Consider the following 144,179-nt stretch of genomic DNA (forward strand, 5'->3'; position numbering starts at 1 on the left):
ACTACACTGAAATAGTTCATTTGATTTAAAGGAAAGCCACATTGGGTTATCTGCTGTGACCAACATGGAGAATGAAACCTCTGACTTTCTGCTGTACCACAAAAGGAACAAAGTGATAAAAATACCTGTATTTCAGTAGCTTCGGAAATACATTCGTGAGAATGAGTAATTATTATTGTTATTTATGCAAATGATTCAAATCCACCAAAATAGATAGGTAGATATTGTTCACACAATAACCTTACGACAAGTAGCATGGTAGTTGCTGTTGTTGTTGTTTCGAGTTAAGCACAAAGCTATAGAATGGGCTATCTGTGGTCTGCCCACAACGGGTATCGAAACCCGGTTTTTAGCGTTGTAAGTCCGCAGACATACTGCTGAGCCACTAGGGGGCCGTATAGTAGTATAGACTTTAATTTCATAATATTACTTCTATACGCAATGAAAAATAGTATCAAAGTCCATTTTCAGAACAAAGCAAGATAATATAACTAACAAAATAACGGGATTTCTAGACTACATCACATACCTAAATCAAGTGTTAGCGTTTATATGAATATAATAGTATTGTCTGTTGCATATCCATGTAACTGCTACTCGGGTGTGGATGGATTTTCAACAAAATTATCAGTATTACATTTTGCGTTTTTTAGACTTGTTCCTGTTGAAAAGTTTGTTTGTTTTTGAATTGTGCCCAGAACTAAATGAAGACCATCTACGCCAGCCGTCCTTAATTTTGCAGTGTAAGACTAGAAAGAAGGCAGCTCGTCATCACCCACGTCATCACGAGTAGTGGGATTTACCGTAACATTATAATGCCCCCACGACTGAAAAGCCGAGCATGTTTGGTGTGACTGGGATTAAAACCCGCAACCCTCAGATTATGAGTCGAACACCTTAAGGTTCTTAATAACTCGAAGTGTAATGTCTTTTACAAAATTGCGAGCATAATTTTTGATAATGAAAAACACACAACTGAGATATTTTTCATTTTTATTGCAAGGTTTTAACATAAAAACTTCCTCTGTCGACATTATTTCAAACTTCATACATAAAACCACCTACACGAGTATTAATATAGTTTTGAGATCTGAAGTAATGGATTATAATATATGTTGTACTCGCTTTACTCACTTTCAAAACTAGAACATGCTCTGATATTAAAACATAGTAACTTGGCTGAACTCGGGAAAAGAGCTCCAGTGTCAAAGTACAAAAGTCAAGTCGATTGGGTATAGGAGGACCTCAGCCGTCGTGTCTAAATGTTCAATGAAACTGATACAGTTTTATTTTTCGGGATACATATTATTAGTAGGGGAACACAATGATTTAAGCAAGGTTATAGAAAATGTCAGTTACTTGCAGTAACACAAGTTTGGATAAAAAAACATCGTTTTCTTACAATAACATAAGTAGGGATATAGATAGTGTCAATTAGTTATTATGACATAAGTATGGGTGAGGAAAACATAATTTACTTACAATGACATAAGTAGGAGTATACAATAATATAAGTAAGGGTATAGAAAACGTCAGTTACTTACAGTAGGATAAGTAGGGTAAATAGAGCATCATTTACTTATAATTATCATGTATTAGCTTAACCCTCCAAGGCCGTCAGGATAAAAGCTGCTTAGTAGTTATAGATATTCACAGATACAGACGTACGAATATGAAGCATTGGATATGTATACAAATACAGAGGTATTAGCACGTATTTTGTGGTATAAAGTCAGTAGAGTGGATATACAGCCTTAGAGTGTTCCATCTCATGTCTGAAGTAAAGCTACTTTAGATGCTATCTTATATATGTTGCGGAACGTGGTGTCTGTGGAGCATTTAAAAAAGCTGTGCACGCAGGCAAACCTCAACATTCACTTTTGAAATGACGGAAATAAAGACATAAACAGCGTTGATGCCAAATTTTGTTTTTCAAGCAAAATATTATACACTGCACTATTAGGAATTAATTATACAGTATTTCACATATCAAAATTTGACGTAACGTAAATAACAAAATTGTAGATTTATTGTGTGTTATTGTTGAGCATCTCTTAGCATGGTTGAAATGTTCAACAATTATTTTCTGTGGAAGGCGATACAAGCAGCTCAAAGCTTTGGCTCTAAGTGACACCAAGAGTGCAACACAATTAACATTTTTAAAGTCTATTAAGTAATTTAAATTGACAGGACGGGTGCATTTGCTTGTAGTGTATAAAGTGTTATTTGACTGAATGTATTACCAAGCCTTATTAACAAAAGATGAACTAGAAATACATAAATGAAGGACAAACTTCAGCAGCTGAGCTAATTTATCACGGTTATTAATTATTAAATAGAGAACACAGACTGCTACAGTGATGCCTAGATAGAGATTCAGAGATAAAATAAACTACTTACATAATACAAGACCCGCAACTGAATTATTAGACCTGTTCGCTGGATATACTGTAATCCAGAGATGTGGGTCTTGCAGCTTTTGCTAAGAGTGTAAAGCGTTGAGAAATGTTAACTAAACATACATATTTCAGTAATTCGGTACTCTACCCTAAAGTATGAATAGGCTGAGTAACTGAGTGACGTATTAGCGACGTCAGTCACAACTATAACAATTCAGTAAGTAGTCACTATGCGCCTGCTAACTGCACACACTACTGTAGCTTACTGAATAGAGATGACATATGAAGAACTGATAATCCAGCAGAAGGGTATCCTACACATATGAATGTGGGAAAGGTCCGACTGTTTCCTACAGGAAAAAACCTTACCATCGCTTACTGAAGTGTTCTGCTACACTCACAACTGTATGCGTAACAGATATCCCAACATCACTGTAACAGAAGGTATTTTATCTCAGGTTATTTCACACTGTATATTTCGACTGATTACTTAGAGATGAAAGTCTAAAACCAAACAATCTGGAAAAATGGAATGAGGTCGTTTTAACCCAACTAATTGTAAATATTGGAGATTAGTGTGAGCAGAGAGAATGTATCTGGAGATCGCGTAAAATAATAAAAGGGGCATTCTATTAAATTTGAATGTATGCATCACTGAATGACTAGAGATCATTAGAGGAGACAACAACAAAATCCATTACCTGATTGTATGGATTATTTGATATGATTGGTCAGGGATCCCAGATGAAACAATAATTCATTAAAACACATTTTACCTAATGCTGACTTGATACATTCTTCGAAATTTCAAGTAGACGTACCATAATTTAGCAAAGAAAATTTCTAATCATTTTGGCTGAACTGACTTGGACTTATAACAGGAAAGACCCAAGTTCCCGAGTGAGAAACTTTACCATAGTTGACTGTATGAATGTGTTTTGGTAATGATGGATAAGATAAACTTTTAATGGAGAAACATTAATACTTGAAGGAGTGTTTAATCTTATCTGAATCCACCACAGTCTGGCCAACAAACTAAGTAAAAATGGCCACGAGGGATGGTCGTTTTGTAACTTAGCTTAAATCACAAAGCTAAACAAACTGGGTTAATAATAGGGAGAACTTTATATAGTCACATTTTCTGAAGTCAAACTTCAACGTAGTGGTTTTGTCTTTTAACGTACCTGTGAGTACTTGTGGTTTAAATGTTATATGTTATAGACGTTGCATTGTACATGTGTTATTAGTAAAAATCTGAGATTTTTATTACCAATTTCAATGGACCATAATTTTCTAAATGAGTATTAATTTAGCTTATCAATATTTACTTGAGATATTGGAACACGAAGCTGTAATTTAAACTTTCTGCAAAAGGAATTAATTAATTACAGGTTCATGTACTCAGCGTCTACATGTTCAGGGAGAGAGAAGTTTATTCACCAAGATGTGTTTGTTGTTAACAACCAAAGTAAGTAATGGGCTATCTGTGCTTTGCTCATCAAGGGTATTTAAACCTGGTTTCTAGCATTGTAAGTCCGTAGACATACCTCTGTGTCACTGGTGTGGGGGGTATTAATGAAGGTATGAACTAATTCTCAGCTTATGCATGTTCAGGAGGCAGGAGATTTATATGATATATTTTTCAAAGGTTCAAACACTTCTAAAAAGTGAAACCTCTTTAATGTAATATTGAAAAGAAATTGAGCCGATAAAATAATTCATTCGAATAAGAATGCAAAAACCACACCTAGTTTTCAATTAAGTTCGAGGACCAAGAAAAAATTCCTTTGGAATAACTATGAAGAAAAAACAAAACAAAACATTTGTGCGTTAACGAAGCTATTAACAACAGCCAAAAACATAATAAATATAGGAAAGCTAAATATGTTTGTATGTTCATTGTTGATTATGCAATTTTTATTGTAATTTGTTTCCGTGTTAATCGTTTACTTAGAAACACACTCAACACACATTCACTGAAATAAACATCACATATACGTTGTTCTTCCCAACATCACTATATATTTATGTGCCAAGGTTTTCATATTTACTTACTCATAAGCCCGAATATGTATTCATTTATATCACATATTCTAGGTTTTTATGTCTCTGTTATCATCTTCGGTCGAAACAAAAAAAAGTTCTATCGTGTCAACAGATGTCACTTCTCTTCAGTGAATTGATTACAGGACAGAGTAAATAATATACCGTCAGATGTCGCCGTTTAACCACGAATCCATCAGCTTTACGTTTTCATTTTCTTACTGACTCACAATTACAAAATCAGAAGCGACGTGAGTGATAAAGATGTCATCTAACAAGATACCAAGGAAACACCAACAGAAAAAATTTCAAATGGTCACCAGAGGACGCTCGTGAAGCGCTGGCATCTCTTTGAATAGCAGCTGGGTTTTCACCTACAGGCAAAGAAATATTAAAAAAAATAGACCGTAGTTTTATTATTTTCTACTAAAGTATTTTTAGTTCGATATAAGGTTTACCAAAGTACATTGAACATTATTAAAAATAATGATATTCGTAAATTACTTTAAATTACTAGCTTTTCAGCAGCCTAAACAGTACACAAATTGATAACATATTAGAAAACCACCCCAAAAATTATACACTGCACACCCTTTATTAATTCCAAGAAGTTACGTTTCATTAAAAACGTTTGCATATTAATTTTGTCAGGTTTAATTAATTATGTGTGTAATATCTAAGGTATACACGTCATAGAATTACGTCTACTAATTAGTCTTCCACAAGTTAATTTGTATGTTACAGCTCCAAAGTTTCTGAACCAAACTACAAATGTTATTTACAACCCAATTTTACTCACGAAAATAAAAATAACAACGTATATATATATATATATATATATATATACTTAACGCTTCAGAAACATCAGTTTCTCGACGAGATCTGTTAATTTCTTTGCCTTCTGTGCCTCATTCCTATCTGTTATCTAATACTATTATTTTTTACGTGAAAAGTAAGAACAACTTGTCCATATATTGAGTAAATAACCATAAACTTTGAATAATGTGACGTTTCCTTTATTCACAGTACAGGGGATGAAAGGTTACTTTTCACATAACTTCTTTAAGTAACCAATTACAAAATACTTTATAATAACGTTTTGATTCGAATTTTCCAGAGGGCCAGAAATTGAGTAAAATAAAAATGTAAATATATAATAATTTAAGTATGCAACTTACAAGTTATAAACATTAATGTGAGTCTTTGTCAACTTATTCGTCCAGGTTAAACTTTAGAAATCACAAATATACTTTTTAAATACCTCATCACGTTTTAAAACTCTACCATTCTTTACAAAGGAAACACGTGAACTTCTTTCTCTTTATCTATATAACGATCGTAATTTTTATTGTCTTGTTTATTTTTTATATTTCGCGCAAAGCTACTCGAGGCTATCTGCGCTATCCGTCCCTACTTTAGCAGTGTAAGACTAGAGGGAAGGCAGCTAGTCATCACCACCCACCGCCAACTCTTGGGCTACTCTTTTACCAACGAATAGTGGGATTGATCGTAACTTTATAACGCCCCCACGACTGAAAGGGCGAGCATGTTTGGTGAGACAAGGATTCGAACCAGCGACCCTCAGATTACGAGTCGAGTGCTTTAACCCACCTGGCCATGCCGGGCCTTAAGGTGTTCGACTCGTAATCTGAGGGTCGCGGGTTCGAGTCCCCGTCGCACCAAACATGCCCGCCCTTTCAGCTGTTGGGGGGTTATAAAGTTACGGTCAATCCAACCATTCGTTGGTAAAAGAGTAGCCCGAGAGTTGGCGGTGGGTGGTGATAACTAGCTTTCTTTCCTCTAGTCTTACACTGCTAAATTAAGGACGGCTAGCGCAGGTAGCCCTCATGTAGCTTTGCGTAAAATTAACAAACAAAACAAACGAACGCCTTAACCCAACTGCCCATCATAATTTTTTTAACCTAGTTTCTTGATAATGCAATGGTTTATCAGTGACACTCACAAAACAAGAATCCATCATACAGTTCACTTAATATTCTTAAAAGTTTCTTTTTCAGCAAATTGTTAGTATTGTCTATGAACAAAGACAAAAAGTAAATAAAAACAACAAATTTTGAGCATACATAAACAACAAACAAACTGTAGCGATACAGTGAAACACATCTAATACAAACAAACTGTAGCGATACTGTGAAACACATCTAATACAAACAAACTGTAGCGGTACAGTGAAACACAGCTAATGCAAACAAACTGTAGTGATATACATCTCGTAATTGTCTGATATTTCATTCAAGGTAATAACATTCCACACGCTTATTTTTTTTGCTCTGAAAAGTTCGCACGACTTCCTTCCAGCGTTAAAACATGGAATTCCCTTAACTAAAAAATCCGTTTACAGTGTCCAATGAACACATCTAAAGCAGTTATGGTTGTTCGAAAATCTAATCTCCAAATCCCTCAAGGGATAATGTTGAACTAAACAAACCTAGTTTTCCTTGTTAAGTCTTGCAAATTTAATTAGCTCTCCAACTCTGCAGGAAGAGACGAACTCTTAATAATTCAATAAGTATTTCGCAAAACCTTAAGCATGGTGTCAAACAACACCAAACAAAGTTTCAACCATTAGCAACAACGTAAATTTCCCTTTGGAAGAATGAATAAAAGATTAAAACCAACAGGGAAGAACCTTTTGTCCCGGTTATGTTGTTGTATAAGTCAAATAACAAAGTGTTGTTTAAAACGAAATGAATAATAATATGGAAGAGCTCAACTGACCATTTCAGAAGAGATGAGAAAGTACATCAGATGTTTAATGATATAATTAGTAACTTTGACGTTTACATAAAAAGTTTCGTTCAAAACGTTAATGTGTTTGTCTTATAGCAAAGCCACATCGGGCCACCTGCTGAGCCCACCGAGAGGAATCGAACCCCTGAATTTAGCGTTGTAAATCCGTAGTCATACCGCTGTACTAGCGGGGAGGGGGAGCAGGCGTTCAAAAAGTACTGGAATATTTGATTCCTGATAGGATGTATTGATTCGTGTTTTTATAGAAATATATAAACCTCTGAAAGAGAAAAGTTTCGAGTTTCGAAAAAATTCAGAACGTAACAAAAGCATCGCTAGTTATGGAATATCTTGTTTGTTTGGTACTTGTTGTGAAAAGAGCTGAAATCTTCAACATGAGTCTTCCACACATGTCTCTGTGATACAACATGAGTCTTCCACACCTGTCTCTGTGATACAACATGCGTCTTCCACACCTGTCTCTGTGATACAACATGAGTCTTCCACACCTGTCTCTGTGATACGACATGAGTCTTCCACACTTGTCTCTGTGATACAACATGAGTCTTCCACACCTGTCTCTGTGATACAACATGAGTCTTCCACACCTGTCTCTGTGATACAACATGAGTCTTCCACACCTGTGTTTGTGATACGGCATGAGTCTTCCACACTTGTCTCTGTGATACAACATAAGTCTTCCACACCTGTCTCTGTGATACAACATGAGTCTTCCACACTTGTCTCTGTGATACAACATGAGTCTTCCACACTTGTCTCTGTGATACAACATGAGTCTTCCACACTTGTCTCTGTGATACAACATGAGTCTTTCACACGCGTCTCTTTTCTCGGTAGCCAACAACAGCTGAGATCATTGACCTGGATGCGGCCGATAAAGACTGAACACTGAACGTTTTTCGCCAATAAGACTATGTATATCACATTTCACATAACTAGCAGAGCTTAAAGGTGTCATTGTGTAAACTGTATAGTGTACCACTTCGTCTCATGGAAACAAGCATTATGCAACAGAAATACTTTTAAACGTATCTACTTGTAAGAGTCTTCCCAACACTTGAGCAAAATCTTTTACAATCCCCCCTTACGCACATTATAACACAAATATTACAGACACACTTCAGGTGTTTTTCATCATATAATGCACAATTGTCTACAATTTTCCTTTTCACACGTCTTAGTACATAACTTACAAGTTTAAAAGAATAAAATCGGCATTTATATTTTCTATAGGATAGTTTAGAGTGGTGTACAGAGAACTTTAATATTCGATGAAACTATGTATTTTATTAGTAGATATTGGTCTGGAAATAACGGATGAAATTCTTTACTGTACATTTCTGTAGACACAGATTGTGAAACGTTATTAATGATGTTCGAATTTACTTCCGATAATTCCAGTAATATTGGAGAAGGTATAAATAATCTACAATGTATATCATGTATATAATGTGAGGTTCTTAGAACATATAAAAGAGCTTTCTACTTCTATTCATTGCTGAAATAATAATAAAGCATTCTTTTTCACCAGAACATTTTGGTTTCTCAATGAACGTAGTCACGAATTCTTATGTACTTGTATTTCTTTTTTGATAAACCTCTGTTTAGAAACGTTACTCAACATCAAAAATTAAACGTACTTTTACCTGATATTTGTTTTATGGTTAACTAAGAGAATGTAGGATATTTCTAGGTTTAAATAGCAGCATTTAGGGTAATTTGTTTTATAAACCAACACTTTAGATAACAATACAGAGTGAAAAATATTAAACGATTATTTAGCTCTACACATCCAGTGCTTTTGTTGGCATTTTTATTTTACTATCTATCACTATTTTTATTTTGTTAGAATAATTCATTAGAATGGCACTAACCTTGTAAGGATGAACTAAAACGATGCTATTGTTACAATGTTTAGTGTTATTAAACATGGAGAACAATAACTTAGAATACCATGGTAATACGCCATTTTAGCTTTTTCTCAATTTACCAAAGTCTTGATAGCAAAGGTTGTTTTTCTGCTTAACAATTACGATACTATTGTTAATTCTCATTCATTACAATATTGTTGTTAGTTTTCATCATTCAATACGGTATTGTTGTTAATTTTAAGAAGTAGTTACATTTTAGTTCTCACCATTCATTACGGCATTCACGTCAGCTCTTATCAGTCATTACAATATTGTTATTAGTTCTCATATTTTATTGCGGTATTGTCTTTAGTTCTCTTGAAATATTACAACATTGTTGTTATTTCTCATCGGTCGCTACAATGTTTTTGTTAGTTCTCATAAGTCATTACGGTATTGTTATTAGTTCTTATAAGTCATTACTGTCAGTTTTCTTCAATTATTACAACATTGTTTTATTTCTCATACGTCATTACGGTATTGTTATTAGTTCTAACCATTCGTTACCATATTATTATTACTTCTCATCATTAATTACGATATTATTGTTAATTTTCTTAAGTTATTACGATATTGTTGTTATTGTTTATATTCATTGTTTATTATGATATTGTTGTTAGTTCTCATCTATCATTACGGTATTGTTAGTTCTCGTCATGAATTACAATATTATGGTAGTTCTCATAAGTCATTACGATATTTTTGTTATTTCTTATAAGTCATTACGATATTTTTGTTATTTCTTATAAGTCATTAAGGTATTGTTTTTATTTCTAGTTCTCAGCAGTTATTACCATATTGTTGTTGGTTCTCATAAGTCAATACGGTACTGTTGTTATTGTTAGTTCTCATCATTCATTATGATATTGTTATTGGTTCTCATAAGAAATCACGGTATTGTTGTTAGTTTTTATAAGTAATTACGATCAGTTCTCTTCAGTCATAACAACATTTTGTCATTTCTCATCACTCGTTACGATATTGTTGCCAATTCTCACCATTCATTAAGATATTGTTGTTAGTTCTCGTTAGCCTTTACGGTATTGTTTTAATTCTCATCACTCAGTAGGATATTTTTCATAGTTCTCATCATTCATTAAGATATTGTTGTTAGTTCTCTTAAGTCATTATTGTATTGTTTTTAGCTCTCACTAAGTTGTTTGTTTGGTGTTTGGATGTTACAGATCTGCATAAACATGCTTCATTCGTGTCTGTAAAGATTCGTCACACAAGATCTTGACAGATGTGCGCCAAATACAAGAAAAAAAATTGTGTCGTGTAGCAAACTTAATCATAGCAATTACCATAATTGCAACTTAAGCTGATTCTAAATTCTGTCCACAAGTAATAACAACATTGATAATAAGTATTCTTAACAACGTACGGAAGTCAGTAAGACAAGGATTAAATGGCATATTAGATGTCTAGAAAGTCAGTGGAAGATGTAATATTAATTTGTTTTCTTTAAACATTCTTAATATATCAGCTTGAAGATTAACCCTACTTTTCAGCGTACTTTATTAGTTTTCTCTTGAAGCTTAGAGTTAACAATAGTTCCACAATGACCCATTGGCTTTTAAACAGTTTTTTCTAAACTATTTATGCCTGCAAATGCTTATGACTGTTTTTTATTGGGTCCTTAGTAATACCAGTCACAGAAAAATACCAGAAAAATATTGCAATTAGTTCCATTAATTAGAGCTGGAGTTTTTCACGTATTTTATAAAAAAAATCAATTATTTATATTATTTTATTGAGTGAGTTTTTTACACTAAGTGCTCTAGTATTTACCAACATAAAATTACTCAATACGGTACTAGGTGTGGACCGACCAGAAATCAATGGTATAAAAACGAACCGGTAATCTGAAAATTAAAATTCAGTTATGCGCTAACAAGAAAAACTGGTTTAAAAACTGAATTAAAAATAGAAATTCTACAGCCATAAACATGCTTACCATTTAGAAAGAACACTGAAATACTAGTTGCGTCAGAGTTGGAAGGCCCACAAGTATAATTTCCCGAGTCGGTTGGTTGAGCATCCCTGATGTAAAGTGTACTTATCGCAGCGTCGTCCTCTCCTTTCTGAAGAGATATCTTTCCTCTGTCTCTATCATAGTTGATCATTCGATCATTGTGGTACCAAAAGACAAAAACTGGTGGTTCTGGACTGTCGCTGATCACACAAGTGAGATTGATAGAAGTTCCTGTTTTTACGTATAGAGGGCGAGTACCTAAGATCTCTGCTTTGGGTTCTGAAATTAAAAATTGAAGTTTTTATATGTATATATTTTATGATCATTTCACATAGGTTTTGGCAAAAACGAAGTATATGTACAAAATACATAATTTTTCGATAAGCTTCTATAAGTTGATTTTGGATTTTGTGGCTAACTTCTTTCAACTGTGGTAGATCTCCCGGACTTACGATGCTAAAAGCCAGGCTTTGATTCTCGTGGAGGGCAGAGCACATACTGCTCATTGTACAACTTTGTGCTTAACTTCAAACAAAGAAACAGTTGTGGTACTTGAAGAACGGCATTTTGATCTACACAATGGGCTATCTGTGCTTTGCCTACCGAGGGTATCGAAACCCGGATTCTAGAGATGCGAGTCCGCAGACGTACCGCTGAGGGATACTAACAGAAGTCTTTATTGATTCAAATTACAACTGACGGATTAATATCGCAGCACAAACCAGAATAGATAGTCGGTTAAACGTCAGAAAATAAAATAACGTTAAAAGTAAAAATAATGAAGAATGGTTTTATTTACATGAACTACAAACGAACCACAGTAATAACAGCGTGTTTTATTCAGAATATTCTTAAATATCAGAAGCATTTACCATCTTAACTTAAGGTGGCTTAGCAGTAAATCAGTGGGTTTATAACAGTAAAAACTGCATTTCAATATCGTTAGTGGTAAGAACACAGATAGCCCATTATGTAGCTTTGTGTTTTATAAAAAATAAATATATAGAACAAACATGTAGTAAAAATAACTTGAGAAACGTTTGGGTATTATTAAAATCTAAAATCATTACTCGGGTAGGTAAATTTCAATACAATTTTTTTTAGTTTAAGCAGTACTGATAACGGCAACAAACCTAATGTCATAAAGCTTTGTAAATAATAGCGTTTTATTTATTTATTGTTATTCATAAAGGGGCGTACCATTTCTGGGAAGCCTTATAAGTCAATCTTTGGTTTAAATGGAATCATTATAAGCGGAAATAAATATTTTGTCTTCAGTTTTTAGTTTATTTGTTCGTGGTGTTTTGTTGTTATTTCTTCTTTCCTTTGGAAGAAAGGGAACTATAATTGGTTGACCTATTAGGTATCAGCTTTGATTCTTAGTAAAGGAAGTTTCATGCTTCGTGAAACCTGATTTCAGTTCGCCAAAGGTTTTAATTCCCAATTCAAAATGTCTAAGACATACCACTATTGTTCAGAATTTATATCGTATTTAATTGCTTCTAGTATATTTGAGAATGGTTAAAGTATTCCCAGCGCACCCACCATATTCGTGTTTAGTGAACTGTTTACATTGGTAAAGTTACACTGTGAGAGCTGTGTGTGTGTGTCGAAACTGCCTATCTGTTTTGCATAACGGACTCATTCAAACTGTTATAAACGATGCTAATATGCCTTTATTGTTACTTCTAAGTTTTGGCCAGCTAACCAGCTAATAACAACGAACCTAAAACGTTCAACTTGACAAAGAAGCTGATTTTGGGGTCAGAGCTAACTTGACACTCATACAGACCAGTGTCGGTCAGCTGTGGATACTTGATTTGGAGTGGCCAGTCATTAGTGCCTTCAACGTGGGCGGCACTAAACCTCTCATCATTGATGTAAGTTTCTGTACCAACGCTAAGAAGATGAAGGTCTCGTCGTCGAATCCAAGAAACCTATTAAACAGGAAGAAATGTGCTTAATATCATGTGATTTTGATAGAACCTCACTTTCAAATTAGTTTTAAAACTCATTAGAGTAATTTTAAAAAACTACATCACAACTGAATAACGACTATTAAGAGAAATGAAAACACGACTTTTTTTTCAAAACTTTTGGGCAATTCGTCCCCCTGCTGGTACAGCGGTAAGTCTACGAATTTATAACGCTAAAATCATGGGTTCGATTCCCCTCGGTGGACTCAGCAAAGAGTTCGATGTGGCTTTGCTAAAAAGAAACACACACAAACACACACTCGGCCAATTCATCTATGATATTTTGCTATCTCTATTTGAGTTTTAAAAAAATCTGTGTACGTGTTTTGTCCGACAATAATCTAAATTAATTGTTATATAAAACGTTTCCATAGTGAAAACTATAACCTTATAATGTAATTTGTTTCTGAATATCTATAACTTTGCTTGTATTCGAAACATTCGTTATTGCTACAAGTGCGATCTTAGATATGTTACACCTGCTAATTGTTGTAAAGTTTGGCCAGCTTTTACACTGATGCATTAGTTTAGATGACCACAAGTTGACCTTGTGAGTTAATCAAACTGTTTCACTGATTCTGATTGAATCATCTGATATAGTTGATGGAGAAGTTCAATTGCAGGCAAGATTTCAGACTGAACTCGAACTCTAAAGTTCTAATATGACTTGCAAGTCAACTTTGAAGTTTTAAATTTATAAATTGATTTTGTAAAGTTAAATTCAACCATATTTCGTCACATTTAAATCTATTTCATTTGTTTTTCGTGTACCAGTTTTTTATTTAGTTAAAGATTTTATTTCATTCTATTGGTTAATATAAGTGATTTCTATTTCTATTTATGGCAAAGTTAACAAGGTTATCTGCTGTAATTCATAGTTTTGAAATACTGATCTGGAGAAAGGCAGATAGTGAGCCATACTCTACCATACCCTGTCCAGATAAGCAACTGACTATCACCTCTTTAACGCAGCTACAGCTTAAAGTTTGGAAAATATTTTATTTTATCGCACAAATTTGAACCAGGTTCGCAAGTTCCACAATTTAGAGTTCTAACAGAGTAGCCATCTTGCACCCAAATATAAACAAAATTTGAATATCTCTGCGAAATCTGGTGCCCATAAGGTTGGCTTGAAAGCATTGTACAATTCATATACTGATTGACAATATTCATGAATCTCCAGTAATTAAGGTTTTTGCTTTGCATCTGTCAAATTACCATAGAAACCAAGCATGAAGAAGAGAAAGTGCTATGGTGTTGGTTTTCAGAACACAAACTTTTAAACTTTCATGCCGTTGTGCCAATGGAATATACAAACTTTAGAAACCTTATAGTCCGAAATAAGCAATATGGACCGAAGAAGCCCTCTAATTAATGCGTAGTACTCTCCAGCCCAAAGATATTTTTCTACAATTATAACATTAATGCAAAATCCTGCTTTCCGTAGAACCAAGGAGATTGCTGTAGAAGGAACACTTGATACGCTAGTGCTGTCATGGGTGGCCTGAGGTGCACGAAGCTAGTAAATAAGAGGATAATGTGGTAGATATTGTAGCCTATACTTTGTCAATGTACAGAAATGGCACAGGAATATCTTTACCAAAGAAAATACTCAGTTCTGTTGGTGAAGGTTAATCGTAAGTTGTTTGCCTGACCACAGTAAAAGTCAGATGGTTACTTTCAAGGACCAACTATGGTCGTGGACAAGAAACAAACTACCTTACATTTACACTAAAAAATAAGCTTACCTTTTAACTGGATGAGGTATCCTTTTAATTTATTTACATTTTTGAGACATTAATCGTCGTGGATTCATCACACTTAGAAACAGTCACATCGTCAAGCGACATATCACTGTCTGTGTAACCAAATCTACTCCTAACTGGCTCTCTCTACCGCCAATAACAAACAAGAACTTGGGACGACGAGAGTTTATTTAAAGAAGAGTTTCCAAGAAAGATTTTAATTTGTTTTTGTTTGTAAAGATTATCATAAGAAACCATATAAATTACCAAGAGGACATTTCCAGTGTTCTTCTCCAAATACTGTGAAATCAGAGCTGTACACTTCAATGAGTCAGTTTAGGTATTTCGTGTTTTTGTTTTTGTTTTTCAGACAAGGAATATCCTTACTGTGTTACTACAACAAAATAATTCATATTAGAAACTACGCTAAAGCTGTATTGGCCGTTTTAAAGGTTTTAAATCGGTTTATAGCCAGTAATTACTGGGTTTATGGAAATAGATTTTCCTTAGCTTTTCCAGTCGGACGACTACGTTAGCCTAGCTACTTGAGACCATGAAGAATATACTGTTATTTCTCGTACAAAAACAGAATTTTCTCCATTTTAAGATATTTCTAAGTACTTTTCCAGTGAGAAATTTATATTTTTCATGTTAATATACCTTTACAAGGGGCTTTTTAATAAATGTTGTATTTTAAAACGTGTGTATAAACAATAAATCAGTCTGTACACAATGTGCAAGAAGCTGAGAACTACATTCTAGTCCGTCTTCATTTATTTTTGTATTTCAACAGAATTCTTCATACGACCCAGAAGATCGTTTTCAAAATATATTCAATCTATATATTTTCTTAGAATTTACAAGGTTATTTTGAATTATTTAACTGGAAGTTTCCTTATCCTTATAGTCTTTTTAATGTTAAAAACAAAATTTGCTTCATTCAAAAACATTTCGCTAGACTATGGAAACTTTATTTGAGCATATACGACCCAGATTTCGACCAAATTGGCTAGAGAGATGAGAAATAGTCAATTGCACACATCTCCAACTATTGAGTTATTTTTGTGTGACCTGTAATGGTATTTGACTGTGACTCTTATAAAGTACCTTGGCCTCAAATGCGCAAGTTTTACTTACGTCATGAGATTACAAATTGCAACTTTGAGCGTCATTTACATAATGTTACTTTAGTGTTTACTGACTGACTGACGTACAACAATCTACTGTACAAGTAGTCAAAACAAGTGATCTCTTCAAGAACCCATGGGCCCCTTCCACGGAAATAAAACATAGGCAGACAAAATATGATACACCTCTATAAAAAGTATATGTAATGGCAAATCTATTTATAAAATAGGCTTTTAGATATTTGATGACGTTCACACTAAAATAAAATATAATAAATGCAAAATGTAAATTAAGTTTTACTATGCTGTTAAAATTAATATGAATAGACAACGTTATTATAGTGTACTATGTTATAACATCGAAACTATGTATATGCTTAAATGGGCATTTTCCCATTCTCACACGAGAATAACGACGAGCTAGTATCTTACGTTACAGTATCACACAAGAATAAGGTCGATGCTGGTATCTTATGTTACAGTATCACACAAGAATAAGTCGCTGCTAGTATGTTATGTTACAGTATCACATTAGAATAAGGTCAATGCTAGTATGTTATGTTACAGTATCACATTAGAATAAGGTCGATGCTAGTATCTTATGTTACAGTATCACACAAGAATAAGGTCGATGCTAGTATCTTATGTTACAGTATCACACAAGAATAAGTCGCTGCTAGAATGTTATGTTACAGTATCACAGAAGAATAAGGTCGATGCTAGTATCTTATGTTACAGTATCACACAAGAATAAAGTCGCTGCTAGTATGTTATGTTACAGTATCACACAAGAATAAGTCGCTGCTAGTATGTTATGTTACAGTATCACATTAGAATAAGGTCGATGCTAGTATGTTATGTTGCAGTATCACATTAGGATAAGGTCGATGCTAGTATGTTATGTTACAGTATCACATTAGAATAAGGTCGATGCCAGTATGTTATGTTACAATATCACATTAGAATAAGGTCGATGCTAGTATGTTATGTTACAGTATCACACAAGAACAACATTGCTTCTAGTATCTTATGTTACAATATCACACAAGAACAACATTGCTTCTAGTATCTTATGTTACAATATCACACAAGAACAACATCGCTTCTAGTATCTTATGTTACAATATCACACAAGAAATGGTCTCGTTGCCAGTTTCAGGAACAACGTTTGAACTGGTTTCTCGTGTTTCGTTGTTGCTTTCGTGAATGGTGTGTAGGTTGATTTCTCTCCTTTCATTTCAATTTTTTTTTTAATATTTTAATTTGATTTCTCATCAAAAATGATTTGTAAATTGGCTTATCATATTTCGTTATAAGCTTCAGGAATTACGAGTTGATTTTTCGTATCAAATTATAAACCAACCCTGAGGCTGGTTTGCATCTTTCGTTGCCTAACTACTCTTTGTGTCTGAATACTAAAATCACAAGTATAATAGGTAAAACTATTAATGTTTTACCAGTAAAGGATAAAGCGACTGTGTTTACGATAATGAAAATGACACAGAAAGAAAAAATATATATATATAATTATTATATTATATTATATTATTATTATATAATTATTATCTCCCGATTTTAAACATTTATGAAAAAAAATTTCTCTCCAACATAGAAATATTTCAATAGTAATATTTTAAATAGCTCTATTCTACTATGAATGGACGTACAAAAAATGAAAAACACTACTAATTACAGATACTGTTTACAAGAATTTGCCCATAAGAACTAAATTAAAAGCAAACACATTGGCTAATCTGTTCTTCAGCGATGCATTAAGGCATGCAGCTCTCCTAAAAGCACCGCCACTAGGCTTCGATCATTCAGAGCTCAGATCAGCCATGAGCGGCTACCATGTGTTCCTCTTTGTGTGCGTGAATTAACAGACGGCCGACAAGTGATTTGTCAGATCATTCTGTTAGAACTAACCGAAAAAGCATAAGACTCGCCCAAATGAAATCGAGTTTGAGATTTCTTCTTCCGGTTTCTGTGACAGACCTCAGCTTTGTTTACGAGCTCATCCTGTAGCATTTCAAAGTTCTCGTGACTGAGTTGTAACCTAATATGTGTTGTAACGCAATGAGCTATACCACCGTTGAATATCTGCGGTAATAGGAACGACCTTAGGTCCTCGTCAATTAATATCAATTTGTTTACTTGTTTCAGGATTCCTGAAGTACTCTGAGATGTTTTTATCTTTCTGATAACACTTCTCGATTTATAGGACTTTGGTGTTGTTTGTAGATGTCAGTTGTTTGATTTTAAACAAGAAAACGGTGAGGAAATTATCAAAACAGGGAAATAACGACACAAAATTTGTGTTTGGAATTTCTGTAAAAAACAAAACAAAAAACGTTTAAATGTTTCAATCAAAATGAACCAGGATAGTCTGCTGTACATTCAGTATTTGCGTAGCCATCCACAAGTCTGAAAGAAACGCAGAGTAGCAAAAACATAAACGAATATCAAAGTTTGGTGTGAAGTACACAAGTACAACATTTATTGTACTGACCCGGCGTGGCCAAGCGTGTTAAGGCGTGCGACTCGTAATCTGTGGGTCGCGAGTTCGCATCCCCGTCGCGCCAAACATGCTCACTCTTTCAGCCGTGGAAGCGTTATAATTTGACGGTAAATCCCACTATTCGTTGGTAAAAAAGTAGCCCAAGAGTTGGCGGTGGGTGGTGATGACTAGCTGCATTCCCTCTAGTCTTACACTGCTAAATTAGGGACGGCTAGCACAGATAGCCCTCAAGTAGCTTTGTGCGAAATTAAAAAAAACAACAACAGACAAACATTTATTGTACTAAAATACCGTAACACATTAAGTGATTTTAGTTTGAGACAAACGTTTTTGTTTTCTTTACGTAAAGTTGCTTGAATTTGCTACAAACTCTTCTTTTCAGTCAGGTTCCAACTGACGTAAATAAATTCATATCTATTGCTACTTCTTCGTTCGTTTTCTCTTTCAACTTGCATCTGTCCAGAATACAATTTTTCAGCCACTGGGATATTTTATGTTATGTAGCCAAACTGGTCAAATCCTAGTGCGCAAGTGAGCTTACAATATAAAGATGCTGAAACAATGTAGTGGTTGCTCGTGTGGTTAGCCACGTGCATAATAACTCATGTTTTTTTAGCTGCCAATAAACTAAGTTTATACATTAGTCCAACATCTTAAAAAGAATCACCACAAACTGTGAAATAGCTGTATCATTTAACCTGTACTTATCACAGTAACAATGATGGATATCATTAAACACATTAGCAAATAAAACAAAACCAAGAAAAATGATATACAAGTTGGATTTAGCAATAAATTTATACATCCATTAAGTTTACAGGAATATGTGTCATTTAGATCTGTACAACACTATATAGTGTTGAGGAAGACATTCGAAACCTTGTCCTCTGCACTTGTGTCTCCACAACAAACAGTTGCCGTCCAATCTTTAAAGTTTCGTCATGAGTACTCTGTCTAAACAGTCTATCAATGAACTTTGTATAATGTTTTATCCTTTAACAATTACATACAACATTACACCTGTTAATAACTTTGTATGAAACTGTATCCTTTAATAAGTCCATACAATCCTACCTCTGTTAGTATCCATGTATAATACTGCACCATTTAAGAAATGTATAAGACGCTACATCCGTTACCAACTGTGTGTAACGCTATATTCTTTAACAAGTACACACAACACTACACCGATTATTAACTCTGTATCACACTATATCCGCTAATAAATCTATAGAATCCTACCTCTGTTGGTAACTATATATAATGCTCTGTTCTTTAACAAGTCTATACAAAGCTACGTCCATTAATCAGTCTCTATAACATACAGATAAAGATAAAGTCTATAACATACAATATACAATATATATAAACTCTATAACATACAGATAAAGTCTCTATAAAGATACAGATCTTTAAACCAATCTATACAACGTTACGCCCCTCAGTAACTGTGTATTACGTTATATACTTGTGCAAGCCCACACAACGCTACGTAATAAAGTCTATGTAACACTGTATCTTTAAACCAATCTATACAACGTTACGCCCCTCAGTAACTGTGTATTACGTTATATACTTGTACAAGCCCACACAACGCTACGTATTAAAGTCTATGTAACACTGTATCTTTAAAGCAATTTATACTACGCTAAATTCATTAAAAAGTACTTAAGTAAGAATCTTTTATACCTCTACATTTTTATATTGCATCTGTCTAGCTAAAGAACATATTTGAACACTTAGGCGAAACATTTGTTTTTGCCGACAACATTTGTATGCAAAACTAATAAAGGGCTTAAAGAGAACTGATTGCTTTCTAACGGATTATTCATATATTCAACGGAACATCTGAAAACCACGTGTCTCAATGAATCAATACACAAAGAATAAACGTGTAAAGACAAAATACTGGGGAGTTTTTTATAATAAATGATGGATAGATTCTGGTATTTATGCACTGCCTTTACAATAATAATGTATACTTTCCTAACTGTCCTAATAGAACTAATGTCTAACATTAGTTACTATGAAATAATCAATATTGAACTTGTTTGTAGATTGTATACCGTTAGAATAGCTGTCGTTCTACGAATTTATGTAAAGGCACGCTAATGCGAGCAGGAAAAAGTAGCAATGAATCTATAACTGAGTAAAATCAAGTTGTAAAAGATCTAAGAAATTGAGTAAAAACAAACTGAGCAAACTCTGATAAAAAATCTATTAATTATTGTAAGATTGTAGAGAAACGATATAATAAAGCCGTGATAACCGTAATTAAGAAGTGTAGTCCAACAAATTGTCGAGAATCTATTAATTAGTGAAAGACCGTAATAAAATAGAAAATATGTGTCACGGTATTTGTAACTATATGAATGTGAATGGAAACACATATTGAGTACATAAATTACTGTAAGACGATACGTAAACGAGATAATAAAAGTCCTGACAGTTCTGAAACATTAAAACACGTTAAAAATTACATTCTGACATCAGAATTGGTGTGCATTTGCTTATATATATGTATAGTTACATTGGTTTGTGTATAAGTTTATAAACTATTATTTAAGTCGTGACGGTTTTTATAAAACTACATGGGAGTTGTTTACAGTCATTGTAAAACAATTGGAAAACAAGTGCTACTTCCAATCCCCTGAAGTTGTGTGATTTTTGAACATAATAAAGTTTAAGTGACTCTGTCAAACTGTATATAAACGTTATAGAGTTCCCCATCTCTGTTTATGTTACTAACACGTTGTTTGTTTGGAATGCCCACCGCTAGTATAGCGGTAAGTCTACGGATTTAAAACGCTAAAATCAGTGATTCGAGTCTTCTCTATGGGCTCAGCAAATAGCCCAATGTGGATTTGTTATAAGAAAACACATTGTTTGGAATGAAGCGACTTCTAAACCAGTCGTCTGTTGTTTTTTATTCGATATCTGTCTGATGGCCGCTGGTTTTATATGTACATGGGTATAGGTTTTGCTATTACTACATATATATTATTTATTTAGTTATTCATTTTCATTTTCGGATATTCATGTAATTTTAAATCATAAGCGTAACGAAGATAAAATAATTATCTGTACATACATGGTTCTGTATGACCCTAAACATGTTTTGAATGATTCAGTTTAGACCGAAATCACTGCCGTGTTTTTCGTTTTGGTGTTTGTATGAAGTCATGTAAAAGATATTAAACGATTTCAATGTCTCGGTGGTTTTTGGTTTTGTGAATACGAACAAGACATATTAAAACAAGCTGAAACATCATTGTTTTTCCAGAAACTTGAGTAAACAACATAAATACATTTTTTTTAATTAAGGAAAGTTCTATGCACTTAAGTACAATATGTTAAGAAGTCACAGTGGATCTGAAAACATTGAGCAAACTAATCGAAAGTAAAACTGAATATTCATATTGAGTGGATTAAATTTCAGTGGAAGACAGTGTTGAAACTATTCTCAAAGAATTTAGTTTAACGTGTGTCAAATTACATAAACATTACCAAGCTACTTGTAGAACTATGTTATAACTACAAAGGGTGTTTGAAAACACTAACTAAATGTTCACGAATACTTACCGTCTTATCACCGAGATTATTGACCATACAATGTAAATAGACAGTCTGACCTATCTGCGTAGTGATGTTCTTCGATGGACTGGGATCAAAGGATGGAGAAGTGGACTGGACAAGCAACCAATAATTACTGTTGTTAGATGGCGACATCATCCGTTTCCTTCGTAACTGCCAGTTGAAATCTTGTTGGAAGAGCTCATCTTCAAGAGGATCTGGGGCTGAGAATAGGACAAAAGCAGATGATTTATTTTGATTATCACATTAAATAGTAGCGCACGACTTTTTTTCGTAGCGTTACTGTATTTTTATCTATTTTTATAATCGAAATTATGAGGTCTTCTTTCTTCCTTTTTTTTATTTTTAGTGCTAATGAAACGATTGAGGCGTAATTGTAGATTAGTGGACTTTTGTTCTTTTGTCCTGGTCGTTTCATGCTCGCCTTATTAATACGTCTGTATGTCGAAGAATTAGGGTAGAGAAAATATAAAAAAAAACACGTCGAAGCGCTATAACACATGTATTAACCCTATAAATGTGTACACGTTGTGTACACGCCATAAATAAAACTAGATGTAATGACAGAGACACACAGACTTCTTACAATATGTGAGTTATTTGCGGAAACCATATGATTTGATCAATATATTTTTATACTAACGCTCGTGTGAGACAAAATATATTGTCTGGCGAAATCAATCAAGACAGGTGGGGTTAAAGCCACCAAATAACAATACACACGTTTCCCATCTATCAATATATTATCTTATAACACAAATCCCATGTAAACTGTCACCAGAACAAACCAGACATGTTTTATATAACGCTATATGAATTCGCAAGGCTAATATAATAACGAAAACGCACGGTTTCAATATGTTGCTGCATTTGGCAGAACAAGCTGTGATAAAACCATGTCACCAAGATATCAGTTCAAGTTATAATCTTGGCGTTTAGTTTTACGACGTCTTCAAGTCTTACCTAACTAAAATTTGATTTCGTTCAAAGCCGATCTAACTGGATTCCTATGAAACATTTTTAACAAGTGGTTATGATTTTTTTGTGTTTTCTATTAGCTAATACAACACTTTAACACAACGTAATAATTTTCAAAATATTTCATTGCTATTGGTCTCAACAACTAAACTTATCTTACTTATTATCATTGTCAAATTTCTTAATTTTTTTATATAGAGTTGACTTGAATAATTCATAAGTTACTTTTCAGTCTTGTTCTATACCGTTATCTTACTTGGAATTTATCATTAATGTGATGTTTTTACACATCAAATGAAACATGTCTCAGTTGGAAACTTCGTGGAATTTAAACATTGGCTTAAGAAACATTTGTAAAATTATTTTTAGGTTTAAAACGACTACGAAAAAATTGAACTAATTATTTTTGATAACAATAGCAATGGGAAGCAAGTTACTTGAACCATTAAAATAAATACAAAAATTTGTCACTTTTCAAGGTGTCCAACTATATAAATCTGTTTTATTGGCAACCGTGCCTGATCAGTGTGATATGACACACTATAGAATGTTTTCCAATGAACATAACTGACGTTTAGTTGCCTAGTTACCTACACTAGTAAAGAAGAACACGTGTGCTCTCTTTCAAACTTCACTCAATCTAGTAAAACAAGCTGTCGACAATTATTATTAATAAATACAGTTTTTGTTCATATTGAGGTTATTCGATTTATTTCTTTATCGGCACGGCACCACGTTTTCTTTTTTAGTCAAAACTTTGTTTAACGAAACTAGAAAACGACACACGGCTGTTGAAATAGCAAGAAAAGACGAGTCTATAACTATTTCGAAAGTATTTGATTAAAGGAAACTACACGACTGCCTGTGTCGTAGTATATGTTTTTCTTGTGTTTTTCATTAAACTTTTGCAGACAAAACAACCTTTCTAATGCACTTTCTATTTGAAATTACGTCTTTTTACGAGACTTCACAATAACCTTTTCTACTTTAAAGTAATAGATTTCTAGGTACAACAGTTCCATAATAGTATCTTACAACATCTTTCTTGGACATTGCTTGAAACTCGACAGTTTCTACTTTGAGGTTTATTGCTTGGAAATAAGCTACTTTTCTAGACATAGCTATCTCCATAATAGCGCTCACAACCTCAAAGCTAGGTTGTCGTTTTTCTACGTCACAGTGTGGCACTTTAAACCTTAAGACAACGCTTTTTTTTTTTCTATTGACGGTGGTATTTACAAAACGCGGTTCCTACCTCAAAATAAATTTTTTATTTTCAACTACACATGATTCTAAAGAGTATTTACTTTCTAAAATGAAAATGTTGTTTCTACAACTATGTTGCCTGACACTAAAGGCACACACATCCACATTAATTCTGTGATAATAATAATAAGACACAACTTCGATGTAAAATTCACATACATACATCTATTTAGTGTCTTAATGCCAGTAGTCGGTAGTATTTTCCATTTTAACTACTTACAGATGACTCATTTGTTACATTTAAGACATACCGGAATTTCGTTTGGGGAAATAAAAATTTACTCATTCGTTCTCCAGATTCTACGTGACAAGTGCGAAACGTTAGTGGTGTTTTAAACAATAAAGATTCAAAAATAGCCGATCGAAGCAAAACGTGTTCAATGACGAAACAATAATTCTGAACAAATAACGAAGTACTTCTCAAATGCATGATTTCTAATCAAACTAAATATGTTTTGTTACTAGTTTTAGTGGCATTTCTCTCAATTTTTAGGAGTTTCTTGCTCAATAAATATAAGTATACAGTAAAGCTTTGTTTGTTCGTTGTTGTTTTTTAATTTCGCGCAAAGCTACTCGAGGGCTATCTTCGCTAGCCATCCCTAATTTAGCAGTGTAAGACTAGAGAAAAGGCAACTAGTCATCACCACTCACAGCCAACTCTTGGGCTGCTCTTTTACCAGCGAATAGTGGGACTGACCGTCACATTATAACGCTTCCACGGCTGAAAGGAGAGCAAGTTTGGTGCGACGGAGACTCGAACCAATAACCCTCAGATTATGAGTCCAGTGTCTTAACTACCTAGCCATGCCGAGCACATCAGTAAAGCAGGATAAGTTTTATACACACACAGAGAACTATCGGTTCCACAATATTTTTCTCCGCTACATCCCAATGAAAGAACTTGGTCAACATTGCTGAATTTCCGTTTACTGCACAGTTAGTTGTAATTAACATAATTACCAGAAATCAATATCCAAGTAAGTCTAGCGTGATAAAAACGACGTAGGTTGATGGTCACGTGATTAACAGATCGATTGTTTTTGCAGGTGAATTAACAACAACAAATCCAAATCGGGACAGATTAATAACACTATTAAGATATCCAAATAAAACCACCTGCATGTTTCGTTCTCAAGACTAGTTATAGAAAACGAAACTAAAACTACATTTAAGGGCAAAGGTAAAGAGGTCAATACTGGCTTACGTTTAAATTTCTAGGTTACTTACATTTGTTAGAGTCTAAATGCCGACAACCGACAAAAACATTATAATACAATAGGCCTAATATTTGCGATGAAAATTACTTTGGTTACAGACTTCATTTCACATTCTGATAAGGTCAAATTAATAAGAATGTGAAACATCATTTTTACAGCTTGAGTGATTCTTATGACAAATATCACTCGCTCTTTTATTACGATTTGTACTTTAAATAGTTAATAAGTATTGTAAAAAAAATATCTTTAAAGTCGTCTTCTTGTCTATGCTTCGGATAATGACATTTGCTTTAAAAAATAAAAAAAAGATCCAGTAATGACAATATTTGTTAAAAACTGACACTTGAAGAGAATATATAGAAAAGGTGTAAGAAAATAAACGTAATTTGAAATTCTTTTTCTGCTTTAATCTCCTATTTGCCACTTGCATGAAAGATCTTAAAGATATGCTCAGGTTGTATGAAATTAAAACCACGGATGGAGCTCCGAACATTTCGTAATCTTCGAAAAAATTCGTAAATTAAATTAAATATAAAATAAGCACTGAGGTCATAGAAAAAAAGAAAATAATATGTTTTCATTTATACTAGTCTGTTAAGATTAATGTGAAATACGTATTAAACAGTATAATGTAATAAAACGACCTCACTGTTTTCGTTGGACAAAAACGAGAGTCAGTAAAATCACTAAATCACTATTTATACAAATTGTCAGTTTACTGAATTATAAATAAATACAAAGGTTTAGACAGGACCTCGGTAGACTAGATTTTAAAGACATTGAAATGTGTATAAGTTGTCTTAAATACACAAATATTTTGGACATCATGGGAGAAAATATTAATTATTCATTACATGAACATATTTAAGAAAAGTATATCTCGCGTCTTTAATTAACAAATGAAGAATTAAAATAACCGTAATTACAGGGAGACATTGTAAGCAATATGATACTTCATAATAAATAACGATAATTCTTTCTGAAGTCTCAAAATGTCAAAGAAATTATTTTAGAAATACACTTTTCTCAAATTCACGTGAATATTTGTGGACATGTTTCACAAAGATGGCATTTCAAAAACATCCTTAAAACTGTCTGGCTATTGTTATCGTTGAATAAAAGTTAGTAGTGGAAAAATTAATATTGTCTGAGACAACGTGAAAAAATATATAGAAACATTATACGATACGTGACTCAAACATTCTAAGCCTTACAGCATCTAAATAAAAGTGTTTGGCATCCTAAGCTTTACAGCATTTCTGTAAAGTTTTTTTTTTTAGTATTCTAAGCCTTACAGTATCGCAATAAAAGTTTTGGTATTCTAAACCTTATCTCTATAAAACTTTTACAAAGATACTATAGAGATTAGGATGCCAAACACTTTTATTGAGATGATGTAAGGCTTAGAATGATAACTTCTATTGCGACAATGCAAGTTTTAAAATGGTAAAACCGTCGAAGAAAGATCAATAGTATAACAAAATTAATATTGTCTGAGACAACGTAAAAATATATAGAAATCTTATACATTATGTAACGTAAACATTCTAAATGTTGCAGTATCTCAATAAAAGGTTTTAACATATTAAACCTCACAGTATCTCATTAAGAGTTTTTATCATTCTAAGCCTTACAGCATCTCAATAAACGTTTTTGGCATTCTAAGCCTCACAGTATCTCTATAAAATATTTTTTAGCATTTTAAGCCTTACAGTACTGCAATTATGGCATTCTAAGCCTTACAATATCTCTGTAAAAAAATAGCATTTGAGTCTTGCAGTACTTTTTTAAACTGCTTGAGTACGTTTAACTTGATAATGTCTACAGAAACTTCTTGAGTACTTTTAGCTAAATTTATTTGCATATACAAGATGAGAACCGTCTTGTTAAACATCTACGTAAACATCTTGAACATTTTAACGTGATAGTATTAATGTGTATATCTTAAATATTTTAGTTTAATAATATATATATATATATATAACTTTGGGTATGCAAACTTTCAAAGCGTATTTATTAACATTTGGAAGATACTGAGCTTGTAGGTGTCTATACAACTATATATTTTTTTTACATTTATTATGTATATATATATATACATGTTATAGTTGTTTGTTTTTGATGTTTTGTTTTTGTTTTTGAATTTCGCGCAAAGCTACGAGAGGGCTATCTGTGCTAGCCGTCCATAGTTTAGCAGTGTGAGACTAGAGGAAAGGTAGCTAGCCATCACCACCCACCGTCGACTCTTGGGCAAATTTTACCAACGAATAGTAGGATTGACCTTCACATTATAACGCCCTCATGACTGGAAGGGCGAGCATGTTTGGTTGTGATGGGGACTCGAACCCACGACCCTCAGATAACGAGTCGAGCGCCCTAAATACATGGCCATGCCGGGTCCGTATATTATATATATATATTAAGCTTTAGATATATATGTATGTCTCAATAACGCTCAATAGCAATTTTATACAGATTTAAAATAAACAAAAAACCTTTCGTGTGTGTATGTGAGTGTGTGTGTGTGTGTGTATATATATATATATATATACATATGGCGTAATGGCATATTTTGTTTTCTACCAGGAATTTTTCTAGTTTTGTTATTTGTGCAGGTTAATGTCAACATTAACACATTGATCAAGAATGTCGTTAGGTTTTTTTTGCTCTAGACATCTATTGTTCTATGTCATTCACCTATAGTATCACGTTTTGTTTTATTGTAGTAAAAGATCACTACTATCATGTAAAGATAAACAGTTGTCTTTATCAGTGGCGGTCAGATATTCTCTTAAAACAATTACTTTTTTTGTGTTTTATTTGGAATAAGAATTTTGAAAGTAGCGCTAGGCGTCCTGAGTAACACTTGGCATTACGAAGTTTAGTAAGTAATGCGATATTTATTCAGTCTGAAACAAAATATCAACAAACTCACATATATATAACCAAGATCTCGTCTGAGTAAATTAGAACAACTTCAAAACTAAGACTCCTTTAAAAGTTTATTGCAGCAAGTGTAAATGTATTGTGTAACATATATGTATCCAGCTTCTATATGGCCAGGTGGATAAGGCACTCGACTCGCAATCGAGGACTACTGGTTCGAGTCCCCGTCACACCAAACATGCTCGCCATTTCAGCCATGAAGACGTTATATTGTGGCAGTCAATCCCATTATTCGTTTGTAAAAGAGAAGCTCAAGAGTTGGCGGTGAGTGGTGACGTCTAGTTGCGTTCCTTCTAGTCTCACACTGCTAAATTATGGACGGCTAGCGAAGATAACCCTCATGTAGCTTTGCTAGTTTAAAATAGTTTTGCGTAAAAATAAACTGCTATAGGTAAATTATTTGATATTTCCCTTTACAAAAGATATCCATAATAATTACTTTCAGTATAATAAGATATTTAATTACTCAGCTAATGTGATGAAATAATAACACAGTAGCAACTTCAACGTTCTCTGTGCGACAGTTCCAAAAGCTAGAGATCGAAACGAACGAATTCTGTTCGAGAGATAAATGCATTACGATGAAAGTTTCTCGTCGTCTCACGAGAAATTTGATCAAAGTGGTGAGAATGTGTGATTTGTTGCTCGTATCAACCTTTAACTACGCCTCGGCGGATGCTTTGTTATATCTGAAAGAAATCGATAGTGTTATTTATATACTATTGTGGAGAAAAAAACTACAAAGCTATCAACTGGAAACGTTGTGGTAGCTGTCATATTGTTTGTGTGTTTGGAAGTTTACGCAAACACACACGAGGGCTATCTGCGCTAGACTTCCCTAATTTAGCAGTATAAGACTAGAGGGAAGGCAGCTAGCTAGTCATCACCACCCACTGTCAACTCTTTGGGCTACTCTTTTATCATCGAATAGTGAGATTGACTATCACATTATAATGTCCCTATGGTTGAAAGGGCAAGCATGATTGGTGTGACGGAGATTGGAATTCTCAAATTGCGAGTCAAGCGCTCTTAGACCACCAGGTTATGCCGGACGCGCCATATTCTAGACACTGTGTATGTGTGAAAAGAGAGGAAAGCCTAAAAAAGGCTTGCAGCAGATGTCGGGCTATGCAAATCCTAGCGTGTACGCAAAACTCATGTAAACACGAAACCATACAACAATGTATAGGTGAAGATAGGGTATTCGTTAGTCTTTTCATAGAGAAACCATACGAGGTATTAAACGCACATGTCTTTCATATACTAATCTAAACTCCTCTGCATTGTAGGACGGCCCCAACAGCGAAATTTCAGTGGTTTAGTTCCAGCTATAGAGAGAAAGATCTTGTTTGTATGTGTGTTTGTTTTTCATCTAAGAAGACTCTACTGTGGTAAGCACTGGTAAGATTGGGTGATTGTTACATACTTATTAGAGAAAGTAATCTGACACGTAACATAAAGAAAACTAAAAGCCATTACCCTCACTCGAAGCTAACAGAATACACAGATTTCAGTCAGTTAATGAAATGGAACTGCTCCTTCTGTGTCCTTAGGGAAATCCAAGATGCTGATTTAATTAAGCAACACTATGACGGTTGGCGATGGTATCACAACAGTGGAAATTGGACTCTCCAAAACAAAACTTGCCATATAAAGAAATCGTCGAATCATAAACGTATTAGGTTTAAATAACCGTAAAAACGATTAAACAATAATTAAACGAAAGCCGTTACGTCTCGGTTTCATACAGCTAACTAACACCTGTTCTTTGCTGGTTCAGATGTATTTTATAGCTGTAAAGTTGGGCTTAAAAATAACTTTATAATCAATGCATTTCATTTTTTTTTTTGTCTCTCAGTGGTTTAGTGTGCAAGAAAGGTTTGTTAATTACACTGAGGAAGAAACGAGTAGATTAATCTACACACTATGGTGCTCGATTCGTAATCTGAGGGCCGTGAGTTCGAATCTCCGTCACATCAAACATGCTCGCCCTTTCAGCTGTGAGGGTGTTACCTTGTAACGGTCAATCCAACTATTCGTTTGTAAAAGAGTAGCCCAAGAGTTGGCGATAGCTAACGATGACTAGCTGCCTTCCCTCTAATCTTGTACTGCTATGTTAGAGATTGCAACTAATTCTCGTGTAGCATTCGGAGAAATTCGAAATGAAACAAACAAACAATATTCTATACACAGAACAGAAATAAATGATGAATAAAAAGAAACTAATAACAGTGTATCTAATAATTTTATGATTCGCAAAAGAAAAATATAGCTTGTTTGTCTCAAGTTAAGGACAAAGCTTATTTTACAACTACTTATCAATACCTAGGCTACCAGCCACCAGAGTTGACTGTGACTTTTATAACACGCTGACAGCTGAAAGTATAGAGTGAGTTTAGCAACGCATTGTCTCGAGCCCCGAATATTTCAGTTCGCATTCGAATGCACTAATCACTAGGCCACGCCTAAAAACTGATAGCTAATGTGATGCTAAATATCTCGTATATGCTTGCTATGTTGTTGTTGTTTAGAAATTACTGTCAAACAATAGAAAATATGATGATTTACCTCGATTACGAAGTCGTCAGTTGATGTTTCGTAAGACCTAGCAGTCAATTGTATCGTTAATTATTTCGACACCTGGAGGAGATTTGGTCGAACTGGACCTTTAGAAGTATACGTTGCAAAACCAAAATTGTGAACATCATTTTTTCTAGCTATTACAGTTACTCTATTTGGTGACAGAGAAAAAGAAAACATTTATATATATTTACAATATAACTAGAATTGCCACACTGTTCGGCTTACAAGGAAAAAACACCAGATGATAACATCAAGAAGTCTATTTACAGATCTTTTAAAAGTTGCGCTATGTACGAAAATGTACGTACTCAGAAAAGTCACTTTATATCATGAATGCTAGAACCCTCTTAGGCCTACTTTTGGTTGGTCATTTCCGCTAAAAATGCAAACCTAATGCATCATAACAGTGTTTCTCTTTTACCATTTCTCATCTGGGATTCAAGAGGAATGCTTTTCAGTCGAACTTAAGCAGCGCCGAGTATCCTATGTCAGCAACTTTAAATCATTCTTTGTATTCAGAGAACGACCACAGGCACACCACTTTCGTGTAACATAAGGACGTGATTTAAATATATTTACATTAGGTACTTTAACTGAAAAGAAAACTAACCCGTTTCATTATGATTATTCCTTTTTCGCTTCCGTAGTTATGGGGAAAAAGGAATCAGAAAAATCTCCCCAGTGGCCAATTCAAATATATCGATCGTAGCAAATAAACTGAGGGGGAACAAAAAACTAAATGGGAAAATAAAGTTTTATTCTACGGGTCACGTGCGTGTCTCGTGCTTTATACTGGGCGTATTTGATCGCTTTATGTTTTGGTAAAGCTCGTTCTGATATATAAGACGATTGTTATAAAACAAAATAAAGAACTATGAAATGACTTTTCCTAACGTGAATCGATTTACTTCTGCATACGTAATTAGTATTAATAACAGTATTTATTTCGTTGTCGTGTTTCACGTGTAATGCGTGTGTATATTCTAGCCTTACAGACTGAACCCAGCAGGATCTCCGGTGTTATTTCTGCACCTGGAAACACTGAGTCTGGTAAGTTTTACAAATTACAACACTATGACTGGTAAGGTTTAAATGATGACGTCAGTTTATAAAAAATAAAGGTTACAAATGCCCTAGTATATGCAAGAAATACAGCAGAGGTCACAGATGCACTAGAGTACGCGGGAAATAATCGAAACTACAGATACCTAGTTTTTGTATAGCTAGCCTGGAACGTATATTACGATATGGAATGAGAATGAGCAAGGGTATGATATTGTTATATGTTATTGTTATATGTCATTGTTATATGTTATTGTTATATGTCATTGTTATGTGTCATTGTTATATGCCATTGTTATATGTTATTGTTATATGTCATTATTATATGTTATTGTTATATGTCATTGTTATATGTTATTGTTATATGTCATTGTTATATGTTATTGTTATATGTCATTGTTATATGCCATTGTTATATGTTATTGTTATATGTCATTGTTATACGTTATTGTTATAAGTCATTGCACAAATGGAAAATTATAAAAAAGATAAATTGATGCATAAATGTGAGATGGCTCGAGGTCAGCTTTCCAACACACATACCTTTTGTCTGAGAGCACTTTTATTTCAGTATATGGATTGTGTATAAATATTGTTAAATGGTGACACGTTGTTTTTTTCTTGGGGGGGGGGTCAGTAATTAAACGGTCAAAGACGTTTTTCCGCTATTATTAAAACACTTACGTAAACCCTTAGAATAGTGACCTGTTTTGATCTTTGTATTTCATTATCTTTATATACCCTCACTACAATTATGCCGGGAAGGGTAGTTTTTTATAGAATATTTCTCTTCTGTGTTGCAAAGTAATGGGTTTTATCATAAGCCGTTATTATAACTAAGCTGTAACTTACTGGTGAGTGATGTTTAAACTTTTCTCCGTGATACTATTACTCCACAAAATACCTCAAGAAATACTTGCTACCCAAATCGTCCTTGACCTTCGACCTTAAATGGCAATATCTATAAAACTACGACTCAAGAATATTTGTTGAGGTAATATCTTTTAGGTTCCCCTTAACCTAATAATCATAAACTGATGAACGAGTGAACATAAATAAAGCTTATAAAGAAAAGTTCACGCATCAGTTACATGAAAGTTTTAAGAAGGAGAATTAGGATCAATTTTGTAACAATGATGTTCTAAGCCTCAAGCTGCTATTATAACTAATTCCTCGAATTATGTTCCAAGTCTCAAGCTTCTATTATAACTAATTCCTCGAATTATGTTCTAAGCCTCTAGCTGCTATTATAACTAATTCCTCGAATTATGTTCCAAGTCTCAAGATTCTATTGTAATTAATTTCTCGAATGATGTTCTAAGCCTCAAGCTGCTATTATAACTATTTCCTCAAATTATGTTCTAAGCCTCTAGCTGCTATTATAACTAATTCCTCGAATTATGTTCCAAGTCTCAAGATTCTATTGTAATTAATTTCTCGAATGATGTTCTAAGCCTCTAGCTGCTATAATAACTAATTCCTCGAATTATATTCCAAGTCTCAAGATTCTATTGTAATTAATTTCTCGAATGATGTCCTAAACCTCTTGCTGCTATTGTAACTAATTCCTCAAATTATGTTCCAAGTCTCAAGCTTCTATTATAATTAATTTCTCGAATGATGTTCTAAGCGTCTAGCTGCTATTATAACTAATTCCTCGAATTATGTTCCAAGTCTCAAGCTTCTATTGTAAATAATTTCTCGAATGATGTTCTATGCCAATAGATGCTGTTGGAACTAATTCCTTTTCTTGTCCTAGTCTGTCAAGCCATACGGAAACCTTTCCTCAGATTCTGTGTACCAACTTGGAAGGTCTGTATTGTTAACAAACCGTACGTTTCTTGTCGTAGTCTGTTAAGTGTACGTATGCCTTATTATACTTGTCGTTTATAGATTATCTCCGAAGTGTTTTCGCTATGTGAACAGTCTTTTTCTGCAAGACTGTGACGTAGTTATCTAGTCCTAAATATTTTCGGTACAGTATTTCACTACTGAATGACTGAAAATTCTCTGTATGTTAAATAAACAGGAGCTAAATGTGATCCCGCAGTGCCGCAACTTGTACCTGAGTATAATTTACCTTCATGTAGCAGATTACAAAAAACAACACAATTCTGTGAAACTGCTGGTTACATACTTACATAAATACTCTGCATTCAGTAAGCCTGTTATTCGTTACCACTGGTGTGCTTAAATTACAAGGAGATTACACGAATTCAAAAAGACCAGATTAAAATGCCTGCGTTGGTTTTATTGTGTTGTACGTGTTCTACGATGATTCCTGGATGCTGATTCCGAAACTGATATCCATTTATTCTCCATCAGATTTCTCACGAAACGTCATATCTATTTTTACATAAGTGAATCATTTTCATTGAAATCGGTTTCTATTTTGTTTTGTTTAAAACGTTAACACTAATGGTTATATATCTCTTCAGATTAATCGCCACGGGAGAATCTTATCAAACGTTCTAGAACCTAAAAATAATATTAAACAAAATTAATTGTTTTAAACGAAATAATAACTTGATCTAGGTAAGAGGTTTTTCCCGGTTTACAAAAAATCCTTACTTGATAGAATCAAAATGAACATTATTTTAGAAATCTGCGTAACTAAATTACAGAAAATCCGTTATTAAAACCAAAATAACTTTTACCAAGTTTAAATTCGCAGGCCTCTGTCATCGAGTATGTTTGTAAAAAATGAATTTTGGTGAAATTGTTAAGCCTAATTTTAAGGAAACATTTTATATAGTATATATATATATATTTAATGATGAGCAGAACCTAACAGTAAGGAAATGTTTTAGGTAGTGCACTATTTTTCAAATGACGGTTATAGCCTAATGGTAAGCGTACACAGTAATTACAGTACTCTGTGACGGTAAATTTGATGGTTCATATTTTGTGTCCCGTTATCGTAAAATAGCTTTCTCTACGCTTTAAGAACGTGGATTAGTTATGAGAGTGACGTTATAATCCAACTAATCGGTCGAAAGAAAACATCTTAAGAGTTGCCAGTTAACTGACTCGCTCCATTCCTTCATGATGTTAGAAAAAACACTGGTTTCAAGAACTACTAATAGAAGTGAAATAAAAATCCCATAATTCGAGTGCTTTCGAAAGGTGGACCATCCTTTTTCAGAGGCAAACTGGGAGACTATAAGTCCATCATTTCAAAATTATGAACAATTTTGCGCATGTAATGATCATGTGTACTTTTGTGTGGAAAATCTAAACAATCCCACAATCAGAGTTATTTACGTGTATTGTTTGATGTTTTTGAAGAACAACAGGGAAATTTATTAAGTTTTGTAACTCCAAAAAATCTTAACTTATTTTCTAATTAACACTGAGAATCCCTCGTTATGTTTATGGCATATTTCAATATCAATAAGTTTATTCACCGTCAACACTTTTGCTTTCACGTGGCACAGCGGTAAGTCCGTTTTCTTGCAATGCTAAAAACAAATCTCAGGTAGTCCACCGAGTAGCTTTGTTCATAATAACTAACAGTCAAACCTCTTAATGCCTTATGCGACGTGAAACAAAATGTGAGATTAAACGAACATTTATATCTGAAAAGAAACGATGAGACATTTTAAATTCATTTATTTCAATTTGAAAAAAATATGTAATCCAAGCTATTATGCTAAAGTAACCTTCTAACAACAATGAACACCATCCAGCATTTGTTAAAGAGACATACTTATAGTTAAATACAAAAAACGTATCGATATCTAGAGGAATATGAAAGCTATAAAAAAAACTATAATGGAAATGCATCTGCTTACTGGAAAATAAAAAATCGGCAAATATATATATATATATATATATATGTGTGTGTGTGTCTGTGTCCTTTCATATTACGCAGAGAGAAACGTCCCTTGATATAAAGATAAGTACACCCTGAAAGATACTTCTGTCAAGAGATTGGATAACTTTTATCACGTGGGAAACAAAATATCTGGAAATATAAAGAAAAAAGTCCAAAGAGAGGTAACTAGAAAGAGAGAGAGCAATAGAAAAGTTAACTAGAATGAGGGAAAGACAGATAGTTATACAGAATCAAAGGAAAACAGAGTGAAATCACTTTGGTTTTCTTTTCTATCTAATTGAGTGACTTAAACATTTACCATTCACTTACAGAAAGTTTTTTTTTTTATTTTTTAAGTTTCGATACCGCTTGTGATAAGAGAGGGAAAAGCAATCAAACTTTCGTAAAGTTTCCCAACTTTCTCGATTTCAGCATTTTGTATCAAAAGTGCAGCTAAAATTATTTTCAATCTCTTCAACTAAAAAAGAAGAAAGACTCATTTATCAGGTGGCGCTTAATTAGAGTTAAGCCTCACATTGTACTCTTTCTCTCCACCATGACTGTTTTTACAGCTGGGCTTTAACTTTTTTTTTTTTCTTTTGGAGGCCAATTTCGTATATTTTAGAAAAGCAATATTTGGGGTCATTCTAACCATCTCGGAGTCTCTTTAGGGAGACGTAATAATTGCTCTGAATTTCAGTTAATAAAAGTATTCTCTGAACTTCAGTTTATAAAAGTATCTAATTGCGACAGATGTTAAATGATGATTTAAGCACACAGAGTATATGGCTCTATTATTATTATTTCTTATGCTCTACTTGTAGTCGAAGTATACGTAATCGCTAAATCAAACGTGTATATGTTTTGAAGGAACAGCAATTACGATTCAAATGCCCGTAAATGCGCCATTAAACACTCGAAGTTCAAACATTCACTACACTGTTCCAATAATTGAATAACTAAGGGTGTGAAGATCGCATTTCGTAGTCATTGACTCGTGTATACATTGTCCCTAAACTCTTGTCACTGTAAGAAACTCCTTACCATAGATGAAACCATATTTTATACGCTTTTCCAAGGTTAATATACTTGTGTAATGATCACAGCATGAGAGAATTTTGTGTGACTTATAATGCGAGATTAAGCCTCTTCATGCTATGCCTTGCCTAAGCATTTCATTCAGCTTACACGCGACGTCACGCAGAGAAAAATCTTTAATCATGATTGATCACCTCTCATTACGCAAGTCAACAGTCCACTTTATATATGAACCCCTGTGGAAAGTTCTCAAGTAGTTCATATATATGTGTGTATATAGTTTTAGAGGATTCGCAGACTCTCGATCCTCAACGAGAAGTTTCACATAACGAAAAAGTTAACATACTTGAGCACGAAAAAAATGTATTTTATCTTTTCTCACGTTTCAGTACATTATCGGCGAATATATCCTTTGCGAAATGTCAGTACTACATATATAACTCTCTATAATCGCACCAAAGATACTTTGTACTGTCTTGGAAGTGACAATTTATATATTAATATGTTTAGCAAAATAACCACCTAAACATGTTTAATCTTGGAATTATTTTCAATCTATTTAATTGAAATAAAAAGTTTTCCATTTGGAAATACTGACAACTCAGCTAGCAGGTGGCGCTTAATGAAAATTACACTCCACATTCTATTTTCTCCTACAACGACACTCATCAGTTTTTATACGGCTGAGCTTTGGCTTTCTTTGTTGCCAGTTTCATATAAATAAAAGACACATTGATCTTGTTAAAATGTTTAGGACAATAATCACAACACATGTTAAGAAATGTAACTTTTGCCTATTTTATATTGCGACAAAATCGAATTTTTTGTAATTTTGCGAATATACATTTCATTATACACAGAGTTATAAATATAGAGAAACGTCATGCGTTACCAACAATACATTTTGTGTTGAGTTTTATTTCAAGAGCACAACCATAAGTTTGAATATTAGTTACTGTTATTGAAATAGTAAATAAAGTAAATGGCGAACAAATTTAAGATCTATATCCTGATGTTCTTCTGATATTTTTTGTATTTATTTTGTATGTGAATATTTATTACTTCCACTGGCATTTAACACGTATTGAAAACCACCCTGATGAAATTTGTCAAACCAGGTTTAACAAAACATGTTACTTATTAAGAGTGTCTCTTTTCTTATACCAAAACTGCATCGGGCTACCTATTTTATTTACCGAGAAGAAACAAACCCTTGATTTTAGGGTTGTAAATTAGAAGACTTACCGCTGTCCAACTGGGCAATCTGTGCTTCGCCCACTATGAGTATTAAAACCCGGTTATTAGCAGTGCGAGTCCACAGACATACTGCTGTACCACTGAAAGGTACTTATTAGAGAATACGAAGCATTTAACCTATTAAAATGACAAGATATTTTACTTGATAGGAATGATGAGACATTTTACTTACTAGAGGTGACGAGATATTATACTTATTAGGAATGGTGAGACATCTTAGGTAGTAGAGATGGCAAGGTAATTTACATTGTAAGGGTAACAAGACGTCTTACTTGCTGGGAATGAGGAGACACTTTACTTACTAGAGGTAACGAGATATATGACCTAAAAGGCGTGACGAAACCTTTAAGCTACTAGGATTGACGAGATATTTAACCTACCAGACATGACGAGATATTTTATTCGCTACGGGTGACGAGACACTTAACCTACTAGGGATGATGAGACATTTAATCTACTAGAAGTGACGACACATTTAACCTAAGAAGGATGACAAGACACTTATCCTACAAGGGATGATAAGACATTTTACTCACAAGGGGTGACAAGACATTTAACCAACTAGGAATGACGAAGCATTTTACTTACTAAGTTTGACGAGACATTTAACCTACTAGGAATGAAGAGACTTTTTATTTATTTGGGGTGATAATACATTTAACCTGCTAGAAATGACGAGATATATTACTTATTTGGAGTAACGAGACATTTAACCTACATGAAATTGCGAGATTTCGGTACACTTTGTTGTGAAACCGATCTGTGTTTTGAAGTTTATCACGAAACGTTCGAATATTGATAATATATACTAAAGAAGTGTTGTACAGCTTAGCTAGATTTTATTTAGTGCCACTTGAAACCATTAAAGTTACTCTAGTGTTTTTGTTGTATTGAGAGCCAGAAAAAATAAATTAATATAAAACAAATATAGCAGGGATAATAAATCAAACGTTTTCAGATAAAATAGCCCGGCATAATCAGGTAGGTGGTTAAGGCAATCGACTGGTCGCGGATTCAAATCCCCGTCGAACCAAACATGCTCACCCTTTCAGCCGTGGGGACGTTATAATATGACGGTAAATCCCACTATTTGTTGGTAAAAGAGTAGACCAAGAGTTGGTGGTGGGTAGTGATGATTAGCTGTCTTATCTCTAGATTTTGCTAAATTAGGGACGGCTAGCGCAGATAGCCCTTGTGTAGCTTTACGCGAAACTTAAATCAAATCAGATTGAATAACTGTTGGGTTTTTAACTTTCCACCTAATACCTTGCTTAATATTTTAGAATAAATTATGATTTTTTTTTGTTGATATATGTCATGCCTTAAGTATTTTTAGATATCCGTGGTAGACAGAGCACAGGTAGCCCATGGTATAGATTTGCAGTTAATTCCACACAAGAAAATAATTTGTGAATCTTTATGTTTAATATCAAAAATTCAATTACATATTCTTTCAGATAATTTTATTCAATTTTAATATATGCATTAAACGAAATACAGTTCTGATACAAATTTCTCATGTACCCCTGGTTCAGTCATAAAGCTAGTATCACACATTCACAACAGGTGAGCAGACACATGAAAAAAACAACAAAAGCATGGTTGATAACATACAGAGAAACATAGAAAACTTCGAACTGAATAAGGGATCGTGAAGCAGACAAACAGCCACGTGGACAGACTTTGTAACAACAACAAAAAGAACGAATCAGACAAGTGTATGACGGGTGATTGGTGTAGACAACCACGAGAAAAAACGAAAAACAGACGTTTAACGAATTGAATTTCTTCAAATTGTTTCACTGCTGTTTACATAGGTTTAATCATAAGAACTTAACTAATTGAGCATTTCAGAACATTTAATATTAGTAGATTAACACATCGGAGGAGTATTTTTCTCGAGAATAGCCTAATCTATAAATATATTTCTTTTCCACCCATAAATTCAGAAACAAAAGTGGTTAGATATTAACAGGCTATGTGCTTTAGATTTTTATTTGTACGACAAATATTTCCTTGCCTAACCAAGTACTGACAGACGAAATCCGTACATCTTTATAATACTGGAAAAATCTCTGGCAAATTGGTTCATTTCGTGGGCTTTGCCGTTTGATTCTTTGCTTCGAAAGAAATCTTATTACTATATTGTTTACTTACATGAATTTTTATCGACATAAAATAATATTTCCTCAGAAACGTTGCTGTTTTGTTTCTTCTTCTTTTCATATGTTATTTAGTTTTAAAATTTATGACATTGTTTGTTTGTTTTTTTAATTTCGCGCAAAGCTACACGAGAGCTATCTGCACTTGCTGTTCCTAATTTAGCAGTGTAAAACTAGAGAAAAGGCTGCTAGTCATCACCATCCACTGCCAACTCTTGGACTATTACCAACAAATAGTGGGATTGACCATCACGTTATAATGCCCCCACGGCTGAAAGGGCGAGCATGTTTGGTGCGACATGGATTCGAACCTGCGACCCTCAGATTACGAGTCGAACACCTTAACCCACCTGGCCAAACCGGGCCCATTATGGCATTGTCAGAGATGAAAAATATATATGAAGCAAGATTTGAATCACTGTGTCTATAGCAATGTGTAACACTAGAACGAAGTATTTCTTATTTATAGTTAATCTTATAGTAGCTGGGACAAAGGTTTGGAATTACTGGCGTGATAGAATTAATACAGTTGTGGTAATTTCAGTAAAACGTACAAAATAAACTTTTATTTAAAGAAACATAAGTATAATATACAATATAAGCTTCGATATTTTTTTCAGATCTTGAGTATCTGATATTTTTTACCGAACCTGCATGTTATGCGACACGTGCTCTAAGAGGCAGCTGAACTTCCTCAAGATTCTGGTATAACCACCCCTGATCCTGACCTACTGACCACAGGTATAATAACCTTTCATCACCACCTTTGTTTGTAGAGGAGGGATTGACTATTACGACACGAACCTATAAACCTACTTATCCAAAAACCAACAGTATGATGGTGATTTATATTAAATTATGTTTTCATTTCCAGAACAGGAATGGAAAATAACCAGGGTCAGTCAGAAACGTCAGTTTCTCTTCGCCCCACTCGTAACCTAAGATTATAGGACGCATAACTTTTGATTTTAGTTTATCTGTTAAGATCCGGCAATGATATAATTTTCGTTAATTAAGGTTCCTAAACAAAACAGAGCGAGTCGGGAGAAGCTTCGAAGATGCTACAGAAGGTTAGGAGAGAAGTTAGAAGGAGAACTTCAATAGGTTGTTTCTAGATTGTTGAAGAAAGCTGAGTTGTCACAAAGATGGGAGAAGGGAGATGTAGGCTGTATATGTCTCCTCCTGTTTAACTAAATACCGTATTATTTTGATTGACGGGACTTAGAGATAAAAAAAAACCTACTAATCTACAACTGAACATACGAATTACTAAATCAAGTAAGTGTATTCATCCACCTGGTGACAGTACTGTTTATTTTAAGTACACATTAACCTACGAAACCTTTATATGACCACCAGTTCCAAACCACACAATGAATTGCGATATTATAATTTGGCCCTGCATGGCTAGGTGTATTTGTGTATTTTCTTATTGCAAAGCCACATCAGGCTATCTGCTGAGGCCACAGAGTGGAATCGAACCCCTGATTTTAGCGTTGTAAATCCGTAGACTTACCGCCGTATTAGCGGGGGGCACAGGGCTAGGTGGTTAAGGCACTCAACTCGTAATCCGAGCATCGCGGGTTCGAATCCCCGTCACACCAAACATGCTCGCCCTTTCAACCGTGGGAGTGTTATAAAGTGACGGTCAATCCCACTATTCGTTGGTAAAAAAGTGGCTCAAGAGTTGGCGGTGGGTGGTGATGACTAGATGCTTTCACTCTAGTCTTACACTGCTAAACTAGGGACGGCTAGCGCAGATAGCCCTCTAGTAGCTTTGTGCGAAATTCAAAACAAACAAACTATTTCCGTTGCTTTTTATCTCTAGGCTAAAAGCGATATTGAAATAGCATAGGTGATAACTCGAGAGGGCTTATCTGCGGTAAGACCTGTTGAAGATGTTGTGGATAAAATAATCAGGTCTTCCCCGAATTCCAGCATGTTGTTCCATGCTATACATTCAGTTACAAATAGTGAATGATTTACAAATTGAGACAAAAATTCATTACAAAGAAAGAATAGTAATTTGTGACTTACACTTTGTAAAATACAAAATAAATCTTCAGTCGTCTTACTTGCACCAAAAATATTTTCCAACTGAGGAACTACATGGTTGGAGAGTTTCCTACTGAGCGCGCGGCCGTGGCCAGAGTATTAATTTGACTGTGTTGCAGAAAGAGAAAATAAAACACCTACAAATCTTGCGTCCATTTCAACACAACACGTCGTTCCAGTAAAATATCTTCTGTAAAAAATTCCAAGATTCAGAAAACAAAAAAATCGAAGATGAACTTAGAAAAACTGTCTCTCTTCCATCTCTCTCTCTATTTTTAAACACTATCACATAAGTCGTTTATCAAGACATCGAGAGGAAATAGTATATAAATAATAATGTTTAAGTTGCTGTGTGAGATACGACTTTCCGCCAGTAAAAAAATAAGAAATTACGCTTATCCAAAGTGCAAAGCTAGGCTTAAGATACGGCAATCTTTCCGTGAGAATTCCATTTCGGTTTTATTTTGTTTGTGTAGGCTTAATTTTAAGGAAAAAAATTATTTTAACGGTGAGCGTTTTATTTAATGTTATTTTCCCTTTCTACTTTGTTTTATTTACATTTAAAATAAATACTTATGTTTCAAAACTTTTAAAAAGGATATATATCAGTCCAGTATTGACTTAAAACAATATTTCTTTAAAAGGAACTACTTACATCTAAGCCTGCTATGTTTGCAAATATGTATTTATTTGAAATTCGTGCTAGGTTACTCAAAGTCCAATATCATAAAGTAACTTTACGTATGCAATTATGTAAAAAGAAAAGAGGTAAGATTATGAAAGTTTAAACGAAAATGGAGCCTCACCACGTCGTTACAGTCAACGTAATCACGTTTGGACATGCTTTATTTAACAACTGGGTATTATTGTTTCTATTGTAAAATAATCCTTCATAGAATTGCCATTTCTAAAACACACCGCTCTACTTAGTTGGTTTCTACTGTTTAGGTTGCGTACGAAAACGAAAGTTTCCCACTACCTGCTTCATCAGTCCAGCCGCAAAGAAATTTATAGACGCAACGTTCAGCGAATTAATATATCCATCTTTATAAACAATAATGATTTTGTTCTCCAGCTTCTTGAAGTATGCGTTAGTTAAACGGGTGTGTCGTGGAGGCAATGTGTATAAACATCAATTTCATTGCTTCTCTCGGTAGAAATCCTCTTCAATTGTATTGCATTTCACTATCTGGGACACATGGACAGCTTTTATCATTGTTTGTGTGTGTGTGCTCGTATAATTTCATCTGTTGGCAAACATTGCACGTCTCCGTTATGACTTCTTGAAGGGTTTTTTTTTCACAGTTCTGGTGCTTCACATTGATCGATATTATTTTACTTTCTAATTCCATTATTTAATAAGATATCTCCGATTGTAGCCTCTTAGTTCCCAAAACGAACACCATTTTTTCATATGAGTATGACTGTATTGCGTCCACAACACTGTTACAAACTCTTTTTTTCAAACTTGATCAACCGACGTTTGCATCACAGTATCTACCAAATACCATATTTGTGAAAATGTATTTCTGATGTGTTATGTTCCACAGAAACTGTACATCGGATGCAGTTGTCCATTACTTTTAATGTATCTAACTTCACCTTTGTATAGTGAGGATAAACATTGTAAGGTGGCTCAGTTTCTTTAAACCGTATTCAGGATTTTATATAAGAATAACAAATGTTGGTTTATCAGCTACTCATTACCGTGAAATCATGATGGAGAGAGAAAAATTTTAAACACGCGCTATTCTCGCATATTCGTTCAGATGTTGGTCACGTCTTTAAATAATTAGTTATAAATCATTAGACTCAATAAATTATTTTTACTGGAAGTTCGCTAATTTAAAATCTCCTTCGAACCTATATTCCGATTTATACGCTGCTAGCCAAAATCTTAAGGCCAATAAACATAAAGAAAAATATGCATTTTGCGTTGTTAGCCTCAGCCACTTATTACAGTAGAGCTTCGAAAGATGAAAATATGAAAAGGGAAAATAAAAATAAAAAACTTTTTAGCATTTAATAGAAAAAATGTGAACCCTCTGAAATTAGCCTAAACATCAGCTGGTCAAAAGTTTAAGACCATACCAAAAAAAGAGTCATAAACATGGTAGGAAATGCCCAACAAGAGGTCTCAGTAGTGAGTTGCATGGCCGTCATTGCGAATAACTTCAAACATTCGCTTTGGCATGGTCGATATAAGCGTTTGCAGAAGGGTGGTTGGAATGTTATTTCAAGTGGTGAAGATGGATTCACGAAGATCATGCACTGTTAGGAATTGACGTCCATTTCTATAGACTTCCCTTGCCATCCACCCCCAAACATTTTCAATGGGGTTCAGCTCGGGAGAACACGCTGGATGGTCCAAAAGAATCATGATATTTGCCATGAAAAAGTCCTTTGTCCTGCAGGCATTGTGAATTGCAGCGTTGTCCTGCTTAAAGATCCAGTCATTTCCATACAAGCGAGAGCCTTCAGTCAATAAGGATGCTCTTTCCAACATGCCAATGTAGCCAGCTGCTGTTTGACGCCCCTGTATAACCTGAAGCTCCATTGTTCCATGGAAGGAAAGAGCACCCAGATCATGATGGAACCTTCTCCACTGTGTCGTGTAGAAAATGTCTCCGATGGGATATCCTTATCGTGCCAGTAAGGTTGGAAGCCACCTGGACCATCCAGGTTAAATTTTTTCTCATCAGAGCACAAACCTTCTTCCACTTTTCTACGTCCCATGTTTTGTGCTTCTCAACAAAGTTTATCCGAGCTGTTTCGTGGTGTGGAAGGAGGCGTGGCCTTTGAAGACGTTCTTGTTCTTGAGCTGCATTTAGCATCCTTAATCTGGTTCGACGATCGGCTGGTGTCTTGCCGGACAACCCGTCGAATCTTCCTGCTCAACGTTGGCGAAATTTTCTTGGGCCGACAACTTGAAATTCTCGTTCCGTATCTCTCAAGGTTTTTTAAGACATTTGCAACAGCTGTTTTACTACGTCCAATCTCACCAGCGATGGTGAGATTACAGCTTTTACAGCTCGACAAATCTGCAACGTTCAAACTATGTCAACTTTTCAGCCTTTGCCATGTTTTTATTAAATGTAACACAGGAGATGTCAGTGGGAAATGTTGACAACGCTAATGCTTGAACACAAATGACTAAATTTCGTAATGTGTTTACCGATTAACGCTTCGTTTCAGTATGGTCTTAAACTTTTGAGCAATTAGTATTTCGGCTAATTTCATAGTTTTCCCATTTTTCCTATTAAATGCTAAAAAGTTTTTTATTTTTATTTTCCATTTTCTTATTTTCATCTTTCGAAGCTCTACTCAAATAAGTGGTTGAGTCTAACAACGCAAATTGCATATTTTTTCCTTATGTTTATTGGCCTTAAGATTTTGGCCAACAGTGTAACTCACCACTGATTCTACACCTTGATTTAATGGAACAGCTGACCTTTACAGAATCTGATTTATTGATTAATATCTGTGTTTTGATGCATTTTATTGATTTCTAACCCTGTCTATTGATTACTGTTTTATTTATAACGCTACACGTCGACTAAAAGCTCTGTTCTTGCCTTGTTTACTAACTCTATTATGACCTTGCTTTGACCTTACCTTGTTTACTATCTCAATTATGGAACTTGCTTTGTTATGACCTTGTTTACCATATCGTTTACGATTCTATTCATCAAAAGGGAGATATTTTTTGGCCTTGTTTATTACCTTGGTTATGATTCTATCCATCAAATGAAAGCTCTATTCTGGCCGCCTTGTTTACTATCTTAGTTATGATTCTATTAATCGAAAACTAACCTTGTTTTGACCTTGTTTATTATTTTGGTATGACCTTATTCGTCGATTAAGACTATTGTTCTAACTCTCTTTACTAACTAGTATGTGGGTCGTAATCCTATTATTCGATTCATAGCAATGTTCTGAGCAAATATAGAAGATATCTAAAGATCAGATACCATGAACATTAAAACATTGCTACGTGTTCCAATAATAGTCCCCGTTATATTTTAGTTCTTCATTCCCCATTGGTATCAGTTGTCATGTTTCTATAAGCAACTTATGCACGTTACTGCGAGAAATAATACTAAATATCTTGTTCGTTCAACTATACGAAGTTCGGCTTAACCCTCATGCCACACAGTTTTATATCTTTTTAAAGAGCAAAGACAAAAAACAAGTTTGAGATAAAGCGTGTAATTGAATTAAAAACAGACATCAAGCACTTAGAGATATTTCTACTTCGATTATGCGTAAGAGCTTAAACACAACAAGGAAATAGAAACCGTTTTAGCATACATTAGGTATTACTGTTCCTGTGAATTACGTGTGTATACATATATGTGTGAAAAAACTCGAGTCCTTTCTGTTGAAGGAAATGCCTGTTATATAAAACTTAAAAATTGTTTATATTCAAATAAACAAAGTGTAATATTTACAGTAACAAATTAACCTAACGTCATCAGGTACAACATTAACAGGTTAACCTGGTGTAACCATAAGTATTAGATCCGAAAATAAACAAGCTTTAAGTTAAACGTCTTGTTATTTAATCGGTGTCTTAGGTTTACTCTTTCAAAATTGAAACCAGAAGTCAGTTAAACACTTTTTGAAAAGTAGTAGATTTATTATAATGGTCATTGTTATATTTCCTGTACATTGTTTGCTTCTGTGATACGTAATAAAAACTTCAAAATTCTGACACGTGAGTGATGTGATTTTCTTTTTCTGAAATAAATTTTCACTTTCCATTTTGCCATTTCTCTATTTATATTTCCCTAAACAATGTGTGCTCTATTTATATTTCCCTAAACAATGTGTGCTCTACTTATATTTCCCTAAACAATGTGTGCTCTACTTATATTTCCCTAAACAATGTGTGCTGTACTTATATTTCTCTAAACAATGTGTGCTCTACTTATATTTCAATGTGAAGTATACGCGTGTGTGTGTTTTTTATGAATAAAGTTTATATTTTTTAGTCTAATTACCAAGTCAACATTCTGACTCAATTAATTCCATAAACCCTCTCTCTTATTTATATAACACAGTGTTGGTTGGAATATTTAAAATATCTTGTTTTACTAATTTTGAAGTTTTGATATACCTTAAAGAAGATTTCCATTATCTTGGAACCAGTATATAGTTTCCTAGTAGTTGTGACTGTGAACGCTTTCCTGAATGTGTACTATATTATATTTGGATCAGCAAAGAAAGTGATGGCCCCTATTACGTACAAAAATCTAGTCAAGACAACAAAGAGCATTCTATTTGAGCAGAGCATTCAGGCAATTCTAATCCGCTCGTTTCAGAATTGATACAACAGTTCTGGGCTATTGTGCTCTTACTCATTCAGATACACACATATATGATCTTTTTTGTGACTTCTCGAAGACTACTATTATGAAAAATGTCACCTCAAGAGAGGAACAGCCATTACATCTAACTTACATGACTGAACAAGCTGAGTGCGTTGACGAGACATGTTTAACCCTTTAAACTTGTTAACAATTTTAAAGTCTCACTTTTCTGAATATAGACTCAGTGATGGGATAACTCTTGTTATATTATATTCTTTGTTATATGTACTGATTATATCAAATTAAAATGGGTTAAATCCAGTTCTAGACGCTCTATACCTTTCCTAGGCCATGAGAGTAATATGTTTTACACGTGTCTTGTCTAAATAATGTCAGATAGAAAGATAAGTTGTTATGATTTCTTTCCATACATATAGTGCTACAGTTCATTTAGGGTAAAAAATAAAAACATTATATTTTTTCGCATATTAAAACATGAATTCTTTGCTAGTTGTCTCAACTGACTACTGACGGTTACACAGTTATAGACGTGCTTATGGTTACTGAGTTATCGAAACAAGTCCTGGTGATGCTTTGTTACCGAAACAAGCTCTATTGATTCTGTGTTACCGAGACAAGTACTGATGATGCTAACTGTGTTATCTAAAACTAGTTCTGATGATGCTAACTATATTACCGAAATTAATCTTGATGATGTATTTTCTAAACTAGTCCTGATGGTACTAACTGTGTTACCGAAACAAGTCCCAATGATGTGTTTTCTAAACTAGTCCTGATGATGCTAACTATATTACCGAAACAAGTCTTGAAGATGGTAATCCTTATCTAAATTAGCCGGTTGAAGCAATTAAAAGTTTTTATTAGTGCAAAGCTACAATGGGCTGTGCCCAACAGGGGTCTCAATACCTAATTTTCTGTGTCATAAAGTCAAAGTTTTTTCATTGAGCCACTGAGAATCCAAATAATGAAGAAATTAATTTTATTGACCTCCACCAAAAAATCAAACCGTTGTTTTTCTTTTTATACTTTTTAATTTAAGTTCCGTTGTTACTTAATTTGTCTTACCATTAATCTAATCAATAACTATAAGGAAGCAAGAGGCAGCTTGGTGTATTGTTCGTGTTAAATTCAGAATAACATTTTGACATTAATTCTATGATATAACATGAAATTTCGCTGTTAATCCTGTGACGTAACTCTTAGAAGTTGCTTATGGCTCACACAGCTTTAGCTGTAGCGATCCACAGGCAAAAATGTACAATTTGTTTCACTCGGTCACTTATTTAATAATTTTATTTATAATTCAGCTGTAATTAAAAATTGAATAAGATTTTCGATAGTCGGTGATGTTTGGAGCTCCAACTAAAATGATATATTTAACAGTAATCGCTAACACTAGTTTTATCGGAATAACCATATCTCTTTAATAGGATTAATACACTTCAGCTAATTAAGGATTTAGCGAGCTTCGCGAATTTTACTAGGAAATGCCACGCGCGTGATATTATTACAGAAGATGCTATAGGAGCAGGTTAACGGTTTAGATAGTTTTCCCGGGTGCTGGAAATACGAATTTAACGCTAACATTATCACCCAAGAACCTAGACTTCGATGAGCACAAAACGGCTTACATGTTAATAAAGTTAAACCTCTTCTTAACTCATAGCTTAATCAGCTTAAGGAAATATTATCTACGTGCAGAAAATGAACTGGAAAAAAACCAAAACCACGATCACGTATGATATAATAGAAAGTTTATTAAAGTTAAAGGAACCACGTAACACATAACGGAGAATTCAGCAGCGTTTGTCGTTATAACGTGTAAAGCAATAGAAATTAGCATATTCTCAAGTTATTCTGAGATTTCGTTCCGTGATACTGAAACTTGATGTTTGCGCAGCTATTACTAATACGCTTTCCTAGCTCTTGTTTAAATATTAATGCAACAATTCTGCTCGTAAAATTGGAAACGTCATTTCTGATGTTTGCAGCGCTAATTGGAATTATATGTACATCCGCTGCCTGAAGCTAGGAAGTTTGTTTAGTTTAAAATTAATATTAGTTCCTCATAAATTAGGAAGAACCTTCAATGAAATAATCTAGTGTAGTTAGTTGTACGTTCAAAGTTCTCTTTGGTGTAGTCAGTTACAAAGTTGTACGTTCAAAGTTCACTTTGGTGTAGTTAGTTACAAAGTTGTACGTTCAAAGTTCTCTTTGGTGCAGTTAGTTACAAAGTTGTACGTTCAAAGTTCTCTTTGGTGCAGTTAGTTGCAAAGTTGTACGTTCAAAGTTCTCTTTGGTGTAGTTAGTTACAAAGTTGTACGTTCAAAGTTCTCTTTACTTTGAACTTTTTAGAGAATAGAATAGCGTGTTTTCTTGGTTTAAGAGGTAATGAAAAACAGAAAATAAATTATTACAAACTAAAAGGAGTTCTAAAGTCGTGCGTCTTTCCCCCAAAGAGCCCAGTACCGTTCTTCTCGGAAACAAATAAACATCCTACCCAAAAAATACCGTGTACCTTCGTAAGTATTAGGCTTAAATGCATTGCTCGTAACTCTTCCCTTTACTTTGAATGTATTAAAACTTAAAAACACTAGTTTTCACAGGCATCAAAGCAGCACTTTTGAGCCTCAACTCATAATGCAGAAGTAACCACCATGAAACCTGGAACAGTAATAATTCAAGGGATCTGAACTAACTTTAATCATATATTAATTCCTTTTTAGCCTCAATTGGTTCTTGCTATGATTATTCAGGTATAGTTTACGTATACTGCGAACAACAATGTTTGTCCGAACATTCGTCAGTCTCGCGTCTGGAAAGCTGTGCACACAGGCAAACCTCAACATTCACTTTTGAAATGATGGAAGTACAGGTACGAATAGTGTTGATGTCAAATTTTATTTCTCAAGCAGAATATTATACACTATATATGCAAAAACGGCTCGTTTGGGTTGAGAAAATATTTTACATAGAAGAGCGAACAACGTTTCGACCTTCTTCGGTCATCGTCAAGTTCACAAAGAAAGAAAGAAGTAACTGACTGGAAGATGACCACATGTTTGGAAGGGGTTGTGTAACTGAGTATCGGAATGTAAAGGGCGGTGTTAGATGTTTGAATATATAATTTTATGTATTTTATTATATTAATATAGGTATAAAAGCGTTCCTTTATATTGGTTTATTTAGAGTTTACGTTGTTGTATAAGTAAGGCTTCTTTAATTTTGCGTTTGTTTATGTTTGTTTATTTATTTAGTATTTGAGTGTTTTCTATGGTTATGTTGTGTTTATTTGACTTGCAGTGTTCGAAAACGTGTGAAGGTGACTTTTTATGTTCTTTGAATCTGGTTTCCAGTTTTCTACTTGTTTCTCCAATATAGAAGTCGTGGCAGTTATCACATTGTATTTTATAAATAATGTTGATGTGGTGTTTGTCAGTGTAGTTTTTACATAGTATAGACCTCAGTTTTGTGCCTGGTTTTTAAATAAATTTGCTATTAACTGGTTGCTAATTGGTTGCAGGGAATGTTTAATTGTCTGTTAATAATGAGGATAATCAACAGATCCGACCGATAATTAAACACAGACGAGATACATCTACTTAACAAAGGACTCAACTTCGCAATAGCACCTAGGTACATTCCAACCATAGAAATCAAAACATGTTTAGAAGACCTAGCCAGGAGACTTGTGATACTTTCTCCAGAAAACAAAAACAAGAAAACAACCAAAAACAACCAACAGAAAGAAGACAACTTAGACAATTTTTGTGACATTCAACAGCCAAACTTCCCAGGTAAAATTACAAATTTATATTTTCCAGAAACACCTAAAAACAACATCTTAAACAATTTTTTCAAAGAATTTTCTCACAAAACCATCAACTTAATTTCACAAAACAAAAAACTAAAAAACAATCTTACAAAAAGAGACATTAATGTCATTAAAAACCTAAAACAAGACAAAAACATAAAAATTCTAAAAGCAGATAAAGGTAACGCTATAGTCATAATGAACACAAATGAATGCATCCAAAAAATGAAGAACATCCTATCAGACACGAACAAATTTAAACCAATACACACAAATCCAACAAAGACACACGAGACGCAACTGAACAAATTGCTACTAAAAATGAAAAAAGCCAACACAATTTCACAAACACTTTATTCCTACCTACATAAAACCGACTCACGCACACCACAAATATACGGCATCCAGAAACCTCATAAACCAGATTGTCCACTACGACCAATAATGGACACATATGAATCGTTTAATTACAATCTTGGTAAATACATAGCATGAACATTCTCCAAATATGTAACATCAGCCAGCTCATTCATCAAAGACTCTTTTAAGTTCAAGTCTAATCTAAAGCAACTTAATCATAAAGCCTTAATTATACACTAAACTGTTATGAATTGATCACACAGAATATTATACACTAAACTGTTAGGAATTGATCACACAGAATATTATACACTAAACTGTTAGGAATTGATCACACAGAATATTATACACTAAACTGTTATGAATTGATCACACAGAATATTATACACTAAACTGTTATGAATTGATCACACAGAATATTATACACTAAACTGTTATGAATTGATCACACAGAATATTATACACTGAACTGTTATGAATTGATCACACAGAATATTATACACTAAACTGTTATGAATTGATCACACAGAATATTATACACTGAACTGTTATGAATTGATCACACAGAATATTATACACTGAACTGTTATGAATTGATCACACAAAATATTATACACACTAAATTGATCACACAGTTACTGAATTGATCACACAGAATATTATACACTGAACTGTTATGAATTGATCACACAGAATATTATACACTAAACTGTTATGAATTGATCACACAGAATATTATACATTGAACTGTTATGAATTGATCACACAGAATATTATACACTAAACTGTTATGAATTGATCACACAGAATATTATACACTAAACTGTTATGAATTGATTACACAGAATATTATACATTGAACTGTTATGAATTGATCACACAGAATATTATACACTAAACTGTTATGAATTGATCTCACAAAATAGTATACATTGAACTGTTATGAATTGATCACACTGAATATTATAAACTGAACTGTTATGAATTGATCACACAGAATATTATGCATTGAACTGTTATGAATTGATCACACTGAATATTATAAACTGAACTGTTATGAATTGATCACACAGAATATTATACACTAAACTGTTATGAATTGATAACACAGAATATTATACACTAAACTGTTATGAATTGATCACACAGAATATTATACTTTGAACTGTTAGGAATTGATCACATCATCATTTAGATATCAAAATTTGACGTAACGTAAATAATAAAATTATAGATTTATTGTATGTTATTATTGAGCGTCTCTTAGCATGGCTGAAATGTTCATCAATTATTTTCTGTGGAAGGCGATACAAGCAGCTCAGAACTTTGGTTCTAAGTGACACCAAGAGTGCAACACAATTAACATTTTTAAAGTTTATTAAATAATTTAAATTAACAGGACGGATACTTTTGCTTGTAGTGTATAAAGTGTTATGTGACTGAATATAAATAATTTAAATTGATAAATTAACTTAAACTTTTCTCGTCACTAAGGACGAGTACTTTTACTTGCTTAATTCAAACTTTTCTCGTCACTAAGGACGGGTACTCTTACTTGGTTATTTCAAACTTTTCTCTTTTCTCGTCATTAAAAGCAGGCAGGTACTTTTGGTAGGTTAATTCAAACTTTTCTCGTCACTAAGGACGGGTACTCTTACTTGGTTAATTCAAACTTTTCTCGTCACTAAGGACGGGTTCTCTTACTTGGTTAATTCAAACTTTTCTCGTCACTTAGGACTGCTACTTTTGCTAACTTAATTCAAACTTTTCTCGTCACTAAGGACGGGTACTCTTACTTGGTTAATTCAAACTTTTCTCGTTACTGTGGGCGGTACTTTTGCTTTTTAAATAATATAATTCATTTTTTCCTCAAGGTATTTGTACACTGTATGAATACGAGGCTTCCGTGGTATTACAAACAATTCTAAACCTGTAGTACTTTATGTTATTTGTAAAATCTACGTCGTTCCGTCTTCAGTACAATGGTACTTTTCTATCTATTCCCAATATTAGAATTGGAGTTTAATATTAGTATGGAATATCTTTCACAATTTTTGCAAAAATTAAAATTGTAAACAAACGATAACTCCATAACTCGGAAACAAAATGCTATATATACGTGAATACTTTTATTTTTTTAATTCGACCAGATGTCAGATATTTCATATAAAGATCTTCCTTTTCAGCTGACCACATATAAATGTCGTGGAGGTATTTGAAAATTATTTTTAATAACTTTTATTTTCAACTAAAACTGTATCCCACACTGATTTTAACCCTTAATTACGTTTTACAGTTATCGCAGTGCAAGTGAATAAAAGTATTTAATTTTTATCTTACAAAATATGCATCACTATTTATGTTTAAACACAAAATGTTATTGTCCGTTTTTCATGAATAAATTATTGTACTTTCCAGCATTTATACTGTACTTAAATTGTTGCATGGATAAACTTCGTTTAGTGTTCATCGTGTCTTCGATAATATCTTTGATTGGAGTTTTTTTTTATTTCCATTAAGCACAAATATATACTAAGGGCTATCTCTGCTTTTCCCGTAACAATTATCAAAACCCTATTTTAGTTGTTATAAGAGCCGGTTTAAGTCGTTAGAATAGCTAGTTTTAGTCGTAATAAGAGCCGGTTTTAGTACATACAAGAGCCGTTTTTATTCATTATAATAGCCAGTTTTATTTCTTATAAAACCGTTTTTATGTGTGTTTTATTTATGTTCATCACATGTTTAAAACTGATGTTTATGTGTTTGGCTAGCAAATATGAAAGCAATTTCTGAATGGTCATATTTTGAATACACAATAAGAAAAGCAATATTTCTTTATATATAGCCAAGCACAAAGCTACATAATGGAGTACACGATGGTGTTTGGACAGAGCCACGCTGGGTTACCTTCTGTGTCCACCCCTGATGTTAGTTGTAAGTCTGTAAATCTACTGCTGTTCCATCGATGGACATAATTTAAGTTATTTAAAGATTCTTTGGAAAGATTTTATCTTATTTATTTCAACAAGTTTCTCACGCTCTGTTTTCACAAGATACTATTTTCTTTCGAGTTTTGTAATCAGCACTCTTACAAAGCTTAACTTTATCATTTTGGAAGTGACTCATTAATTTGTATTCTCATCAATTTTAACACGGTTATCATTACGGTGATTTAGACAGATTGTCTTCAGTAAAGATCTGGATAATTCGAAACATTCCGTTTCTGAACAGTTATGACGATACTATTAGCTTTTATTATTTATTTTGATAACATTTACAAAAGTACACTATAGTCTTTGTTGTTCATAAATATAGAAATGGCGAAGATCTCATAGATTTATTTGGATCCGGGATAAAAAAAAACAACATATTCAAAATTTGGAAGTAGTAAGTTTTTCAAAAAAGAAACGAAACATTAGTAAAAAAACATACATCAGTTGTTTACGTGTTAAAAGCCTTCGTCAAGTTTCTTTGCTTTCACACTTTGGTTTATTGATTGACTTTGTATAAATCTCAACACTTTTCCCATAGTTTACTGCAGCTTAAAAGTGAGGGTGACGTCATATTTTATATCCATAAATCATTTTCGTAAATTCTGCGAAGTTTACTGTTAGATTAATCATTGGTTAGAGGAATAAGCTCTACGAATATACGCATGCACTGCTGTGATGTAAATAATTTAGCGTAGCGTGAGTAATGGCCCTCAAGAGCTTTCTTTATTTAGAAGTGTTTGTGTGTATCACACGAGCGAATCCAGTCACAAGAGTTATAGTCACGTGACTAAGCTTCAAACCGAAAATTTTGACTTGTCATCTCAATTTGAAGAAGCAATAATTTAAAAATTTAAGGTCAGCTTTACTGGACCGTCTTGGATATTTCCAGAAGGAAAAAAGGAAGCTTGCCTTATTTTCTGACAACATTTTCGGCTTATTAACGCTTGTTCTAGATTTGACGTAGGCTGCTCTAAAGGTAAATGCTGGAAGAATTAATTACTTTAATAACAATGAACGCAAAAAACGGTGCGAGAACTAGTCGAATCGTCTCTGCCGTAAAGACGTTTTTGCTATTTTTGTTTAAGTTATTGTAAAATGGCATCGATTTTTTCCACTGGTGAATGTCTGGTACGTACTTTTGATGAACAATAGTAACAAAGAAACTGGAACTTTCATGGATGTCCACTCTTAGTCCTTTGAGAATCCTCCAAAGTTTAATCTAGAATATCTATTAGCCCTGTGGAAATTCGATCCTTTTGTCTGCAGTGAATGTATTGTTGTACAAAGAAAGGCATTTACGAAAATTTCTACAAACACTTGTACCTGTCTAGTCGATGCCAATTGACAGAGTCTACGTTGCTTGAAGGGACTGTTCGATTATTTAAATAAAATTTGCTGTACCAGAGGTTTGTAAGAAGAAAAGCTAGCATCCCTATTATTAACATCATTGAACACTTGTTATTAAAATCACAGAGAGTGTCAGATACTCATTCAAATTCATACTGTAAACAAAAAAAAATCCTTGACCTCATCGTATAAAAATACGTTCATTTATGCAACGAAATATTTGCATTACGAGCAACTTTCCAATCATATAACAGTAGTATTAAGTTTGACAATATCTTGGAAACAATATTTATCTAAATAAAGCACAAACATTCGTAGGTCTGCCTGTTTATCCCTTATCTAACTACTGCTAGTTCGATGGGCCAATCTCATCCAAACTTTTTGGGATTATAATTTGGAACAAGGAACGTGTTAGTAGTAGTTCACACCTCTCTCTTTAAACCCTAATTATTAATATTATGGAGGATTTATTAGCTTTGACTTAAATACATTCAAAGATGGCACCACATCTATATATCAAAATAAAAACAACTGTATTAATAATTTTCTATAACACGAACGCATAATGTGGAAAAGGATGAAGAAACGTTTTATATATATATATATATATATATCATAAAGTGCATTAGCGCTCTTGTTGGATGAAAATAATGAATAACACATAAACTCAGCTAAAGTTTATGCTCCAGCAGCTACAATAAGGGTCATATGAGTTATTTCCACTTTCTACCTTGACCTGTGACCTTTTACCTTTTCTCGTAATACACTTTTGTGGCCAGTGACTTTCAGTTAATTAATTGAGAGAAATATTGTGAAAATACATTAAGAGCTCTGTGTTGAAAGCAGATAATAGAAAACACCCCACTTGCCACTATTTTCAGCTACCTCTTCCAATACAGTCTACCCGACAATTACATAGTGTATATCATGTTTTAAGTATTGAGTTTTCAAAACTTATACAAAACTGTTGGCGAGGCAGTAATGAATAGTGTAATATCTTGTGTTATAAATAACTTGTGTGAAAGTTAGGATTTGTGTACTATTTATCACAGCATTTATAAACCGGACGAAGTACGGAACCTCAGCATGCACTGTTTAAGTTGTGCGTATCCTGTTACTGGAAGATTTTTTAGTATTTGTTAACAATAACAAAATTACACAAGTGTTTGCAATGTAATATATTTTACATTCGAAGGTTTGATTTGAATTTCGCGCAAAGCTACACGAAGGCTATCTGCGCTGACCATTCTTAATTTAGCAATGAAACACCAGAGGAAACATTATCACCACCTATTTTACCAAGGAACAGTGGGATTGACCGGAACATTATAACGTCTCATGTTTGGTGGAACAGTGATTCGAGCCCCCGAACCTTTTTTTGTGAATCAGTTGTCCAAACTACCTAACACTTTCGAGGGTGATATTTTTCAAGAACTACTGTATTCATTAGAAAGAAAAATAAACATAAAAACCAGTTTGCCAAAATTTTGAGAAATATTACTTTATTTTGTTATATTACCGTCACGTATACCAAAACCGAGTTACACACTCTTCTGTGTTCTGTTCCAACAAATACCGCACCCATCATTTCCTGGGGATGAAACTTTATTCAAGATGGTGGATGAGAAAGGGACATTTCTGTTACGAAACGAGTTGTCCGTTCCCGATTAGTCGCATTTAATTCAAACTAAAAGGATGACTTTCGACGACAGGGATCAGGGTGCAGAAGGAAGGATAGTTTGTTTGTTTTTGTTTTTTGAATTTCGCACAAAGCTACTCGAGGACTATCTGCGCTAGCCGTCCCTAATTTAGCAGTGTAAGACTAGAGGGAAGGCAACTAGTCATCACCACCCACCGCCAACTCTTGGGCTACTCTTTACCAACGAATAGTGGGATTGACCGGAATTTATAACGCCCCCACGGCTGAAAGGGCGAGCATGTTTGTGCGCGACGGTGATGCGAACCTGCAACCCTCAGATTACGTCTTAACACGCTTGACCTTGGAAGGGTAGAGAGAATGCACAACGTTTCGTTGATGACATAAGCTTATCGAAACTTTGTACGTGGCCCTCTCCAAACTTTATTTTCTAAAAAAAAAAAAGAAAAAGTAGGTTATTCGTTATCACATTTGAACGGCAGAGCTCTACTTACTTTGGGTAAAAAGTTTTTCAATCAAGCAATTCGGCTTTCATATGTAATGTACAAGCTCGTCTGACACTAAAACAGTCTATTGCTCAATCACGCAGCTGTATTAATTTGCCAATTAAGTCTTATCTTTCCAGCAGATAATTTGTTGTGTTGGCTTACAATGTGAAGTGAAAAGATATTTATGTGAAAAACTAAGTTGATTTGAAAGTTATTTTGTTTTTAATTTAATCAGGGAACCATGTTGTTTCACGTAACGTCACTAAAGCCAATCCTAGTACGTGATTTTTCTCGAAATTCTCTATTCAAATTTGCTACTACGTGTTCTCTTAGAACTGAAAAAACTTCTTAATTGAAAAAGGATATTTCACTTTAAAGCGTTGTTTAAAAATTAGAAATATAACAAGAACTAATGAGTCCGTCCGTATCGCAACGGAACAAGGTTATACTAAATCAAATACGTTGTTCGACAAGAGCTTGGCTTTGAATAGTTGAAACATTTTTACGTAACGCTAACAAAAATTATTTAAACGCACGACATTTTCACGTGATAGAATAGTTCTGTAGCACCGAAATTCAAAATGTAAATGTTGTGATTCGTAACATGTGTAAACTTAAATAATGTTCAACATTTTGTTTTGATAGGGGTGTTTTAAACAAGATCAGTGTATTTGTTTCTAACAAACACCTATTTTCTATCAGTGATTTAAGCGTCAATTAAATATTGATTTATTTCGAATTTCACACAAAGCTACACGTGGACTATCTGCGCTAGCCATCCCTCATTTAGCAGTGTAAGACTAGAGGGCAGCAGCTAGTCATCACCACCCACCGCCAACTCTTGAGCCACTTTTTTACCAACGAATAGTGGGATTGACCGTCACTTTATAACACTCCCACGGTTGAAAGGGCGAGCATGTTTGGTGTGACGGGGATTCGAACCAGCGATGCTCGGATTACAAGTCCATGCTTTAACCACCTGGCCATGCCGGGCGTGCATAAGATTTAATGACAATATATATATACATTCAGTTTTAAAGTATTATCCAAGTAACTTTTACTATTAACGTCGCTTCAGAATATTTAGTCCTGTACCACTGAAGTAAATCAAATTTAATGTGAAAAGAAAACCATAAAAACACTTTCTTTTTATAATGCAATTAAGTAATTACAAACTGTTTATTATAATTATTTATATAAAGAATAACAATTTATTAAACTGTATAAAATCAAATAAAAGCCTTTTTTGATATAGGAAGTTTATGATATAGGACAGTAGACGTTTATATTAACAAAAGTAATTGTTACTCGAGTTTAGTACAGTGTCGATATTTTAAAAAAATCAAAGTGTATTAAAATTTAGTATACCCATTCAAATTGTATTTTTCCTCTATTTTAAAAAAGGCTGTATATTAAGGGACCATAAAACTGTGTAAAGATGGCGAACAAATATTTATAATTCTATAATGTGAAAAAACGTAATTATATCACTTTTTCTATCCGCGTGGAAAGTAAGAGTTAAATTAATACGTCCTAACTAAAAATTATTTAAAAATATAATTTCTTCCTGAGATCAGCTTCTTCTTCTGCTAGTACTTTCATCATTAGCTAGGATAGAGTTAACATCATGTTTATCAGACGGATTTTACTTCATAATATTGTATTATAGTACAGAACATTTTGGCAAGTGTCACTAAACCAACTATAGTACAGAACGTTATGGTAACGTTGTCAATAAAACAATAACAGTACAGAACTTTACGGTAACGTTATCAATAAAACAATGATAGTACAGAACGTTATGGTAACGTTGTCAATAAAACAATTTTAGTACAGAATGTTATGGTAACACTTTCAATAAAACAATTATAGTGCAGAATGTCATGACAAGACTTCAATAAAACAATGACAACATGTGATGTCAATGAAACAATGGTAGTTGGTGTAAAAACTGTAATTTAAAGTATTTTTATTATTATTATTTATACTTTGCTTAATGGAACATTCCAAAGAAGCTTAAAATCATAACAGCTGATTACATATTTATTGTGTTTTCAAGGTTCCTTTATACTCTCAAAAACCATCTGATGGCTCAGCTGGTAAACCTGAGAACTTATAACGCTAAAAATCGAATTATATACTCGCGGTATCTTAACACAGACTTTGTGTTTTAAAAATAAGCCAACGAACAAAAGACTTTGAAGTTTGCTCTGCAATGTTGATAAAAAAAAAACATATACTAAATCAGTTTTATTACAACGTTCGTATGTAACGTTACAACGAAACTGGAAGCTTTATATGCTTGAATTCACTATTCTAGTGTAGTACTGACACAACCACGTGTAATTGTTCTTAATGAGAAACGATTCGTGAGAATGGTAGCAATTTAAAACAGACTGTGAAGTTGCTCTGATGTGTTTTGAACGATCAAAAACGTTCAGAACTAATGGCTGCTATAACTTATTGTTTTAGTTCCGTTCATGTAAGGTCACTGGACAGAGAAATGTCCTCTTCTTTGTATGGTCACAATACGTTTTCTGGCTGAAATATAATAGTGTGCACATTTCCTGATTGCAATATGACAGTAAGTAGATTATCTTGAAAAAAATCTCTGCTGATACGTTCTTAGGCGGGATTACCCAAGTTGTAACATTTATTTAAATCTAGCACTTCAATGTTTACTTAACATTTACGTAAAGTACTTTTTGTAATTTACTTAAGAATTAAGCATTCAAAAGAGAAAACAGGAACAGCTTTGTTTTTCAATTTTCTAAAATTTAAATTCACAAGTTAACGACGTTCTTCTATAAGTTGTGGCTCAGCATGGCCAGATGGTTAAGGCACTTGACTCGTAATCCGAGGGTCGGGGGTTTGAATTCCCGTCACACCAAACATGCTCGCCCTTTCAGCCGTAGGGGCGTTCTAATGTGACGGTCAATCCCACTATTCATTAGTAAAATAGTAGCCCAAGACTTGGCAGTGGGTGGTGATGACTAGCTGCCTTCCCTCTAGTCTTATAGTACTAAATTATGGATAGCTAGCGTAGATAGCCTTCGTGTAGCTGTGCGCAAAATTCAACCCAAACAAACCTATAAGTTCTAATGATAAGTACACTCAGGAAAAATTATAATTCACAGTTCATCTTCTTAACTCTATATTTCAGTAGATCCGATTACTGAAGATTAGCCAAGTGAACCAAAAGATACAAGTAAGAGAATTTATCTCTTTTTTTTTTGCGAACCAGTAGATACTCATCTCACATATATATATAGTATAATAATTTAACACACCTCATAAAATACATTCAGTTTCTATACTGTAACAATCTTGCAAGGATGCATTTTTTTATAAATTGTCAAGTTTCTTAAACTCGTCAAATAAGGCTTATAACTAATTTCCATATCAATGTAAAAAGAAAAAAAAAAAAGACAATCTCCATTTTTGTTAATTAACTTTTCGTGGATCCATCAAGGAAACAGTAAAAGGCACGAGTCGTTTGGAAATTTACTCGGAAATATTTCTCCGATGATTTGAAATCACAAGGAGAGCGAATTACGGAACGTACTTCAATAAATACGGTTGGGTTTCTAATTTAGTAACATCTGTCTGTAAGAGCAACAAAACGAGAAATTATATAACTTGTTTGTGGACGTCACAGAAGGAAACATCATTACGCTGTAGAGTAAGAAAAATATTAAAGGTCCACATTAAGAAGTTGTTGGACAGATACATGATTCAGTGTATAGCTCGAAGGCTACTATAATCATGCGGAAACTATCTCGCTGTGAAACAATTACACTCCACGTTCCTTCTTGCTATATTTTCTGTTAGCAAGAACATTCACGATAACATGAGATCGTTCTTGTTCGATCGCCTAAGTTTAGGATGAAGGGCTGCTTCTGTTTCTTCTGTGGACGAGATTGGTTAGATGAAAAGAAAAATGGATCTCCGAATTTATCTATCTGCTGTCTGATGTTCTTACAAGTTTCTAAATTTGAAAGAAAGCATTATAACGTATCCGTAGCTCACTTATTCTATATTCTTTGTGGTCCTTCGTATAAATTCCGACAAATTATTATTTGAAGAATCGGTGTTTTCATCCTCTTTAATTAAGAAACAATAGAAGTGTGTGTGTGTGTGTGTGTATTTTGTGCATACATTTAATACTGCTTAAAGTTAAGTATTTTAAAAATTAATCTATGATATTGCATGAATATAAAGTAATTTTTGTTAATATGAATCTTGAAACAACAATGCTATAAACATTACATCACAGCAAGAAAAAACAAGAACAGCGCAATATCGAAATTGGATAAATAAAAGTCTTGGTGAGAATTCGGTTGTTTAAATTGGTCCACAAGAGCAACAGTCTCTTACAGCGTCGAGTTTTTTAAAAAATATGTTTCAGTCAATTGTAAACTGATCCATAAATTCAATAAGCCTTTACAGCGAACCGATCCATAAATTCAATAAGCCTTTACAGCGAACTGATCCATAAATTCAATAAGCCTTTACAGCGAACCGATCCATAAATTCAATAAGCCTTTACAGCGAACTGATCCATAAATTCAATAAACCTTTACAGTGAACTGATCCATAAATTCAATAAGCCTTTACAGCGAACCGATCCATAAATTCAATAAGCCTTTACAGCGAACTGATCCATAACTTCAATAAGCCTTTACAGCGAACCGATCCACAATTTAAATAAGCCTTTACAGCGAACTGATCCATAAATTCAATAAGCCTTTACAGCGAACTGATCCACAAATTCAACAGTCTCTTACAGCGTTGAGCTTTAAACATTTATGTTTCAGTCAGCTTAACTATAAACCTAACTGCTGGCTCGCCATTTGTATTTTCTTTCGTTCTCAATAAATTCAATAAGCCTTTACAGCGAACTGATCCATAAATTCAACAGTCTCTTACAGCGTTGAGCTTTAAACATTTATGTTTCAGTCAGCTTAAATATAAACCTAACTGCTGGCTCGCCATTTGTATTTTCTTTCGTTCTCAACAATAAGTCCCTAGTGTACAGCAGTATGTTTGTGGACCCATAGTTGGCAGATTACAGACAGCCCATTGTATAGCTTTGTGCTTAATTACAGACAATCAATCAATCCCAGTAATATAATACTGAAGAGAAAATATCATCCAGTCAAATAAAATGTCTTGTTAGCACCTGTTCTAACAAATATTTTTATGAAAATGTTGGATTATAAAGCTAAAAGTACGGTTAATTTAGGATTATGCTGTTTTCTTTTATCAAATATGTTGACGAATCACTTGTTAGCTTTGTTCTGGACAAATTGTTGAACAGTTTTTAGCATTTTTAAATTAGGCGAATAGGGCCTGGCATGGCCTGGTGGATAGGGTGCTCAACTCGCAATCCGAGGGTCGAACGTTTGAGCCCCCCAGTAGCTCAGCGGTATGTCTGCAGACTTACGTCGCTAAAAACCGTGTTTCGATACCCGTGGTGGGCAGAGCACAGTAGCCCTCGAGTAGCTTTGTGCTTAATTCAAAACAACTACAACAACAAAAGTGTGAATGTGGTCATTGAACACGCTTATCTCCTTGAACTGTTTGAACGTTATAATAAAATTATTAATCTCGATTTTCTTAATGACGAGAAACCCACTTGAAATGAACAGCGTTTCAACCTTCCTATGTCATCTTTCTTAACCTGAAGATGATCTAGAAAGGTCGAAACGTTGTTCTTTTCTTACCAATAACAATGTTAATACCCATACCAGCCGTTGTGAGATATGTAATCCCGATTTTCGTTGGGAACAGAGAGGCAGTAGGTGGCGTTGACTTGTTGTCTTCTAACTAATAGTCTTATGCCTGACGTACTGCAGACTTATGATGTAAATAAGCATAAGCTAACAATACTAAGATTCTGTCCATTTTCAAAGAAAAACTCCATAATGAGCTCTATATCGAGCAGACCACATGGATCATACTCTGGATTTCAACATTTTAAACTTCCACATTTACCGCCGAACCACCGGAATGCAATATTAAGAAAGCTAATAGACGATAATATGAAAAAGTGTGTTTCGTCACGTGTTTGTAATCAGTTACACTTTATTCTCTAATCTTGAAAGTTGTTTGTTTGTTTGTTTTTGAATTTTGCGCAAAGCTACACGAGGGCTATCTGCGCTAGCCGTTCCTAATTTTGCAGTACAAGACTAAAGGGAAGGCAGCTAGTCATCACCACTCACCGCCAACCCTGGAGCTAGTCTTTTACCAACGAATAGTGGGATTAACCGTCACATAATAACGCCCCACGGCTGATAGTGCGAGCATGTTTAATGCGACGGGGATTCAAATCCGCGACCCTCAGATTGTGAATCGAGCACCTTAACCACCTGGCCATGCCGGCCTATCAAAAATTGTATAAAATTATTTAAGATGCTTCACTAATAGAAGAATTTTATTAACCGAGAATTAGAGGCATTCCAAAACGAAAAACAAAAAACTGTTCATAAAAATAAATAAATAATAATAATAACAAGTCAGGTTTATAAGTTAATGAAAACCTAACTGAACAGGACCCAAATTTACGATAAAGGTACTTAAACTGTACAAATATTTTCACCTTCTTTATAATTTGTCTATTTCTCATGTAAAAACCGTATTTCAGATCTATATTTGTCTCTTTCGAAAGCCACTGTCCAAGAGGCCTTTTGTTTGATACCACAACTAATCTGTTGAGATGGACGACGAGAGACAAACTTAGGAGAATGTGAGGAAAAAATAACATCTGTTGTTTGTACGATGTTTTCACAAACTTTTAGATCTATTGATTTATATTGTTTTGTCAGCTTTGAAAGTTAAAACCGTAATTTTTAAAGAATTTGACGAGATATATAAATAGTTTCAGGTAATATTTTGTTTCTCATTGTCCAGTCCAACTCATGATTTTTCTGGCATTCACAAAATATTTCTTTGGTAGTGATTTTAAGCAAGGAAAAAGATAGATAAGTAATGTTATGCTAACAAGTCTCTGAGTTTGATCCAGTATGGACAAGTTTGTTTGTTTTGAATTTCGCGCAAAACTATTCGAGGGCTATCTGCGTTAACCGTCCCTAATTTAGTAGTGTAAGACTAGAGGGAAAGCACCTAGTCATCACCACCCACCGCCAACTGTTGGGCTACTCTTTTACCAACGAATAGTGGGATTGATCGTACCATTATAACGCCCCCACGGCTGAAAGGGCAAGCATGTTTAGTGTGACAAGGATTCGAACCCGCGACTCTCGGATTACGAGTCAAGTGCGTTAACCATCTGGCCATGCCGGGTTATGGACAAATTTAGAGAAATATGGATGGAAAAATACCAGCAATTTATGTGACTTTTATAACAAATGTTAGTTGTTTTTTTTGTTTTAAAGTTTTTCACCAGATTTCTTTGTTTAAAATGTAATCCATTTAACTTCTTAGTGTTATTTCTGGTTCAATTACATAGATTTCAAAGCAATACAGTTCTTTATATCTGATAGATGCATGTTTTGTGACTTCTGTTTTCTTTTTTTTTAAGGGTGTCTCTCAAACAAATCGTGGCGTATTGTGTATTAAAAAACATTAATCACCTTCGTAAAGGGGAGGGTAAATAATCAGAGAACTAAATACAGTAACACATGAACAACGTCGAAGAGATAGGTCATGTTTTGAACAATTCTCGAAAATTTCCAAACTTCTATCTAAGGTCATTACATGTAGAATGACCCTTACTATGTAAGTCTTAAAATTGGAAATAATGGTTAAGCTGCTAAGTAGACTTTTAAGATCATGTTACGAGCAAAATTAGTACATGCCCACAAACCTTTGATGACGAACTGGGTGCTTCAGTTCATATTTACAGTTTCCTAAAACTGTCAACATATCGTAAGAAGGACATCGCTGTTTAGAAAAAACGACCTATATCATCATAAAAAAGATAACAGGACATTTTAAAACCGATTTCACTGTTTTCAAGCTAAATACTAAAATAAAAACAATAAACAAAACTGACAAATATTGAGGGATATGACTTTCATAACCATGACAAACAATACAGTTAGTTCAACACCTGATTTCTTCTTGAAAAAAATGGTTAGCAAATACAGAAATTATAAAGTTACGACAAAATCCCCAACAACTACGTTTTGTCTCTTAATGATCTAGCTTGCTTCTAATGCTTGCAATTAGATTGCAGTATTCAAAGTATTCACCACATAGTAATTTAATAACGTTACATTACCAATCAAATTCATTCCAAACAAAAGCACTTTTTTTAAAAAAAAAAGCCATTGGTGTCAAAATTAATATGGCGGATAAATAACACCCTAACATTTTTAGTTCTGCGCAATTATTCGGAAATTTTCAACTTTTCTTTTATTTTTCTATTTATTTATTTTTAACATTTTTGATTGATGTGTTTGAAGATTTCGTAGAAAAACTCGCGATTTCAAGTTGAAATATATTATTAGCGCGGTGACTAGATAACATATGTACCTTTCTCATTTCTTCACTAATTTCAATTTTATTTTTATTTTGTAATTTTGGATATTGTTGATCTACATAGCACCGCCTCGCGGTATGTATTGATATTCAATATTAGTCTGTTGCAGATTCTCAGACAGCAAGTCACGTGTTTGCAAGTAAAGGTAGATGTATCGATCCTTTGTTATTTCTTATAAGTTTTAATAACGTTACTGCAGCTTAATTTATGTACTATGGTTTATCTAAACTTAAACTATGTAAATTCAATATTAAAATATTTATTGATCTTTAGAAGATAAAACCTTTAATACTCGGTCTCATAAGAAGATGTGACCCGTTCCTCTATGTGTGTTCGTTGCATTCCATATTATTTCCGCCTAGAAATTCAGTTTACGTGGATAAAGGATAAAACAGTGTATTACTTCAGTGAATTTCTATCTAAACTATATTAATTCAACCAGTTCCCAGCTAAGCTCAAAGTGAAGTTGTAACGTAAGTGCAAGGAATAAACAACCCCTAACTAGTTTTCATTGACAGAACTAATTTGTAATTATCAAAACGTGTTGTTGCTATATTTTCGTATAAGATGAAAAGATTTTACGTTTTAATCCACAAAGGTTTAACTAATAACACGCTGTGAAATGAAGGTGTTTATTACACCATTGTATACGCAAGTTTGTACAGAGTGTTACAACAGCAAAATAATAATAATAAAAACAAAAACAACGTCTCCCTGTTAATACTTTTTTGATTGGTGAATATTTTTTAATACGTCTACACTATAATATATGTAGTCATCTTTGATTGGCTATTATGGAGTAGGTCGTATTTTTATTAGTTTTATAATTTTCTGTACTAATCGATTTTCTTAACAATAAAATAATTTCTTTTATATTGTTCCTTCGTTTATTTTACTTTAATTACTCGAAACTTGGCTTTTATAGGTTCGGCCACGCCCTTTAAATCACATCCAATTTCCTGTGACCAATATGACCAGAATATCATTAGAGTTCTATTATTGCTTTCGGTATTGTTAACGGTAATAAACACATGCTATACATTTATTTAATACTATCAACGCTATGAAGAAACAATCAGAGACGTAGCAGATGTCATTTTATGTTTTGAAGAGGAAAAAGGGATTTTTTTTCCGAAGACATTTAGCAAAGCTTGCAACACCCAAAATACTGAATACAAAATATCAGTGAAGAGTATTCACTATGGCAAGTGTGCAACACCCAAAATACTGAATACAAAATATCAGTGAAGAGTATTCACTATGGCAAATGTGCAACACCCAAAATACTGAATACAAAATATCAGTGAAGAGTATCCAATATGGCGAGTGTGAAACCAGAACAATAAAAAATTGTTTGGCAAAAGTAAAATTTCCAATAATTTAAAATTCAATTGGACAAACTCTTACGACCAGCCTGAGCTATTATCAGTGATGTTACTCGCTGCCTTATAATTTGCAAACGTTGATTTGGAAAGATTGAAGAATTCTGAGCGTTTTACACTAAATTATCAATAAACACAAAATACCTGTGCATCTTGCCCGGCATGGTCAGGTGGGTAAAAGCGTTTGACTCGTAATCTGAGGGTGGCGGGTTCAAATCCCCGTCGCACCAAACATGCTCGCCCTTTCAGCCGTGGAGGCGTTATAATGTTACGGTCAATCCCACTATTTGTTGATAAAAGAGTAGCCCAAGAGTTGGCGGTGAGTGATGATGACTAGCTGTCTTCCCTCTAGTCTTACACTGCTAAATTAGGGAAGGCTAGCGCAGATAGTCCTCCAGTAGCTATGCGCGAAATTAAAAAAAAAAAAAAAAAAAACGTGCCTGCGCACCGCTACTTGACTGAAAAGTGCCCACTCGTGAGTCACACAAGGCACAATGTACCGATCAAACTACTCTATTGTAGCTATCCCAAGGGAAGGGAATGTCTGTACACGATAAAGCATACATTTGGACACACCCCAACCCTGTGGAACCTGAGTATGCGTGCCAACTCTAGAAGCTTGTGAGTGGGTGTTTTAAAATTAATTTCAAACTGGGATTTATAGAGGGGGCAGTAACACATCATATAGTGTCACTTTTGGAAGAATAAAAACTTACTTCCGAATCTAATCATGCCTAGGTGCCTTCCAGGATGCGTTTTAACCCCACCCCTTTGCACCCCCTTAGATAAGTTTGGTTTCCTATAAAATGTGAGAAGAATTCTTGAACAAATAACTCCAAGCATAAAGTAAACTATCAGAGAATCTAACGTATCAGTATCTCCTTTTCATATATATGATACGGCTCAAACAAACACATAACGACACAATCATAACACCAAAGAAGGATGGGTTCATTATCTGGTCATGAAACGCTGCATTCACGACATTCTGGTACGAATTGCTTCATCTAAAACATGCTACAGATGTAAGGATAATTGTTTAACGTTATTACCACTAAGCAAGTTTTAAACTGTTTATGTAATTACTATTTTATTACAAATTTAATGATAACGAGGACCGAAAACAAAACGTTCACATTAAGATCTTATAAACCTACATCCAAACAAAGATATTATTGTGGTGTACACTTATATTTAAAGTTAATAGATACTCATGAAATATTCGGTTATTTAGACAGTCATTTACTCTCCTAACACGAAGCAATTCACTTCAACGATTGTTCGACAACTTTTCGTTTCTTAATTATGTTTATGAAGCACAACATTTTAGACGGATATACTAACACTTATTTTCTAGTTAAACATTCTGTAATATTCTGTAATGTTTAATAATCAATCTTATCTCACCACGCTTCTTTACTGAACAAAACAATGTTTACTGCCCAGTCTAATCTCACCACGCTTCTTTACTGAACAAAACAATGTTTACTAACCAGTCTAATCTCACCACACTTCTTTACTGAACAAAACAATGTTTACTAACAAGTCTAATCTCACCACGCTTCTTTACTGAACAAAACAATGTTTACTAACCAGTCTAATCTCACCACGCTTCTTTACTGAACAAAACAATGTTTACTAACAAGTCTAATCTCACCACGCTTCTTTACTGAACAAAACAATGTTTACTAACCAGTCTAATCTCACCACGCTTCTTTACTGAACAAAACAATGTTTACTAACCAGTCTAATCTCACCACGCTTCTTTACTGAACAAAACAATGTTTACTAACAAGTCTAATCTCACCACGCTTCTTTACTGAACAAAACAATGTTTACTAACCAGTCTAATCTCACCACGCTTCTTTACTGAACAAAACAATGTTTACTAACAAGTCTAATCTCACCACGCTTCTTTACTGAACAAAACAATGTTTACTAACCAGTCTAATCTCACCACGCTTTTTTACTAAACAAAATAATGTTTACTAACCAGTCTAATCTCACCACGCTTCTTTACTGAACAAAACAATGTTTACTAACCAGTCTAATCTCACCACGCTTCTTTACTGAACAAAACAATGTTTACTAACCAGTCTAATCTCACCACGCTTCTTTACTGAGCAAAACAATGTTTACTGCCCAGTCTAATCTCCTCAGACTTCTTTACTAAACAATCTTACCAAATGCGACGAGTTTGGTAGTTTTAATGTTAATACCCTGTACATATACATATCAGTAGGTTTTATCTACCTTGCTGGTTGATCCATTACGTCTTACATAATCTTGATCGAAGACTAGTCCGACATGCTACGTTATTACACTAACACGATGATTTCTCTCATAGTGTTACATTGTCACAGCGGAATCATTAATGTAATTGTTACCAAAATATATTTAGACCAGTACCAGTAGACATTGAAATCAATGGTGTATTTGTATTAAAGATGTATTAAATGATACATTAAAAGAATATTGCGAAGTACATCAGCGAGCTCTGAGCTAAATTCTGTATTTAGATTCTATAAAGCTCCAGAACTAAGCCACTCCACAATGAAGGACGTAACGTGCTTCGATAGAATAAAGTTCAGTACTAAACCGAAGACCGTGAAGTTTTTACATCGAAAAGGCTTCACTGCAACAAAAACTTGACAGTTTGTACTTCATTGGGATTCGGTCCATGTTCTGGACTCGGGAGTTTCAGGTTCGGCCTTGACCTCTTCCTCCTTCTCAGGAATTGTTATTTTATCTGCATTGTTACTGAATCCTAGACGATAACTTTGTTACCATATTATTGCCTTACAGTATGTTAAGTTTTGCCCATTGTCTGCAGTTTTAAATAACATAACCCTATCGTGCCATGTCCAGTTCAAGGTCGTATATATATTTTACTTATGTATCATATGTAGCAATACAGTTCAGCTTAACACTTATAAACACACATACGTACTTCTGTTTTTAGAAAATACCTTTAAAACAGAGCCACGTTCGTTTCTAGGATTCATTTTGCATAACACTGCTTGGCCTGTAAGATTCTCATTTATGTTATTTAGAGAGGAAAGTTACTTGGGGCTTGGTTCATCATGTATTATGTAATTCTCTAGTCTACTCGTCAGTTCATTTTTATTAATATTTTTGTTATAGTTATCCAGGAGTCTGTCTGATAGTGTTGGGATATTTAAATAGTTGTGTCAAAATACTGAGTTTGTTGATTATGGGACTCTATATGCTTTCGTTAAAATGTTTTATGCTTGCTGTACTTTGTTCATGTGTGTTTTTGATATATTTATCTATGTTATACATGCGTATTTGATGAGTGGTCTTATGTATGTTCTGCAAATTTTTAGTATGTTTTCTAAAAAAGCACCTTGTTTGTTATCCGTCTCCTAAGGTAACCCGATCTTTTTTCAAATTCTGGTATTTATGCTATTAATATGTGGTATCCAGCTTAATTTTGAATCAAATATTATTTCGAATAATACTGCTAATGTTACAACTTGTAAGAGAATCCCTTCTAGATATCTGGTATTAATTTGCTTATTTTTTACCATTTTGTAAGTAATGTGACTTGCGTTTGGGAGTATTAATTTTGATATAGTTCATGTATTTACTTCAAAATTTTGCTGGTATTACACACTAGTGGAGCTTGAAGTAAGTGATGTGTTAATACTGTGGTGACAGTTTCATCAGGATTCACGTACAGCAACACAACGTTAGTGTTAAATAGGGAAAGTTTTCATCAGGAATCGTGTACAGCAAAACAACGCTAGTGTTAAATAGGGAACGTTTTTATCAGTATTCACATGCAGCAAAACAACGTTAGTGTTAAATAGGGAAAGTTTTCATCAGGAATCATGTACAGCAAAACAACGCTAGTGATAAATAGGGAACGTTTTCATCAGTATTCACATGCAGCAAAACAACGTTAGTGTCAAATAGGGAAAGTTTTCATCAGGAATCATGTACAGCAAAACAACGTTGGACTTTAATAAAGATATTGTTCTCAATTATATTTATTTACAGTTTGTAACGATGACGTATAAAATAATAATTATATGGTAACATTTTAATGTTACATAAAACCGAATATCCGAGTTTAATCAATAAAGTGTTATCTTGGATAATTTTAGTAATTTTTCCCTAGATTTATTAATTTAAAATTAAATTATAAACGTATATATATATGTGTGTAATACTGATCATGTAATTCAGCTTATGAAAAAAGCACAATTTATTAAAACATTAGGAGTTAATTAACACTCAATGAAAGTATGTTCTTTTTAAATAAAGTACGTATTTGACGAGTTCTACATATGACAATTTACAGGCGAGGCTGGAAAGTAATAAGTAAAAGATTCGACTCAGAAATACGATCGTAGAGAGGTTCATACTGTATGACGACAAACTTAATTCGTTTAATTATTTTAAAAGTTCGCATCATTATATATTGTTTGTCAACATCTTTGTCATTTGTACAAACTTTAGAAACAAAGTTAATCATACTACTAGCAGAGTCAGCACATAACAATTTAGTAACATTTTAAAATTAATTTAGAGACAAAAAACCATATATTGAATTATTTTCTATATGTACACGTACACATAAGGATAATCTCAGATCTTCTCTATTTAGATTGTGTAACCTGCTTTACCCATTGTAGAAGTTTCATTAATATTATTATATTGCTTACCCAATCTTATGCGTGTAACCTGTCTTACACATTTTAAGAATTTCAAGGATATTATTGTATTACTTACCAAAGTTTGTGATGTAACCTATTTTAGCCGTTGCACAAGTTTTAAAAAATATTATTGTATTACTTATTCAACCTTGTGGGGGTAATTTCAATTCAGCTTCTGTGCAAACAACTACAAAACAAAGGTTAAACAAAATCTATACATATACATATATATATTCAGCATAGGTGACCACCTAAGTTATTATGAGAACTTGGATGATCCAGTTTCGATAAAGTTTAGTAAAAGAACTAAAACGCACCCAGAAATCGAGTTTAAGAGCATCAAATATATGCTGTACAAGATTGATGTCCGGTAAACACACTGACCACTTCGTTCAAATCATCAGCTCCTCGAAAAGGAAATATATTAGCTATTTCATCACAGTGGAAGGCATGTTGTCTTCCATAAGCTTGAAGCAAGAACCCATTACATTAGCATATGGCGGCACAGTTCTTGCACCAACATATAGCAGCACAGATTCTGTTGTTCGTAGACGTACTTCCTATAATTAATGATACCATTATACGGAATGGACATTTTTTCTTTACTTTGGTCGATTAAAAATGAATTTTTGCGTTTTCCAGAACGTAGCTTAAGAATAGTGGAAAGAAGCAGTTTCTCATAAAAGAGTCAAAATGGGTTTATTTTGATAGCAGGTGAAATTAATAAATCATGTAATAAAATTACACAGGTCGTGCGTGAAACGTTTATTACAAACACCCAGGACGTCGTATGATGGTAAAATGTGTGAAAAAAAGAACAAAACCATCATTTTGTCCAAAACAACTGCTTAACATGCAGTACAAGCGCAATGACTTTAACACTACTAGCTTTACTACGAGGCTACTAAACCCGAGGAAAGAGAACCAGAGAAAGTGTTTATCAGAGACAGTTACCACGCTCGTAAGATCGTTCAGCGAGTTATTTTGTCTTTATGATTTTAGTTGAAGTCAAACGTGATGTTTAACTTCTAGTCTAATGGCGTGATTGGCTACTGCTGGATTCAGTTATAAAAATCTGGCTCACTGCCAATGAAGAAAGACTTTGCTCTAGCTACGTTTTCTTTCAACCTTAAGAATCTGTGTGTGGCTAATGAGCCATAAGGTTGGGAAGACTGTTCCGACAGAATACGAAAGTTATCGAGGAATATCGACACAGTCATGCGCATTGACATTTGAACTAAACTATCACTTATACAATGACACTACTCACATGGAAGAGTAAAAAATATAATCGAAACACATTATAATGTTTCGTGGTCTCTAACAACTTACCAAAAAGCTTAGTGATTAAAATATGAGTTTCTGGAGCACATCATAGAGCTTAAAGGTCTAAAGTTGCACTCGTGGAACTCGATATAAAGCTAATAGATTTAAAGATGCTTTTTTAGAATGTGACAAACAGCTTAAAGGTTTAAAGTTATGTTTATGATACTAATATATATAACTTAGAAATCTTAAGATGTATTCCTGGAACTTGCCATAAAGCTAGTAGGTTCAAAGGTGTATGTTTAATGTTCATCATTCGGCTTAAATGTCTAAAAAAAATTTCTAACACTCATCAGACGACATAGCTGTTTAAAGATATATTTAAGGTACCCACAATATTGTTTTACGACTTGTGAATGTATTAATGTTACTCACTATGCTAAAATAAACATATAGTTGATATATAAAAGTAGTAGCATGTATGTGTAGCTTAGCCACATGGTACCTCAGACAGGATCTTGTACTAAGCATAAGAATACTTAGTTTCGTTTGCTTTGAATTTCGCGCAAAGCTACACAACGGCTATACACGCTAGCCGTCCCTAATTTAGCAGTGTAAGACTAGAGGGAAGGCAGTTAGTCATCACCACCCACCGCCAACTCTTGGGCTACTCTTTTTACCAATGAATAGTAGGATTGACCGTCAAATTATAACGCCCCCACGATTTAAAAGGCGAGTATCATTGGTGTGACGTGAAAGAGTACTTAGTACATGCTATGTATTTCAATCAATATATAATAAATTGCTTTAATTATTTATTAACAAAAAGTAAAGTCTTAAACTTCTGGAAACGACAAACCAACTAGTTTTAATGCATCTTGTACGGATTTTTTATTTTATTTTATGTGTAAATCAAGAAAAAAAGGCTAAAATATCCTTTGAGTCTTCATTGTGTTTCTTTGTTGTTCTATTATATTACAGATAAGAAAAAGATCTGGGGGGAAGGGGAGGGAAGTGATGAACGTTTCTTCATAGCTTGAAAGCGTTCAGCAGACTAGGATTGTTTCGTAGATTCATTCACTCTCTGTCACAGGAAGGAAAATAAAAACTACCTATTATGGTTATAAAGAGAACTGTAGAACCGTATCAGATCACGAGTTTAAGTAATAACAGGAATAAATGCAGACTTAGACAAAGTATTCATATTCTCTATTTTTAACGTGAATGGCACCTTACGTTACGTAAAGAGCCTCACGGCTGCGTCTGAAACCTCCAAAGTTAGATAGAAAGAAAACAGTCACCTCTCCTGTCTAGTTCGCAAATGAAAAAATGATTTTATATTTAATCAATAGAAAAGAAGGAATAATTATTAACGTGGAAGACGTTTCTTGTTCCGCCTTAAACACGCTGAGAATCGATACTGTTTTTTTCAGTTTGATAATATTATATCACAGAGGACATCTTCATATATAAATATATATATACAGATTATTTAATTAGCGTGACAGTTTTAAAAACCTAACGAAGTTTTTATTACATTTTAAAGTAAAAAGAAAAACAAAATCGATTTCAGTATTGATACTTCCACCAGTGTAAACACAAAATGAAGGCTTAAGGGTATCTAAGAAAGATTTTAGTGCATTACTATTATTACTTTCAATGGTATTTCATTTGAAGACACTGTTCCAGACAACGTTCATTCGAGTGTGGGTGTATATTGGTCACGCATAAGTGCGTTTACTTTCGCTTAGAAACGTACGTACAAACTGACGACCATTTATTTGATAAGTGCATATAGCTTCTAGAAACAGTGCAGAAAATAAAACAGAGGCGAGTTCGTTTCAGAGTTTGCTTGTTGTTCTTTTCCACTAGCACAGAACTAACGATTCATGAAATAAACTTTATATGTTCTATGAAGTATTTAGGATTAATTGCATAGAGAGTTACTTAGAGTGATTGAAAAAGTACAAAACATTAATATCCTGGTTCACTGTTACAAACCCGTTTTTCGGTTTTCTCATAACTTCTGTTTAAATATATTTAATTTAGTTATTCCTTCGAGGTAGTTCGTTAGCTAAAATACAAGATACAATTTACGAGTGTACTTTACTCGTTATCAAAGAAGACAGTTTTGTTAGATACTTTCTTCTTAAGTCCACCAGTAGCTCGAACATAAGCTTCCTATGGTGGAGCAGCTAAGATAGCACACTGCGTAGCTCTTGGCTGGAATACAAACACACAGGCTTCCCTCAGATAATACAAGTATAATAAAAAAAATTGTCATCGTTTATTAATTACATTATAAAAAGAACATGTATCTTTCTTTAGAGCATTATGTTCGGAGTTTATTACAGTTAAAATATCTAAAATTCTATACATGAACAAATTTGTTTACGAAAATGTTTCGTTTGTTTGTTCTGAATTTCGCGCAAAACTACTCGAGGGTTATCTGCACTGTCTCTAATTTAGCAGTGTGGTCATCACCACCCACCGCAAATTCTTGGGCTACTCTTTTACTCTTTGACCGTCACATTATAACGCCTCCACGGCTGAAAGGGCGAGCATGTTTGGTGTGACGGGAATTCAAACCTGCGACCTTCAAATTACGAGTCGAGTGCCTTAACCATCTGGCCATGCCGGGCTGACGAAAATAAAACCATTCAATTTCTATATATATATTACAAATTGCTACAAAACCATAACATTTATTTCCATAAAAAACCGGCCCGGCATGGCCAGTTGGCTAAGGCACTCGACTCATAATCCAAGGGTAGCGGATTCGAATCCCCGTCACACCAAACATGCTCGCCCTTTCAGCTGTGGGGGCGTTATATTGTGACGGTTAATCCCTTTATTCGTTGGTAAAAGAGTAGCCCGAGAGCTGGCGGTGAGAGGTGATGACTAGTTGTCTTCCCTCTAGTCTTATACTGCTAAATCAGAGACGGCTAGCGCAGTTGGTCCTCGTGTAGATTTGCGCGAAACTCAAAACAAACCAATCCCGAAAAAAACACGTAAAATCGTGCTACTGAGACTATAATAGTGTATGACAATATGACAATAATGATACTGGTCATTACCATAACCTGTTCCTTATTTTATTGTTTTCGGATTACAACGCTAAAATCAGGAGTTCGATTCCCCTTAGTGACACGTCAGATTGCCCGATATGGTTTTTGCTATAAGAAAAACACACACATTACTTAACTTATTCTATTATTTACTGAATTGCACTTCGACTGTTGTCGTGTATTTGATTTAAAATATGACCAATAATTTTAAAAGTATTAAGAAAATTTAATTATAATTTGAGGGTTTGTTAAGAATGTACTTTAAGCATCACATCCAGTAGAAGGAAGGTGTTGATTTTTGATTGAATTGGCAATATATACTATTTAGTTTCTCTTATGGTTTGGGATTCAAACCCGCAACCTTCAGATTTCGAGCTTTAACAACGTGCCCATGTCTAGCCAACTATAGAGAGAAAAAAATTCATAGAACAGTCTTCTTAAATAGAGAAATAGAGTCTAATCTGTTCAAATTGTATTTTAAACTCAAGAAATGTCAGGATAACGAAATAAAGCTACGATCAAAAGAAACAAACAAACAAAAAAGATGCGTTTAAACAAAAACGTTTTATGTCAAAGTCAATAAATTACTGACTAGAAAAAAGTCAAAGCACCATTAATCTTTATTTATTTTATCCAAAAACATTTCTAATATAATTTCTTAAAACTTTTTTTCTTACAACACAGTTTGCCAAATAATGTTCTAGCTTAAGCACCTGCGATGTTTAGTGAATTACAGGAAAAGGGGCCCGCAGACTGGGGGGTGGCATCTTTTTCCTGGGAAATGTTTGTTTGTTTTGAAATTAAACACAAAACTACACAATTGGCTATCTGTGCTCTGCTACCACGAGCATCAAAAGCCGGTGTCTAGCAGTGTGAGTCCGCAGATATGACGTTGTGCCACTGGGTGGGCACTTCTGGAAAATATGAAACACATTTCATTTTAATTCATTCATTCTATATGTATATTAGGGTCCGTCAAAAAACAAAAAGTTGTGACACTCAGTCGCTCGCTTATAATTTGATTCCATTCAATGAAAAAAATATGCTAGCGTAAAAATCAATCCAATACATTAATATTTAGGGGTTGCGCAATGCGCACAAAATAACAACGTGCTTCCGGAACCAAACGAAAAGTTGGCATTAGTGAAAGGCTAGCTTTGGCTTTAGACAGAACCCAGATCAGTGACCGAAAAGCCGCGCAAATTTTGCTTCCTTTTGCAGCTCATATTGGACATAATATCGAGGATCTTGCCATTAGCCCAAGTTCCATAAGGAGGAAACGAATTACTAACTTTACTCTTCTAGCAACTGAATTGAAGGAAAGTTTTTCTCCAAACGTTCCTTTGACATTACATTGGGATGGTAAGCTGATGCCTGACTTGGTTGCAGAGAGAAGATCGAACGTTTGGCAATTTTAGTTTCAGGTGAAGGTGTAGAGAAGATTCTTTCAGTGCCCAAGATTGATAGTGAGGATGCAAATTCAGTAGCTTCTGAGATCGGATCACTTTTAGTAGAATGGAATGTAAAAGACAGAATTAAATCGCTTTGATTTGACACCACGGCGACCAATACAGGATCCAAATCTGGCGTCTGTCTGAGGATTGAAATGTTACTTGAACGTGAGCTCTTGCACCTTGCCTGTAGACATCACATTTTGGAGATTCTTCTGAGCTCTGTATTCTCTACTCTCGTGATAGAGACATCAAAAAGTCCAGATATTACTTTGTTTTTAAACTTAAGATATTGTTGGCCTAAAATTAATAAAACTAAGTACATAACAGCAGTAGAAGCAATGCCACTCCAAATACAGCCTTGGAAGGATGATATTATTCAATTTTGTAAGAATCTCCTTCAATCTCACCAACCACGGGACGATTATAAAGAGCTCTTGGAATTAGCTGTCATTTTTCTTGGATCTCTTCCACGCGGACGTTCTTCAGTTTCTTTCCGTACTTCTGGTGCTGTACATCGTGCACGATGGATGGCTCGAGCAATATATTCTCTAAAAATTTGGATGTTCCAAGAGGAGTTTGGTAGACTGCAACCACGGCCTGCTTTATCTCGTGTTTCATTTGACGCACATTTCTGCAGCAAACTTGGCGAGTTATGTGTTTTTATAACTAAACATTACTTGCTCTCATGGTTTACAGCTAAGGATGCTTCCGTAGCAGCTCGAAGGGACCTTACATTACTCAAGGAACTTGCATTGCATGAAAATCATATGATTAAGGAAGTTGGTACAAAGGCAATGAATCGGCATTTATGGTATTTATCTGAGGTTGCAGTTGGGCTTGCGCTCTTTGATAACGGTGTAACGAATAGCGACAAACTCAAGATGGTCTCAAATATGAATACCGTGAAAGGATCTCCTAGGCCAACTCCATGTTTAACAGTTGATGCTGCAAGCAATGCTGTTTCCAGAAAACTTCCAGATTTTTTTACCTCGGCAACGAAGAAAATTTTCTACCATCTGGTTATTAGTAGCGCATTTTTATCATTACCACCGAAAGAGTGGAGCGCCTCCGAAGAGTACAAACAAGGAAAGGACAGAGTAAAGAAACCTTTTGTGACAAATGACGCAGCTGAAAGAGGAGTAGCTTTAATTCAACAGTTTACATCAAAGGGCCGCACCAAGAACGAAGATCAATTTCAGTACATGATTCAGGTGGCAGAAGAACATCGGCGAACATAATGTGAAGGGGGCAGGCAAGATAAAACTTCAATGAAATAAATTTTTCTTTCAAGTTTTCATGTTTTTGCTAATTGTATAATCAATAAATATTAAATACTTTCTTTAAATAATTTAATTACCATTAACAATGTAATGTAGTGTAAATTTAAGGAAAATAGTGAACTTTGCGAGGGATGCGCGACCCCTAAATACTTCGCGATTGAAATGAAATTTTGTCTATGTTCTTTTATTATGCAGTGGAACAATTGAGCAACTGAGCAAAAACATTGGGACATTTTAATTTTTATCCTTTATCCGCTGACGCACCCTAATGTATATATTATGTTGGTTTAAAGTCACCCCACCCGACCCCCCGGAGAAATATCTGTGGGCGCCATCATTAAAAGTCGCGTGAGAAACATTCATTTTTTTAGTCAACTACACATTGCTGCTCTAGAGGCCTTTCGTCCAATAAGAGTAATTCTCAGCTAGATTGTGTATGTGTGTTTTTCGTATAGTAAAACCACATCAAGCTATCTACTGTGTCCACCGAGGGGAATCGAGCCCTTGATTTTAACGTTGTAAATCGATGGACTTACCGCTGTCCCAGCTAGATTAAAGTTGATAGAAAATAATTTCTGTCCAAAGCGTTATATTTTATGCAGTAATTTAATTTGATTGAAATATAATCCATAAGCTTGAAAAGAAAACTTGGTTCAAGTAAGACTGATCGACGGAGAACAAAAAAAAAATAGTGTAGATTTGAATCCGAGTGAGCGATTTAAAGTTTGCCACTAATTTATTCTCATATATCACTATGGGCCATTAGTACTCTGTCCACAGTGGATATCGAAACCCGATTTTTAGCATTATAAGCTCATTAAAATGTCGACAAGTCACCATACGACTACTTTAATAAGAGGGCTTATTTATTTTCTCGTGGTATTTAACTGAAGAAAAGATAGTGATTTTGAAATAAACACATAGCATTACTCAGGTGGTACCTTAAGAATCTATATCTTGAAATATGATAAAACATTGTTGTAAAGTTGTATAATGGGGTAATATCAATTGTAAAAGAAGTATTTTTTAGTTGTGTTTTTTTTTTATGAAGTACACAAGTGAATAACAACGTAATAATGTTTCTATGGAAACCCAGATGAACAGAGCGCTATATAACCATATTTTACTCAGCCATCTTTCACCAGGTCCTACTTCTCGCGTTTATTTGATCGTATTCGATCAAGTTTTGCTTTCACGGGTATCCCTCTAGGATATCACTTTACATAATTTGTCTTGGATCAGATCTTACATCCATTCGGATTTGTTCTCGCATCAGGCCTGAATTCCATGCCAATTTTCATTGGCTCAGATTTTAAATTTTAATTTGTTTTCCGTATCCAGGCCCGAGTATCAGCCAGGTTTCTTTCGTTAAGGCCCTTCTTTTTGTATTAAACACACAGTGCCTATATGAACAATATTCGACATTTCTTCAACAGCTTACTCAGTATCAAACGCAGGAAATCTCAATAAATGTGATACATGGGTTAATATTGTAAAGTTATATTTATTTGTTTGTTTAAACGTTTGTCAGCGCCACACAGAAGGGAAGGCATCTAGCCAGTAAGCATCACCATACTCCAACTCTTGGGCTACTCTGGTCTGACCCAGTATTCAAATTTAACAGTTAAATTGTGAAGCTGATTTTTGTAGCAATGGAACGCGAACCTTGAACCCTTATATCATACTTCTGTTATGATGTCCACGAGATCACGCTTAGTCCAAATATTAAGGTTTAAATAATTTTCAGATAAAGAATTGCGAAATGAGAGATTAAATATCTCTGGAAGTTAAAAATAAAAATTTTACGTGAAATGCTAACAAATCATAAGGTAATTTAAAGGCATGGTAACCTGTTCATACAGTGTATGAAAAATGCTACAACTGGTCAAAAGTACTTTTTTAATTGTAAACGAGCGGTATTATAATTCACAACTACAACAAATGCACAGTTATTTTAAGACATATATGTGATGACTTATTGCGGACACCATCTATGATGCCAGCGTTGTGTGATCTATATTAATGTTAAGTACTTAAGAAAAGTTTCTACGTGTGAATCGGACATCAGCCCGAACGAAGTTCGATTGTATTTTATTGAAATAAATCCTCTCAGCAAAAAAATATTAGTTACCGTTCATATTGTTTTTGCCAAAATTAAAGATAGTTTCCCTCTTCCCAAATGATGGCCAATTATAGTTGTGGAGAAGGGCAGATTACTAATTTGGGACAATAATTCTATTGCTCAAGCTGTGACACACTGTTATGGACATTTCATGACGCCTTTGAATTTTACACGTTGGAAGTGGAGCGTACTCTGAATTGTTAATATACTGTATCTAAATGCCCATTGTCATAAGTGTAACCTAAATAAATACAGCTATAACGTTGGTATAATGTTTTGGTTAGTGTAACAACTTTAACACGTTTTAGAATTTTTAGTGGGATGTTGTAAGTTCAACAACTTGAGCGCATCCTAAAGTTCTTGGATGAATATTTTGGTAACTACAACAACATGAGAACATCTTAAGATCTCTGGATGAATGTTTCGGTTATTGCAATACCATGAGCACATCTTTAAATCACTGGATAAATATTTTGGAAATACAACTTGAGCACATTCTAATGTCTCTGGACGAATATTTTGATAGGTGCAACAATTTGAGCACATCTTAAGATCTTAGGATAAATGTTTTGGTAAATGAAACAATGAAACAAGGCAGCAGGATGGTGATTGTTGCGTGTCACAAACGCGTACAAAATTATATTTGTGTGTTTACTTATAGCAAAGCCAATTTGGGCTATCTGCTGTGTCTACTAAGGAGAATCGAGCCCCTGAATTTAGCGTTGTAAATACGAAGACGTACCGCTGTCCCATAGGGGGACATGTGCAAAAGATAAAGTATCCAAAATGTTCAAATGTTTGAAGCCCAGTGATGAAATTTACAAAAAAAATATTTAATATTATCTTGGAGGGTTTTTAATTGGCTAATGAATTTTCTGCTTTCGTCTATTACAGACACGGTAAATGTGGCAAACTATAACGAACTTTAAACTAAATAAGAGCATTCCTTGTAAGACCGAAGCAGTTACTCAAGCCCAATATGGTGTCACTAAACCTTGTACGAACAATCTTTGCTTGAACCCATTTACATTTTTCTTGCGTGAGGCTGCCTTCCATATGTTGTCTTCATAGATTATTCCTGCTCCCTTTAGACGTTTGAACAATACAGCTTAACTTAACGTTTATTGTTTTGGAACAAAAAAGCTTGTTTCTTCGCTGTTGTGCATTTCGTGTAAAACTACAATAAGGACATCTGCGTCAGCCGTACCTAATTTAACAGTGTAGGAATAGAAGGAGGGAAGCTAGTCATCACCATCCACAGCCAACTCTTGGACTACTCTTTTATCAACGAATAGTGGGATTGACCGTTAAATTGTAACGCTCCAACGGCTGAAAGGGTAAGCATATGTGGTGTGACAGGGATTCGAATCCGCGACCCTTAAATTAAGCACCCTAACAACCTTGCCATAATTATTTCAAAGTATTTCATGATGCCTTTGTATTTTACACGTTGGAAGTGGAGCATATCTTTGAATTGTTAATATACATATTTGAATATTTCAAAATATGCTAAATAAAACAGATTTAATCATTATAAAGATTATATAACCACTCCAAGTCCAGTCTTTGAGTATTTGTTTAACCTATTAACTAAAATACATTATTAAAAGGGAAGAGTTGCCGATATAAAAATATTTTTACAATCATTATTTATTTCACTTTTTTATTGTTAAGCATCTGGGGAGGTCTTGGCTTCCTGTCTTGCCTATAGCTTTACAGTAGCTAGGACTAATGATGCTAATGCGTTACTTTATACAACTGACTTGCATTAATGTTTAATAGAAATAGACAAAATATTTTATTCAGCAGTCATTTTTATAGTATTAACAAAAAAAGGCATTTTAATATATAAATGCCAAACATTAAGAAAGAAAACTGACATGCAAAATAGCCTAAAAATGGGCAAAACTCCAAAGAATCTGTTGCAATAATGGACTGATATTAAGCCTAAAAAAAGAAGGGAATAGAAACATTTATTGCGTTTGCATAGCAGGAAAATATTTTTCTTTCATTTATTCAATATTCTAATTTGCTTTTCAAATAAGATTTTATGGTTCTACAAGCAATGTTCAGTGACCAGGAAATATGTAATCAACTAAGAACAACTAGATAATTTTAAACGTTATTATGGAAGATATTTTATAACACTAATATTCAGTCAATCTTTCAGTGCTACACAAACAATGTATACTTCGGTTTGCTAACTGTTCCATTCTTTATTACTGCTAAGAACTATCAGCTGAATAAAAACGAATCGAATTTATAAATTAAAAAATAATATGAATTGATTTTTACCAAATAATTACTGAATTTTTTACAAATAAACTACCAGTACCTTAATTTTGTATTTTCCACCTTAGTGTTATACATTATGTAGTTTTTGAGACACTGTCTCAAAAAGTCATTTTTTATACAGTGAATAATTCTGTGAAAAATAAAGATATTATTAATCCTAACACATAAGGAAGAAGTTTTGAATTAGCTTTTAATGTGCTTCAATTTGGAGGATTTAATAATGATTCATTTCACAACAATATTTCAATTTGCTTTCAATAAGTAAGTAGCGATAAAATCAAAACAATATAACTATAAAGTGAATAATGTTTTGTGTTATTTCGGAGATTATTTAAATAGGGCTAATTTCTAAAATTTATCAAGAGGATTTGTACAAATCGGTCCACAAAAGTTTCGTATTGAAATACGTGCAATATTTCTCGACATCTCTTCTCTAATATCACGGTCAAACAGAATTATTTATTAATCTCAAAAATCAAAGTTTATCTTAAATGTGGAGAAACCAAGAATCGGTACAGTTAGCCTTAATAAGTGTCTCCTTGATATTAGCTAAATAAATACACGTATTGATCAACTTATTCCTATATGTGATAGATAAATTAAGAGATCAATACAACTTGTATAGATTAGCTTTTTATTTATTAATTAATTCCTTCTGTGGCTGTATATTTATGTGTAGAGAAAGATTAACCCAACGAAGAAGGCTTTCGTTGTTACTCAGAATTTTCAGAATGTTTATGTCTTCATGGTTCTGTAAGAAGAGAAGACTCGTCTCTCGCTAGTGCTATTAATTTATATTGCCAAGCTGTTTGTAAGTGTTATGTGAAATTACCTTTGTTGGTAACTTGAAGCAACAAATTACCCACCATAACGTATTGTAACAGATAAATTACAATATTAACGATAACTAATAACAATAGACACGTTTCTAATTGAACAATAACCGTCTCGAACTTAATCTGCATTAGAAAGTGATGGATAGTACTTGAGTTTCTTTGGTAGTATTATAGAAACTATACTTTAACTGAAATCTTATCTATCATGTTTATTCTGCCTACGGTTATATACTGCTAACGATTAAAAGCACACCAGTGGCACAGCGGTATGTCTGTAGACTTATACTGCCAGAAACAGGATTTTGATACCCTTGTTGGGCAGAGCACAGATAGCCTATAGTGCACCTGTGTGCTTAACTACACAATCAATCAAACATACAATGATTAAAATATTGGTCTCTAAAAACTCACAAAATTAAATCAGTTAAATACTTGTCAAATCTATCCTATTCTTAATTATAGCCTAGAAAATTCGAAAAAAAACAACACAACTTTATGTGATACAGTGAAACAATGGTTAAATATGTTAGAAATTATATATAAAGAAATGTATTTCTCTAGTAGCATTATTCTAAGTTTGAAATATGTTAAACAGGAAATTCTGAGCTGATTATGCATGCAAGCTTGCCCTCCCTTCCCCCGAAGATCCAGCCAACAAAAGCAACGTTTTAGAACCGTCATGATACTTACTTGGGCTATTATTTCACCACTGACATAGCGATACATACATCTGCGGATTACAACTCTAGAAACATGGCTTCGATATATGTCGTGGGCACAACACAGGTAGCTTATTCTGCAGCCTTATGTTTAACTACAAACAAAGCCATTTGTGCAGCAAAGAAAATTGTGATAATGCTTTGAAACTAGCACTTGATATTTCGACGTGGTAAGAATGCTTTATAACTGACACTTGATATTTCAATATGGTAAGACTGTTTTGAAACTGACACTTGATATTTAAATGTAGTAAAACTCCTTTGAAACTGAAGTTGATATTTCAATCTAGTAAGATTGTTTTAAAACTGACACTTTATATTTCAATGCTCATAAATGCTTCGAAGTTGATATAGTTTAGAAACTACCATCTTGTTCTTCAATTTTGTTACCTTACCAGTATGTCATAGTAAAATCTTGTATAACTCCCGTGCATTATATACAATGTACAAAAACGAGCACATAAAAAGTACTTTTTTTAATATTTTGGAATAAAATGCTATTGTTTCTTACACTGAACATGCACAGTAATTTGTATGTCAAAGTTAATTTAAGTTGAACATATTTATGTGATATAACGTAAGATCTTCAATGGCACGGCATGGCAAGGTGGTTAAAGCGCAGACTCGCAATCTGAGAGTTGTGGATTCGAATCTTGGAACACCAAACATGCTCGCCTTTCAGCCGTGAGGGCATTGTGATGTGACGGTCAAGAGTAGCGCAAGAGTTGGCGGTAGGTAGTGATGACTAATTGTCTTCGCTCTCGTCTTACGCTGCTAAATTAAAGTGTATGTTTTCTGGTAGCAAAGCCACATCGGGCTATCTGCTGAGCCCACCGATGGGAATCGAAATCCTGATTTTAACGTTGTGAATCCATAGATTTACCGCTGTACTAGCGGGGGTGCTAAATTAAGGACAGCCAGCGCAGACAGCTCTCGAGTAGCTGTGCGAAATTCAAAAAACACACGAACAAACAGAGCTTTAAAAACAACATAACTTCTAAAATATATAAATATTGTAAATGTATTCGTAATTATTTCAAACATATTTTGATACGTTGTAAACTTTATATTATAATAACAGCATTTATTTCTAGCTTGTGTGAAAGACAGACAACGTTACATTGAAATAACTTACCTCCTACTACATATTTGTTGAGCGCGAACAAACAGAGAAAAACTCCAGCGATTTTACCGACATTCGTGATACACAAAGCCCGCGGTCTTGCTTTTGCATTGGTCACAGCCGTGGGTCGACTTTCTTTGTAAAACATAGTGGTGTATTTAAATCTGACAAATTGTACTCACTAGCAGAACCGAACAAACGCTATCATGAATAAATCCAGAAGCAAATATGTGTGAGGTTAATGTTAGCGTCCAACTGTAATCTGGAAGCTCTACTGAATGCTACGCCGTCGGTCACTATCGGAGGCACCCACTAGCAGAGAAGTAAGGAGGCTTCTCCTAGATGTTCTGTTTTGCTGACGACTGGATTCTATGTTCATTCTTCGGTGGTGTATCTTAACTCTATCAAGCTCTGGCGGATGGCAAGTCTCTTCTGATTGCTGTGGAAGTACTTTCGTCGTGCGGCAGCTACACAGGAATTGTCACGTGATTCAGGCTACCCAGTTAGCACAGCCAGCTCTTGATAAGTCACTGAAGTAGGCATCACGAATGAGATCCGCCTAAAGAGAGAAACACAAGTCCCTTGAAGTCCCTCGTAGAATCAGGTTCATGGTAGGCTTAACAAATTTACATAAATAAAAAATGATAATTCGAACTGGTAATAATTTACAATTTTGTACGTACTTTATTTTCGAACAGAACTACAAAAGGGTTGGCATAAAATTAATAACAATGAACGTAAACCATAAAGATAATTAATTAAATTTCTCGTTTGATTACAAAAAAAATGATTTTCAATTTTAAATAGCCCATTACAGCTTGTCATTGATTTCATAATGAATGTTGACAATAATATCAGTTATATAAAAACGCTTATATAAAACACGTGACTGCTAACTGTTCAACTCGAAATGTAAATTAGATTTAAAACAAGTACCTGTTCTTCAAATATTCAATTTATAATTCTCATAAATATAGTATATAATAAAGTTGGTTATATGGCTAATCATAGATAATAGAGACTGGAGAAATAATTAGTTTACAAAATAAAAACTGCTGATAATAGTACGTATGGAAAATAACATACTCTTTGAAGTTTCAAAATAAAGATGAAATGAAATATAGTAAATTTATCAAAATTTTTTTTAATCAAATTTATGCATTAGAGTGCAGAACCAGCGGTTTTGTTGTTTATTTGATATTATCTCTTTTTGTATAATGACCCAGCACGGCCAGATGGTTAAAACACTCGACTCGTAATCTGAGGGTTGTGTGTTCGAGTCTCCGTCGCTCCAAACTTGCTCTCCTTTCAGCCGTGGAAGCGTTATAATGTGACGGTCAGTCCCACTATTCGCTGGTAAAAGAGTCGTCCAAAAGTTGTCGGTGGGTGGTGATGACTTGCTGCCTCCCTCTAGTCTTACACTGCTAAATTAGAGACAGCTTGCGCAGATAGCCCTTGAGTAGCTTTTCGCGTAATTCAAAATAAACCAACCAACCATTGTATAATGTCTATTACCAGATCGAAATTGCTTTACAAAAAGCTTACGTGAGGTAAATGGTAAGAAAGACGAGGAAGACCTGATGGTTATCCTTAGATTTTTTAAAGAGTTTCACACATTCTCCTAGAGCTTCGTAATAGACTTTTGCAATCTTGATCAGAGCCGCAACACTGCATTGTATGTTTAACATTTTGAAATTAATAATATAATGAAACAGTAATGAGAAAACAGTACACTAATATAGAAGTTTATTAGTGTTTATAATAACCACGTAATATTTCAATATTAATTATCTCACGAGGAAGTCAACATTTCCAATATTTATGTTATAGTAATAATATCTATATATATATACATAAAGCGAACATTTAGCCTTTTTACGGAATGTGACATTAGTGTCAGGGACTGACTGGAATACTGTCGTTGAAAGTTAGTAAAGGAAGCCAAGAGGCCTGCTCCAACTTCGAATTTCAAGGGACAAGCGATCGGACCGAAAGTTCCAATTTGGTATTCATTTCATTTCTACCGTTTAAATAACGCCAATGAGGCCTTAATAAGCCAAGACTTTAGTGGTAAAATATACAAAGCCAACGCCAAATAAATTGATTGTTAATGCCGCGCACAGAACGGGTACCTTCCTCGGAGAGTCGGTTTAGGTGCTATGGCTCAAAACAGTAAAAGGGGCGGCCCTCGTCCCAATTTATAACATTAGATTTTAAGCTAGTACAAATGATGAATAACATTAAATACAATTTACTTCATAATCATACCATGGTCGGTCAAAGGTAAACTAAAAATTGGGAATGTTTCTCGGCGGTAGTCCAGATAACCATTGCGTAGCTTTCTGCTAAAAAATCAACAACTGTACCTGCTTAATAGCATAAAAAATTTAGGTAGTTGGATAAAGTATCAATACAACTTTTAATTCCATAACATCCAAACAACATTATTTAGTTTTCTGTTATTTATGAAAAACTGATAACCAGTAGTAGATTTCTACTACTGAAACTAAATAATATATTTTTGTTACAAAAATAAAACTTATACTTTATATATAATGTTCCTTCGACTTAGTCTTAGAAAATGTGAATATTATGTTTTATAAATTTCATATATTTATTCAATAAAACATTATTAAACGTTAACGACATTTTTTGCTTTGTTATAAAGCAGACAGTTTTTCTTATACCAGATAGTAACATAATGTGAAACTGATATTTCACGTATCTGAATTCGTGATTCAAAGTTTCGCAGTAGAATTCTGGTGTTGAATCAGAAATTAAGTTCGATATTTAGCTAATGATACAAATATCCGATACTGACAAGAGGTGGTGGTGATATTTAAAAACTGAGCTGGTGATAGACATGTCCGTTAATGACAAGTGGTGGTGGTGATATTTAAAGACTGAGCTAGTGATAGACATGCTCGTTAATGACAAGTGGTGGTGGTGATATTTAAAGACTAAGCTAATGATAGATATGTCAGTTAATGATAAGTGGTGGTGGTGATATTTAAAGACTGAGCTCGTGATAAATATATCCCTTAATGACAAGTTGTGGTGGTGATATTTAAAGACTGAGCTAGTGATAGATATATAGACATGTCAGTTAATGACAAGTTGTGGTGATGATATTTAAAGACTGAGCTAGTGATAGATATATCCGTTAATGGCAAGTGGTGGTGGTGATATTTAAAGACTGAGCTAATGATAGATATATCCCTTAATGACAAGTGGTAGTGGTGATGTTTATAGCCACAACATGGATGTGTTTAAAAACACCACAACACAAACACTCTTTCTGCTAATAATAATTCGTTTAAACATGTTAGAGAAATATTTTAAAAAATAAAACATACACGAGTTTATGAATAGTGTAAATCAATTTCATGGTATCCGTTACAGATCATTACGTATATAATCAATTGTCATTAGTTTCTCGTGTAATTAATGTCAGTCGTAAGAGATTACGGTATAAATTTCTCACCCTCTGCTTAAAGAATTTACATAAAAATATGGTAATGAAGACTAGTGTAACGTGTATTAATACATACGCATATGTGTGGAAAAGCTTATGCTTCACATAAGGGTTAATTGAAATGGTGAGTAAAACTTTCAACAACTCATCGCTTAAATTCAGACTTGCCTTCCACATTCATGGGTTGCAAGGCACAAAAAACACAACTTTTTTACCAAAATTCTGTTCTAACGTTTAATTATAAGACACACTGAACATGTCATTTAATATAAAAACACAACTTCGTATTTCGATGGAGTAGCAGCCGTACGTAGTGGTTACAACGCCTCATGTAAAATTCAGATCTAACGAATCAAATAATAATCTTAAGTGAAATATCTTCCAAAAAAGAATGGCTAGATATTTTTTTTCCTTAAGTTAACCCTGACAAAAATCTTTATCTTTCTTTCTTTTTTTGAGACTTTCGCAAAGAACTTAGGCGTTTCTTGTAACATATAAAAAATAATATTATTATCCGAACCTAGCTAATTATCTTGCATTTAAGCCTAGGAAAATATATACAACATATCTGGTACATTACATTAAAAGTATTGCTGAGTGCATATAGTCGAAAAATAATCAAAACAGTTAAAACAATTATCGATTATTGACCTACTTTCTTTCACCAATCATATCAGGGTTTGTACTTTTACAAATAACAAAATATGTGGTAATTTTCAATTATTTAACAATTACGTGGGTCATGTGCGAAAACCAAACATAAATATTTTGATGTGATAAAATTTCTTTATACATGAAAAAAGTTCCATTAAAGTTTCAGTATATATTTTCCAGAAAAGTATGAGGGACTTATTCCCATAAGAATATTTTCTCTTCAGAAAAATGGTCACTGTCCTGGTAACAATAAAGTACTACCCGTCCCGAAATAAGTAATTAACCTCATAATTGTCACGTATTACCCGTCCGGAAATTAACAATTAACCTCTCGTCTGTGAAGTATTACCCATCAAAATCAGTAATTAACTTCTTAATTGTGGTGTACTATCCATCAGGAAATTAATAATTAACTTCTTAATTGTGAAATTAATAATTTAGTAACTATGGAATATTTAATCTTTAAGAAAAGTAATCCCTGAGTTCTCTGTGTATGAATTAGTAATTAACTTACTATCTGGTTACATTCAGCTCAGAGAAGTAGTTTAAACTACTGGAACTCTTTCTTTCAGGGAAGGTTGTTTAGTTTGGTTTGAATTTCGCGTGAAGCTACACAAGGTCTATCTGTCCCTAATTTAGAAGTAAAATAGTGTCGAAAAAGTATCTGAAAAATAATGGAATTGACCGAAGCGTTATAATGCCCCACGGTTGAAAAGGTGTGCAGGTTCCGCCGGACGAGAATTCGAACCCTCGAACCGAGATTACGAGTTGAGCACTGTCGCTTCCTTGCTATGCCAGGCTGTTTGAGATTAATTAATTAATATTCTATTTCATGAAAGTACAAATTAATTTGTTAATTATGAAGTAATATGCTTTGAAGTAATATGATAAAATTGATAATAGTGGGTCATGTGCTACATAAAATATAATTAACTTGATAATTTAGAGAAAAATCACTTTTATACTCCAGATATATACAATTTTTTTTTTTGTATTTTACTCAAAGTTTCACCTTTGTAGCTTCATTAGGGTTAATAAACACAATAGTTGTGTAGATTAACCCTAAATGAAGCCGCAAAGGCGAAACGCTGATTAAAATAACAAAAATTATTACACATACACACACACACACACACATATATATATATATATATATATATATACATTTAGAGTATAAAGGTCTTTCTTCTTTCTGAACTTTTCATCAAAATATATAAATCCCTTCAGGATGCATTAAAATTTTGAAATACAACAAATAATTTAATTATAGTGATGTATGTGGCACATAAAAAGTGATTAATTTGAAGTTAATGAGGTATCCTACTTAATAAAATGATAATTAGTTTGTCTGCCCTGAAGTATTCAATTTAAGGAGATATTGATTAGCTTACTAACCTGGATCAGCCCACTTTAAGAAAAGGTAATTAATTTGTTAATGGTGGGTCATTCTTCTTCAGGGAAATGATAATCAGCTTAAGCAATGATGTGACAAACTTACTGAAAAGAAAATACTTTAAATCAGAAATAATTTAACAAAATTATTAACAGTAGAATACGTTAATTGAGGAATAATTTAATAAACTGCTTATCAGTAAAACTATCTGCTGTGGGATTATAACGAATTTATTAAGAAATAAATAGCACGATTCAGGAGTGATACGATGAATGTATTAATAAAGAAATTGTCTGCTTCGGGGAGAACAACTGGGAGCTGCAAAGATGAAGAATTTTTATTTCCAGAAATGTCTTTTACTTGTTTGTTTCCAGTATTTCTTTACTTTTCTCAGAATTTTAATTTCCTTAGCATCTCGTTAAGAATGTAAGGATCTCATGTCACAAGCCGTAAAATTATTTATTAACTAATAACATTGTTTATTGTATGAAGTAACGAAACGCAGTTACTTAAGATAAAGGTTTGGTTTTTTGAATTTCGCGCAAAGCTACTCGAGGGCTATCTGCGCTAGCCGTCCCTAATTTAGCAGTGTAAGACTAGAGGGAAGGCAGCTAGTCATCACCACCCACCGCCAACTCTTGGGCTACTCTTTTACCAACGAATAGTGGGATTGATCGTCACATCATAACGCCCCCACGGCTGAAAGGGCGAGCATGTTTGGCGCGACGGGGATGCGAACCCGCGACCCTCCGATTACGAGTCGCAAGCCTTAACACGCTTGGCCATGCCGGGCCTCTTAAGATAAAGAAATTATTAGTAATTGAGCTTTGGAGTAAATTCCCTAAAGGTTTACCGGCGACAAAAATACACGATGAGACATAAGTAGTTGTAATGATATACCTGTTGATGGTTGCACTTGGTGAATATTGAAATGTGTCAGAGACTTGCCAGAAAACAATGCATTTTTAAGGTGAGGAACTGGAAACAGTGCAACATGAAAAGACAAACATTTTGAATATTTTCTTTAAGAAAGGAAAGTGTTTGTAAAACACTAAGCTCGTTCAGTCGATTTTTTGTAATTTTTTCTAGTAGGAACACGCTGTGCATTTTATATTTCATATTACACACCTGATTACATAAACCACTGGTAAACTAAATGGGTGATTTTGTTTATTATCCACCCTGTGTATCAGTACTAGCAGTAGAATGTCAGTTTATGAAAGACGAACTTGGAGGTCAGTCATAATATGATTTAGTTTTGGATAATGGAAACGTTCACGAGCAGGTTTTACTGGCAGAGAATAATTTCCTCTGGCTTCTTTGGCCTGTGATGTCCAATCATGCCAAAGGACATATCATTGTCAGTTTTCTACCTTATTATATGTTCCAAAGCTCATCCGTACCAAACTTACGGAAATCTGAGACCATCAATAATGCTAGGACATATAAAAAGGTTAACAGTGACATCAAACTCAATTTGTTCGGAAAAGCTGTTTGAGGAGAGAGATATACTGCATACGAGAACGTGACAATCTGAAGTGTTAGCAACACTTGTGAACTGGAGTATCTATTACCAAAACATATTGAGGAAACACGATTGTGAAAAAAAAATGTTTGAAAAAGCAGTTATATTTTGTTCATAATACCGAAGAAAATGATAGAGTTGAGATTTAGTATAACCAGAAAATAAAGTTATACGGGGTTACATTAGTAAATGATAACGTGGTTATATCGAATAAAAGAAGGTGCCTCATGACATTAACAACTAAAAATGTAACTGTATTTGACAGTAAGAAGCACGTGATTATCTTGAATCTCGACAAATGATTCCAGAACGTTGAACGAGTGTATTATTAGATATTTTACACTGATTGAAAAGTTATCTTTAACCGTATATTACAATATGACTATACTGAGTTACAATAATGAAAATAAAAGAATGTTATTAGACAATGACTGGAACTAAGGAGTTGACTTACTGATTTAAAATATGGCTGGATTTAATCTCAAAAACAGTGATACCTGTATCTGCTAATGATTACAATATTATTATTAGCTAAGCTAAATCAAATATAAAAACGAATATTTGACTAAGCATCATGTATAGTACAAAAAAATTTCAATACAACTACATATTCATGGGACCATTTTAAAAGATCTCGAGTGATTATAGTGTTTATAATGGTACGTCGAGAACACTGATGTCGAAAATGTATTCTCAAGATGGCTGGTATGGATATTAACACTTCAATTAAAATAAAAATGTTTAAAAATTAAGATAAAATGTTTCGACCTTCTTAGTTCATTTTCAGATTAATAAAAATAGTTTGCAACTAACCGTTACCGGATACATGTACTGTGGTTTATTTTAATTAAAATTTCAATACCTACACGGCCATCTTGAGAATACATTTTTACTTCGAGTGAGTTTGTCGTCATCACGAACTGATATCAAAAGTGAACATGGGAACAAAGATACAAGTTGTTAAGAACATGACTATTTTAGTTGATATTAATATCTGAGGTTTCTTACGTACTCATTTGTCTCAAATGAGTCTCCAATTGATTTTGTTACGTAATACAGTTTCATACAGCTTGGAAACTAATTAAATTTTAATTTTAATTTATAAGTTAACTGAATGTAGAGATGTATCAAGTTTATAATATTTGCGAACAAGAGCAATCGGTTTTCTTTATTATTATAAATATATTGTAATATATAAACAATAATACAATTTATAATAGTTATTACTAATACTTATTATAAATAATGATTTATACACAAAAGTTTCACTAATGTACAAACAATATTGAGTTTCCTATTCCATCAGAAACTTCCCTGATCTCTTATCGAGGGTTTACGACAAGCGAATTAATTTTGAGTTGATATAAGCACAATTTACTTAATGGGGAGCTAGCTAGCTTTTCACTGATCACACGCGAGTTTTCACAGTTGAAGTCATTTATTGTTTTTGTAAAATTAGTAACTTCCAATATTAATCAGCTGAAGATAAACAATTTGTAACTTTCAAAATCTATAAACGTTCCTGATCAAGTATCTGAAGCTCCCTGATTAATGGGCATTAATCAGAGTTTCCGAGATTTATAGTACACCAACTGTAACAATCCATCAATATATAAACTATCTCTTAATCAGAGTTTCCGAGATTTATAGTACACCAACTGTAACAATCCATCAATATATAAACTATCTCTTAATCAGAGTTTCCGAGATTTATAGTACACCAACTGTAACAATCCATCAATATATAAACTATCTCTTAATCAGAGTTTCCGAGATTTATAGTACACCAACTGTAACAATCCATCAATATATAAACTATCTCTTAATCAGAGTTTCCGAGATTTATAGTACACCAACTGTAACAATCCATCAATATATAAACTATCTCTTAATCAGAGTTTCCGAGATTTATAGTACACCAACTGTAACAATCCATCAATATATAAACTATCTCTTGGCGCTTAAAGTTTATAAACTTCAAGTGAGGTTCTCGAAAGTTTAGTTTCAACAATGCTGGCGATCATTAGTATTTACATACACAGATAGAATATAGTTGATTCTTGCTCTCGAGAATATTCTACAACTTTAATGAACAAGCGGGAATTTCAAAATTCAGATTTAACAGAATGATTTGCAAGAATATCTAAATATATATTTAACTAAAACAAAGATCAACATCAAAGTAAATATCACAGATTATACCAGTAAAAAATCATATCTTTTTCATAAAAAGACTAGATTAGATAATAAAAATATCTTTGTCAAATTACTAGACCACTAAGAAAATTAATTTATTGTATTAAAATAAATTACCAACATCTCATTAAAATGAAAAGAACAACGGCTGTTACCATAGTTATATATAGAAGAATAGAATTTTTAAAAAAAAAAGCCTTTCTAACTATTCCTCTACAAAGTATAACAAAAGAACTTCACGAATGACAGAAATAATACGTTTGTTTCAAATGTTCACGCAAAGATACGGAGAGGGCAACACACGTATAGTAATTTTTAGTTGTGACTTGATGTTTGCTTGTTTGTTTGTTTTTTAATTCCGCGCAAAGATACACGAGGGCTGTCTGTGCTAGCCGTCCCTAATTTAACAGTGGACTAATAAAGGGAGGTAGCTAGTCATCACCACCAACCGCCAACTCTTGGGCCACTCTTTTACCAACGAACAGTGGGATCAACCCGCAACATTATAGCTCCTCATGGCTGAAAGAGCGAGCATTTTGGTAGGACGAGGATGCCAACCCTTAGATTGCGAGTCGAGCGACCTAGTCACCTGACCATGCCAGGCTACCCGAAGAAGAAATAAACACCCGTAGAAGTGGCGAGAAAACACAGTGTACTGAAGTCTTTTATTTTGAAAGTTCTAGAAATCATCCTAGATTTACTAACCAGAGGTCTTTCATTATGATCTCTTTTAAATCATTTTAAATCAACTAACCAGAGACCTATTATTTTAGGAACCTCTACAAATCATTTCAGATGAATTATCCTCTCGCTTTTGAGACTGTTCATGTCATCCCAGATAATTTCATCAATTATCTTTTATTTCGGATGTTATAGAAATCATCCCAAATCAACTAAGCAAATTGCTTTCGTTTTAGATTCTGCACTAATTATCCCACATGAATTTAAAGGAAAATTAAAAAAGTAAAACCCAGATCCTAATTTCCACTTAATGCTCTAGGCAAACAACAGCGCCTTAATTATGAGGTAAATGGTTTATGTAAATTATTTGGGATCTTTCCGTGGCCATACTGACCATAGATTGTGAATAGCTGTATTAGTTAAAAACATATATACGAGTACTTTTTTCTTTGTCTTTTATTTAGCTTTCCATATAGCTGTAAATAAAAAAATACACCAGAGCTGAAGCATTTATCTGAAAATATTGATTTGTAATTACACCTGATTATTTATCTACAGACACTAAACGATTTTGATGCATTATTGTTTCATGAAACAGCTTCTTCTCGAAAACATCAGAAATAAGCCTAGCATTACCTGATGAATAGGATACTCGACTCATAATTACCCTGCGAGTCACTGTCAGAATCCTGTCACCGATCATGCTTGAAATTTTGGCCGTTGGAGGCGCTAAAATGGGATGGTCAATTCCACTACTCTTAAGTAAATAATAGACCAAGAGCAGACGGTGTGTGGTGTTGACGAACTGCCTTCCTTATAATCTATCATTTCTAAATTAGGGACGGTTAGCGCATATAGGTTCTCAAGTAGCCGAGCACAAAATTTAACAATATAATTAAATAAACGACTGAGACCTGAAAAGACACAATTCCCTTAGTGACAGCTGCAGGCTTCAAAATATCACCAAGGTAAAGTCAGTACGTCATCAAAGTAGCAGGTACGTCACTTATAATGACGTGGGTATTGAAGAACGTCAACATACGAACATCACTTAGATGATTTAACGGTAACTTAACAATCACGCTGTTGTCGTGTTTAGAGAGTCAGTTTATGTTGTTACCTGCGTCATAGTTCTGACGTGTTTTTTGTTCCAGCCAACATTTAATTGTCTAAGTATTTAGACACCATTCTTTAACTTATTTTAACACAATCACACAAAACTTTAACACTCCTACGAAAAGACGTTTCTAGTCCTGATTTCTCCAAGCCCGTTCCCCTGGCTGTGGTTTCGCTAGATAGTAGATAGGGACAGTGGGAATCTCGTTAATCCATTCATTAATGGATTTAAATGGCAATTTCATTTAAATACAAAATTATTAGCATAATATTAATAACCTTTCAAGTTGCTCTGGGGCCTATTAGGCCCCACTTTTCGTAGGAGTGCTAACAAGCAACTAACGGGAAGAGGAGCAGGAAATTATTGTAGAATTGTACAAACGTTTTACCACAAAGTTAAAAGAAAACACTATATACGTTACTAAGGTACCTTATTTGCATTCGAATAAAATCAAAGTTCATAAATCTACAATAAGTGAGACAACGCTATTCTCTGATGTCTTATCCATAAGATTTTTTTTTTATTTTGTTTGTTTTAGAATTTCGAGCAAAGCTACACGAGGGCTATCTGCGCTAGCCGTCCCTAATTTAGCAGTGTAAGACTAGAGGGAAGGCAGCTAGTCATCACCACCCGCCGCCAACTCTTGGGCTACTCTTTTACCAACGAACAATGGGATTGACCGTCACTTTATAACGCTCCCACGGCTGAAAGGGCAAGCATGTTTGATGCGACAGAAATTCAAACCCGCGACTCTCGGATTACGAGTCGAGTGCCTCAATCACCTGGCCATACATAAGATCTGAAAAAAGTTTATATAAGATTGAGGAGGTAGTTTCAACTTTTTCAGGGAGCATGCTATACCCACGCGCTATTAAGCTATTTACACACCATGCCCAGTTTTCTATGAAGATTTTAGAAAACACGACAATTCTACTATTCTAGAATGGGAAGGTAACACTTGATAAGTCCCATATACCATAACAATAATTTATGTATATTCAAGTAATTAACATATTTATTGATCTGAGAAACACCAGTACTTAAAATACCATTCGTAATAACAAATAATTTGCTCGTTTCGTATTTCACTGCTACTTTAATATTCTTTAGATTCACTTCCTTTTCACGTGAGCCAACGATAAGTTTACGAGGTTCCAGCATTGGAATCTAAGGTTTGATTCCCAGGTAACTCACTGTATAACTTTTGGCTGAAAACAACAAAAACCCCTTAGGTTGAAATTTTTTTGCCATAATACACTTTCTTATCAAAACTAGAACCTAAAAAAAGAGCGTTTTCTGTGCACGTGAGCTAAACGGACGGTATTGCCTAAATATTGTGCCTGTCTAGAGAGAGAGGGCAAGTAGCTAAACAGTAACCATCGCCATAACGGAATTGACTGTGACATTTATAACGCATCCATAGTTTAAAGTGTGAAGTATTCTCAGTGGATAACATTGTACCATGCGACTGACAGCCCAAAATGCTAATGACTAGGCCACTCCTAGTCTTTGTTAAGGAAAATATCACAGTAGCAACTTAAGCTATAACTTATTTAATGTATTTCCTACTAGTGTTTAAGTTATATTAAGTACAGAAAGAAAAAAAAACATAAAACGTTTTAAACCTGCGCAGTAAATTTACTAGTTAGTCTATGTGACAGTTTTTATGTGATGACAAATAAAAAAAAAATCCAGAAACTCTAGAACAGTCGTCACGTGCCTCTTTGTGCGTGGAGTTCGTTTACATATATTCACTTCGCTGAACAACCACTAATGTGAAATGTTTCCTCTTTCTGAGTATAGTAAAAGATCCTTATAACATTTTCATTACTGTATGAACAAGCAGCTACGTATAGAGTAATTTAAAACCCGTATTTACATAATAGCAGGTTTTATAAATACAAAGAATACAAGACAACCGTGTAAGCAAACTGACACTTTTCCAACATTTACATTTCGTTTTGGGTTATACACAGTGGGTTTGTATTCTAAAAGCAACTCGAAGGCTTGTTAGAATTGTTGTTGAATTAAACTTAATTTGAGTTTAAAAGCAAAGCTACTATTATTAAATCTTTATAAAAAAAAAAAAGAGATATAAAATAGGCTTACACCTGTTGCAGTAGCAACAATGATTTGATTAGCCAGGTACAGAGGTTACAATAATTATCTTTAAAAATGTAGTAAAAATTGGTTCTGAAAGTTGAGAAACTCTTGCTGTAAACGTGTCTTGTTGCCACGATGTTTCTTGTATGCTGCAATGGTTTACTCTTCATTTAATAGCATTCTAATAACCATTGTAACAAGAGTTCCAAGGCCTGTTTTGTTTTATAACACGAGTAAAGTTTGATTATGTAATTTTCGGTAACCATGTCTGCTGAACCTAAGGAATTAGCTAGCGTTAAGCAGTACAATAACTACCCACCTTCAACGTCAAGTTAGTAGCTTATTAAAAAACGGTGTTCAAGACGTATTCAAAGGGTTATCAATGGCATCACTGAAATACACCTTGAAAAGAAAACTGTATCTTTAACATTATTAGATATATTGTTTATCAGATATTTGGGACAAAATACTGTATTTCTATAAAGTTATTTGAATTCAAGGATTCAAAGACTTTTTATTTATGCATAAATGAATTCTTGTAACTAGGCGCAAAAAAATTAAAGAATTTTACTGTTTAAGTGCTTTTTAATAACTTTTAATGTACGGTATTTTAACCACTCATCCACTTCCGCGTAAGGAAATTGTTCATTCAATCAAGTGTGCACAGAACTCCGATGTAAATAGAATAATATACTAATTCTTTCGTTCTATATTGAAGTAATGAATTATATTTGATAATATAGTTGTATATAACTGAGAGGTTTTACGTGTTTATTTCATAATGATCAGCTGGTATCACATGCTTTATAAGAATCTAATAAATTCCCAAAGAAACAAAATTTCGTACAAATAGCCGTGTATTAGAGTATTCTAAAATCCACAACTAAAACAAATACAAGAATGGTGTTATAATGAAAAAATAAATTGGTAATTTTCCGTTATCTGATGAATATACTTCCAATCTTTTATGCTTCAGCCTAAAGACAGCTTCTAGGTTAAAATTATCAGGATATGACTAAAAAGCCATAACTAGCCGTTGATTGATTCTTTTGTTTGTTTTTTGAATTTCGCACAAAGCTACTCGAGGGCTATCTGTGCTAGCCGTCCCTAATTTAGCAGTGTAAGGCTAGAGGGAAGGCAGCTAGTCATCACCACCCACCTCCAACTCTTGGGCTACTCTTTTACCAACGAATAATGGGATTGACTGTCACATCATAACGCCCCCACGGCTGAATGGGCGAACATGTTGAGCGCAACGGAGATGCGAACCCGCGACCCTCAGATTACGAGTCGCACGCCTTAACACGCTTGGCCATGCCGGGCCAGCTAGCCGTAGAGATGAAGAGATATGCCCCATATATGATATATCAAGACACAGTAGTTTTATAAATAAACGTTCAAAAAACTGTCCTGAAAGATAATTTACTTTCTTGTATCAAACATATACCTGACGTTTCTACACCATGTATTGATTAATAGTTCAAACTGTTGGAATTTGGTGAAACTCCCTGATTGCAAAATTGAGAAGAAAAAAAACAGTTATTATCTCACAGTTGTCTTTGTGGATGTTTTCCCATAATTTTATAATCCTCAGTTGACACATTAACAGCATAGTGAATTATCTTTTGAAGAGAGTGAAGAATAGTTTTTGGAAAAGAACGAATACCAGCCCGCTTTTAAAAATACCCTCGAATCACTTGATGACACATCAAGACGCTACTGAACTTGTAGATTATTAAGCATAGCTTTGAAAAGTCCGCACATTAGCACAGTTAATTACAGTTAGAAACATACAGATAAGAGACTGAAATGAACTCTTTGAAGCATCCTGCTTTCCGCAGAAGAAGATTTATTGACAGAAAGACTCATGGCTGGAATTTGGAACACAAACTCTATTGGTTAACAAAATGTCAAAATGTAAAGGAACAATTTAAAATATTTTACTTCAAGTGTGCACATCTTCCATATATAATATCAAATTCTTAACACGAACTATAATTTCCTAGCTTATGAATTTGCTCACTGCCATCATTTCTTAATAGAAAAACTACGCTTCTAAAATCACTCCTCACTTTGCTACTGACAAAACGTTCTGCAAAAAATACTGTGCAGTATAAACTGAAGACACGATAATGATTAAATTGTTTAACATTGCACAACAGTAAAAAAACGATAATAGATGAATTTTTTAACATTGTACAACAGTGAAGAAACGATAATGGTTAAATTGTTTAACATTGTACAACAGTGAAGAAACGATAGATGGTACAACAGTAAAGAAACGATAATAGATGAACTTTTTAACATTATACAACAGTGAAGAAACGATAATAGATGAACTTTTTAACATTGTACAACAGTAAAGAAACGATAATAGATGAACTTTTTAACATTGTACAACAGTGAAGAAACGATAATAGATGAACTTTTTAACATTGTACAACAGTGAAGAAACGATAATAGATGAACTTTTTAACATTGTACAACAGTGAAGAAACGATAATAGGTTTAGCACCATAAAAACATAAAGAGACGATAACATTTGAACTGTATAGCACTGTACAACGGTGAACATACAATAACGTTTGAACTGGTTAACACTGTATAACCGTGAAGACACGACAATAGTTAAAATGGTTAACACTGTATAAGCGTGGAGAAACGATAACATTTGATTCATTTAACACGATATAACAGTGAAAAGACCACAACAACTAATCTGTTTATTACTGTATAATCGTAAAGAGACGATAATGGAACTGTTTAACACTATTTATATATATACGTAGAGTTGTTTGTTTGTTTTTTGAATCTCGCACAAAGCTACTCGAGGGCTATCTGTGCTAGCCGTCCCTAATTTAGCAGTGTAAGACTAGAGGGAAGGCAGCTAGTCATCACCACCCACCACCAACTCTTGGGCTACTCTTTTACCAACGAATAGTGGGATTGATCGTTACATTATAACGCCCCCACGGCTGAAAGGGCGAGCATGTTTGGCGCGACGGGGATGCGAACTCGCGACTCTCAGATTACGAGTCGCACGCTGTAACACGCTTGGCTATGCCGGGCCTATACGTAGAGAAACGACAATAGTTGATTTAATGAACGCTGTATTATAAACAATAATGTAAAAAACAAAACTTACATTGTTAACCTTCTCAACAGTGAAGTTTAACAATCTTTTACATTATTGTTTTTGTCACACCAATTCCTTTTCCATCGAGAACGCATGGAACACTAAGTTTTTGCTATCATGGCTCTGTAAACAGTACATAGTGACAAGAATCAGGTTAGAGTTTAGCATTATATTATACATAAGGTTCTTCAATAAATTAAATGGGCAACATTTATATCTTATTTGAAAGAGCTCTTTTCTTGGAACAGCAGATAGTGTTCTCTTACGTGCCTTTCGTGTAGGTTTCCCAGTGGATCAGTGCTAAGTTTACAGACTAGTAGCGCTAAAATCCAGGGCTCAATTCCTGTGGTGGATAGAGCATACACAGACCATCGTTTTGGTCTTCCTCCAATACAAAATACAGCTATATCTTAGAGTATTCTTATTGTTATGGCTGTCACTAGTGTTTTTACTTTTCCATGACAAATGTAGTATAGTTATGTTTATAGCAGAACAAAAACGGAGAGTGTATGAAAAGTGCTTTCAGTTAGTCACGTTAAACTTTATGTGAGTTATGTGAACATTACACTTTCGCTCGATGTTACTTTTATCATTCATGTATAACACGTAAACTTCTCAATGTTCAATAAACGACTGACTTTATAATCGATCAAAATGTGCTTATGTTGCATTACTAAATGGTCACATAATAAGGCGGACAACCAGTTCTTTAGTACACGACGTAACGAAAGCACATAGGTTTAAAACATCAATTTAAGACAAATATAGAAAAACTCTCTAACCTAAGCACTTTCAAAAGATGGACTTTCATGATAAGCTAACTAACGAAGAAAAATCCACCTTTCGAAAGAGCTCGAGTGGTGGATTTTTGTTTACTTAAGCCTAGCCCTCGTGTTACTACTTTAATCCGACATCAAAATGGGAAAATGTATTCAAACACCTGGGAAGTCTTATATCATCTGTTAATCTGTTTCCACGACCATTGTCTTTCTTGATTTTTAAACCTATTTTTATTACTTCAGCCACCGAAGGTGGACGTAGGACGTAGTCACAAAAAAGAATCTCTAACATGGGGACCGATTTTTCACACTATTTTCACCCCACAAACCAGTCAAAAGAATGATCATAATTTGGTTAAAATTTGGTAGAATATTACTTGTTGTACTGCCAAAATTTGTTCATGTCCGTTTACTTATTTTCGTGTTGTTGGTTGTTTTTATTTTGTGTTTTTAGATCCGAATACAATCAATGCTGGGTGTCGGAGGTATGTGCTGTACGGAGTGACCTCTGGACTTTCTTGCAAGTGACAAGGAAAAAGTTTCTTTTACCTTATTTTTCAATTTAGCTGTTGTTGTGATCCAACATGGAAAACCTTTCACTTATCTATTCTTCAGTTTAACTGTTGTTGTTGGTTGTGCAACCGACTTTCAAAATGTTTCTTTTTTTTTTCATTTTAACTATTCATGAAGAAAACACGGGGAAAATTTGATAATATCCGTCATTTTAACAGTTACTCATGTGACCAACATGCATATGTTTTTACCATTCCAATTCATATTATTCATCTAAGGTTGTTTCCGCTCTTTCTATATACTGATATTAAAACTGCTTTGATATCCTTAATTGGCACCTCAGGTTATGTACGTCCTTATAATAGTATAAAAAGGTTCAGAACTAGTTATGTTTGTTACGACTATACCGGAGCGATTGTTGTTGTTTTTTCTTAAATCGTATTTTGTGGATGTAAGAGGAATACAATTAATGTTAAAACATATTATATGTCGATTATTTTTAAAATCATTATTAGGTTTACTGTTATCCATCTTTAGGCTCGCTATGATCATATTAGTCCTTGTAACATATACGTATATATGTTATTTTTATTATAAACAGAGCCAAGACCATATATCTTAAACACGCATTTCGAAAGGTGTTTTCATATTTAAGGGTTAACCTCATTAATTGGTGTGCACACGATAATGGCTATTTAAACTAACATAACGTCTTAAATGCTTAAAACTTCTGCGAATATCAATCTTATGTGTCAAAACCGAAGCTTGTCTTCGACTCTTCTTAGCCTAATTAATGTCTCTTCCTCTTGGTTGGTGCCATTATCAATTAAACGTATTTATATCAAAAAAAGAAGTTTTTTGACAAACACATTTTTCAGAAGAACTTTTAGGGAAGACTAGGTGCTTTGTTCATGTCAAACAAATATCTACAACAGTTTCTGAGCGAGACGTAACCTTTTTCTTCACTATGTTTGTGTTTTTACATGGAGTAACTAAGCGCACCAAAGAACAAATTGGTTCAAAACTGATCGATTAGCTTAGTTGTAACCTATTCATTAGCGACGTCCGCTAATAGTCAGGCAGAACAGGCTCAACTTAAGAAAAATATTTTGTCGAATGGGCGGGCTTCCATCTAAGATAAAATGAAATAAATAAATACAAGTTTACATCAAAATTTTGAAATTTATTCCTTTTATGGAACTATAAAAATAAAAATTCAAAAGGAAGCGAACTTTTTTTTTCGCAATATGTGCTTTATGTGTCTTTTTTTTTTCAGGTATAGATATTTCCTTGTGACCAAAAACACAATACTTTCTATACATGAACATCTTCAACTACATAAGTACAGCTTATGGTGTAAATTTCTCAGAAAACTCCCATTTCCTTTGCTGAAATGTAGAATTCTTGTTTTCGCCATACCGCTAGGGAATGAATTGTACATTTGTATATTTTTTTCAATTTTGCACAATGCTACACGAGTGCTATCTGTGCTAGCAGTCCATATTTTAGTAGTGTAAAACAAGAGGAAAAGTAACTAGTCGTCACCACCCACCGCCAACTGTTGGACAACTATTTCATCAGCGAACAGTGGGACTGACCGTCAAAATTATAACGCCCACACGGCTGAAAGTGCGAGCATGTTTGGTGTGACGGGGATTCGAGCCCGCGACCCTCAAATTACGAGTCGAACGGTGTAATGAAATGGAGAAGACACTTTTTCCTATAAATAAAGTGCATTTATATACGTGTGCAATTTATGCACTGAAAAGATATTGTTTGTTTGGAATTAAGCAGAAAGCCCCTCAATGAGTTATCTGTGTTCCTCCCACCACTGGTATCGAAACCCGGTTTGTAGCGGTTTGATTCTGCAGACATACCGTTGTGCCACAGGGGAGGGAAAGAGTATTTTTCCTCTTTAAACCTTGTTTTTTTTTATTTTGTTCGCATCGAATTACTTAAATTTTAGGTACGGTTTTGTTAAAAGCTGCATATTGTATTTTGTAGAAACTGTTTAATAAAAAAGTACTGAATTCGATTATTTGATTAGATTTTTTATTAAAATATTGAATTTATAAAAATTTAAGTGTTTTATAAATTCAGATTAAAGTGTTTTGTTTGTTTGTTTGGGAATTTCGCACAAAGCTACTCGAGGGCTATCTGTGCTAGCCGTCCCTAATTTAGCAGTGTAAGACTAGAGGGAAGGCAGCTAGTCATCACCACCCACTGCCAACTCTTGGGTTACTCTTTTACCAACGAATAGTGGAATTGACCGTCACATTATACACCCCCACGGCTGGGAGGGCGAGCATGTTTAGCGCGACGGGAATGCGAAACCGCGACCTTCGGATTACGAGTCGCACGCCTTACGCGTTAGGCCATGCCGGGCCCGGATTAAAGTGATTCACGTGTAGCGTCTTTTATGGACGTTTTTAACAGTGGCGATGTTTGGAAAATCGTAATTAATTAAGCCTTGTCCTAGTTTATTTTGTAATAAAATATTTAACACCCTATAGAATTGCTTAGTATGGTAGTAACATAAAAGCTAATTAGGTTAACGGTGATAATATTTCAAGTTCTGCTGAATTAGGCCTCGTTGACTCACAATTGTTAATTGTAACTCTCGTTTTATTTACTTCGATATTGAACTAACATAATGTAATCTTCTTAGATGGTCGTGTGGGCAAATATACATAACAGTAAAGGTTTCAAGATTCTTAAGCCTCGTTCTGCTCTGCTTTTTGTTATTGTTGTTGTTTTTACTCTCGACACCAGTGTATCGTTTTCCAAATTGAATTTAAAAGAAGATAAATGAAAGAGTTTTATTTATTTTAGTCTTTGAAGGTTTGGCTATGTTTACTCAAGTAAATATCACCTTGCTAACACAGACACTTTGACACCTAGTAGTTGCATATAAAGTTTATTAACTAAAACTATCCTTATTTTACTTAAAATTTCATCATATTTCATTTACTAATCGTAATATGAGGATCGTGGGTTTGAATCGCCGTCACACCAAACATGCTCGTCCTTTCAGCCGTGGGGGGCGTTATAATTTCCTGGTCAATCTCACTATTTGTTGGTAAAAGAGTAGCGCAAGAGTTGGCAAAAAAAAATAAATAAAATCGTTTACTGAACCATAAAAAAGAGGCTCGTACGCCACTAAAGATCTATTCGTCTCATAAATTAAAAATTTTACATTTGTAGGTAAAATTTTTTCTTAAGTAATTTATTTTTTCTACTTAACTAACTTCACACAACTCTACATCAGTCTCATAACGTATTTCATGTGTTTAGGAGCAGTACCAGTAATCTCATAACATATTTCATGTGTTTAGGAGCAGTACCAGCAATCTCAGAATGTATATCATGACAGCTCATCCTGAAAAGTGTAAAAACAAATTTGGCGAAAATTTATGTCTAAGAATCAGCTGAAAAAATATAGGTTTATTTCATTCGTGTCAAAAACTCACAAAGAAATCTGTATTCTGAGATAATCAATAAGTTTTAATTTGTTTTGTGGAACTTTAAGGTAAGAGTTAAAGTTTTAAGTTGTTCAACTTCTTGCTTCGTGTATTACTTGTTTTCTAAAAATAAAATTCCGTCGTCAATCATGGGATACAAAATGATTAAATTATTCAACTCTCTAGCGTGACTTCTACAATACAATCTTCTATAAAGATTGTGTATTTGTATCTAAATGAATAGTTAGGGGGAATCTTCCTTTACCCACCTCTTTAATGGAAAATATAAAAAAAAAAAAACTTGGTATATCATAGCACTCTTTCAAGGGACGTAACTAGCCCAAATGTAATGCTACCAATTTGAGGAAGAGATTTCCTTCTCTTGGGAAATAAGGCCTGAAACAGACTTAAAATATTTTAGGGAACCATAATACCAGCAGCTGTATTGAACAGATAATATACTGTTTTGTTTTTAGAAAGATAAATGGGTGGATGAATGGATAAATATGTTTATGTAGATGGATTTGTTTACGATAAAGTTTGATCTGCATTGTGATTGGATAATTAAAACTGCTTTTTTGTTTTGATAGGAAAACGTCATCCATCGTTCATTCAGGGAAATTAAACAGCTAAAAATAAATAGTTAATTAACTAGGAGCCATAGTCATCTCTTTGAACAAACGAGAAAGGTTTTCTTTTTAAAAGAATTTGAAGAGCTAAATGTTGACGTCTATGTGAGACAAGGACAAAAGCATTTCAAAGATAGCAATATTACATCCAATGTTCACCGACACTCGGGAATTTGAACCAAGTCAAAGCTTTTAAAGGCGTGGGCACTGCTCGAGTTGATGCTAGTACTATATTGTGTATTAAACCATGTCGTACGTGCAGTGGAATTAGTGCTTTAGCCTGGCTAATCTGTTTGCGTGACTAAGCAATATAGTTTTGGAGGTTTTCTGCAATGCCTTATTTCTTTGAGTTTTCTTACGGTGGTTGTAAGTCAAAGGTTAAACGTGCGCTATGTCTTTTCATGAATTTCAAATTGGCCTATCAAATAAAGAACTTTTTCATCTTGGAAAAAAAAAGGTTCACGGAAACAAACAAAAATTGAAAGGACTTTCGGGAGTAATCTATCATTTAATGTATTTTATTTAATGAAATGTAAAATGCTGTCATCAGTAAAAGTTTTAAGGCTTAAGTCTGCATAGAACAGTTAAACATACAGAAACTTTGATGTTCAGCGGTAGCTAATGGAAGTGTGTTATTTGACTATGAAATAATACACTGAAAATTATTAAAGCAACATTCATTAAGACGAAAAGGAGATTAATTGATAATGTGATGTAATTCAATATGTTTTCTCGTTTTTTGCTGTATTTTCGTTTATTTCCAGAAAATTCGAAAAAAATTATGATGTAACGTTACTACTCATAACTTATTTGTGACGAATTACCTGACTGTGAGATAATTGCGTGTTGGTAAGTGAAAACGAAGTAAAAAAATTATTAGATTATGGTTAAGATATACTTATTTGTTTTGAGCCGTTAATACATATATTTTTTTCATGTAAGTCAGCGATAAGTTTACAGAATTACAACGCTGAGATCCAGTGTTCCATTTACTGCGGTAGAGAAAGCGCAAACATCCAATCGTGTAACTATGCACCGAGACAAAGAAACAGTTAAATACGTATACTCAAACACAGAGAAGAGGTAAATACCCTCTGAACATAATGGTGTTAGGCCCGACATGGCCAAGCGCGTTAAGGCGTGCGACTAGTAATCTGAGGGTCGCGGGTTCGCATCCGCGTCGCGCCAAACATGCTCGCCCTCCCAGCCGTGGGGGCGTTATAATGTCACTGTCAATCCCACTATTCGTTGGTAAAAGAATAGCCCAAAAGTTGGCGGTGGGTGGTGATGACTAGCTGCCTTCCCTCTAGTCTTACACTGCTAAATTTGGGACGGCTAGCACAGATAGCCCTCGAGTAGCTTTGTGCGATATTCCAAAAAACAAACAAACATAATGGTGTTAATAGTTATGTTTACAAAAGAAGTAGGTGGCGCATGAATCTTCAGAACTTTAATTCCAACTACGAGAATTAAAGTTATGTAAATACTGAAAAAATAGTACAGCAACTGAAGTATTTGTTGGTTATGTTCTGATGTTGGAAAGAAAGAGTTATTTAAACATATCTTGTGAATTTTCGTTGCATTTAAAAGAGGTAATTTGAAAACGTTATGTTTGGCTATTATTGTATTCTATTTATAGGTTTAGAAGATGTAAGAGGAACAAGACCTAAGAAGTTCGGAGATAAATGTTTGGCAAGAAATGATTAGAAATGAAAAAAAAGAAACAAACAGAATATGCCATTTTTGCCACAACTGAATAAAGAAACACCAAAGTCCTTATAGAAGAAATTATTCAAATTTAACATAAATATCTGATGTATTGTGGTCATACTTTGAAAGAAGAGTAGAATGTTATCAGACTAAACTGTTGGTTAACAACCTAGTTTCAATTTAGTCGCCCTCCGGTGGGACAGCGGTACGTTTACGCTACAATTCGGGGTTCGATTCTCCGTGGAGAACACAACATGTAACCCAATATGGGTTTGCTCTGAAACAAACGAACGAACAACGGGTCATTATTATATATTTTGTTTCATTGTTTATTTTTATGTTAAGCAAAAGGCTCACAATGGGCCTTCTGTGGTGTAACCACCATGGATGTCGAAACACGGTTTACAGAGTTATAACCTTGCAGACTCACCGCTAAGCCTCTGCAGGACTATCATTACTTATATATGTAAGGAATTGTTTCAGATATTCATTTGAAATTCACGCAGTAGTTTCACCTTACTTTAATAAAGAAGTGTGAAACTACGTGAATTTTGTTTTTCAGATCTTATATTACCGTTACCTATTTCACATTACAGATCGTTGTGCCTGCACACATCTATATATATCAACTTATATGATCCTAAGCTGGTTACTATCAAATTTCCACTTGTATTTTTTTTGCGATAATAAAGAAAGGAAAGTTCACATATCTGTTCGTTTCTCCTGAAAATACGGTCTCGATGTTCGAACTATTGCGTAATAACAACAGAGATAAGACGTGGAACGATATATTCATGACAGAAACAGATCACACATTTTTTACAGCAACTACTGCTCAACTAGAATTTCCTACCCCTCCATTTTTTTCAGTCAAGAACTCATAATACGCCATTGTTCACTTTCCGTTTCCTTTTCTCATACCTCTCGAAACGCTTGCTTCTGTTAAGATACGTAAAAATACAGCATTTTTTTTATAATGAAATGGAAACTGAGCGTTTAAAAAATTAAAAATCTTACATGGTATTTTTCGAAATCCGAAGAGTATTTGAACAGTTCTCTCTTCATGCACACTAGACATGTACAGTGAAATATATATTATTTTATTCATACACAAGAGACTATGCATTTATATAACGTTATAATGTAAATAACATAAGTTTCACTTTGTTTGTTTGTTTTTGAATTTCGCACAAAGCTACTCGAGGGCTATCAGTGCTAGCCGTCCCTAATTTAGCAGTGTAAGACTAGAGGGAAGTCATCACTACCCACCGCCAACTCTTGGGCTACTCTTTTACCAACGAATAGTGGGATTGGCCGTAACTTTATAACACCCCCACGACTGAAAGGGCAAACATGTTTGGTGAGACAAGGATTCAAACTAGCGACTCTCAGATTACGAGTCGCACGCCTGAACACGCTTGGCCATGCCGGGACATTTCACTTTGTAACTTTATTGAAAACTTGTATGGAAGAAATCATTCGTTTATTCTAAAGGCGGCTGATATGGGTATTAAAACTTTAATTAAAAATAAAGTACAGAACAACGTTTTGGCCTTCTCGGGCCATCTTAAAGTTAACAAAGATGACCAAAGAAGGTCGAAAAGTTGTTCTATACCTTATTTTAACTAAGTTCTGATACCCACATCAGTCGTCTTGAGAGTATATTTTTCATTCAAATGGGTTTCTTATCATCACGAAATCGTTCATTTCAGTGATGTCCAGAAAACCCACTTGTAGAGAAATATATATGTAAAAACGGCTCGTTTGGGTTGAGAAAATATTTTACATAGAAGAGCGAACAACGTTTCGACCTTCTTCGGTCATCGTCAGGTTCACAAAGAAAGAGGTAACTGACCGGAACGTAGAGGGCAGTATTAGATGTTTGAATATATAATTTTATTTATTTTATTATATTAATATAGATATAAAGGCGTTCCTTTATATTGGTTTATTTTGGGTTTAAGTTGTTGTATAAGTAAGGCTTCTTTAATTTTGCGTTTGTTTATGTTTGTTTCTTTATTTAGTATTTGAGTGTTTTCTATGGTTATGTTGTGTTTATTTGACTTGCAGTGTTCGAAAACGTGTGAAGGTGACTTTTTATGTTCTTTGAATCTGGTTTCCATTTTTCTACTTGTTTCTCCAATATAGAAGTCGTGGCAGTTATCACATTGTATTTTATAAATAATGTTGGTGTGGTGTTTGTCAGTGTAGTTTTTACATAGTATAAACCTCAGCTTTGTACCTGGTTTTTGAATAAATTCGGTATGAACTGAATGTCATATTTTGTTTCTAGTTTTTGCCAAATGTTGGTTATTTGTCTGCTGATGTTGGGAATATATGGTATGCAGCAGTATATGGTTTCGTTATTTTTTGATTCGTGAGATATATTCACTTTTGTTGGTTGATCTTGCTTTCTGTCTAGGTGTGTGCGTATAATGTTTTCTACGGTTTGTGGAAGAAACTTATTGATGTTGATGAAGTATTGTTTTATTTTGTCTAATTCATCGTTAATTTTATCTGGTGAGCATAGTTTTATGGCTGTGTTTATTTGGTTTCTTAGTATGTTGAGTTTTTGTTTTGTTTCATGTGCTGAGTCCCAAGGAATGTATAGTCCAGTATGGGTGATTTTTCGGTGGATTTCTGTTTTGAATTGTGTGTCGGTTCTTGTAATTTTGAGGTTAAGAAATGATATTTGATTGCTTTCTTCCTGTTCACATGTGAAGTTAATGTTGGGATGTATAGAGTTAATGTGATTGAAAAAATTAAGTATGTGTTCAGTAGATTTGAATCCCGCAACCGTGTCATCTACATATCTGTACCAGTGTAGTGGTGGATGTAATGCTGTGTTAATTGCTTGTGTTTTGAACTTGTGTCATAAAAATATTGGCTAGAACTGGTCATACTGGGTTGCCCATGCTTAGGCCATTTGTTTGTATATAGTTGTGGTTGTTGAACATGAAGTTTGTCTTTATCGTGGTGAATTCTATGAGGGTTGCTAATTGGTTACTGGGAATGTCTATAGTTGGGTTAGGATCTCGGATATAGAGTTCTAAGGCTATCTTGCAGGCTTCAGTGGTTGGAACTTCTGTAAAGAGGGATATAACATCGAAACTGGCCATTAAGGCTTTATGATTAAGTTGATTTAGATTAGACTTGAAATTAAAAGAGTCTTTGATGAATGAGCTGACTGATGTTACATATTTGGAGAATGTCCATGCTATGTATTTACCAAGATTGTAATTAAACGATTCATATGTGGACATTATTGGTCATAATGGACAATCTGGTTTATGATGTTTGGGGATGCCGTATATTTGTGGTGTGCGTGAGTCGGTTTTGCGTAGGTAGGAATAAAGTGTTTGTGAAATTGTGTTGGCTTTTTTCATTTGTAGTAGTGAAAAAATGAAAAAAGCCAACACAATTTCACAAACACTATATTCCTACCTATTTTCTCAACCCAAACGAGCCGTTTTTGCATATATAAATCGTTCATTTGTTTGTTTGTTTGTTTTAGCGCAAAGTTACTTAATCAGTTTCCCGCTTTTTACCGACCGTATTTACTAGAACCCCAAATTTTAGCATTCTAAGTCCGTAAACTTAGCGTGTACGTAGATAAAAATTATGAATTTGAAACTTAAATTATTTTTTTATAAAAGTTGATTTTTTTCTTTAACTTCCGTTACTCAGAAATTTATGAGGCTGTAGTGCAGAAAGAATGAAATTTTATTTCTTACGAGAAAAGAAGTGTTTATCTGAATTAATTCGTAAATCGGAAATTTCTATTAGTAATTGAATATAAATAAAAAACCAACTAAAGCATGAGTTGTTAGCTATGCCTAAAATTCACTGATTGGCTGTTTTATTAGAACCTTGACTTAATATGGAATTGAAATAATTTTCTTTATAATAAAATATTTACCCGAAAATATGTTTTTCGCGGTTGTAGCTCAATCCTGTCTCCTTTTACTTCAAAGTTTATAGCATAGGATTACTTTAGCCAACAAACTTAACAACTATTAGGTGAATGCTACCCACACTATTACACCATCTCTAACGATAAGCGTTGTCGAAACAATACAGTCAAAGTATATCATGATTCGTGTGATTTCGGTCATATTTTATTGTTATTAGAGAAATATGAGACCAATCGGGCGACATCGGATGTTTCTTCTCTTCATGGTCCAAAATGTATAGTTTACCATTACTAGAGCTATATTTGGTTGTTCTGATTTGTATTAAAAGCTATTGGAATAGATTTCGGTTATTAGATGACAACGTTTGATAGTGTTTTATTATTGATATGATCTGCTCAATAATTCAGAAGAATACAATGGTATTGGGTCTTCAAGACACATATACCAAAAGCATAGTGGCGAATGAAAGAAAACCAAAACCTAACTGTGTTTTGTTTTTCTAGTTTCTTTTGTGCAGGGTTACGGATAAAGAGTAACGAGTCTAAGTCATTGACCAGTGATCATATTTCTCTGTCACTGTTAAAGGAATGGGTTAATGACAACATGGCTGTACTTCTGTTGTAAATATAACTAATCTGCTTTATCCTCGACGCCACCTGTTGGCAATCACACTTTAGTAAAAACACTCATATTCATTTTCTTTTACCATTTCAAATAGATCCATAAAACAGACGCACTATATGTTGTTTTTCATCATGGTATTCCTGGTGGACAGACACCAATTTAAATGTCACATAAAAAGCAATATAGCTTTTTGTTCATATGTATTCTATTTCAGAACGAGCATAATAGGACTGTAACTCTGCATTTATAGGAATTGAGCATTTCTACGAATACTGACAGGTTTAGTCTGTTTTTATATTCACGTTGCTTTTTAAATTCTGTTTCCTAATACATTTATTACAGTTTCTGTTGTTGTTTTTTTCAATTGAGGCAAAATCAAAACTATGTTGTTGTTTTTAACAACTTTGTTCTTTTAAGAAACAAAATGTTTCTTAAATTGATGAACCTTAGGTCATCAGATGTTGTACAGGAAACAGCATATTAGCTCACTGTTGCTGTTGTTCCATTAATGTATACTTAAGATTAGCTACTTCTGATATAAACTAAGTTATGTCTCGTGTTTACCTCATTTTACCAATCAACTAAACTATTGCAGCTACCTTCTACATGGTACTGTTGAGATCCATTAGAAGCAAAACTAGCTGGACTTCAGGAGGTTAGACCATATTTGTCTCTTATTCTAAAAGCATAAGATAGCCTTTTATTTACGTGAGAGACTTTGTCTTTAAATGTGACTTAAGCCTTGTTACTTCTAGCTGTTAAATACAATGAAATAAAATACCAGTGGTGTGAGTAATGGTTTAGGCGACTAAAATGACAGACAGTCACGCAATTACTTCTAGTTGGTAAGGGTACACTACCATGCCATCATATTACAAACAGCTATTCATCAACATGGTAACTTTTATGTTACACCATACTTACATTGTTAGAAACAAAGTGCTGTAAATGAACCTTTTGTTTGTCTCGTTTTCTGAAACTATGACATCTGGAATATAAACACATTTCCAAAATTCAGTTCATACCATATTGTATTTATGTTTAATAAACAGTTCAGGTTTATTTTTCAGAACCTCACTTGTAAGGCTTGGTAACATTTTTGTTTTATGAATATAATATATTCTTTTTCATAACGACTGTTTGTCCTCCCATGCAATAATTTTATGAAATAAAATAAAACTTAATTTATGGAATTCGAATTTATGAAAAAGTTCACTAAGACCACCGTCACTAAGTCTAAATACTGGCAAAGGAAAATAAGCCAAGAACTGAATATTATAAAAAAATATAAATTTGGAAATAAAAAAACCTGACTACGTCGTTTAAATGATAACTTGAACATCATACAAGCATTGAACTCCTTTGAAAAATGTATTTTTTGATACAATTTACTGAAGAAAGACAAACATCTTAGCGTAAATAACTGGACAAAGAATACTGGTCACTTGGTGTAACTTACTTCAATAAAAAAATAATAAAGATATTAAGCTATGTTAAGTTGCATAAGAGAGAGAGGAGCTATTAACAAAGATCGAAGTGAGGAGATGTTAAACCGACCTAAGTGAGGAGCTGTTAAATCGATCGAAATGAGGAGCTATTAACACCGAACGAAGTAAGTAGCTGTTAAAACTAGTGAACTGAGGAGCTGTTAAACCGACCGAAGTGAGAAACTGTTAACATCGAGTAAGATAAGTAGCTATTAACACTTACCGAAATGAAGAGCTGTTAACACCTACTGAAGTGAGAAGATGTTAACACCTATCTAACTGAGGAGCTGTTAACATCGAGTAAGATAAGTAGCTATTAACACTTACCAAAATAAAGAGCTGTTAACACCTACTGAAGTGAGAAGATGTTAACACCTATCTAACTGAGGAGCTGTTAAACCGACAGAAGTGAGGAGCTGTTAACATTTATCGAAGTGAGGAGATGTTAACACTGACCGAAGAAAGGGGCAAATCGAATAACAGTAAAAACGCTGTTCCATTTTGCCGTCTTCCATTCAACCATTATTACTCACATAAAAACTAGTTTACTATACGGAGTATCTCTTCGATGCTATAGACTAGGGCTACATTGTTGTTGTTCGACATTATAACAACAACGACCATATATATTACCAACAAAGCCCATATATATTAAGATTTCACAAACAGTATCAACCTATCTTGGTAATAACCAGTAATATAACTGTAGATAAGTTATTGAATTTGAGTTTATTTTTTTTTGCATTTGACTTCTCTAATTGCACATGTTAAACTAGTTCAGGTTAAATATTAACATGTTTTGTATGCAAACAGTTTCAAAATAAGCATTATAAATAGATTTAAAAATAATTTTATATACTTATGCAACTTATCTAAACTTGTAGTAATAACTGAAACTAATGTTTACACGTTTAAATAACTACATTGGATTGTAGTAGTTTGTTACGGTTCTATATTTGAAATATACAATAAACATATACCTCGAAGTTTCTAGTACAGTATAAATATTTATTTTTTTAAATTTCCATAACAAATGTCTTTCTGCATGTCATTAGACCATGAAACGGATTCCATAACAAATGTCTCTCTGCATGTCATTAGACCATGAAACAGATTCCATAACAAATGTCTTTCTGCATGTCTTTAGACCATGAAACAGATTCCATAACAAATGTCTTTCTACATGTCATTAGACCATGAAACATATTCCATAACAAATGTCTTTCTGCATGTCATTAGACCATGAAACAGATTCCATAACAAATGTCTTTCTGCATGTCTTTAGTCCATGAAACAGACTCTCATTTTTTCTGCACAATTTGAGATTCTTGGAAATTCTTTTCATCTCCAAGTATAGCTTAGTTCTTAAAATCCATAAAATAGTTGATTTGACTTTAACACGCCCGCATCGCGCTAAACATGTTCGCCCTTTCAGCCGTGGGGCGTTATAAAGTTACGGTCAATCCCACTATTCGTTGGTAAAAGAGTAGCCCAAGAGTTGGCGGTGGGTGGTGATGACTAGCTGCCTTCCCTCTAGTCTTACACTGCTAAATTAGGGACGGCTAGCACAGATAGCCCTCGTGTAACTTTGCGCGAAATTAAAAAACAAACAAGACTTTAACAATGCTCCCCAGCGGCATGTTTGCGCACGCACTTACAACGATAGAAACAGTACTTGTTGTGGGCAGTGCGTAGATGGACCATTGTGTAGCTTTGTACTAAACTACCAAAAAATAAACAAAACTTAAAAAAAAATAATAAATAAATATAAATCTAAATATTTGTCCCGACGAAGCCGTAGCTGGAAAGCATTAACTTAAATAAAAACAGACGTGTTTCCAGGTCATGTTTTATTCACATTTTTAACAAATATAAATGTATTTATTCATTAAGCTACTTAACCAAACTCTGTACAAATCCTTTCCCTTTCGGCTGGCCCGGCATGGTCAAGTAGTTAGGCCGCTTGACCCACAATTTGAATATCGCGGGTTCGAATCCCAGTCCCATCAAACATGCTCGCCCTGTCAACAATGTGGCATTATAATGTGATGTTAGTAAAAGAGTAGTCCAAAAGGTAGCGGTGGGGGTGATGACTAGCTGCCTTCGCTCTAGTCTTTCACTGCTAAATTCGGGAGTACCAGTGTAGGTAGCCTTCCTACATATTTACGTGAAATTCAAAATAAACGAAACTTTTCTAGCTATTTAACAATAAAGTAAACGCGAAGGACAACTGCAAAAGAAGGACTCATTTTTCTTTCAAACTGTATAAAGTTTCAAACACTTCTATTTTTTTTTTAAACAACACTCAGTATTATCATTAACGTTTACATTTCTTAATGTGTTGTATCGAAAGCATCAAACTATTTCTGTCGACTGGCGACTAAATTTTGTCAGTTTGGTCTTTTATAAAACGTTGGTGTTTGTGTTCTTAGCTTTAACTAGGTTCTTTTAAAAGTTGTTTTATATAACTTCAAGAATATATGTGAAAACATTTAAATCTGTAGGATGAAAGTTCATTTGAGTGGTAAACTTTCAAGATGTCATTTTCAAAGTTCACTCGCTTATTATTTATAAAATAAATTCACTTTAAAAGCAACACATTTGAAATGAAATTACTTCCTTAACATCTGGTCTGAAAGATATGGTAACACCAAATGTTTAAAAATAGCACTTATAAAAAACAGTAGATTTGATAAAATGACAATGTTTCGAGTATTTATATGATGCTTTCATTATTTATTAACAGGAACTTCTTTTTTAACATATACGGGCAGGATTCTTTACAGAAGGTGTTTGTGACTTGCTGGCGATAAATTTCAGTAAAAAACAAACAACATACAGTCCACTTGGTTTAAAAATAATAATTGAAACAAGTCAAGCACATATTCAAATGGTCATTACACTGTTGAATATCAATGTTGTATCCAGAGCTTTAAGTAATTATCTTTTTTTTTTTCGTCAAAGTCACAGTCTGGTTTGTTTATTTTAGAACACAATTCACAAGACAAATTATTGTTCTCTACTCTGCTATTACAATATAATCTGTAATAATTTCGCTTAAAACATCACCACTATGTGCTATTTATGGTTAAACTCACAATCACGCAGTCTAGGCTTATGTATCCATTTGCATATCTAACTCTAATTAACTTGAACTACAACTTGTATACGTATTTACAGCCTAGCCAAAGCCTATAATGTTCTACACATTACGATATATTATGGTGTCATAATACTCAATCAAAACAATGAAAACTTGAAAAGTTACAGTTACTTGAAGCGATAATACAACACGAGTCGATTCAAAACAATAGGACAATTTAACGTAAGATTCGTACATAGTAACGTAACAAACCGGCCATAAACTATCTCTTCTAATATTGACTAAACAGTATCATAAACTACCTGTTAGCATAACAGCGTAGCTCTGATACAATCTATGTTTTTATGTATCGTGGAAGAAAGATCTTAACCAACATATAATTTTTTTGAGAAATTGTGTCAAACGTAATTCAGTATTTTTACATCTTTGTTATCACAAAATGTCATATTTAGCTATGTATCAGAATATGTACACTAATCAAGTTGAAGTTTTACATGTTTTCCGATAATTGTTTTACACAAAAAAAGTTCCAAAAATATTTATCTGTTAACAAAGAGTATCTGTTTGAATATTTGATGTAAATTCGTGATTTAGAAATATTCAGTAGAGCGGAGTCAAAGCTAAGCCCTGTAAGACTATCTGCATCTTTTCAAGAGGTGATTCATACTCTTAAGGTGGATATATAAGTGAAAAATCTAATTTCGGTTGCTTTATTTTCTTACACAAAACACGTACAATTATACTATCTCTTTCAAAGTTCCTGTTTTCACCCATAATAAAGTTACACAAGTAAAATATGTAATAAGGAGCTTGTGTGATTATTCTGTGTTTCAATCACATTTTCTGTTTGAAGGACATCTTGTTTCTCAAGAAGTTTTAGCATTGTGCAGAGTTAGTGCTAGTAAGGATGAAATAACTATTTAAAACACAATACAAAAACACAAAAATACACATCAAGTGTGTTTCATTGGATATTAAGATATATTCCTCCAATGATTTTGAGTTTTGCCAACAGCCAACAGCATTTAGAGAAAAGGAACACTAACAACTATGTTGCTATACTTCATAAACACATATAAATACAGTTTAAATTTGAGACGTAAAATATACATGGTTCACTTTTGGGCTTTCCTTGTGACAAACCATTTTCGCAAGTGATAGGAATGTTTAAAAGAGAAAGCTGCCTTCACCAAAAATAAACGTAGCTTATCTATGGCTTCACTGTATGACTTCAAAAATGATTGTAAATATACTAGCATAATCACTTCGAGTGTACTGAGCAAGTCAAATTAGCGAAATCACTCAAATGTTTCAAGTATGGTTGTGATATAATGTCCAAACGATGTGAAATATGGAACGTAAACACACAGTATGTGTTATTCAAGACATTTAAGGTGTTATACTCATTTATTTTCTAAAATTTTCCGGACTAATGCACATATTAAACACTTCACAGATGGTTATCAAAATGAAAGTAAAGTCGAAAACATAAACGTGAAGCATTTAAAAAAAACTAGTAAACTTAAACATTTGTTTGTTTGTTTTGGAATTTCGCACAAAGCTACTCGAGGGCTATCTGTGCTAGCCGTCCCTAATTTAGCAGTGTAAGACCAGAGGGAAGGCAGCTAGTCATCACCACCCACCGCCAACTCTTGGACTACTCTTTTACCAACGAATAGTGGGATTGACCGTCACATTATAACGCCCCCACGGCTGGGAGGGCGAGCATGTTTGGCGCGACTCGGGCGCGAACCCGCGACCCTCAGATTACGAAGTGCACGCCTTAACGCGCTAGGCCATGCCAGGCCCAAACTTAAACAAACAGTCCAACACATGTTTAATTAAAAGTTTTTCCGAGCATTTTAGGGAGGGCCTACAAATGAAAATACAACTCAATGACAGACCCGTACATCATTTTTTTATTATTGTTCTGTTTTGTAATGTTGTTATGTTCTCAAGTGAAAACGACGTATCTCTCTCTCTCCCCACGGAGTGACAAGATATGTCGGTGAAATAACGGAGAGATTCGACACAATATTTATTATATCTACGTCTGAATTGCTCTGGCTTTGAATGACTGGGTGAAAAAAAATAAGATTAGACACAGTGTAAGATATGATGAACAGTACGTGCTTAGGATACTGGACAATCACTTTCACTAACACTGGGCTTTCTTTCTCTAAATTAAAATGGAGGAAAACTACTATTGACTGACTAGTTTTGTGGTAGACTGTTTAAGCCTAAACGTTATTTAAATAACTCAGTAATGTCTTTCTTACACAGCACATTATTAGCATTAACCACATGACTAGTTATTCTCAGTTAATCACACTGGAGGTTGTAAAATCAAGATCTACCATGACGGCCTACATTCATCCGTAAGGTGGAGCTCTACACCCATAGCACCAATGACCAGACCACAATGACTACGAACCAAGGCAGCTATAGTGAAAGTAGGTTAATGATTTTCTTAACCACGTGATACAAAAAAATGGAAACAACTAATTATAGTTATTATATTAAGGTCAGAAGGTAGAAAATGTACAGTATATATATATATACGCGGCATATTTTTTCTCTTTCCTATTTACTTCAGGTTTGTCCTCGAGCTGACACTTCATTTAAACTTTACAATAAATAAAACCAATACATCAAGGAGTAACTTAACCTTCTTTTATCCCTTTAAATAAACACGGTACAAACAGTACGATCCTTTACGTGAATAACAAGTCTGAATTTCTCGTTAAAAAAATGTTTTTTGTCTATAATGCGGCATATAATACAAAAACCTTTAACAAAGATAATCGTTACATATAAATATATATTCTAATAAACAAAAACAAGCCAAAACTAGAACCAAAGATGCTGCACAAATCAAAAAGATCCCTCAGAGTACACACTGTAATGTGGGATATTTAATGTAGCCTGAGATTTGAAGGTGAATGGAACAGTAGGACCCACATTGCAGTGGGAATAGACCGCCTAACGGTCTTAACCTCCGTTCGCCAGTATGGGATAATGAAATTCCTGAGCAAAAATAACAATTATTCCTACTCATGTCAACTGAATTAAAACACTAGTGTCACTAGAATGTGGCTTACTATTTATGTCAACTGAATAAAAGTACTAGTGGCACTAGAACAATGACTTGCTACATATAACAATTGAATGAAAGTATTAGTGCCACCAGAACATGACTTGCCACTTATGTCAACTGACTGAAAGTACTAGTGTCACTAGAACACAACTTGCTACTTATGTGAAGTGAATGAAAGTACTAGTGTCACCTGAACGCGTTTTACTACTTATATCAACTGAATAAAAGTATTAGTGTTACCAGAAAGTGACTTGCTACTTATGTCAACTGAATGAAAGTACTAGTATTACCTGAACACGTCTTGCTACTTATGTTAAGTGAGTGAAAGTACTTGTGTCACCTGAACGCGTTTTACTACTTATGTCAACTGAATGAAAGTACAAGTGTTACCTAAACTTATCTCACCTGATGTCAAATCTTTAACAAGGAAACGCATTATATTTATTCTGATAAACAAAAGCCCAAACTAAAATCAACGACGTTGCACAAATTAAAAGGATCCCCAGGGTATAAAGTGGGATATACAATGTACCCTAGGTTTTGAAGGTGACTGGAGAAATAGGACCCACATTGCGATGGGGATACACCGTCCATCAGTCTTAACCTCCGTTCGCCAGTCTCAGATGAAGAAATTCTTAAGCATAAATAACAAATATAGCCTGTACCCTATGGACTCTTTTTGATTTGTGAATAGTCTTAGATGTTTATTTGGGGCTTGTTTTCGTTTATTACAATGTCATTAGTCAGAAGTTTCGATTTGCTGTTTTTAACGAAGTCCTTCATTTTGATTTAGGTTTATTTGATAACTAAGTATTAATCTTACAGATATATACACAGATAGAGAAAGAGATAATAAAAGAATTTGATAACTGTTCAATTCAACAAAACATTCACATAATAAAAAATAAAAACGGCATTTTAACAAACATAGCAATATCGAATGTAAGATCTTTAAAACAGCAAAACATGGCAAATTATTCTCATCAGAACATTCTGGATCACTGAAAAAAATTACTGTAATGCAGTGAATTGCACTGTTGACAAAGATTATGTGACACAGAACCACAACATAGCAAACGTAAAGTAGAATGGTAAAATAACCTTTCACTGAAGGAAATATAATTCCTCAGCCAATCAAAATTGAAAATAGATTTTGTTACTGACATAATAAAATATAATATAATATATTACAATTATAAAAAACAAATTACCTCAAAATTAGATATATATATATATCTTTATTTGTATGGGCTTTTTACGTGAAATATAACAATATGCAGTGAAATATACAATAACCTTTTCAAAACTACAATACAGTAAACAAAGAATAAACGTTTTTCACAAAATCACTAAATAAAAGATGTGAAACACATTATCACATCATACAAAATATCAAAAATGAACAATGTCTCATCCTGTAAATCATTTGTACATTTATAAACAAACTGCTGAAAACAAAAGAGTACAGAGATACCGTAATACAAAACATTTGCATACAAGTATAATTTACATATTACGTACATCATAATAGAATATATACAAAATAGACACTTTTAAACTGGCAAGCATAATGCACAACCTTCTTTACCTCAACCCCATTAGCAAATCTTTCAAGGCAGCAAATGGCCAATAGCTGGTCATGGAATATTATAGGTGATGGCCTGACTGACATAAGGCTTTCCTCATCTATGCTACCGTTGTACATATCTAGTATATTTCTTTCTCCAATAATTCTCTGCACCACGCAAGCCTGTGTTTTCTTCCACTTTGTGGCCAAATTCTTTCAATGCTACTTCAGAATTGGGATCTGCTGCAAAATTATTAGTATGGTGAGGTTGTTATAAGATACTTTTTGTCTACTATTGTAATAATTAGAGGGATTTTGTGGCTGTAATGGCTTGATTACCATTGAGATGGATACTCCCTTATTCATCTCGTGTTTTCTAACCAATTATTATGTTGGAATCGCAGTGGTATTTGAAAAGTCGCTGTGCTATAGATTTTCACCATCCCTGGTGGTGATGGCTACAGTGATCGGCAAAGACGTCATAACTGTATACTAATCTCCTACTATGGAGACCAGATGGCCCACAAGAAAACTTTGGCTTTTGGAACAATTTTATATCTTTTGGATGTAGTCGCAGTGGAAATAGAGGGATCACACACCTGATGACATTTCTTCAAGGTGGTTAAAACATTTAACCAGACATTTAATGAACGTCTCCTAGTGTCGGAAAAATAATCTTGACTCCTTCCTCATTGACGTTGTGACTGGTATTGGGGAAATCCAGGGTTTCTGAGCCACTATTCTCATCTGAAAACTTGTTTATACCATTAATGTTAGATCCACTGACTTGTCAGTTGGTGGTTTGTTTTTGTTTGTTTTTGAATTTTGCACAAAACTACTCGATGGCTATCTGTGCTAGCCGTCCCTAATTTAGTAGTGTAAGACTAGAGGGAAGGCAGCTAGTCATCACCACCCACCGCCAACTCTTGGGCTACTCTTTTACCAACGAATAGTGGGATTGATCGTCACATTATAACGCCCCCACGGCTGAAAGGGCGAGCATATTTGGTGCGACGGGGATTCAAACCCACGACCCTCAGATTAGGAGTCAAACGCCTTAACCCAACTGGCCATGCCGAGCCAACTTACGACGCACCTGAACATAACTTTTACAACACTGTTTCTTGGTGTAAAATTTTACAGTTGCTGGGTCAAGTTGTTTGTTTGGAATTAAGGACAAAGGTGCACAATGGGCTATCTGCGCTCTAACCATCATGAGTATCAAACCCAGTTTCTAGCGGTGTGAATTAGCGGACATGTCGCTGCTGTGCCATCGGGGAAGGCTGGTTGGTCAGCATGCGAACTCTTTATGACCGTATCTGCGAAACTTATGTAGTAACGAATAGAAAGAAAAGAAAACAGTTTATTTTAAACAATAAATAAAGTCCTGCATACCAAAATAAACAATTGATATAAAATTTGTATGAGAGCTCTTTAAAAAGAATAAGCTAAAATTAAAATGTTTCTTCCTGATATTAAGTTTGTCGATGAATTGTTTGTTACTGTTGTAATAATTTGAGAAAAATGGAGGTAACTGAATATAAAATCAATAACACTGTCTCAGAGGCTTAAATGGAGTTAGGCTAAAATCACAAACAAGCGTTAATAAGAGACAGTACGTTTCGTTTATGTTAACGGCAACAGTATGTAAACGGCTGAATCGGAATAAAAACAAGAAAACTCATGTGATCTTGGAGTGCTTTACTTATCAGGGTACACCACGCTGTCGATTAATAGAAGGCACCAGACTGTGAAACGTACAGAGCGTATATTATTTTCTGCGAGTTTCTCTTGATTCACGACACAGTAGTCTATTTGATGTTACTCAAGTCGTTTATGGTCAAATACATGTGAGGGGAAACATTCTTTTAGCTGTCCCCCCTCAATTCACAGATAAATTCAGGATTTTTTTGTCTTGTGATATCTATCCGAAGTCAGAGTGGATACATTTAGTCTAGATTTAGTAATAAACTTTAATGTTTTTTTCATATTTTGTATTTGCTAGTATGCTAAAAAATTTTTCGAAACAGATAAAAGGACGTAATACACTAAAGAAGGTGTCGGACGTTAAGGTCACGTTACTAGAGACGAATTTTCATTCCCAAAACTGGAGATTTTTTGTTTTTAGCAAGTACAGAAAAAATTTAGGGAGCTCATTAAGTTAAATGAAACCTGTTTTAATGAACTGAGTCTCGTGTTCAAATGTTTATTCGTCAGTACGAATAAGTTTGGCTTTAAGAAAGAGATTTTTGATGATTGATCATGAGCAGTAAAATGGTATAACACCTAGTGAACATATAAAATAGGATAGATAGGCCTAAGATATACATAACTGGTATCTTACTGAACCAAACCATTGGAAAGCAGGAAATCAATTGTCAGTTTCTGCTTCTCACGGGAATTTTAGATTCGAATGTACATTGTTGACACAGTGAAAACGAGACCAGCTGTCTCTGTACAATGGCCAGCAGGAACATCAAAGACACATCTCGCCCAGTAACAAGTGTTATGTAAAGCGGTATTAATAGCTATCGTTTCAGTATTAACCATAAACAGACCAGATGAAACAGCAGGGATCGATTTTCCAATACCTATCCAAAAACTTGTATCCTTACGTAGTTAAGGGTGTAGTGATCGTATATTAGTTGCTGTTCGGGTTAATACGATCTCCTAAGCCTGATCATACAAACCCGCGATTTTAAACTTCATAAAAGTTCATTCGATTTTAATAACTGATTTTCCATAACTCAGCTATTCAGGTTTAAAAAAATAATATTCTTTGTTTTTCTATCACGTAAGGATCTTGTACAAATCAGGAAGAAACACTACTCTTATTTAGATCAATTTCTTATTTCGTTTACCAAAATACACATTTATTATTATTATGTGTGTTGTGTTTGTGTTCTACAACGATCGATAAAACGTCGCGATTGGTCTAGAGAAATCTATAGCCAGTGGTTAGCAGCATTTTAAGCATTAAAAATTGGAACCCGATTTCAATGAAAGTGGCTCACTTATGTAAATGTACACCTGACGTTTTGTGACATGTCTTAACATGATGGAGAAAAGTGGATGTCATTTTTGGATTCAGCGTACAGGAATTACTGTGGAACGTGTAAATATTTCAAGACAATAAAACCATCGCAGGCTCGTGTTATTAATGAAGTATGAATAATATGTAGTTTTTGTTATTAATTATCAGTTAATAATCATTAACTAATCCTACGTTCCTGTTCAGCTGGTGTATTCAGTAACGTCGTGAGTAAGATTGTTTGTCTTATGGCAATGCCGGACTCAAACCAGGGGTTTTCTTCTTAAAGAGATTATAAGAAACTGTTTTTTTTTTTTTTGTTGAGCAGAAAGCATTATATAACCCTGCAGACGTACCAAAGGGCACACAATAGGCATATAAGGCTCTCGAATACTGACCTTTCAACAATATCCCATCATGTCTAGGAAGGTCTTTGTCAAAATTTGAAAAAAAAAGGTATTTAGTATTTTTCGTGGGATACGAACCACGCAACAGTAAAGGTGGACAAATGAAACCTTAAGTATCTACCTACCCCAGCGGGTAATCGGCGGACTTACAACGATAGAAACTGGGTTTCGATACCTGTAGGGGCGGCAGCGCACATATAGTCTATTGTGTAGCTTTTCCTTAACTTCAAACAAACAAACAAACTGATTGCCACAACCTTACTATAGTACTTAGTGTCTGATATGTATCTGAAGTTTGTAATGAAGTACGTATTTAGAAAGACTTACGTGTTACTTATTTGAAATTAATCACCACTTGGCATTCCATTATAAACGTAAGCAACACAATGTAATTCCGAAAGAAGTTTGTTTGTTTTTTGAATTTCGCACAAAGCTACTCGAGAGCTATCTGTGCTAGCCGTCCCTAATTTAGTAGTGTAAGACTAGAGAGAAAGCAGCTAGTCATCACCACCCACCGCCAACTCTTGCACTACTCTTTTACCAACGAATAGTGGGATTGAGCGTAACATTATAACGCCCCCACGACTGAAAGGGCGAGCATGTTTGGCGCGACGGGGATACGAACCCGTGACCCTTACATTACGAGTCGCACGCCTTAACACGCTTGGCCATGTCTGGCCGCCGAAAGAAGTTACACATAAATCTCTCATCATCATTACACGCTGTCAAAAACTAACTCAGAAACTTCTACAAGTAAAGAAATTGATCCAAATAAAGATCACGATACAAATAATTACATATTTAACATATGAGCGAACGTGGATTCCATGAATTCAGATTTGGTGACAAGGAACTCCTTTATTTTTCCTCAAAATTAAGGCCTGTAGACGTCTTAAATAGGTAGTAAATTGATACCTTAATACAGACATAAACTTGTTGAAACGTTGAATAATTTCACTTACTTGTGAAGTTTATATAAAGTAATTAAGTTCACCCGTAGAATTTTAAAACCTAACGCAGAGCAATAAACTTAGGTTAACGACCAGTACAAGAAACTGAAGAAAATGTAGTAAGTACTAAGCCTCGCCTTAACTCGTAACAGCTTGTCCGAGTTAAATAGACGAACATGAAATACAATACTCCACATGGGTTGTTCCGAAGATTGTGTCCTCAAAATAAATGCTCCGAGTCTCAGATTTGTTGGCGATAACTTCATAATATCACCACACACATGCTACAGATAACTTACATGAATTAATGAACCACCAGAACAGACGGAATTCCACAGTGCAATGGAAAAAGAAGAAAATAACAAGCTCCCATTTTTTTTACATGGTGGTTACCATAACACATAACTCATGTATCACAACAACTGACAGAAAATACTAGGATACGGGTAAATACTTCGAATCTAAATCAAATCATTTTAACGGTGTAAATACAGGTGTGATATGTTTTCTAATTCCGCGAATGAAAAAAGAACTGTGATACCGAAGAAAACGGAACAAAAATCATATTAAAAATTTACTTTAATGTGATTGGATAACAGACACAACTGATAAAGGAACCTTTTTATTTGTTTTTGTATTTCACGCAAAGCTACAAGATGGCTATCTGAACTAGCCGTCCCTAATTTAACAGTGTAAGACTAGTCATCAATATGTACCACAAAATCTTCAGTTATTCTTTAACAACGAATTGTGGGACTGATCGTAACATTACAGTGCCCTCACGGCTTAAAATACTGTCATGTTTGGTGTGACGTAATTCGAACCCGCGATCCGCAGATTGAGAGTCGAGCGCCCTCACTACCTTGCCATGCCAAGCCGTTTTAGAAAAACGGTGATTAACTATTGATATTCCATTTTAATGAAAGCAAACATTTGATTGTTAGTAGTAAATAATATGCTTTAGAAACAATGTGGTACACTTGATACCATTGGTGTATGTGCTTCATAAAAAGTAATAGACTTGCTAATTGTGTATGTGCTTCAAAAATCGAGAGCCCTTAACCACCTGGCCATGCTAGGCCCTTGGAGAAAGTAAACAAACCAATACCTTTGAGAATTCAGGAGAATGATAGATATAAAAGAACATATAAGATCAGCTTTTTTCAGCGATAAACCATCATGCCAAAAAAGTGCTGTATTATAAATTGGAATAACAGTAAAATAATGAAATATGAATCATAAAACATAAATTGAAGATAGAAAAAACCTTCTACATCCATATAACTGATAATAAAGTAGTTCAACCCAGCACAAAAGTTGTCAAGAACCTGAGTAGCTTTTTAGAAAATATATAAGTAGTTCAACCCAGCACAAAAGTTGTCAAGAACCTGAGTAGCTTTTTAGAAAATATATAAGTAGTTTCTTGAGTCAAAGCCTAACGGAAAAGATACCAGAACAGTGAGTAGCACATCAAACCTGCCATAAAAAATAACTAGGACAGAATCTAGTTCATCACCATTAAAATAATCTTTCACTGACGCTTCATGAAGAGCCCACCAGGTTAGCAATCGAAACGTATGATAAAAACCCGTTATTAATGAATGTATAATTATTAATAAATGGAAATTAGTAATTAGTTATAAACAGCACAGAATCATCGTACAGTTCACTAACGAATATCTGTTTCTTTAAACTACACATCACAGTAATCGTATTTGTTAATGAATAGACTGGGTGTTTGGTGAAGTAAGTTGCTTCAGACCAGTTCCTCTTTTTTGCTGTTGTACTACTATTAAATGTGTTTATTTAGAAATATTATGAGTAAGACTGCTAGAAAATATAAGATACTCCAACCAGTTATGTCTGTTATAAAACCAGTTTAAAAAATGTACAGACTTTCACTTTGGGTAAGTATCCAAATATACCGTAAAGTAGACGCATTTATCGTATTACTTGTTGAGTTTATCTGCGTGTACTTGAACACCAGCACTTGAGAGAAATGAGACATGTGTAATGTTCCCTACAATCTTCTACCTGTCATTACTGTCGTCACCACAAATAACGATCACACTTTCAAAATTCATTCATAATATGATGACGACTTAAAGATGTCAAAATGTTGTCCTTGTTTGTGTTTTAAATAAACCCATAACAGCCGTATCTACTATACATGTACTTCAAGTGGGTTCCTAGTCTTCATCAAACAACCAACAACCATCTCTTCTATATATTTACTTCAAGTGTGTTCTTAGTAATCATGAATCAACCATCTCTACTATATATCAGGTCATCCCTTAAGTAATGTCCGATTTTAGGCTCAGAAAAAAGGGAAAATATTTCAAACACTTTTAATGTTACTTAATCAATAATGAATGTTCCATCATTATTAATTACTTCCTGTCAACGACTTACAAGCTTCTGAATGTCTCTTCTATAAATTATTTGGGGTTTGGAGGAAAAGAATGTAGAGAGGGTAGTTTTGACACCTTCAGGTGTTTCAAACTCTTTTCCATCAAGATAATTCTGCAAACTTAGGAATAGATAGTATAGCTCTTCAATCTTTGCAGATGTGATCCTTGCTGTATGGGACCGTGCATTATCATAGTGTAACACAACACATTTATGATTGACCAAAGCAGGCCTCTTTTCTTTCATAGCAACATTCAAGCGCTCTAACTGTTGAAAATATAAGTCTGATGTAATTGTTACATTGAGTGGCAGAAACTCAAAATGTAGCACGCCAACAATATCCCACCAAACACTTAACAAGACTTTCCTAGGGTGGAGGTCCATTTTGGGCTGTGCTTTAGCCAGTTTACCTGCACTGACCCATTGTCTGCGGCGCTTAACATTTTTATAATATATCCATTTTTCATCTCCAGTCACTAACCTGCCCAAAAATGGTAAGTTACGTTCACGAGAGTGCAGAGAAGTGCAAATGTCCACTCTAGCTCTAAGGTTTGCTTGTGTCTAATCATGAGGGACCCATTTTCCAAGTTTTGACACCTTTCCAAGCTGTTACAGAAGTCGGTGAACTGTTGAATGGGTTGAATTAAGCTTCTGTGCTAGTTCTTCAACTGTTGCAGCACAATCTTCATTAAATGCAGCCAGCAGCAAGTCTTCATCAAATCCAACAGGACGACCTGACCGTGAAGCCACACTTTAGCTGTGGTCACCTGATCTGAACTTCTGAAACCACCTTCAACACTTTTTTTCATTGAGACTCCGCACCATAAACACCTCGAATGTTTCGTGTAGTTTCTGCTGCACTATTGCCTTTTTTAAACTCATGATGCCTGATGTGTTCCTCAGAAACATCCATCTTCATAAAGGTTTATTTGATTAATGATCTGAAAAGTGAAATTGGGTTAGTTTCTTTTATTTGTCTGAACATTTTTATACACATCCAACTACATATTTTAGTCATTATAGACAGAAATGATGACGCACTTTCTGTATTGAATTTTCGGACATTACTTGTGGGATGGCTTGTATTCCTTGTAATCATGAATCAACCATTTCTACTATATAGTTACTTCAAAATGATTCCCAGTCCTCAACCAAGAACCATCTCTACTGTATATTTACTTCAAGTGAGTTCCTCATCATCATGGTACAATCAACAACCATCTCTACTTTATATTTACTTCAAGTGAGTTCCTCATCATCATGAATCAACCATCTCTCTTCTATATTTACTCCAAATGGGTTCATTGTCATTATGAATCAACCAACAACCATCTATACTTGAAATGTACTTCAAATGGGTTCCTTGTCATCATGAATCAACCGTTACTATTATATATAGACTTTAAGTTGGTTCTTCGTCATTTTGACTCACTTAACAACCCTCTCTACTCTATATTTAGTTCACGTAAGCTCCTTGTCGTCATGAATCAACCATGTCTACAATATAGTTATTTCAAGTTGGTTCCTCCTCACCATGAAACAAACATCACGACCTTCTTAACCATGCCTCGACCACAACCATTACAATAATTCATAGTGTTACCATACATTATACATTATAATTGAGCAGTATCGGTTCTTTATATGCATTCATTACAAAAATAAATTAACTTGAAAACATCTTTTAAAAGTCATTGTGTTCATGTAGTTATCAGTTTGTTATTTTTGAAATTTAATATTCTGTTTTTTATTTATTTTAAATAATTATTAGACATTTTTTTGGCTATGAGTTAAAACTGTAGTCACACATATATAGAAACTGTATACAATTATTCAATATAAAATTATTATAAGATAATAATGTTTAGTGGAAACAAGGAATCTATTGAACCATTTTGGCTGTCACACATTTTAAATAAAACTATTGTAAATATTGAAAAATTTTAAAACTAACCAAAACCATTCATACAGATGTCAACTTTCTATTAAAGTCACTTTAATTTACTGCCTCCACAACATCCAAAGGTAGCCATTTTTGGAGGTCAACCACCCTGTTAAAAAACAAAACTATTATAAATATTAAAAAATCTTAAAGCTAGCCAAAACCATTCATACAGATGTCACTGTTAAAGTCACTTAAATTTACTGTTTCCACAACATCCAAAGGTAGCCATTTCTGAAGGTCAACCATCCTGTTAAAAAATAAAACTGCCTTAGCTGAAGATAACTCCTATCTGCTAAAACGTATATTCATGTATCCTAGTTCTACTAGTCTCATTGTAAAATATATGAAAAAGATGAAGCATGAATACTATCGGTTCCTTTTCAATCCTAAACACCTCAGTCATATCCCCCCTAACTCTTATTTCTTTCAAGAGAAAACAGTTTGAAAGAGTATAGTCTCACCTCATATGATAACCATTCTACACAAGACACCGTTATAGTAATTCTTCTCTGAACCCTTTCAAACAATTCAATACTCTTCTTTACGTAAGTAGCTCAAGACTGAACACAATACTCCACAAGTGGTCTAACCAGTGACCTACACGATGAAATTATACCCTTTTCAGACTTGTATTCAGTATTTATCTAGATAAAATTTAAAATCGTATCTGTCCTACCACTATCAACAGTACACTACTTGGATGGATTTAAAGACTGATCAACCATTACACCAATATCCCTTTCTTTCATAACACTGTTAAAGTTATTCCCATTTAAATTATACATATAATTTAGTTTATAGTAATCCACAATTACCTTGCGTTAAAATGATTTAAACTGATCTGTCATTTATTTGCCCAACTCACTAATGATCCAAATCCTTTTGTAAATCAACAAGATCCTCTTTACATCCAGCAATGCCCAAGGTCTTGATATCATCTACAAATTTAAGTAACTTATTGACCATTCCTTCATCTTTGTCACTGATGTTAACCAAAACGAGAAAAGGTCCTAATACTGAGTTTTGAGGAGCTCCACTTGTGACATGAAGCTAATTTGACTGACCTCAATTTATAACAACCATCTGCTTTCTTCCATCTCGCCATTCTTTTATCCAATAAGCTAATTTACCTCCACAATTACAGAGATATTTTTAGAAACCTTTTATGTGTACTTTGTCAAAGACATTCTGAAAATCCAAATTCACCAAATCTACACTGTTACCCTCATCTACAGAATCAATATTTTCTTTGTATGTCAAAAGAAAGCAAAGCAAGATTTTACCTTAGTGAAACCATGTTGACTATACCCAATAAATTTTTAAACTTCTTTAAATGGATTGGCAAAACATCTGTTATCAGACTTTCTACAACTTTTCCCAAACGGATGTAAGACTAATGGATCTATAATTACTGGGCGAATTTTTATCATCTCCCTAGAAAATAAGTTGTTGTTGTTTTGAATTAAACACAAAACTACACAATGGGCTATCTGTGCTCTGCCCTCCACGTGTATCGAAATCCGATTTTTAGCGTTGTAAGTCCGCAGACATACCGCTGAGCCACTGGGGGACATTGAAAAGAGGAGTTACATTAGTTAACTTCCAATCCTCCACTATTCAAGGAATTACAAAAAACAGTAGCAAGTGACTCACATATCCAATTTTAACCTCCTTCAAAACACTTGGAGAAATATTATCAGACCTTTATCTGATTTTATCGTGTTTAGCTTTATCGTATTTTAAAATTCCCAGTTTTTTAAAAGATCAATAGTAATACAGTAATACTCTTCGATCTTGTTTACATCTATCACTTGCTTAAGATGAGAAATAGCGTTCAGATATTTTATAATATTTATAATAATATTTTATAACAGATCAAATTGAACAACTTTGCAATTAACTCTAGTAAAGTACAAAGTCTACTGTAAGAAAAGTAACAATTATTTTAAATTATAAATGGTAGGACCTAATTATACGTGATGAGAACCAAAAAGTAAAAACGATGTTGTCTTTCTTAGAAAGTAATTTGTGGAATCAGTTCAACTCACGTGACTGAAAACAAAACAAATACACATGGACAAAGTTAGAAACGTGCACTTAATTATAGGATTTCACAGTTTTCTGTTAATTATTATCCCCGTTTATCTGATTTATTACTCACTAATTATTTTTATAGAATCTTAATTCATTATTAAAACCAGTTGTTAACACTAAATCATTATCGCTGTCTGTTGTCTCATCAGTACATTTGGGAGCTTAAACTATTAAAATTCGAGGTTTTATTCCCGGAGTAGTCACTTTCACAGATAGCCGGGCCCGGCATGGCCAAGCGTGTTAAGGCGTTCGACTCGTAATCCGAGGATAGCGGGTTCGAATTCCGGTCGCACCAAACGTTGTCGCCCTCCCAGCCGTGGGGGCGTTATAATGTGACGGTCAATCCCACTATTCGTTGGTAAAAGAGTAGCCCAAGAGTTGACGGTGGGTGGTGATGACTAGCTGCCTTCCCTCTAGTCTTACACTGCTAAATTAGGGACGGCTAGCGCAGATAGCCCTCGAGTAGCTTTGTGCGAAATTCAAAAACAAACAAACAAAAACAGATAGTCCATCATACAACTTTATGCTTTAAAAAACGCTATGAAAATAAATATTTTATTAAACGATCTTTATAACATTTAATTCAAAAAAGACAATTTATCACGTCTCAAAAAATTTAATAGCTTAAAATGGATCTCATAACATCAAAATAAATACTTGTTTATGAATGTACTATTAATATGATTGAAGTATGATCGCGTCTTCATAGAGCTTCATATTGATAAACTAACGTGTAATGAGGGAAAACACTTTTTACAAAGGCGGTGTTGAATCCAACAGTATTAGACTTTTAATTTCCAAGCGTAATTAATTCTTTAGAGAACTCTGTTGTATGTAAATGCTTAAAATTCGCCAAAGAGCATTCAAACTTTATTTTTCGAAACCGTACGTATCCTCTGATAAATTACTTAAAAACAAAATAATTTTTACAATGTATTTTATTATCTGCTCAAGAACTACAAATTACAATAACGTTGATTAACGTAATGTAAACTGATCTCTGGTATCTGTAGTATTATTTAATACATTAGGCTGTTTAATAAAGAAACCACTTTTGGAATGATAGTGGACTATTTATCAAGGATACTTCAATAATTTTGTTGGGTAACAAGTGAAACAAGAATCTTTTAATATGTTTAAATTTTAGTATCGGAATTGATACCACCCCCACTTAGACACAAAGGTAGGAAACATTTCATAAGTAAATAATACGTTCAAAAGGCTAGAGCTGTGTGCCATTTTTTATAATTTAAAGTAGCAATGTTAGAACAATTCTGACTTAGTACAGTGTAAATACGTTACTGTATATATGTGCATCGCATAAAATATAAAATATTGTTTAACACTCAGTGTTATATAAAGAATGCATTCCATAAGATATGAAGTATTGTTTAGAACTCAGTGTTATTAAAGGATACATCACGTAGTATATAAAGTATTGTTTAAATCTCAGTGTTATATGAAGGATACATCATGTAATATATAAAGTATTATTTAAAACTCAGTGTTATATGAAAGATAGATCACGTAGTATATAAAGTATTGTTTAAAAGTCGGTGTTATATGAAGGATACATCCCGTAAAAGGTAAAGTATCACTTAGACTATAGTGTTCTATAAAATGTAAAATATTACTCAGACGTCAGTGTTCTGTACAGGATACATCCAATAAAATATATAGTATTCTTAAAACTCAGTGTTCTATGAAGGATACATCACATAAAATATAAAGTATCACTCATACCCTGTGTTCTACGAAAAAGAAAATGATCTCAGCCGGTCAAGGCGGCTTTCATGAGTCAGACTGCTAGCGATTACATGGGATTATTAGGTTTTGCCGGCCAGAAAACGTTAACGCATAAGTAACGCGAATGGACGAGATTTGCTACATTTCCCTCGACCACATTCTGGTGCTAATGTTGGCTCGTTACGTTAAGAGCAGTACTGACAAGACATGGACAAAACTGAACCACAGTTTTTAAATGAAGGAGAAATACAATCTACGGAACGCGTGTTTCTCTAGCAAAGATACGTTGCTCCCAATTATTTTTATTTGTTTTATTGTATATTTATTTTGTTGTTGTTGTTGTTTGTAATTAAGCACAAAGCTAAACAATGGACTATCCGTATTCTTTCTTCCACAGTGTAAAAACCCGTATTTTCGCGTTGTAAGTCCACATAAATACTGGTGTGCCACTGGGAGGCATTTATATTTATTTAATCATGCTCTGTAGTGAGTCAATAAAGAAGAAAAAAACGTAACGAACGTAAGTGTTTATAACGCTAAAAATAAGGTTTCGATTCCTATTGAGGATAAACGTAAGGGCTTATAACGCTAAAAATAAGGTTTAGATCCTTGTTGGGGATAAACGTAAGGGCTTATAACGCTAAAAACAAGGTTTTGGTCCCTGTTGGGGATACAGGGCAAGTAGCTCATTCTGTAATTCATAATTAAGCAAAACCAGTAGTAGTCATATCGTACTAAATTACCATAGTATATAATAATCATTAAAATCATAAGAGTATGTCTGACGATGCGGGTTGGTTGTTAGTAAGAACAAACCTACACAAAGTGCTACCTGTGCTCTGCCCACCACTGCTATCGAAATCGAATTTCTAGCAGTATAAACCCGCAGGCTGACACACAGTACTTTAACTTAATTAAATAAAATAATAAACACCAATTATTTCATTAATTAATTATTTCAATAATACACTAACCAGGTTTTGACTAACTCGTTTATTTCCAAAATGTTTTTTTTCAATACTGTCGTCCTACGTCAGCACTATTGTAAACGATTGTTCGGATTTTGTTCCGTGCATGTATGTATCCGATTTAATATTCATGCCCACTAGTTTTAAAAAGTCTTTATTTCATTTAATTACGGCTTTTTTAGCATGATTACAATAACCACCTGTGGTTATCTTCCTGGATTAGTTTACGTTAGCTTCATTGGCTTCTGATGCGTCTAGAGTAAGCTGAAAGACAGCGCTCACTTTTATCTCCTCAGCTGCTCGTTCATCCACGCAACTTGATGAGGCTATAAACGAATAAATTTATGAATCACTAACTTGCTAAGCACTCATGAACTCATAGTTTCCCTTCTTCACTACCACCCCCTGCTGTCTTTCCACCTGCTGTTAGCGAGACAGAGTGACTGTGTTTATACAGTTATATTTTCTAGACATTGAGTCATCCATCGAGTGTTCCATGCAGATGACGAACATCGAGTCAATTCCTTAGGGTCATGGAAAACCACAACACTTGGAGCAGAAAGAGGAAGAAGATGTAATTGGTAAAAGGACAGTTATATGTAATAAGTTAGGACCTATAAAGGTTACACACTGGATACAGTGAATATGATTACGCAGAATAATTCAGTTACTTTGCTCCAGTTCTTAAATTAACGCTATTCGTATTCGCATCTCAACCATCTTCAAACTTGTGTACCTCCGCGACATAAAATAAGTCTAAAATATTTATCGATCACGCAACACAACATGTTTTATTTATGTTGCGATAATTTATTTTCTGTGAAGTAACTTCAATGTCGTGGCTTAGGAAAGTTTATCTAAAACACACTCCACACGAGTCGTTATAGCGGCGGTAAAATTAAAGAAGAGAATGCAGTACATTAATCCATCACCAGCTATGCTGTTCAGAAAACTTAGTTACTCTTCGCCAGTCTTTTAGGATTATTAGATCAAAGAAATACATGTCTGGTCGCTTAGTGAGCGTGACCTAGATAAACTTTTGCTCAATTTAAACGTCTTCGGACCCAAAATGTTGGTAAAATTATATAATTTTCTTATTTATAATTAGTAGATCTGTTATTGTAATGATTTACAGTTTTTTTTCCCTTAACTTGAATTAAAGTTTAAGAAATCCAATGTCTATTTGTCTTCTTTAAGAGACTTGAAAGTTTCAACATAATAATTATTAAGTATAATTTGAACAACGCCAAATATAAATACGTTTGTATGTGTATAAATGTATTTAATACTGTCAATCCCAGAATGTTGTCGTTCGTAAAAAAACACGGTTAGAGCCATTGTTGTTCTACATTAAATGTATGAATTCGATATCATAAAAAATTCGGTTACAATGAAAGAATTTACAACATTATTTTAACAAGTTTGTAAATGTTAATCTTTCTGTAATGGCAGACAAAATCAATGAGCTTGCCAAAGTCGAAACATGTTAAATCATTTTAACATATTTCTTCAGATTATTAGGTTTAAATATTCATTTTCACTTGCGTTCTGATATTTCTTTCGAGCCTTAAAATGACCAACTTCTCCATCAAAAGATAGCTATACATTCATCTTAAAAGCATTGATTAAACAAATTTGCAGTGGGATCAGAAAGAAACACGCAAAAAAATGGTTCTGCAATTTTGAATTTCTCTTGTAAAGTGTACGTTTTGTTTTAGAGTACTGTTTTGAATTTCTCTTGTAAAGTGTACGTTTTGTTTTTGAGTACTGTTTTGAATTTCTCTTGTAAAGTGTACGTTTTATTTTTGAGTGCTGTTTTAAATTTCTTTTGTAAAGTGTACGTTTTGTTTTGGAGTACTGTTTTGAATTTATCTTGCAAAGTGTACGTTTTGTTTTTGAGTGCTATTTTGAATTTCTCTTGTAAAGTGTACGTTTTATTTTTGAGTGCTGTTTTGAATTTCTCTTGTAAAGTGTACGTTTTATTTTTGAGTGCTGTTTTGAATTTCTCTTATAAAGTGTACGTTTTGTTTTGGAGTAATGTTTTGAATTTCTCTTGTAAAGTGTACGTTTTGTGTTTGAGTACTGTTTTGAATTTCTCTTGTAAAGTATACGTTTTGTTTTGGAGTAATTTTTGAATTTCTCTTGTAAAGTATACGTTTTGTTTTGGAGTAATTTTTGAATTTTTCTTGTAAAGTATACATTTTGTTTTGGAGTACTTTTTGAATTTTTCTTGTAAAGTATACGTTTTGTTTTGGAGTGCTGTTTTGAATTTTGCACAAAGCTACATGATGGCTATCTTCGTTAGCCGTCCTTAATGCAGCAGCATAAGACCAGAGAGAAACCAGCTAGTCATCACCACTCACTGCCAACTGTTGGGCTACTCTTTTACCAATGAATAGTTGGATTGACCAACACATTATAACGCCCCCACGGCTGAAAGGGTGAGCATGTTTGGCATGATAGGGATTCGAACCCGCGACACTCAGATGTTTAAAGAGGAAAATGCAAAGCGTGTCCAGAAGCGTAACGTGAGATTGAGCCTTGGACTTTTGATCGGCAGTTCAGCATGTTAGTTAAAACTGCATCCGACCTTTTGGAGAAATGTTGGGATTGACTGCCATAACATAACGCTCCTTAGGCTGAAAGGATGAGCATATTCGGTGTGGCAGGGATTCGAACATACCATCCACAGTTTTTTAGTCGAGAGCTCTAACCACTTGGCCATGCTGGGCCTATGACTGGTCTTATCTTGCATTTTTATGCTTTCTCTGCAAAAGCTTCCAGCAGTTTAAGGCCTGGCATGGCCGAGCGCGTAAGGCGTGCGACTCGTAATCCGAGGGTCGCGGGTTCGCGCCTGCGTCGCGCTAAACATGCTCGCCCTCCCAGCCGTGGGGGTGTATAATGTGACGGTCAATCCCACTATTCGTTGGTAAAAGAGTAGCCCAAGAGTTGGCGGTGGGTGGTGATGACTAGCTGTCTTCCCTTTAGTCTTACACTGCTAAATTAGAGACTGCTAGCACAGATAGCCCTCGAGTAGCTTTGTGCGAAATTCCAAAAAACAAACAAAACAATCCAGCAGTTTAAATGTAGTATTTTCTTTTATTAGTAATAATGTACACTTTTTATGAATTAAATAAGCACTTGTGTCTTACAATTTACACAAATAGACTATCTAAGAAAATAGCAGTAACTTTCAAATTACAGTTTAATGGAGTATATATGTGATTCTAATGGACACTTTAATAATGTACTTATAGAATAGAGAAATATTTGTGACTAGAAAATTTTAAAATGAACTTATGGTGCACAGAAATGCTTGTTACTGACAGTTTTCAAAATGGACTTTTATGTATTAAAAATGCTTGTCCCTGGCAGTTAAAGAAAAAATTGTTATGGAGTATTGAAGTATTCATCCATAAAATATGACTTATTGCGAAACAGTATTAATAGTGAATATTGATGGAAGAAACATGACTAAAGAGGAGTTACATTAATTAAAGAAAATAATCAGGAAGAAATGGGAACTGTTAAAATCAAATATTACGGACGAATTTAACTAAAACTATTAGAAACCTGGAAAATTCTTGCCGTAAAATTAGCATCTTTACTATAACACTACCTTTTTAAATACAGGATTTCTAAAATAATGAAAAAAACATTCTAATTGCAGACTTTGAAATTTATGTGTTCACGTCTCTTAGGCCTAACATTAGTTAAGTTTTTGTTAAGTACGGTCTATGTTCTATAAAGAGATAGATTAACACTGCTCGAGTGCGATTTTTGTTTTAGTTAAAGCTACTTAATATTGTTTGTTTGTTTGTATTTTGAATTTCGCACAAAGCTACTCGAGGGCTATCTGTGCTAGCCGTCCCTAATTTAGCATTGTAAAACTAGAGGGAAATCAGCTAGCCATCACCACCCACCGCCAACTCTTGAGATACTCTTTTACCAAAGAATAGTGGGATTGACCGTCACATTATAACGCCCCCACGGCTGAAAGGGCGAGCATATTTGGCGCGACGGTGATGCGAACCCGCGACCCTCAGATTACGAGTCGCACGCCTTAACACACTTGGCCATGCCAGACCATCTACTTAATACTATCAATAAATAAACGTAGAATGTTATTTTGTGACTTAACCTTAGACCATTTTTAACACGTTCCTAAGGGGACAAGTGGTGTTTTTACACTACAATTTGTTGAATATTAAAAGTAACTTTGATCCAGAAACTCCCCGGAAAAGATGATTTCGGAGACATCTTTTCGAAACAATTTCGAGATACGTTTTCATTTGTTAATTGATAAATTCTAGAATGGTATACAACATGCACATGTTGTAACAAAATAACAAGTGCAAAACTGAAAGAAAAAGAAGTAAATGTGGCTGATTACAAATAGGTTTCAAATATAAATAAATAAAGCAACAACATAAACAGCGAAAAACGTACAAAATAGCGTTTAAAGAAAGAAATTCGACACATGTTACTTCTACCATGAAGCTAATTAAGCTGTTTGTTTGTAGTTAAACACAAAGTTACACAATAAAATATCTGTGCTGTGTCCACTCCGGGTATCGAAACCGATTTCTTGCGTTACAAGTTTACATACTTACCACTGTACTTCTGAGTGGTGCACGCCCTTTCAGCCGTGTGGGCGTTATAAAGTTACGATCAATTCCACTATTCGTTGGTAAAAGAGTAGCCCAAGCGTTAGCGGTGGGTGGTGATGACTAACTGCCTTCCCTCTAGTCTTGCACTGCTAAATTAGGGACGGCTGGCGCAGATAGCCCTCGTGTAGCTTTGCGCGAAATTCAAAACAAACAAACAAACTTCTGATTGGTAGTAATAACATAAAATAAATAATTATTTACTGACAGATAGCATATTATGCTATATTAACGCTATAATAGCGTATTCAAAGGAACAATTTGTACGGACTCAGCTTCTCTCTTTCAGTGTAATATCTAAATTACGCTTTGATAAAATATACTTTGTTTTATGTGTATTTTCTTATAGTAAAGCCACATCGGACTATCTGCTGAGTCCAGCGAGGGGAATCGAACCCCTGATTTTAGCGTAGACATACCGCTGTACTAGCGGAGAACAGTTTATTTCATAACATAATTATATACTATTATTACCTGATTTGTCCTGTATTTGACATAAGTTGAAAAAGGAATTTCTTACAATATTTACAGTGGTAGTAAAGTTTCAGGCTGGTTAATGTATTTTGCAAATATGTTTGTCCTTAATGAGGTATCTGCGTGGTCTTGTATGACATACGTAAGATTACATTTATTAAACGACGAATAACAAAAGCGATTTGGATTTCATTCAGGTTATTGCAATAGTATTCTAATGCTTGCAAGGTTTCACTTTAATTTCCAATTACTGGTGAAAAGTAAAAACAATTAAATTATTTCTTATCTTTGATTGTTTGTTTGTTTGTGTTGAAGCCACAGGAAGACTATCTGCGTTAACAGTCTCTAATTTAGCAGTGTAAAACTAAAGAGAATGCAGCTAGTCATCACCACCCACCACCAACTCTTGGGCTACTCTTTTACCAACGAATAGTGGGATTGACCGTCACATTATAACGCCCCACGGCTAAGAGGGCAAGCATGTTTGGCGCGACGCGAACTCGCGACCCTCAGATTACGAGTCGCACGCCTTACGCGCTAGGCCATGCCAGGCCCACCAATAGAGAAATTGACTGTCATATTTTATTTGGTGTGACGGGGATTCGAATCCAGTTTACGATGATTCATAATGGAACTGACACGTTAGTATGGTAAAGCATTTGTTTTTTAAATAAAAATATATATGTAGAATTAGATTTATAAGAAATATACTTTTGTTTTGATTTGGTTATAATGACGTTCAGAAAACAGTAAAATATATTTTATATTATTACTGTAAAAACTTTATCGGTTTGTTAGAAGTTGAGCACAAAAACTACAAAATGGGCTATCTGTACTTTGTCCACCACTGGTAGGTATCGAAACCCGGGTTTTAGCATTGTAAGTCCGCAGGCACACCACTGGGTGCAAAAACCATATTGGCAGACTTAGCCTATATTTAACTTACAAAAACATAATAAACTAATGATGCCTTTTGAAAATGTCACCAAAAATGAACTCGATAATGGTTAAAGAAACAAAAATAAAAACAATATTTACCAGCGTGACTGGATTAGATAAAACTATTCAATGCTGTGGGCTTGAATTTCTATTTTATGTTGAGATTAGGAGTTGAAAACCAAACACGATTTCAGGAACAGACGGATTTCCCCATTTGTAA

General features: G+C 34.1%; 1 protein-coding gene across 1 annotated transcript; it reads right to left on the bottom strand.

Annotated features, from left to right (window-relative positions):
• Positions 1-981: 981 nt before the first annotated feature.
• Positions 982-87,571, bottom strand: LOC143238285 (zwei Ig domain protein zig-8-like). The gene is made up of 5 exons (XM_076478378.1): positions 87,178-87,571; positions 22,048-22,262; positions 12,826-13,036; positions 11,082-11,378; positions 982-4,816 (listed from the first exon to the last, which is right to left on the bottom strand). The coding sequence occupies exons 1-5, from the start codon at positions 87,311-87,313 to the stop codon at positions 4,710-4,712; spliced, it is 966 nt and encodes a 321-aa protein (XP_076334493.1). The 5' UTR covers positions 87,314-87,571; the 3' UTR covers positions 982-4,709.
• Between the last annotated feature and the right edge of the window lie 56,608 nt (positions 87,572-144,179).

This window comes from Tachypleus tridentatus, chromosome 13 (genome assembly GCF_004210375.1).
Source record: "Tachypleus tridentatus isolate NWPU-2018 chromosome 13, ASM421037v1, whole genome shotgun sequence".
Taxonomy (NCBI): domain Eukaryota; kingdom Metazoa; phylum Arthropoda; class Merostomata; order Xiphosura; family Limulidae; genus Tachypleus; species Tachypleus tridentatus.

What these genes read in the sequence shown, in the direction of transcription:
- LOC143238285 (XM_076478378.1), bottom strand. Translation starts at nt 87,313, where the DNA reads ATGTTTTACAAAGAAAGTCGACCCACGGCTGTGACCAATGCAAAAGCA. An exon ending in ATAATCTCGGTGATAAGACG is followed by an intron (nt 13,037 to 22,047) that starts GTAAGTATTCGT and finishes CCTGTTTAATAG; the next exon opens with GTTTCTTGGATTCGACGACG. An exon ending in TGTCAAGTTGAACGTTTTAG is followed by an intron (nt 11,379 to 12,825) that starts GTTCGTTGTTAT and finishes TTTTAATTTCAG; the next exon opens with AACCCAAAGCAGAGATCTTA.